At 36.2% G+C, this 144179-nt stretch overlaps 11 protein-coding genes and 1 pseudogene across 13 annotated transcripts in view; 6 read left to right on the forward strand and 6 right to left on the reverse strand.

Moving 5' to 3' along the window:
- The first annotated feature begins 8707 nt into the window (after positions 1–8707).
- On the forward strand, positions 8708–9938 carry LOC111472089 (nudix hydrolase 17, mitochondrial-like). Its single transcript, XM_023117789.1, has 5 exons — positions 8708–8954; positions 9057–9165; positions 9241–9324; positions 9414–9542; positions 9626–9938. The coding sequence occupies exons 1-5, from the start codon at positions 8881–8883 to the stop codon at positions 9743–9745; spliced, it is 516 nt and encodes a 171-aa protein (XP_022973557.1). The 5' UTR covers positions 8708–8880; the 3' UTR covers positions 9746–9938.
- A 1143-nt stretch (positions 9939–11081) lies between these two features.
- On the forward strand, positions 11082–20309 carry LOC111472096. The gene is made up of 11 exons (XM_023117791.1): positions 11082–11652; positions 12489–12606; positions 12925–13238; positions 13319–13450; positions 13544–13642; positions 13732–14128; positions 15058–15142; positions 15510–15649; positions 16639–16764; positions 16840–16966; positions 19956–20309. Exons 1-11 carry the CDS (start codon positions 11225–11227, stop codon positions 20012–20014), a joined length of 2025 nt encoding a protein of 674 aa, XP_022973559.1. The 5' UTR covers positions 11082–11224; the 3' UTR covers positions 20015–20309.
- An 8587-nt stretch (positions 20310–28896) lies between these two features.
- LOC111472085 (cysteine-rich repeat secretory protein 12-like) lies at positions 28897–30469 on the forward strand. 2 transcript variants are annotated; one of them, XM_023117784.1, is made up of 3 exons: positions 28897–29744; positions 30158–30280; positions 30366–30469. In XM_023117784.1, the coding sequence occupies exons 1-3, from the start codon at positions 28976–28978 to the stop codon at positions 30374–30376; spliced, it is 903 nt and encodes a 300-aa protein (XP_022973552.1). In that variant the 5' UTR covers positions 28897–28975; the 3' UTR covers positions 30377–30469. The 2 variants fall into 2 exon arrangements, with proteins under 2 accessions (XP_022973552.1, XP_022973551.1); XM_023117783.1 differs by having other exon boundaries at positions 28898–29744; positions 30155–30280.
- Positions 30470–32042: 1573 nt separating this feature from the next.
- Positions 32043–33603, reverse strand: LOC111472097 (annotated as a pseudogene).
- A 3156-nt stretch (positions 33604–36759) lies between these two features.
- On the forward strand, positions 36760–39787 carry LOC111472082 (plant UBX domain-containing protein 2-like). Its single transcript, XM_023117780.1, has 3 exons — positions 36760–37958; positions 38946–39224; positions 39400–39787. Exons 1-3 carry the CDS (start codon positions 37065–37067, stop codon positions 39661–39663), a joined length of 1437 nt encoding a protein of 478 aa, XP_022973548.1. The 5' UTR covers positions 36760–37064; the 3' UTR covers positions 39664–39787.
- A 237-nt stretch (positions 39788–40024) lies between these two features.
- LOC111472080 (mediator of RNA polymerase II transcription subunit 23) lies at positions 40025–63024 on the reverse strand. 2 transcript variants are annotated; one of them, XR_002715330.1, is made up of 22 exons: positions 62809–63024; positions 62633–62676; positions 60897–60996; positions 59794–60780; positions 58877–59111; positions 58197–58414; positions 57598–57805; positions 56953–57233; positions 55426–55509; positions 49899–49993; positions 49449–49611; positions 49107–49352; positions 48603–48773; positions 48381–48494; positions 47752–47877; positions 47079–47227; positions 44496–44736; positions 43624–44395; positions 43354–43535; positions 40957–41060; positions 40384–40871; positions 40025–40314 (listed from the first exon to the last, which is right to left on the reverse strand). XR_002715330.1 is itself a non-coding variant. In XM_023117778.1 (21 exons), the coding sequence occupies exons 1-21, from the start codon at positions 62917–62919 to the stop codon at positions 40670–40672; spliced, it is 4833 nt and encodes a 1610-aa protein (XP_022973546.1). In that variant the 5' UTR covers positions 62920–63024; the 3' UTR covers positions 40025–40669. The 2 variants fall into 2 exon arrangements, 1 of the variants encoding a protein (XP_022973546.1); XM_023117778.1 differs by having other exon boundaries at positions 40025–40871.
- A 7657-nt stretch (positions 63025–70681) lies between these two features.
- Positions 70682–72307, reverse strand: LOC111472110 (F-box protein SKIP28). Its single transcript, XM_023117806.1, has 3 exons — positions 72284–72307; positions 71874–72247; positions 70682–71345 (listed from the first exon to the last, which is right to left on the reverse strand). The coding sequence occupies exons 2-3, from the start codon at positions 72237–72239 to the stop codon at positions 70758–70760; spliced, it is 954 nt and encodes a 317-aa protein (XP_022973574.1). The 5' UTR covers positions 72240–72247; positions 72284–72307; the 3' UTR covers positions 70682–70757.
- A 438-nt stretch (positions 72308–72745) lies between these two features.
- On the reverse strand, positions 72746–74859 carry LOC111472109 (dynein light chain LC6, flagellar outer arm). The gene is made up of 2 exons (XM_023117804.1): positions 74404–74859; positions 72746–73180 (listed from the first exon to the last, which is right to left on the reverse strand). Exons 1-2 carry the CDS (start codon positions 74632–74634, stop codon positions 73007–73009), a joined length of 405 nt encoding a protein of 134 aa, XP_022973572.1. The 5' UTR covers positions 74635–74859; the 3' UTR covers positions 72746–73006.
- A 1939-nt stretch (positions 74860–76798) lies between these two features.
- On the reverse strand, positions 76799–79283 carry LOC111472107 (endoglucanase 8). The gene is made up of 7 exons (XM_023117802.1): positions 79049–79283; positions 78498–78905; positions 78296–78388; positions 78031–78192; positions 77658–77769; positions 77400–77563; positions 76799–77314 (listed from the first exon to the last, which is right to left on the reverse strand). Exons 1-7 carry the CDS (start codon positions 79259–79261, stop codon positions 76991–76993), a joined length of 1476 nt encoding a protein of 491 aa, XP_022973570.1. The 5' UTR covers positions 79262–79283; the 3' UTR covers positions 76799–76990.
- Positions 79284–97646: 18363 nt separating this feature from the next.
- On the forward strand, positions 97647–98710 carry LOC111472077 (21 kDa protein-like). Its single transcript, XM_023117774.1, has one exon. It carries the CDS (start codon positions 97712–97714, stop codon positions 98336–98338), a length of 627 nt encoding a protein of 208 aa, XP_022973542.1. The 5' UTR covers positions 97647–97711; the 3' UTR covers positions 98339–98710.
- A 42256-nt stretch (positions 98711–140966) lies between these two features.
- On the forward strand, positions 140967–143063 carry LOC111472075 (pectinesterase). Its single transcript, XM_023117772.1, has 2 exons — positions 140967–141959; positions 142349–143063. The coding sequence occupies exons 1-2, from the start codon at positions 141047–141049 to the stop codon at positions 143038–143040; spliced, it is 1605 nt and encodes a 534-aa protein (XP_022973540.1). The 5' UTR covers positions 140967–141046; the 3' UTR covers positions 143041–143063.
- Positions 143064–143417: 354 nt separating this feature from the next.
- Positions 143418–144179, reverse strand: part of LOC111472098 (phosphoglucomutase, cytoplasmic) — an 8971-nt gene continuing 8209 nt past the window's right edge. The window contains exons 15-17 of the mRNA XM_023117792.1: positions 144154–144179; positions 143834–143950; positions 143418–143742 (exon numbers count right to left, since the gene is read on the reverse strand). The exon at positions 144154–144179 is cut by the window's right edge and continues 124 nt beyond it. Coding sequence (XP_022973560.1) covers positions 143671–143742; positions 143834–143950; positions 144154–144179 — 215 coding nt within the window. The 3' untranslated portion in view covers positions 143418–143670. The remainder of the gene's footprint in view (positions 143743–143833; positions 143951–144153) is intronic.

The raw sequence follows: 144179 nt of genomic DNA on the forward strand, positions 1-144179 counted from the left end.
TTATGCATGTATATAAGGTCTCCCAAGTAGAAGACATCCGTTTTAGTTTAAGATTCATTCTTTGCATAAAACATTTTCATCGATTAAAATCGAATATAACTGAACTCCATCCTAAAATTAAAAAACATCACATGAATATCAACAATAGGTTTATCATATTTTGAATTAAAAAAACAGCACAATTTCATTATTACTTTAGTTTTTTATTTCTAATTCACCCCGATTAAAAATTTAAATTTAAATTAGATCAAGATTATACCCTTAATATTTTTTCCGTTATATGCCAAAACAACTCAACCATTTATAATAAAAAAATAAAAAATAAATAAAAAAAAAACACGCAAATAAATACTTTGGACGTTTTTGTGATTAATCGGATAATAATTAGGTTTAATTTTTTAAATTATGGTTTGATTTGTGAAGGTCTATTTAATATTTGAATTTTTTAAGTTTTTCTATTTTCAAAATATCCATTTTAATTTTTAATCTTTAATAAAATAACTATTTTCATTGTTATTTTTATTTTGTTTTATTTCTTAGGTTTGATGTTAAAAATCGATTCATTGAATTAGTCATGATCAAGTTAATTCTAGAGTAAGTCGTCTTGGTATCTAAGAGTAACCGTCATAGATTTCAAATTCGATCTATGAGTCATTCATCTTCTAACCAGCTCTTGGTTGGAATCAATTCGTTAAGTTAGTTTTCTCCGTGAACGCTTATCACTTTTCGAAATTTATTTTTTAGTTTATCTTTTATTGATAAAAAAAAATCTATCAATAATTTTTAAATGATTTAGAGAGGGTTGGAAGGATTGTAAATAAATTATAGTTAATTTTTAAATTATGACATATTATAACAACAGTAAAAACTAATAAATAAATAAAATAAAATAAAAAATAATGACCAATTTTTCCACTTCTCCATTTCTCCGGTTCATAAATGGTGTGTATCAAATAATATTTGAATTTTAGGTAAGAAAAATGAAATAATATTGAAATATTTTTTTAATTTAAGTTTTAGTACCAAACAAAATTTAACATTCAATTCGATTTTTATTAAGGCAATTAAATTCATATTCAAGATAGATGAAACCTCGATATAATTGAGAACGAATTCGAATAATGAAAGCAAGTAAATTTAGAGTTGGATAGAACTTTAGTCAAGGCCAACCAAGTAAGTGACCTTACTATCGGCTCGATCGAAATACTTGTCTTATATATGATGACACGTGTCCAATGGCTCTTGCTCGTGTCATTTATGTTTTATAGTATATGATGATGAGATGATGTTCTATGATGATGTGATGACGTTATATGATGATGTGATGATGTTATATGATGACGACATTAGATGATGATGTGATGTTTTTATATGATGATGTAATGATGTACATGATGTTGACATGATGATGATGATGATGCATGATAACAAGATGATGTGAGACGTATGATGATGACATGACTTAATATGATGATAATGCATGATAACAAGATGATGTGAGACGTATGATGATGACATGACTTAATACGATGATGTTCCATATTAAGACAATATGCATGCATTAAATATCACGATGCACAAGTTTTCAAAGACACAAACCTACTTAATGTTAATGATGATGAATGTATGAAAGTCAATGCGTGTATGTTACTTATAATAATGTGTGAACAGTGTATAGGGTTGTGTCATAAATATGATTTAAAGATGAAACTATAGGTACCTCATGTATTTTGTGTGTTCATATACATTGAGACACTTCCCCATTTATGATGATGAGTCCGGACGCGTACACTATGATGATAATCATCATCATGTCTCACATGACACTCGGGGGCTGCTGACCTCCAGATGTCACTACGGAAAGTTGCTCAACTATGATGGGTCCAAGGGGTGCAAACTGTCTGAGGACTCACACTCACACGTGTGAGTCTTGTGTAAGAAAGTATAACACGTCCAATTTTGTCCGGACTGAAGGTCACCCCTACGATGGTTTTAACAATAGATCTCTAATCATGAGTTACATGTGTTTTGCATTCCCTGACCCAATAGTGAGGTCATTTACTAAGTATTTCTTAAAATATTCAAGTCGTGTGCTAATGCTATTTTAGGTAAAGGCAAGGTATTGTATGGTTGACTACGACATCGCAAGTAAAGACCATGACACATGCATAGGATAGTGAAATTTATTTCTTAGACTTTAGGTTAGTACAGGGTGTTTTTTAATTTTAATGTTTTATTTGGTATTCGTTATGTTTCTTTAAAGATGTTTTTTGTAATTACCCTAGATTTCTGCTACCGAAAGTCGAGACCATTATCTTAACCTAAGCTCGTATGCAGAATTTAACTCTTAAAACATCATCTTTAAAATCATAATTTCAACATAAACATATGCGTAACATCGTCATTGAAAACACCGCATGGTGTTACGTGTTTGAAAACATAATTCAAAAACAAGATTAAAAACAATAATGACAAATATTTGAAAAAAAAACGTAAAATGCTTAATAACTTATTCTAATCTAAGTTTAGGAATTTAAATATGCTACTGACCTATGCACGGGTCATGGTCTTTGATTACGATATCGTTGTCAGCTATACAGGGGCGCCTTGCCTTTACCTGAAAATGATGTAGCACATGACTTGACTATTTTGAATAATACTCGGTAAGTGAGTATTTCGAATAATACTCGTCAGCTGTACCGGGGCACATGAATGTTGCAGGAATGGTTAATTATTTATATAAGCTCTAAAAATATTGATTATTTATTTAAGGTGTAATTAGAGGTTTTGTGCCGTATATTTGCAACCAACCCAACCCATTAGGGGATATCCTATGGGCCTGCCAAAAACCCAGCCCATTACGGATTCCTGAAAATTAATATAACAAACTCACAAAATAATAAATGGAAAATTTTGAAGCTTTTATATTATAATATAAAGTTTTGAGAGAGCGTTAATTTTTGAAAAGAATAATAATGATAATAAAATTCACGCACAGGTAATGTTTGGCCAAAAAGTCATCTTTTGAATAGCGTAAAGCAACATTAGTCTTTTTTTATTATTATTATTCATTTTTGTCGTCTTATTGTCTGCCTTTCTTTTTCAAATGAAGGAAATATAGTGAATCTTTTTTCTCCCAATTTTGTGTTTGGTACTTCTATCTTATTATTATTTTTTACTTCTTATTTTTTATTTCATCTTAAAACACGGTTATGGACTTATATATTTGAAAAGTATTGATACAACAAAAAATCTATATAAAATAAATAACATTAAAATTTAAATTAAAAAAAAACACTTTATTCTAACCTAAGTCTAAGAAAACAAGTAAAACTACTTTATGCATGTGTCATAGTCTCGAATTGAGATGTAGTCGTCAGCGTATAGGGATATTTGTCTTTACCTAAAAAAGAAATAGCACACGACTTGAGTATTTTAAGAAATACTCAGTAAGTGACCCCACTATTGAGGTTAGGAAATACAAACACATGTAACTCATGATTAGAAATCCATCGTTAAAAACCATCATATGGGTGGTCTACAGTCCGGACAAAATTAGATGTGTAGTACTTCCCTACACACGCCACACATGAGAGTGTAGATACCCAGGCGGTTCGCACCCCTTGGACCTATCATAGTCGAGCTAACTATCTATAGTGACGTCTGGAGATCAGCAAACCCCGAGTGTCATGCAAGACATGATGATCATCATCTTTATAGTGTACGCGTCTGTACTCATCATCATAAATGGGGAAGTATCCCAATGTATATGAACACACAAAATACATGAAGTCCCTATAGTTTTCATCTTTATGACACAACTCTATATATTGTTCACACATTACTCTAAGTAACATGCACATATTGGCCTTCATACATTCATTATCATTAACATTAACTAAGGTTATGTTCTTGAAAACTCGTTATCATAGTGCATCGTGACATTTAATACATGCACATCATCTTAATATGAAACATCATCATATTAAGTCATTTCATCATCATACGTCTCACATCATCTTGTTATCATGCATCATCATCATCTTGTCAACATCATGTACATCATCACATCATCATATAACATCATCACATTATCATATAACATAAAACATAAATGACACATGGAAAGGTCATTGACCACGTGTCGTCATACATAAGACAAGTCTTCCGAACGAGACAATAGTAAGGCTACTTATCAGATTCGCTTAAGTTGTTATCACGAATTTATCTTTAATGAAAATTCAATTCTATCCTTTGAAATCAAAGTCAACCTATGTGAACACAGACATCAGTTTCAAGTTCGAACTTCTACAAAATTATTTGTCTAATTTACATTGATCCATATGTTATAGTTCACGTGAACATTAGAATCTTTGCATGAGTAAAGTCTTTGAATGTTTATATATGTTTGTTATAATATTATTTTTGTACAAATCATTTAAAACTCTTTAACATTTTCTAAATTTATTTTCTTCGCTTGGGTGTGGTTTTTTTTTTTTTTTTTTTTCTCTCTTAATTATGTTCAAAGTATTTCCCTTCTCTCTCTTTCTTTTTCACAATTATTTTTACTAAGCTCATAAAAAAATTCTTGTAATTTAATTTATAACTGAGTATTTGTAACTAAATTATTAGGAAAGAAAGAAGTAAAATACACTACTGACAAAGGAAGAAAGTAAAATAAACTACTGAATGGCAGGTTCCTTACACGTCAACTAAATATGTTAAACTTTTTTAAAATTGAAGAGTAACGGCAGCAAGTGATTGAGTTCAGTAATTCCTCGTATAAAATTATTGACTCTAGAGATATAGTAATATGGAGAAGACTAAATTGTTTCAAGCACCGACAGAACCAGAAATGTCCCTTGTTTCAAAGAGAGAAGAACGGATTATTCACATCTCATTTAATGGTCAGAGGCAAATTGAAAGCTGAGCTGTGGTAATTCTAAGTTCTAAAAGAAATGAAAATTTTTAAACTCATTTCAAAATTTATTAGTATTTTGGATAATTTAATCCTAACATAAAGATGAGAGTAGAGAAGAGCAAATGATTTAAATATTGAAAAAGAGAAAAAAAAAACATAAAATAAGGGAGATTTTGCATGGAACTTTGGATGGTGTTGCAAGAAAGTAAAAAATAATTATGTGGTTCAAAAGTGAAAGGGAAGACAAATTTATGTTGACGTTAAAAAGTATTTTAAAATGAAATTTTAATTGCTAAGTTCATACATACATATCAATCCCAATGGCGATTCATTGAGCAGACTCTAATTCTAATGGTTACGATGAATTTGACCGATTCAATTAGACCAATTTGATTGAGCTCTTTTTGTTCGGATTCAATTAGACCAATTTGATTGAACTCTTTTTGTCCCAATTGTTCAATTGACCTCTTTGCCCGTTTTTTCTATCTAATTTTGATAAATTTAGAGGGGGGAAAATGAGCTAACTTCGTTAGAAAAGTAAGCTTTGAATGAGATAAGTAGTAATACAGAAATTCCATTTAAGTGTTATTTGTAGGATGAATTAATATTGAGTTGTTGAAAGCATGATTGTTGATTGAAGCACACTTGTTTGCTTAATTTTGATGTTCTATCGAATACTATGTGAAATTAGATGAATTATGAGCATGATAGAGGTTTTTAGTTAGATGCATTTACTATATCCCGTCTATGATATGTGATTTATTGTATGATATGAGGTTATTGTTAAGAATGAACGTTCTCATTCACACTATGGAAACATTAGAATAGACTTTGATATTAAATTATCTAATATATTTAAATATTGATTGTGAACCTGTCTCAATTAACGATGATCTATAGTATTATTAGTAGCTAGCTATGATATGAGATCGCTCCTCTATTATGAGGACTATTAGAACATCGTTAATTACCCTTTAATAATCAACTTGTCTTAACAGATGAGAGTCTATATTTTTATCGTTTTGGTTATGAGTTAGTATGGATAGGGTTGTGCTCTGAGATGCATGAACTTTACATTAGAATATTGTATGAGGGAACGGTCCAGAGATTACTAACTATTGCCTAGTTGTGAACTTTTTTAGATAATGATAAAAGACTACATGGATATATGACTGTTTGCAAGAACGAGAGTCACTCCCTTCTTAGTGATGATATCACCATGAAGCCTATTAGAGAGCCAACATCTAATTTCTATTAGATATCTAATGTCTATATTGTAGGATGAGCTATAAGTTGAAACCACGACGAGGTTTGCCTTGAAGACCTATGATATATGGGTTGAATATAATTGTAGGGACTAATGCCTTGAAGACCTATGATATATAGGTTGTGTGTCTCAAAAACCATGATGAAGTTGTGTGTGCGCGTTGTGTGTCACAATCGCACTTTGATGGCAACGGACTTGTGATTGTGCGGCACTTGCTTTCCAACAGTGAGTGAGTTAAGTCTGTTCGTTCTTGCGTCGCCTACGGCCAAGCAACATATGCTTAAGCCTCTAGCCCTAGCTCAAGAAGAAAGTTTTAGAAAATGGGACAGAGAGATTTCAAAATAGAGTTTTGAAAGCAAGATTTGAGAAATTGAAATTGATGTTCTATGGGAATGTAAGCAAAAGGCAACAACAACGATTTACTGCATATAACTATCAAGTAGGGAGAAGTTAACAACTAGTCATATCCCTCTATAGTACATTTTGGGGCATCTTTTGCCCAGGCGAGAGTAGCCGCGATTCTGATGAACGGTCATACACCTCCATATTGACCCGATATGAAATAGTAAAGGCCTATCTAAGATGAAAGCATGAAAAAGGGGTTTGGAACGGGCTTAAAACCATAGACGACACGCCTTGGACAAGCATGACCGTGACATCCTCCCCTACTCAATTGGTTGATGTCTTTGTCAACTGACTAAAACAAGCAAGATTGAGACGCATAAGTGACCACAAATAATAATAACAATAATAATAATAATAATATATATATGTTATGCGTGTGAAAGGAGAAAAACATGAATGGCCGCAAAATTAGAAAACCAGTAAGTCATACCCATATTTTATTTGGTCCTATTATTATTTTCTTTTATTTTATTTGTACACTGAATATGCTAATTTTGTTTTATTATTAAAATATAATTTCTTATCTAAAACAACCACATAATTTGATTTTATCTCAACTTTATAACTAGAAATTAAAAAATTCATCAAAAATATGTTGTGACCACAAATAAACTTAAACTTGATACAGTTATCGAAAGTGTTTTTGCAAGTCAATTTTATTTTTATTTTTATTTCAATAATAATAATAATAATAATAATAATAATAATAATAATAATAAGTTGTTTCTGAAAAAGTGGGCGGGTCCCATAATTATTTAATTATTTAATTATTTAAGTGTAGGAGGATATAATTTCACACTCTAAAGAACGCGGCACGTGGGAGGAGCATGCGACCAAGTCAAAGGTTTTCAAATCAATACACTTCGCTAATGCTCGGTCTTCCTTTGAGTGCCACCTTAATTGTTTTATTTTTATTATTTTAATGCATTAAAAATGTGACTCCTTCTTGCTTTATTTATTTCGATTCGGATTTAATTGTCATAATTAGCCCAATCATAAAATCTTTTTTTTTTTGTTTTTTTCATAGATGCTGGACTTATCGTTTATGAAATATTTTAAATGAATGTTTTCACCTACGATAGTTATGTCATCTAAACAATGACAAACTTATTTTTAATAGGAAAACGTATATCATATTCTCTTTTACATTAAAATGATTTTATTAAATTGAATGTAGAGCATAAATAGGTAATTTTATTTTTGTATTATTGATTAAAATAAGGTAATCAATCACCAATATCTGTAATAAATCATTTTTATATGGACTTCTTACATTTAAACCACTTTCCTAAATTATCTATTAATTAAGGTAATCACCAATATCTGTAATAGGTGTAGCTTTGTTTTATTTGACTTTTGTTTTAATGGGGACATCATCATTGTTCTTGCCTTCTCTAATTTTTACCCCTAAAAAATAATCCCTCTTCTTTATTATTATTGGAGGATGAAAGTCTCCACTAATTTAGGGAATAATCATAGGTTTATAAACAAAACAATACTCTCCCCATTAGCATGAGGCATTTTGGGAAGCCCAAGGCAAAGCCTTACAGCTTATGCTCAAAGTGGACAATATCGTACCATTGTAGAGAGTCGTGTTCTTCTAACATGATATCAGAGTCATGCTCTAAATTTCTTCGTGCCAATAGATTGGTAAATCCTCAAATGTCGAACAAAGAACTCCAACATAAAATTTTTCGTAGTAAAAAATGACTAAAATCAACCCAACCTTTATAATATGGGCTAGATAATTGGAGTCGATTGGATTAGTTAGGTTGGAGAGACACGATTGGTAAATAAGATAAATGATAAGGGTGAAATTGTAATTTTATTAAAATTTGGAAGTATCGCTGGTAGCTATCGTAATCTAGGCCAACCAAGATGTCGGTGGAGACGTAGATTATTACAATTTTATAATATGACTAAAATTACATTTATTGCATTCCGTTGTAAAGTCAAAATTTTGGAATCACTACAAACGCTTCCCATAAAAACAAAGGAATCACCGATGATTCGTTTTTGAAGGAAACGACACGGAACCTCGACACAAAAGAAGCAGAGATTGATGAAATTTTGATATCAACGACACCACTCAGGGGCCGTGGCCGCATAGCCTTTGTGCGCTTTATACGCTATCTTTACGCTTATCGCACGCACACAAAGACCCTTCTTCCATTTCCCCGCGTCTTTATCCCTTCTATATATACGTACCTCTCTTTCTTTTCTCATCTTCATCAGCCAACTCATTCCATCTCCATCTCTCTGCTTTCAAGAGACTCTGTTCCCGAACATGGCTTGCTTGGTTTCTCGTACCGGAAGGGAGCTGCAAAGATACAATCATATGGGGTTTCGCCAAGTTGTTGGGTGGGTTTAGTTTGTTTCTTAATTCCCACCATTGATTTGTTCCTCTTTGTTCTTTCCCTGGAATTTCATTGATTAACATTGAAAAATGTTGGATTCTTGCAGTTGTATACCCTATAGATTCAAATGCAGCGAAGATGGGGTCAAAATTCGTGATGCATATGAGGTGCTTGTGATAAGTTCTCAAAAGGGACAAGGCCTGATGTTTCCCAAGGTACTTCCAAATAAACAATTTCTTATTTTCCTCAATTGGGCTCCTGTTCTTAATCAATTTGCTTCCACATTTCAGGGTGGTTGGGAACTCGATGAATCCTTGGAACAAGCTGCTTGTAGAGAATCGCTTGAAGAAGCTGGTGTTGTTGGGAAAGTTGAGGTAGGTTCTGTTTTGGGAATCCCCTTGTAAGTAATCTCTGTTTTGGAACAACATCAATGAGTGGTGATTGTTTGTTATGCTACATACAGTCTGAACTTGGAAAATGGAGATTCATCAGCAAAAGCCAAGGCACATACTATGAAGGCTATATGTTCCCTTTGTTTGTTGAGGAGCAACTTGAGCTGTGGCCAGAGAAACATGTTCGACAAAGAATATGGGTATGTTCTTGATTCTTAAACAAAAAAATCCACTGATTTACATACCAAAACAGTATATTGAGTATTTTTTTTTGTGTGGCCAGATGGGTGTAGGTGAAGCTAGAGAAGTGTGTAGACATTGGTGGATGAAGGAAGCTTTAGATATCTTAGTTGAAAGACTAGCAACATCCATGGGAGAGCAAAAGGATGGTGATGATCTGTGATAGAAAGCTTTCTTGTAAATATGGGAAGGAAAAATGATGATGGTTGGGTTGGGTTGGGTCTGTTCATGAGGCTATACCCAACTTTCTTTAGTTCTTGATATGTATCTTCTTCAATTTTGAAAGAATACAAAAATGGATATGGTTGATACCCAATTTGGGGTTAGCTCTCTCAATCAATACTTTCACTTTTCCACACTTGTTTCTTTCCTTCAGCCAAACTCTCCATTCCTTTTTAAACACTTTTCTTACTACAAATTGAAGTTATCCAAACTAGGTGATTGCGTGTGACTCGTCGAACGTTCATACGTGTAAACAATACTTGTTTTAATTTTATTTGTGTTCTTATCTTTTACTTGATAGTGGGTTCTTTCCAACACTTCTTCCATTTCTCTATCATATGATATTTGATCATGTAACAAAATGGATAAAGAAAGTCCAATAACATATGGGTCCCAAAAGACCTTTCTCCCCTTACCTAATGTGCAAGGCAATTTGAAGAGCTTAGGCCATGGCTTCCCAAGTTGTTTTGTAAAAAAATATAGATTTTCTTGCTCAAAAGGATCAACGTCACTCCCTATGCAAATCCAAACTCTCTTTTCCAATTTGGGTATCTTCGGATTCTTGATGGAGGACCACAACGAGCTTTGTTTGAAATTGTAGGGTTCAGTCTGTTCTAGTAGCCCTTCTACTAATTCCAAAAGCTCAACCCATTTGGTCAGCCCAACTATTTAGCTAGCTTAATCCGTTCTCCACGTCAGCCCAATATGTCATAACGTCATGATTTTGACATGCTCATGACAAGTCTCATTCACATTTTTAGTCCAACTTTTTGGTTTCGTCGAACCTTAGGCGAGGTTCTCCTTCGCCGATAAAACACAACTCATGTAAAATATAAGCTTGTTCGGCTACAACGCCGCTTGTGCGCGCATGTTCAATCGTCTGCAACTCTTGTCAACTTGCCTCTACCCTTGATCAAGTCATCCGACTCGACCTTGCTCTTACTCTAGGACAAGTTCTCTCACGTGCACGTCGCATCTTTTCTCGTCACATCTTGATTTTCAACAACATGACCCATTCATCGTGATCTCATCCCAAGTTTCAGGATGACTTCGACCATTGTAGCTTGCTTGAGCATGTCCATCGAGAATTGACCTAGGTGTCAACGTATCATCGGAGCATCTAGATTCTATTGTGGCATGAACCCTTCCCTAGCATCAACCTCTGATATATGGGTTAGGGCCTAATGTCAACCTATCGAATCATTCAACATTTTTATTAAAAAAAATATATGGTTAGGCTTTTAAGTAGCGAAACACTCTGGAATTCCGGGGACAGATAAGGTATTCTCGTTACCAAGCACGCCTCTAAGTTCGCATCAAAAAATGGTTTGTGGAGCCGCTTCGCGTCTTCCTTCTGCAGATTGAATGTTAAACCTAGAAGTTCCCGCCAAAAATCTAAAGGATTCTTCGCAATTTCGAAATGGATAAAATCTTCCGGGTAATGAGTATCAATAGTTCAACACATGAATTACTCAATCCTACGCTGAGAAGTCCTAAATATCTCACTCCGCTTCTGCTCTTTCATGGTTCCAACAAAAGTCTGGCCTCAGATTCGGAGCTGGAACTCGATTTTGACAAGCTCGAACATCGATCTTCAATACCCAGGTCTCCAAGAAGCTGGATTTCTGAAAAACAGGTTGATCTCAGAGAGATTTCAAAAGCAAGGGAGTTGAATGTTCAGATAGACCCATGGCCGGAGTGGGTGAACTTCATGGAATGTTTGTCAAAGAAAGGGTACTTTGAAGGAGGCGGAGTACCATTTCTGAATGCTGAATTGGGTGCAAAAGATTTCAATCATATTCGGACTGCCTGTCTTGATTTTGCAAGGGATCGGTCTAACCTTATACGGTAATATGGGATTTTGGATAATGCACTCTACATGTTTGATAAAATGCCTGAGTGACCAACCGCAGTTATCAAATCATGTTTTTCTTTAACAAATCGTGTTTTTGGATCCAAATGTGCTTTCAAACTCCTTGGTTTTGAAGAGTGTAGTAAAACAAAGAGACTAATTGCTGAATTTGGGTGATCCAAACTGTCTATAGTCCCATTCGAGAATCCTGCATTTGTCACATTAGAGACTAAATTAAATTTAATATGTTGCTGTGGTTTTCTGTGCTGTTCTGTCATATTGTTGCAATTTTTGTTCATAACAAAGGTTAGATCCATAATCTCTTGACTTGCTAGGCTCAAACATCAATTGCAATGATTCGATAAACGGCTTATTGGGATGGATGTAAATTAACAATACCCCAAAACCGTATAAGAAGTTTTCTCCTCGTACGGTTCGAGGAAATTCAAAGTTATGTATAGAATTCTAATTAATGTCAAATGGATTCATAGATTATGAAATCAATTAGCCTATTTGTTTGTTTTTTATTCTCTTTTGAAAAGTAAAAACTCGTTCTTATCCTCATAACTCAAGTTTGTGTCATATTAGTACTCAGGTAAAACTTACCATTCAAAGAAAAACAAAAGTTCTTTCTCGATATTCCCTTTACGAAAAATTAATCGCATCGGAATATTTCTGCGGTCGAATCCATTTTGAATTTGATAAACGTGGCAAACAACCAACTAACTTGTGCTTGAGTACCAAGAAGGATAAGTTTCTATTGTATTGTTCATCTATAGTTTTACTTTCCTTTTGTCAAATGTCTGAGGAAGTGCGGTATCTTTTCTTCCAGGTGCTTGTCCAGGAAAGAGTTACAGGTGATTGCAGGATGTGGATGCCCAAGCATAGATAGGAAAGTTGTGAACTCAGGGAAGCGTCTCAGAGCACATGTGGGCATTGATGAGGGAAATGTATGTATTGAATTTTCTACTATTCATGCCACTTGCAAATTTTGTTGGGTTAAATTATAAATTTAGTCTATCCATAAACTATAATCACATCAACTTAGCAGAGTGTGAGTGGCATGAATTTTGGCTAAGGGATTAAAGACTAAATTGATGCAATGCTTATCGTTGAGGGGATAAATTTAAAATTTTATTACTAATATTGGAACATGAACAAACTAGTCTTTGTTGTATTGATCAACCCAATTCATCTTTCCTAAAGCAAAACAGTTTTTATGATTTCTAGACTTTCATCATCTTTAACATGAATAGGCTTCTTAGTAGGTCTGCAGTTCTTGCAACCTGCGGGGAGAATGTGAGAGGGCATATGCAAAGGCATGCGGAGACGGAGGAGGTCGGACCGTGGATGTCATGCGCGTTTTGTTATTTTACGGGCTTGATCACATCTCTGCTATGGTGGAGAACAGACCTTGTGTGAACAAGAAGGCTAATGACTCTGTTAGAAAGCTGTTGAAAGAAATTGTTGATTACAGTGCAGGAGAACGTGAATCTGATGTTCTAAAGTCTAATGAGGGGTTTTCAACAGAAAATCATGAGACAAATGCTTCAGCAACGCACGGCGACTGGCATTGTCCAAAGTAAACCCAACTAACTACATTCAAACTTTATATTTCTGAAATGTTCATAATTGATTTCCTTTCCATTCTTCATTTGGTAGATGCAACTTCTTCAACTTTTCTAGAAACGTCAAGTGCTTTCGTTGTGGTAGTATAGCCCTTGAGAGGCTTCGGAAACGAAACGAGGATCAAGCCAATCTTCCGTTGAAGAAGGGCGACTGGATTTGTGACAAGTAACGACTCTCCATGTGTCCTAAAGCTTTTGCAGTGCTTCTTTTGTGTGTGTGTTTGTGGTTCTTTTTCTTATGGAGACAGCATTTATGCAGATGTAATTTCTTGAACTTTGCTAAGAATTCAACATGTTTGCAATGCAAAGAGAAGCCGTTGAATCGACAGCTGAATCTGGGGGAGTGGGAATGCGAATCGTGAGCGTTCCTTCTTGCACTTTTAACTCATTTTCTCATGTTCATGATCTATCCGTTTGAATGAAACTGAAGTTGGGTACTTTGTATAGGTGCAACTATATTAATTTTAGGAAGAACACGCTATGCTTGAGGTGTGATCACCGACGGCCCAAAGCACTAAATACTAGAAACGTTTCTGCTGGACCTAAATTGTGTTCTGGTAAAGTTGGAAATAATGCAAGTAGGAGGAAGAATGATGATGGTTGTATGTGGAGATTTGGTGGAAGTGAGGGTGAAGAACACTGCAGATTTCCGGATTTTCCAAGTGCAGAAAATGCAGAGAGAAGGAAAGTGGAGATGTTAGAGAGGAGAAGAAGCTTGGAAACTGCAATGGAGAAAGAAGAAGATCTGATCTTGAGATCTGACAATATGGAAAGAAGAATTGAGTTTGTTGAATGTAGTGATGATGAAGATATCATGGAATGGTTCGAACACAAGCCAGAACAACAACGATGATAGGTTGGATGGATACTCATGGTCCAGAAGGGGTAGTAATCCAAATCAAGTTTCGATTTAGTTTTGTTTATGAACACACTGTAGTCTGTTCTTCATGATCATCCTTCATACCTCTCTTTTTCTTCTGAAACTATGAATTACATGATCATTTGAGGACCATTTTTATTCAATACTTTTTCATTTAGTTTATCAATCAACTGGGAAGCCTCCCTTTGAACGTTTATCGAGAAGTTCAAGTACGTACCATTAAATGCAATATTGAATATCAAAATTCTGGTTCAATTACTTAGTTGTACGTGATAAGAGGCCTGTTGTATTAAATTATGAATTAAATTGATAATTACTGATAAGATTTTTAAAATTATTATGTTATTAACATATAATTAAAAATTCCAGGAGTCAGATGTGTGGCACCAGTCAACCAATTAGATCAATGGAACGGACGTGATCTGCAGGTGCAGGGAAACCATGAAGGCCGCGAAGCACATGATTACTCTATAACCTTCTGGCTTCTTGCTTAAATTATTCAGAGTTTTTTTTTTTTTCCTAATTCTCTTTTTTTCTCTCTCCTCTATCTATTGTGACACGCTTTCTCTCTCTACCGTTGGGGTTTTATTTTTTATTTTTTATTTTCTGTTTTGGGAACCCTAGCTCAGATACCCTGCTTCAAAAATGGGTGACAAGGCCGCGAAGGTAGTTGGTGAGTGTTTGGAGCCCCAGTTTTTCCAATTCCACAATTCGACATTTCCTATTTTGTTAGCCTTTTCTTTCTTCTTTTTTGCTGTCAACAACGATTTTAAACTTCTTCGGGATATTGGAGTTTGTTCTAGTTGTGAATCAACTTTTGTTATCCTTTTTTCTTATTCTATAGAGTGGAAATTGCAAGCTCTGGCGTTAATGTGTGGAAATTTCGTTTGTGAATTCAGATTTTGTTTTATTTAGCTGACTTTGGAATGTTGTACTCGGGAGATGCTTGTATTTTTTTTGTTTACTCTATATTGGAAGGTAGTGTGGTGATATGGATAGATGGTTCTATTCTCGTTTCTTTTTCTAATTCGATCAGTTTGGGTCTGCAGGTTGGGCTCTACTAGCTGTTGGTTAAATTCTTGGCGTTTTACTTTTGGCTTTATGTTATGTTGTCTGGATTACCAGACTGTTTGAATGGAGAATCTGTTGGTTTGATTTCCATTCCTATCTTCATGTTAACGAAAGATGGGCTTCTCACTAAAAAATAAATGTAATGTTATTTCTTCAACAATCTGTAATTTATAGAAAAAATGTGAAGAAACCCGCAAAAGATTGGGCCCGCCTAATGTAAGTTCATTTTTAGCACCATAAGCTCTAATTTGAACAATATTCTATTTTTTTTCAGTTCCTCGAAACTTCAGATTACTGGAAGAACTTGAAAGAGGTGAAAAAGGAATCGGGGATGGAACTGTCAGTTATGGGATGGATGATGCTGATGATATCTGTATGGCTTCTTGGACGGGAACTATTATTGGGCCGCCTAATGTAAGTTCATTTTTCATCCTTTTGGTTCCTCTTCTTGTGGTGTCTCTGATGGTATTTGGCTCTGTTTTATAAACGTTGATATGAATAGTTACAGACAGTTATGGAAATATCAATTTCTGCACTGTATCAAGCGTAGGATTTCACATCAATGTTAACAGAAAAATTTGTTATCATCAGAAGTTTAGATAATTGAATTTGAATTGTACATAACAATGTTTTGTCACAAATACAGGCCGGAATTTCACTAAACCTTGTCGGACACAGAAGACACTATTTCTTTTTAGTATGAAAACTTGGTTACTTTGACTGGTATTACTAGGGAATACATTTGGTATTAGTTTTGATGTAAAATATTTAAATTGTAGATGATATTGAAAAATTCTGGTTCTTCTGTCATTACTAGTTTCTGTTTTTTTTTTTTACCTTTTAGTCTTCTCGTTCTTTATTTTACCTCTCTCTGTTTTCTGATGTTCTCTTGGTACCTTTTGGTTTGGGCCTTCTTTTCTGTATGCTGTTTTAATTAATTTGAGAAAAATAGTCGTTCTCTTCGTTAAAAAGATGTCAATGTCAGACTACTATGACATCATTTGAGCATAAGCAACCAGTGTGATAATCTAGCTTATGTGCTTAGACTACAGAAGGACTGCAAATCAAGAAAAACCCTATGGCATGTTTATCATCTTTAAATTTTAATATGATTATGAAGATTTGAGCATGCAGTTAGCGGACATTCCTGCCATTTTCGTGCTAAAGGATTGAAATTCAGGAGTTGAAGTATACAAGATCCTGATTTCCTGATTGTATTTAACTTGAAAATTCACAATGAAAGAAAACTGGTATTTCTGATAACCTCTCTCATGTTGATAAAAATGATGGCTTCAGCGTTGTAGTGTCATTGCATCGGTGGAAATTGATGTACTCTTCTTTATTGTTGTTGTTGGGAGGGGATGGAAGAATTGTAAATTGAATGTTTTCTTCTTGCTTTTCAGACTGTTCATGAAGGACGCATCCATCAACTCAAGCTATTCTGTGGGCAGGATTACCCTGATAATCCTCCGAACGTTAAATTTCAAACTCCGATTAATATGACCTGTGTCAATTCAGAAACCGGGGTGGTATGTTAGGATTTTGTGAAGCACTTTTGCCACAATGTGACTGAAACCAAATTGACAGCTCATGTGAATGTGTAGGTGGAACCAAGCCTTTTCCCCATGCTTTCTAACTGGCAAAGGGAGCATACAATGGAGGACATATTAATGCAATTGAAGAAAGAAATGACTTCTCCCCAGAACAGGAGACTAAGTCAGCCTTCTGAAGGTGAGTTTATTCACTTCCTGTTATGGAGAGCACATCCTTCTCATTAGTACGTACAGCAGATTGAATATATTTGCATGCTTCTATTATGATAAACTATATATCTTATGAAGAAAAAAAGTATGTGAGCGTAGATGAGACATTATGGCCAGTCTAGGAGGTTACAACCAAGAAGGCTATCTGACTCTCCAGTTGTTCAATACAAAAAATATCTATATGAAAAAATGATTTGAGAAAGTACGCCAATTTGGTGCTAGAAATCTAGCTATATCCCAAAACATCTAGGTTCCTGCATTCTGTCCTCGAAACTGTTTGATTTCTCCTACAAGATCACTTTCATGGCATTAGCTTTTTGGAAAGATTGGTTGGGGAAAGCACCCTTGAGACTGCTTTTTTGAAGAGGCCTTTTTGATCGGAAAATGGAGAGCAGGATGAGCCATGTTCAGTGTAGACAGTGGGTCCTCTCTCCCTCGGTTTGCAGTTTACACCTTTTGAATGGGGAGTCTTTGGATCACATCTTTCTTCACTGGTTTTTTTTTTTTTTTTTTTTTTTGATCTAACGGTAGAGGGTGACACCAATTTAGACTGAATAAGTTACCAAAGTAGTTCCGCACTCTTTTGCTGAAGCTACAGTGAATTACCAGGTGAGAAAGAGATTCCTCACTCCTTTTACAGAGAACACACATATTAGGGGAGATGTTAAGGTGGGGATTCTTCGCTCCTTTATTCACTGCCTTTTATTAATCTAGGTTAGTCTTTTCTGCTGGATATTTTTGTTTTAGCTTGCTGTCTGAACATGCAAATAGTTCTCTACAAGAGCTGTAGTTCTTTGGAATTATGCAGCTAGAGTGCTCCTTTGGTATATTTGGTTGGAAAAAGGAATCTTCATACTTTTGAAGAAAAGTCTTCTTCTTTTGAGTTTAAGAAATGTATAGATCATTGCTTCTTGGTGGTGTTGTAATCACAGGAAATTCTTTTGTAACTAGTCTTTCTATATTATGAACAAAAGATTTCTTTAGGTTTTTTGTGGGTGGGGATTCCTGTTGGCAGTCTTCTTCCCTTTTTTGTTTTCACATTTCAATAAACATATGTTTCTTTAAAAGAAAAAATAAAAGAAGAGGAAAAGAAAGCACAACCAGTCTTGGTTCATCTTTAGAGCTTGTGGAAATATAAAAGAGATTTTGGGTTCTAATGGAACCCTTCAAATATCACAGAGGTTGGTGGTTTTCACATAAGATCAATCGAGGTATGTGTGAGTAGTAGGTCCGGACACTCATGAGTTGAATATCGAAAGTGTTACGTGGGCATGTTCAGTGATAAACACAAATCAATGGTCCAATGACTAATGAGGAGAGCATGATGAATTTAAAGCAAAGGCCTTAATCGTGCAAATGACTGTTTAGATTAGAGGATATTTAGTTTTTGTGGTACTGCTGTATGAGGATCCATCTGGTGGGTTCATGAGATGTCTTCCATTGGTTCAATATCTTTTTAATCATAAAGAACTTTTACAAATTTATCAGCAACGATGTCCTTGACAGAGCTCCGTCTTGTTAATGGTGACATGATGTGGTCGAATATGAGAGAAACAGTCCCAGTGGGATATTGTTGGATTTCTCGGTACTTTTGAGTGAGTGGCTGGCGTGAGCTAGTTATCTTATCTCTTCCTCTTTTTGACCATGTCCTACTTGAGTATAACTTAGAAGACGAAATTCTCTTCCGGGATTCTCCGCAAGGTTTTTAAAACGCGTATGCTAGGGAGAGGTTTCCACTCTTACAAAGAATACTTCGTTCTCCTCCTCAACGGATGTGGGATCTTACAATCCACCCTCTTTCAGGGTCCAGTGCCCTTGCTAGCACTCATTCCCTTCTCCAATCGAGGTGGGACCCCCTAATTCACCTCTCTTCGAAGTCCATCATCCTTGTTGGCATACCGCTTCGTGTCCACCCCCTTCGAGGCTCAGCCTCCTTGCTAGCACATTGCCCGGTGTCTAGCTTTGATACCATTTGTAACGACTCAAGCCCACCACTAGCAGATATTATTCTCTTTCAGGGTCCAGTGCCCTTGCTAGCACTCATTCCCTTCTCCAATCGAGGTGGGACCCCCTAATTCACCTCTCTTCGAAGTCCATCATCCTTGTTGGCATACCGCTTCGTGTCCACCCCCTTCGCCCTAATTCACCTCTCTTCGAAGTCCATCATCCTNGTTGGCATACCGCTTCGTGTCCACCCCCTTCGAGGCTCAGCCTCCTTGCTAGCACATTGCCCGGTGTCTAGCTTTGATACCATTTGTAACGACTCAAGCCCACCACTAGCAGATATTATTCTCTTTCAGGGTCCAGTGCCCTTGCTAGCACTCATTCCCTTCTCCAATCGAGGTGGGACCCCCTAATTCACCTCTCTTCGAAGTCCATCATCCTTGTTGGCATACCGCTTCGTGTCCACCCCCTTCGAGGCTCAGCCTCCTTGCTAGCACATTGCCCGGTGTCTAGCTTTGATACCATTTGTAACGACTCAAGCCCACCACTAGCAGATATTATTCTCTTTGGGCTTTCCCTTCCAGTATTCCTCTCAAGGTTTAAAATGTCTTTGCTAGGGAGAGACTTCTACACCCTTATAAAGAATAACTCGTTTTCCTCTCCAACTGATGTGAGATCTCACACTTATCAAGCATGTCAAAGAAAATATTGCTTTATCGAGCCATGCCTTCATTTCTTCCTCAAAGCCCTCCTCTTTTCCCTTTCCAATTTTGATCTATCATCACTGCAAATGCAAATGGGGGGGCGGGGGTGGGGAAAAGGAAAATCCATCTCCCTTGCTGAAGGTCCAAGCTATTACTACCAAGAAAAAGCAGCCCCTCTCTCCCTCACTGATCAATAGTTGCCTTTCCTGGGTAGCTAGATGCATGTCTTGTGATTTGTTTGATTTGGTAGTAACTTTGGTGTCAGCTTTTCAGTCATGAATTTAAGTTTGAAGAATATGCTTGTTGCAGGTAATGAGGATGGACGAATAGAGCAAAAGGGGCTAGTGTTGAAATGTTGCATTCTATAAGGTAAAAGGCCAAACATGATAATGTAAATAAACACAGACATTTGATGTTACTATTTAAGCAACATGCTTATGTCTACACGCGCATATGAATGAAGCTGAGTTATGCTCCATTAAGTGACATGTTTGTCAGGACCTCAATTTTCTTGTTTGCTATTTGCATAGCCTTCCCTTCCCTTTTGAACAGCTTACTGATGAGATGGTTTCCTTTCGGCTGTTCTTAGAGATCAGCAAAAGAGATCAAAGTGAAAAAGACAAATGCAAGCTATGTTAATAGAAATCAATCAAAATCTTTGTAGATTCTGTTCCCCACTAACCCCCTTCCATTCTGCATTCTCTCAACTTTTTATGAACTAAAATCACAACTTTCTAGCTTTTGTCTATCAGTTCCATTATTATCTTCAGATTGTGGAAATATATATATATAGATATATCATTTAACAATAATCGAACCCCATTTGGGAAATTGATATCAACCTTATTGTATCTGGTCTTATGGTTTTAATTGAGGTCAGTTTAGATTGAATGTACGAGATCAAGGATGGAGATCTAAGAGTATACATGAGTCGGGTTGGGTTGAAAAAATCTTTTGGATTAATCCGAAATTTTGGTTTGGTTGGATTGGTGAACCAAGCTACTCGAATAGACTTTATAATTTTTAATCTTTTTAAAAGTAAGGTAGGGATGAATTTATGAAAAAATGAAAATTTTAGCTCGGATTGATTGGATTATCAAGTCATATGAACATTAGACGTGTGTATTTTAAACTTTTACCTATTAGAGATATTGATTCATTTAAAATAACTATAAAGAAATTGAATTTTTTTGGGTGAGAAAAAGTAGAGGTGGGTTTAGACAAGGTTGGATAAGCATGTCACATGGGGTCTATACATATATTTGGGCATCCCCATGTTCGTTGCTACCCACAAATTTATTACATTCATTTTTAAACAAAAATCTTATCCTCTCGACTATAGGTTTTTGGCCTTTCATCTCAACAAAACTCTCGTCACTTTCAAATCAAAATCTTATAACTAACGACCCATTATTGATAAGTCTTATTATCTTAGTCTCAGTTTTAGCACATTGAATTTGATCGTTTTTTCTTTGGCTAATGTCGTTACGATGGTTTCATTCGTCTAAAATCATTTATATATACATTGGTTGAGAAAGGTTTAAAGTGAATATAAAGATTGTGGAAAGCAAATGATTAAATTGGTTTGGTGGGAGATTTTGGTGAAAAAGAAATGATTTTGAATATATAATAAAAAATAGAGATTAAAAAAATAGTAAATGGAAGCAGGTGCAGATGGACATGGTTGTCCCAAGCATCTCACCCAAAATAACAATCCTTCATTTCTCTCTCTTTCTATATTTAATTATCTCAAACAACAAATTCAATTATTCTTCTATTTGTAAACAAATATACGACATAATCAAATGTGCAATTTATTTTAAATACCATAACCAATTCAATCTTAATCCTAAATTATGAATTCCTACCTGAGCTTGTCTTTTAACTTGCACAAATAGAATGACTTTTGTAGTTGATCTAATTTGACTGTCATTTTAGAGATTTAACCAAGTAGATACACGAAAATATAATTTGACAAGATGGAATTCACTTTTTTCCACCGAGGGTAATTGAAAAAAAGTAATTTTTTTGCATGTTGATTTTGAGACTTAAACAATGGTAACAATGGTGTTTCACTCTCGATCCATAGAAACTTATTTTATGGTTTGATCATAATATATATATATATTTAAAAATCAAAGAGATTTTGAAGCTATATATTTAGATTTATAGAGAAGTAAATAAGTATAAAAACATATATTTTATTTTATTTTATTTTCATAGATATAGACTAAGCCTTTTATTAGTCTAAATGGGCTAGAGGTAGAAAATTGTCTTTTTTCACCTACCTACCGACCTAACTATTTATTCTTTTTAAGAAAATAAATATTACTGTTGTATTTCATCACACTATATAGTCACATACATTAAAGGCTTTATTATTATCTAATTTATTTTTACTTTTCACCCGTACCTAATTTGACGCTCAAAAGGGTGGAGCATTTAATTTCTACGGACTTTTTTCCATGCTTCAAAATATATATTTAATTCAAAGTGGGTTTATAAAAATGGAGGATCAAAGTCCCACGTCGACTAATTTAGGGAATAATCATGGGTTTATAAACAAAAAATACTCCCTCTATTAATATGAGATCTCTTAGAGAAATTTAAAGCAAAGCTACGAGAGTTTATGATGAAAGTAGACATTTGTGTTAGTTGGGTTGGCTATATCAACCTGCAAACCTAACTAAATTAACTTTCTTCTAGAAAGTCAACTCAATCCATTCTTTATATGCTGAGGTGGCTAACCACTTCCAAACCTAAACTTGACCTTTTTTCCCTAAATAAGGTTTAAATTATTATTAAACAACCTAAATACATAAGGTTGTTAGGAGTTGTAAATAAGGGTTTAATTATGAGTACAACCTGTGATTATTAAGTACTGGTTTAGTTGAAGAAAATTGTTAATTTAATAAGCGTACACATAAGTCGTTGGTATCATCATTGTCTTTTTCTTTAAAAATTTGATAGCATAGCTGCATGTGTGCATACGTACATTTCTTTATTCATTATTTATGTTTAATATACTTCCTAAAATAATGGATGCCTTTAATGAAATGTAAAGCTTACATTATATTACACTCAATGTCGGTGAACGCATGTCAATGCAACTATTTTAGTACAACTTATATGAACCTTCACCAATATTTTAACACTTTGAGTGAAGGGTGAGAGAATTAATCAAAAACCATATATTTGAATGAGATTCATTCATATAAGATGACTAAGAAAGACTTAAAAGAATTTGAAGTTACTATCTAACCCAACAATGTTGTAAGGATTTGAAAAAAAATTCTTGCATCTTCAACCTACCCATGAGGCCACGCTTCCTCAACCCTCCTCAACACTTCCACGAACTCCATAACCCCTGCCATCTCGAGAGAAAACACATCACAGAGGAGAAGAATACCCACGAAACCTTCCCTCTGACTGAATCTCCGACGAGATCTAATTTTTGGAAAGCTTAATAATATCGATGGATCTATGTGTATAGGTAATCACAAGGCTTTGTAACGTTGTGGGGGTGAAGGAAACGACAAATCGAAGGTCACAGGAGATAGAGGACGACGAAAAGAATCTTCGGAAGATGATTCGGGAAGAGAGAGAAAGTTGAAGAAAATTGTAGGCGAGTCGAGTGAAGAAGACAACCAATTTGAGTCGATTTCAGGTCGAATTTCGGTTACCCAGTACAAGAGCCCACCTGCAACGCTTAGCCCACCTGCAGTAGTAGTCGCTCGGCCCACTGCAACTATTCGGCTCAACCGAGCCTAGTACCGATGGCCACAACCCGCGCACCGTAGGAACAACCCGAAGAGTGACCCAAACTCTGCACCTTGACCCAATCTACGACCTGCGTGTCACAATCGTACTTTGATGGCAGTTGACTTGCGATTGTGCGACACTCACTTCCCAACAACAAGGGAGTTAAACTTATTCGTTCTTGCGTTGCCTACTATTAGTATGGTTAGGAATTGATGTTTGTATGATGACACGTGCCCGTTGTTCTGCACGTATTATATGCCTGACATATGACTACAATATATTTATGAAACGTTATGATTAGAATATGTTTATGAAACGATATAACTATGATATTTTTATGAAATGATATGACTATGATATGTTTATAAAACGATATGATTATGATATGTTTATGAAACGATATGATTAATATGTTTATGAAACATTCCAAATAAAAAAAACTTCTTATGTATCGTTTTGGAGGCATGGCCAAGCGGTAAGGCGGGGGACTGCAAATCCCTATTTCCCCACCGGGAACTGTAACCAAACAAAGAAAAGCCAGTCATGAATTTCTGAGCCGGAAACTGTTGGAAGAAGGAATAGTGAAAGAGATATGAAAAGATAGAATCGATGAAAGTTGCAGTGCTCTATTATTGTCTACTGACTTGATGCTTAGAGGGTTACACAATTCCAGTATTTATAGCTTATACACTAGACTAGAAATAGTAAATCATGAAAATCTAGATAAATTTAAATCTATTAACAATCTTCTAAAATCTTGGTAGTTTGAATATTTGAATCATATCTCAACTACTTTAAATCATATCTTCATTTTGAATACTTTGAATCATATCTAACACTCCCCCTTCATTCAAAGTTACAGATGTCAAAGTACAGAGCTTTTCTTTTGACAAGGCATTCATAAGTATGTCTACTTTAACCCGTACAATGTTTGTCTCAACTTGTATACCTTTGTTTCTTTGTCTTCCTCTATGAATCCTTATGGCGGTATTACATAAATCTCTTCTTGTAAATCTCCATCAAATTGATAAACAAGCCACCGCAATGGGCTGCATGTCCCATATAAATCTCCATAGAACTTTTCGTTTGGCAAGTCAGCCATATCCCATGTTTCATTTTTCTTAACGGACTGCATCTCTACTGCCATAGCTTTCTTCCCATCTTCTTTTTCAGTTGCTTCTTCATAATTCATAGGGTATGAAACAGTAAGAGCAAATTGGCATGATGCATATATGTCAGCTAAAGATTTATACTTCCTTGGAGGTGACTCATCTGAAAGTTCTTCAAGAGAAGAATTGTTGTTCAGTGATGCTGAAGATGATGAATTTGACACACTTGGCATTGCAGTAGATGCAATGGGAGATGCTCTGGAGTCGACCCTTGTCTCTTCATTTGGTGAAACTTCAACTGTAATCTTTTGCTACTCATGTTCTTTACTTCAATCCCAACTCACGCTTTCATTAAATATCACATCCCTTTTAACTAAAATCTTTTCACTGATGGAGTTGTATAATTTATATGCCTTTGATTGAGTACAATAGCCAATGAAAATGCATTTTTCAAATTTTTCATCAAGCTTTTGACAAATTTGAGGATGTTTCAAAGCATAAGCAACACAGCCAAAGATTCGTAAATGACTTACAAATGGTTTCCTTTCATGCCATGCTTCATAAGGAGTTCGATTCATAACCGCCTTTGTTAGTGAGATGTTTAATAGATAAACAGATGTTGCTACGACTTCTACCCAAAATTGGTTTGGAATTCTCCTTGCTTGTAACATACTTCTTGCCATCTCCACAATAGTTCGATTTTTTTCGTTCAGCGATTCCATTTTGTTATGGAGTGTAGGGAGCTGTTAAATCTCTTTGGATGCCCTCTTCTTCACAAAACAGATTAAACTCCTTAGATATGAACTCGCCACCTCTGTCTGTGCGAAGAACTTTAATGTGACAGCCACTTTGGTTCTCCACCATAGCTTTAAAAATCTGGAACTTCTGAAAAGTTTCTAACTTATGTTGTAGGAAGTAAACTCAGCTCATGCGACTATAGTCATCAATGAATAGCAAAAAGTATGTACTCCCACCCAAGGACTTCGTTTGCATTGGCCCACATAAATCAGCATGAATTAATTCTAGATAATGTGAAGCTCTTTTAGCTTTTCCAACAGGAAAAGACTTCCTAGTTTGCTTGCCATAAATGCATCCTTCACACAAATTAGTTGAATCAATTCTTGGTAATCCGAAAACCATACCTTTATCCTTGAGTATTTTTAGGCCGTTCATATGAAGATGTCCATATCTGAGATGCCATAATGTTGAGTCATTTTTTGTGCTAGCAGTAAGAGCAAAATTCTCCATGTTAGAAACATGGAGTGGAAACATCTTATTTGAAGTCATGACGATTTGAACTTTATGGCCTGATTTCTTATGTGTAATGACACATGTGTTGTCATCAAATAGAATTGAATGTCCTCTAGTCATCAATTGTCCAACACTCAATAAATTGTACTCTAAATCAGGTACAAATTGAACATTATCTAATTGTTTTATCTTACCTGACTAGTTTCGAGTTTCACTGTACATTTTCCCTCAACTTGCATCTCTTTTGTGTTTCCAAGTTACACCTTAATTTTTTGCGTCTCATCAGGCTCTTTGAATAAGGATTTGGTGCCTGTCATATGGTTCGAGCATCCGCTATCAACAAACCATAAGTCACCCTTTTGTTGGATTAGTATCCATGCACGCCATAAGCAGCTTTCCTTCTTCTTCTTCATTCTCTGCTGCAAATTCATTCGTTGATTTTTATACCAACAATCAGATTTTGGTGCCCATACCTTCTACAATGGTAACATTGTATGACATTCTTTTGTTCATTGAATTGTCTCTGTCCATCACTTCTCCATCTACCCCTGTTATCATGACCACCATGGAAGTTGCGAAATCCTCCTCTTTCACGACTTCCACCTTCTAAATGAATATTTTCTCTTTTGTTGTTTTCGTGGTTGGTTGTCTCCTTCACTTGAAGTGTCTTTTCTTCGTTCTTTTCTGATGATCTATTGATTCTTGCCTCATGAGCCTAAAGTGAGCCCATCAGTTCATCAACGGAGAGTATGGATAGATCCTTAGCTTCTTCAATGGCAGTCACCACATGGTCAAACTTTGGAGTCGCTTAACACCTTTGCAACAATTGTTTCATCTAAGATTTTCTCTCCATAGGTACGCATCTGACTGACTATTGCCATTGCTCTTGACAAAAAATCAGCAATTGGTTCGTCATTCGTCATGATTAGAGTTACAAAATAACGTCTTAGAGATTGCAATTTCACTATCATGACCTTTGAATCTCCTAGAAACTCCCTCTGTAGAATTGACCATGCTTGCTTTGATGTGGTTGCTGCTACAATTCGTGAAAAGATAGTCTCATGAACTGCTTGCTGAATAGTGAATAGAGCCTTGGCATCGTTTTTCTTGGTTTCTCTTAGTCTCTCCTTTTCTTCTATTGTGGGTTCTAATACATCAACAAACTCGTGCTCCACCAAGTCCCATAGCTCCTGCGATTTGAGCAAGGTCTTCATCTTGATGCTCCACCACTCATATTTCTCACCATTAAAGATGGGTAACAACTGTGCAGAGTAAGAAAAACCAGCTACTGTCATTTTTGTTTTGTGAAAGAAAATAATCACTCGCCCTCATGTCGAACGAACTTGGCTCTGATACCAAAATTGTTGGAAGAAGGAATAGTGAAAGAGATATGAAAAGATAGAATCGATGAAAGCTACAATGCTTTATTATTGTCTACTGACTTGATGCTTAGAGGGTTACACAATTCCAGTATTTATAGCTTATACACTGGACCAGAAATAGTAAATCATGGAAATCTAGATAAATTCAAATCTACTAACAATCTTCTAAAATCTTGGTAGTTTGAATATTTGAATCATATCTCAACTATTTTAAATCATATCTTCATTTTGAATACTTTGAATCATATCTCAACAGGAGCCACCCTGTAAAGTCGAGAGCCTCGCCTAAAGGACCAAACCCAGAGCTGAGAACAAGATCGAAAGAAAGCGCAACTTCTCATTCGAAGCATGAAAGCGGTTAGGTCACAAGCCGGAAGAGAGAGGAGTGGCATTTTCAAAGGTTAGGGGTTGCTCGAAATCTGTCAAATACGAGCCATTCCTTCTATATTTCTATATTAGAATAGTCGATTTATACAGAATGGTAAAGGGGGTCCCTCTATGAAACTATATGACTATGATATGTTTATGAAAGAATATGACTATGATATGTTTATGAAATATATGATTATGATATGCTTATGAAAGGATATGACTATGATATGTTTATGAAACGATATGACCCTGATATGTTTATGAAAGGATATGACTATGATATGTTTATGAAACGATATGACCCTGATATGTTTATGAAAGGATATGACTATGATATGTTCTTGAAACAATATGAAAGGACAAGTTCATGATAGGTCCATGCTACGATGCGACTATGAGATGATATGTGAATGTTATGGTACGTGTTATAATGTGATGTACTGATGATATGATAAATGTTATGGACGATATAGTATATGATGTTACATGATATATGGGTGATATGAGATATGTATGATATGACACGATATATGATATGAATGATATAAGATAAGATGTGTCGATATGATACACAACCCCGATTTATGCATGGAAAGCTATGATGAAAATGATATGATACGAAGGAAAATGGAAAGTGTTGTCTTACATGGTAATAAATAAAAATTTTGGGACCTCATGCATCATGGTGTGTTCATGCATCGGGGAAATACCCATCTTTTACGATGATACTAACTACCGCTCAAATTGGGTTGTGGGACTTTTGCTTGGGGGGATTTATTTTTGGCCAAATGCTACGTGTGATTTACTCGAGGTGCAGCCCACGCACAGGACAATGGAAATGGGTATGGACGTGGATATAGGAAAAAACTCTAAGGTCAAGTATGTTTTTCTTTGAACAATTTTATGTTAGGTTATCTTTTTCGAATTTTCCTATGATACAAATGAATGAATGACAAAACATGCTAGAAGGAATCATGCTAGTATGGAGGAATAGTGGTACACAAAAAGGTCGATTATGAATCCAATATCAAATTAAAAAAGAGAAAAAAAAAATGTCATTATCTCTCTCGTCACTATCATGACAATGATAAAAAGGAGGTAGGGAAGTAATTATGAGAGAGCCATACAAATTATAATCTCATCTCATCTCTCTCTCTCATCCATTATTCATACATCTTTAGGTTTTGGTCTTTGAAGCTTAGGAAAACTGTCACCCCTTTTGCCTCTGTCCCCATCTTTCAAAAGGATTCTCGAACTTGGAAAATCATCATATATACACTATTTTTTTCCCCTTTTTATTATTCTTTTTCGCTTTCTACGTAAACTTTATAATATAATAATTATAATAATAACTTCAATTTATATTATATATTTGCAATTCCCAATCTCCTTCCCACCCTCCTCTTCTCCCCCTAGACTCTCTGCAAAATCCCTCCCATTTTGCTCTCTCGACATGTCGGAAACTACAACACGCCTTCCCTTCTCTTCATTTCTCACATTTCTGTACGGCGCCGTCGCAATTCTGACACCTCCGTCCTCCCCCACATCCGTAGACACCTACGTCTTCGGCGGCTGCACCATCCAGAAATACATTCCCAATTCACCCTTCCATTCCAATCTTAACTTACTCCTTGGCCGCCTTGTCGGCTCCGCCACTTCCGCCGCCTACGCCAACTTCACTGTTGTCGGCTCCACCCCACAGGACACCATCTACGGCCTCTACCAATGCCGGGGCGACCTCAATTCAGGCGACTGCTCCAAGTGCGTTGCTGGGTCGGTTAGCCGGCTTGGGACCATCTGCGACGATGCGTGCGGGGGAGCGTTGCAGCTGGAGGGCTGTTTTGTCAAGTACGACAACAAGAGCTTCTTTGGGGTGGAGGACAAGACGGTTGTGGTTAAGAAATGTGGACCGTCGATTGGGTCTGACTTGGACGCGTTGACTGGGGTTGATGCTGCGCTGGCGTATTTAGTTACTGATGGTGGAACCTACAGGACAGGTGGAGGTGAGGATGTACGGAGTGTGGCTCAGTGCGTTGGGGATTTGAGTGTGAGCGACTGCCAAGATTGCATCTCCGACGCTATCAAACTGCTCAAATCGGGTTGTGGGAATTCTGCTTGGGGGGATTTGTTTTTGGCTAAATGCTACGCGCGATTTACTCGAGGTGCAGCCCACGCGCAGGACGATGCAAATGGGTTTGGACGTGGACATGGAAATGGACATAGTAAGTCACCTCTTTATTTTTTTTATTATTGTCCTTAAAAGTTAAATTATTTTTTGAAAGAGAAATGGTGAGATCCCACGTCAATGGTAGAAAGAAACAAAAAGTTATTTATAAATTTTTTATTAATAAACCCATTTTAAAAACTTTAAAGGGAAGCACAAAAAAGAAAAAACTATTTATTTTTTAAAAAAATTATGACCAAATTACCCTCCAAAGACTTTTTGTAATTCTTTGGTAGAAAATGGCCATAACGTATGGTTTGAGTCAATAGACTTAGAACATTCAATATGCCAAAACTCTATTAGTCTTCCACCTCAACGGTATTTTAAAATTCGTATTTTTTTTCTAAAGTAATATATCAATGGTTCTAAAAGTGATTTTTGCATTAAAAAATAATTATATATTGGCAGAAGACTCAAACGAAAACGAGAACGAGGTCAACAAGACATTGGCAATAATTATTGGACTCATAGCAGCGGTTGCCTTGCTCACCCTTTTCATCACTTACCTCAACAAAAAATGTGAAAATCGAAAGGGTAAGATTCAATTTTCATTTGATTTCGAGAATTTGATGATTTGTGTTTTTGTCTTCTTACAAAATTTCATTTTTGGATAATGCAGGTGGTAAGTAATTAAGTAATACTTCCGGTGGTGAAATATGTACTTTAAGATTTTTGAGAATAATCTGAAAGAATAAAATATATTGTATTATTTAATGATGTATATATATAAGTTAGGTCTCCAACAATTGTTAAAAAAAATGTGCATTTTTATGAGGCTGAAAAAGCATTTTCCAACATACTGTTGGTTAATTAATATAATAATAATGATAATAATAATAGAGCAAGGTGTGTTTTGGTCAATTCATGACCAAAAACTGGCTCTTCAAAGGGGGCATTGAAAAAGATACCTATTCTACCAACTAACCCAATTTTGCCCACAACTTAATGCCTATCCACCTCAATTTTTATCATCATTTTTATTTTATTTTATTTTATTATTATTATTATTATTATTTTGTAATAATAAATATAATTAACCATACCTTTCCTTTTGAATTTTATTAACAATTTAATTTTTGTAGAGAAATCGATAATACCCTTAAAATTTTAAAAGTTATTCAAAAGAAATTAAAAAATAAATTATTACTGTCAATATATGAACCAAAACAGTTTATCGACACCTCATAGATTGTCTCCCTTTTTAATGTTATTTTTAAAAGTTTATAATTATTTTTGAAACGTGATTCTAACTAATATTTATGAAATTTGATAAAATAAATTAAGAATATTTTAATTAATTTAAGCGTTTTAGAATTAGCCATAAGAAAAAAGAAAAAGAAATGATGAAAAGGTTGTAGGGAAGTAATTATGAGAGAAGCATACAAATTATAATCTCATCTCTCTCACATCCATTATTCACATATCTTTAGGTTTTGCCTTTTCAACCTTACAAAAACTCTCCCAATTTTTTAAAACCATTTTCAAACTATTTATTTCCCATAATTTCTTTTTCAAAATAATATGTATATATATATATATATTAAATCAATAATCATTCCAAAGTCTACGCAATTGAAAAGCTTAATTATTTAGAATAATTTCTTAATTATCATACCAAAAAAGGTTAATTACTTTGCTAAGTTTCCAAAAAAGATCCTTTTTTTTAATATAATTATTGGGCTTAGGTGATTAAGCAATTAAATAAGAGCTGGTTAGCACATAAGTGTGAAAGGGAAAGAATATTAAGCGTTAAGAAAGAGACAAACAGGAAGGACGAAAGGGGAAATAATTATGTTACGTTAATTAATTAAACACCCTTTTGTGGAATCTCATTTTTAACACCTCCCCCTCTCAAATTATATATTAATAATATTTATTTATTTATTTATTTATTTTGTAAAGAGAGGAGACTAAATTGTTTTTGTTCCGTTGTTGACACAATATTTACCATTTAAAACTGTGAATAGATCTAAAAATATTATTATTCAAGTACAATACAGAGTTAAGGATGAGAAATAAAATTGAGATCGAAGATTCAATCTTCATCCATATTCACAACGTTTAAATAGGATACAAACTATCAACTAATATCTACCAATAAAAAAATATAAACTAACTAATTCTTGAGAATAAAATAAAATATACTACTAATCAAATAAAGGAAAAATATTAACTGATTATGAATATGTAAAATATATTTCATAAGCTCCAAATATTAAATATTTTGACTAATTCAAACTAATATATGCTTCAAATATTAAATATTTTGACTAATTCAAACTAGCACACGAGTGACTTAGTTGTTTGGCAGGATTTCTAATACGCATGCATGAGGATGTTTACAACCACTTTGCCTGATGTTTGGGATGGTGAGGGTTAGACTAAGATCTCTAGGAATTGCAAAACCAGTCTCTCTAGCCGTGTTCGTATCAGAAGCCTTGCAAGAGACCATAGCTTTCTCGCCAACCAAGAAGAATGAATTATCAAGTTTCCATCGATCTTCACTAATTTTTCATTCCTTGGACCGTATAAAGAAGCAACAAGAGGTTCGCTAGCATTCCCAAGCTTAATACACTCGTCTGAATCATTTAAATGTTGCGACCCCTTTCCTCGTTGATTGAATTTCAAGTCTTGCTCTTTCCTATAAATTCTCTCACATTGTAAGCAATTTGAAGTACCAGATTTTCCACAAGGAGTTCCTACACTCCCACCATCGGATAAATTGAAATGCCTATCGACTCTCAAAACCCTCCCATGATTCTGATCCTACAAACTATCGCCAACAAATGCAACTTACCACGAACTCCTTCAACATTTCCAAATCTGTCATTCACTGCAGGAACTAAACCACCAAAAAGTGTAATAAAGAACAACCGACCCAGAGGCAACCTTCTTAGTTCTTCCCACAACCTTCTTACTCTCGTTCTTTTTACTCCTAGCTGCCAAAGCAGGTTGTTGGGGGCTTTAGTCTAGGAATAGGAACCAGAGGGACCTGAGACCCTTGCGGTTTAACAACATAAGGAGCACATGGTACCCATGGATAAGACATTGGAGGCATTGAGGGATGTGGGTACATACCAGGAGGAGGAGGCTGACACATACCACAACCACTCAGCTGCTGTCTCAGAGCTGCATGCTCAGCCAACATATACGATATCTTATTATTCAATCCAACCATGGTTGAATGCATGATTCTCACTTTATCCTCCAAACTCCTCCACATAATGTTTTTTCCTTTGCCTGGAAAGTTGTGCACTCTCTCAATTCCTAATCAACCTCGCCTTCCTCTTCTCTTCGTCCTCGTTTACAGCACAGGAATTCAATTGGGGATTGGTAGTTTCTGCAGGAACAAATGACCTTTGATATTTGGAAGATCTCAAATACGCGTTACCTTCATATTGTTCTTTCTTCCTCTTTGTCATACAAAATTTCCCTATTTCCTCTAATTTAATCTTCGGTTCGACAATAACATCATAATAATCTGCATTAGAAGATGGGCAATTCATTCCCTCAGAGACGCCAGAACCAAAATTTCCAGAACCCAAGCCTTCAGAGGACGCTGGCTCGCCTGAGATTTCATGATCACTACCATCGCCACCATGCTCTGGGGAAGGACAATTTACAATCTTCACTCTTTAGTCCCATCCACCAGAATGAGTCGAAAAACACTCGCTATCCGCCGTTCTTAATTCAGAAGATTGATAGTTTAGAAACTCACCTTCATCGGGGGACTCCTTGCATGAAACCGCAAAGCTCCTAGATCCTGGAGAGCATGCAGGGCTGCAAACACGAACAGCAGCGCCCCCAGCAGCTTCTTGGTCAGCCATGATAATGGATTCTTCAAGCTTTGCAGACATAGTTGTTTCTTTGCTTCTTCTGCTTCCTGTTAGGCTTGCTTTTTGTGTGATTCAGATGCGCTCAGTTGATCACTCGTTTTCTTTAGTTCCTCTTAGAGTGAGAAAGTCGTGATTCCATTTCAGCCGCTTTGTTGGGCCCTTTACTCTTCTTTTGACAATGTAGACGAAGATCTGATAGAATATTTTCATTTCCGATTGCATGATGAGAACAATCAGAATCGACAATCCATTCTTCATTGTAGTCTATAAAGACATGAGCATTTTGCAGAGACATCAATCTTGATGTACAGCGGAAGTCACATTTGTTGGCTAGTCAAGAACCTCAATAATTAAGTAGTGTTCCCAAATTGGATCCGAAGAACTTTTACTTTCATGTACAGCATTTGCTTCTAATTCCTACATTTTAACTCGGCAATTTGGCTTAATATGGCCTAGCTTTCCACAATGATAACACACCACTTTCACCCGACAATCTCGTTTAAAATGGTCAGGTTTTCCACACTTGTAACAAGCTTTAAATGGCTTCTTTGACAGCTCCTCAGTTCTAAATTGATTCTCATTGCTTGATGAAGGCTTTGAATGAAAATTCTGTCTCCTGTCTCCTTTGATCTTTGACATACAACACATTTTCTGACTTTGGGGAAAGTTGGTTGTTGCTAGTCATTTGCTTAATCAAAACTTCGTGATTAGAAAACAAATTCTCCAATTCAATAACTGTAAGCTGATTTGCCCACCCTTATATTCAGGAAACAAAGGGCATAAAGTCTTTTTGTAGTCTACGAATAAGATAACGTCGTAATCGAGCATCACTCATTGGCTCCTCACCATCTAATTCTGAAATTTCAGAACACGAATTTTTCGCTTTCAAGAAATATTCTTCAACAAAAAAATTACCTTGAGTTACCACAACTAGTTCATTCTCTAGAAATTGCAATCGAGCTGTATTTTCTTAGTGAACAGCTTTTGAAGCATTTCCCACACTTGCTTTGGTGACTTTAAATCACGAACATGATCAATATATTCTTTGGTAATCAAAGTTTGCAACGTAAATAAAGTTTTTCCACATTTGATCTTTTATTTTCGGCATAATTTAACATTCTTTGGAGTATCTGATGGAATTTCTGTGTCTATCACTTTCAATCAAATCCCACGAATCTTGCCCTAATAATAAGCTTCTATACATAACTTCCAATAATTATATTTATTGCCAACAAACTTTTCCAAACTTTTCCATAGCTATACTCATAGAAGCATTTCCATCATTCATCTCGAGTAATAATATCAATCCCTTGTTTACCAACTTGGCTTTGATACCAACTGACACAATATCTACCACTCAAAAATGTGAATATATCTAAAAATATTATTACTCAAGGAAATAGTACATAGTTAAGAATGAGAAATAGAATTGAGATCGAAGGTTCAATTTTCATTGATATTCACAACGTTAATATGATACAAACTACCAACTAATACTTACAAATAAGAAAATATAAACTAACTAAATCTTGAGAATAAAATATACTACTAATCAAATCATAGGAAAATATTAACCGATTACAAATATATAAGAGGTGTTTCATAACTAATATATTTTTTAAATATTAAATTTCTTGATTAATTCAAACTAACAATAAGTACGAATATCTAAGATATATTTCATAATTAATATATTCTTCAAATATTAAATATCCTGACTAATTCAAAGTAGCAATAAGTTGTACTAAATCCTGGTTCACACATGAAGAAGTAACAGTCCAATCTCGGTTCGGTTCGTAGCCTTGCGGTTTGGTTCAAATCCGTTAAAGAAAAAAAACCAACTGCACATAGCCTAACAGCCCATTCAGCAGCTCAAGCCCAGCCCACAAGCTCACCAGCCCAATTTAAAATCTATTTAACAACCAACTCATTTAAGCTCCATCCAACTAGCCCACCAAGCCCAAAGCCCAAAGCCCAGCCCAATCCATTTCAGCTTAATACATATTGTACGATTTTATAGGTGCTTGATTTCTTGTTAATGGTTGTGATCGAATGAGTCGATTCCTATAAGCATTTCTTCGGGAAAAGTTTTAACCGTTAACGTTTAAGCATTTGTGGGATCTCATTTAACATGCCTCCTAACTCTAGCTTGAATCAAGCTCTCAAGTGCCATGAGTTTAGTTTTTCTCCTTGCATTGAACTAGACATGATTCCATGTCGGTTCTTGCCGAGTAATGTGGGCTAAGAGGTGAGTATTTTCTACAATGACTACGATCGATTCATCTCGACGCCTCTTCTGTCATACAAACAGACGACAGTAGAACAATAGATGGAAATTAAGGCAAACTTGGGCCAACAAAATGAGATAATAACAATTACGTTATGAAACTAGTTCGTTAAGAACTCAGTTGATCTCGTTAGATACAAACTGTCGAGCCCAAACAAAAAAGATGGCCTCAACCCAATTCCCACAATTAACATGTTTTCCTATTATCAACCTACTCAAATCAAAATTCAACTAGTAAATTCTCCGTCGCTTATTGGCTTACTAACTTTTATTGTTGCAACCTTTACCTTTACTTTTACATTGATGGATGAAATCCCAAGTCTCCAACTGGGCCCTCTTGGCCACCTGCAACCTTCTCTTTTTAGAGAATCTGGCTCCGACAATTTATTTTTATCTTTCTAGTTTCAAAATATGTATATATATATATATAATTTGTTAAAATAAAAGGCGGGTTGGGGTGAGAATGAGAACAAGAAATTTTTCTCCCTTTTTCTCCCTTCTCTCTCATTCTCCATTTAAACGAGAATTTCTACTCTATTCCAAGTTGGTCTCCTCGGAGTTGAATGAAAATCTCCCGTAGAGAACCTACAATACTATTAGTAACTATGATGATGCGAGTAAACTAACTAAATATTTTTATATGCACTCGTACTATTCTTTACTTTTCAAATAGTACATGAGTTTCCACGTGAGGGTGTGGATAGAATTTGACCTAATCCTAATGAATCTTCCATTTTTCTTATAACACGACATTATTGAATTTTCAATTGTTTTATTCAATAAATTGTTAACAACAAATTATTAAATACAAAATACAATCCATATCAGATGAATTTGAACTTTTAACATCTAATTTATTAATATTGGAAGATTGAGTGACCAAGGGAAGTCATATTTTCTTGGAAGACAATTAAGAAGGTGAACAAGAGTTGGATGGCTTGTAAGACCAAGAACACCATCAACCGCCTATAACACCCTTCTTCTTTTCCTTTCTCTCAGCTTTTTGGATCTGGAAAGGAGAAACCAGTCTGTAATCTCAAATCTTCCGCCAATTCGCCTATATAATAAAAGTTCTGTCAATGGATGAGCCTGATCTTGGTGATCGAGAGCAAAATTTTAGATGATTTGGTGTAAATTATATTCTTCCAAACGAAGTAATTGTTAGGGTTCTTTGTTTCTGATAGTATTGCTTATTATGGGAGACGTGAAGGACAAGTTCAAGGGTTTCATGAAAAGGTTCAATAATCCCTTGTCTTCTTCTTCCTCTGCTAGTTTCAAGGGCCAGGGAAGAGTTTTAGGATCGTCCTCTTCGGGGTCAACTACTTCCTTGCCTACCCGCCCATCGCAAAATCCCATTTCAAAGCCGAAGCCGGTTAATCCATCTTCGGATTCCCCGCTAAATTCTAAGCCCCCGGTTGCAAATTCAATTGCCAGTGCCCAAAACAGGTCAGAGCAGTCGAATAAATCCAACCCAGATCGTAATCCGGCCGACGGATTTGATCCGTTTGACTCGTTTATAACATCTGGGAAAAGATCTGGAAATGGGTATTCCTTAAATGTGTTTGAATGTCCGATTTGTGGCCAAAATTACGGGTCTGAAGAAGAGGTTTCGGTGCACGTGGATAGCTGTGTCATCGACAGTGCATCCAAAGGACCAGCAGATCTGTCCACGAACGATGCAGAATCTCAGAGTGAACTGGAGTCTTGCGTTGGCACTTTCTTATCAGGGAAGCCGTCACAAAGTTCATTGGATATCGTTCTGAAGCTTTTGAGGAACATAGTTCGGGAACCAGACAATTCAAAGTTTAGGAAGATTCGTCTGAGTAATCCCAAAATTAAGGAGGCAATTGGTGAGGCTGTGGGAGGAGTGGACTTGTTGGAGTTTGTGGGGTTTAAATTGCGAGAGGAAGATGGTGAAATGTGGGCAACCATGGAGGTCCCAACAGCGGAAGAAATTAACATATTAGGTAAGGTAGTGGATTCAATTGACCGCCCAAAGCTTGATGAACAACAGCAGAAACCCAGCACTGCTACTATGGCTACAACTCAGGCTGATGAACTGGTCGAACCAAAGAAAGTAGACAGACAGGTAAGGTTAACAGAGAAATCTGAACTCCTGATGCAAGAAAATATGTGTTTGTTCCCTTGGTTTGTCTCTGTTTTGAATATATAGTTTTCTAATGAACACAAATGAAATGTTACTGAAATTGTGGTTCTGATATGAATGTTGCTAAAGGACCATAAGTAGCTTTTCCTAGGATTTTTTTTCTTTTTCTCCCCTTTACTAGGATGTAGCAAGAAAAAAATAGCTCTAAGAGATTGTAGTCCTTATACCTCCTCAAGCATATGATTGCCCCATCTACTTAGCTACCATGAACTGATGTGCCAGGCAAGAGCCCTCAATGGATGATTAAGTGTTTTTTTATGGATAGATAAGAGAATTCTACTCGGCGATAGTTATGTTCAATTCTCTTAATGACTTGGCTTAAGTTTTGTTCTGCCTCCTATCACCCCCTTGTAGCTTTTCCAAGCCAGTGCATATTTAGCCCTGTTGTCAGACGTCGATGATCGATCTGTAAGAGACTGAAAGCCTAGAAACCATGTTGGAGGCAACCAGAAGAAACCGAAAGAAGTTTCTCTGGAATAGTCTAGGTGCTTAATTGGACAGAGTACAAAATGGGAGACCTTGAGCGAAAGGAAGTTGCATAAAAGCCTTCCAATTTACTCAAAGATAGTTTGGACTATAATTAGTGAAAAGGAGAGGAACATTTACAAGTACACCATGTAAAAGCAATAACAAAAACAACTCAAAATGTCTATCAGAAGAGAGGGGTATTCTTTTATTAATTGCATGGTTGTTGCTCTCAGTTCAAAGGGACCAACAAGTCTCTTCTGTTAATATTTAAATCTGGGTAGTTAGTAGCCATCTTGTGTTCACATTGATCTACACTTATTTTTGTTGTTTTGTTTTTAGAAGGAAGGGGGTCGGGTAAGGAACTCTTTTACAGTATATTTTACTTTTGTTGTTCCAAACTTCCTTGGCTGATGTTTCGGATGGATGATTTATTATTTCCAGATTCGGGTATTCTTTGCTGTCCCTGAAAATATTGCAGCCAACATCGAGCTACCGGACTCGTTTTACAACCTCTCTGTTGAAGAGGTTAAAAGAGAAGCTATAATGAGGAAACAAAAGATTGCTGAATCTCAGCTTTTGGTTCCCAAATCATACAAGGAAAAACAGGCAAAAGCTGCAAGGAGGAAGTATACAAGAACAGTTATCAGAATTCAATTTCCGGATGGTGTGGTACTTCAAGGTGTTTTTTCTCCTCGGGAGCCAACAAGTGCTCTATATGAGGTTAGATACATGAACTTCAACACTGTTTTTCCATGGTAGCTAAGTGTTAGATACATGAACTTCAACACTGTTCTTCCATGGTAGCTAAGTGTTAGATACAAGGTTATAACTTGAACACTGTTCTTCCATGGCTCTTAGAATGTAAAATGAATGGTGCTGTGTGTTTCCATGGCAGTTTGTGAGCACGGCACTGAAGGAACCCAGTTTGGAATTTGAGTTGATACATCCTGTCGGTGTTAAACGGCGTACAATCGCACATTTTCCCACGGGAGAGAGAGGTAAAACGCTAGACGATGAGGAGTTAGTCCCTTCAGCTTTGGTCAAGTTTAGACCAATGGAAACAGATTCAGTTGTCTTCACAGGTTTGCGTAATGAACTCCTTGAGATCATTGAACCACTCGTAATCGGCTCAGCTGTAGCTCCTCCTCCACAACTATAAACCTACTTGGAACAGTGCCCCCAGTAATTTGCTTTTCTTTTGAACTTTTTAACTCTGTATACCCTTTTACGGGCAGTGGATGAAGCATTTCAGTCAATGATTAGTATGTTCGTTCCTACTAAAATTTTATATTAGTACAAGAGACGAGTCGTTTGTAGAACCAAAATGAACGTTTGAAGAATTAAAAACAAGATTAAGAAAGGATTGAGAATCTTTTTTTTACCATCAATGAAATGTTGTCGATATGGTTCATCATAATCAAGAAATAGAACATTGAGGGAAAACATATATACTCTTTGCAATTTCATCATAAACATGAAACGGTTACAAAACTTTTAATTAAAAGAATTGCATGCTTTCCTTGCCAGTAAATCCATGTATTGTAAACGATAAAAGCAAGCTACATAAAATCAATGGTGAGTCAAAATCTGCCTGCCTTGAGATTCCAAATTCCATGGAACCAAACCTCACTGTTAATGATACATCTGAGAGTGGTTTTAGTAATTGCCTTGAGCCTAAAAATATTCTTCATTACTCCAACAACATATGTGAGAGTAGGTTCTGAGGGAGTTGAGTAAATCAGAAGTAACTGGCCTTGCACAATCCATCAGCCCAGTTTTGAATAGACTTGACAACTTCTGTTAGCTTCTTCTGCAGAAGGTAAAACTTTATGAAAAGGATGATTAGTTCATCAATCAAACCAAAAAGTGATGTACTTACAAGATCATTGCGATTTGTAATCAAGGCTCTAATGCCATGAAAACTTCCATAAATGTGTGTTATTTCCACTAATTCCAGTAGTAATTCATATCTCAATCTATTTATACCCTAAACTCGGTCGGTAAAATAACCTCTTAATTTACAACTACTAACAAGCTTTGGCAGAAGGCCACTTGCACTAACCATATCAGATACAGACCAACTAATGAATACATTATAATCAACCAAACCAACACTTAAATTATTGAGAAAAAAGAAAAAAGAAAACTCCAGTTTAGCCATATGGTCAAGCTGGGTTTTGGACCAGCTTTGGATGCGTTGCAGCATAGATAGAAGAACTAGTGTCAGGCTTCAAGTGGGAAAGGAAGTGTTGCACATCTGGACGCAGATTTTCCAAAGCTCTTCCTATAATGCCCAAAACTTCTTGTCGAGGCTTGCTATTAGCTACTACAGGCCCTCCCTGCCCCTCATAATGGACAACATGGTGCCTGACGCAAAATCACCATATGTATAAGAGTATCTTCGAGCATATAGAACAAAACATTTGAGTAAATTCTTTTCGTTGTCACTTACAGAAAGTCAATGAGGTCTGATATTTCTGCGGCTTCCACTGGTATTGATGTTTGTGTGTTCTTCCCAAATACATCCACCAATACGCTTAAAAGTGAGGAGAGAGTCTGAAGAACAATCGACCATGTATTTATACTAGTGGACAAAAGCAGCTAACAACCTTAAACAACATTCTAACTAGCTAAGAATTTAACAACTATCAAACCAATTAGAACTAATTAACAGAAACAGCCTAGGCTAAAAGGAAAGAGAACAGAAACAGAAGAGCTAACAGCCGATTTCCCCTCTTTTGCAATCAGTTTCACTACCGTACCTATTGATCTAGCTAATTGTCCCTCCTTCCCAAGTGTGATTTCTATGTATGGTTGTGCCTAAGGGCATATCGATTGTTGTAGATTCTTCTTTTTTATTAATCAAAACCCCTTCCCAAACTGTACAAGATTCTTTTAAAGCATATGACTTTCTGGATGTATGTTTGTTCTCAAATAGGTCTACGTCAATTTTTCGGCCTTTGGGGTCAAACCGATGGCTTCTCATAACCCTGCATTGGACTGATTTCACTCTACGTCGTGAGACAGTTTGGTCCATCCAGTGTGGGTGTTAGAGCGAATAGCTTTACTGAGCGAAAGAAGCATAGTTTGAAAGATGGATGAGAAGGAAGCTCACATTTCTTTTTTTTTTTCCTGACATCACTAGCTTTTCCAAAAATCCAATTGAAAATAAAGGAAGAAAAGTAATATTTTCAAGAAAAACAATAATCCTGATAGCAGACCCACTCTTGGTAAATGTTTTAGATATGGCGAACAAGGAGACCTTGCCAATGGAATGTACACAATGAAAAACTTGTGTTTCGAGAGAAAAACGAGGATGATCAAGGCACGGGCGGAGGAGAATTGGAAGATGACAATAGGTCCCACACAACCAGACAAAGGATTTTGAGCTGGATGGTTTCTTATTTAGAGGAAATCAACTATGCATACTCGCACTTCACTTTGGGAGACTTTAATTCAAGATCCTCCTAGTAATGTCTTCCAGACCATTTTGGACGTTTGGACGTGATAAGGCTTGTGAATTACTTTCATCAGTTTTTTTTTTTTTTTTGGGCTCAATTATGAAAAGATGGTCAAGAATTGAATCAAACAGCGTTACATTTGTCATACATCTAAAGGACATTCCCGAAACATGGGATATTACACGCCACTCCCGATTCCCAACTCTATTTGGGAAAATCTGTCCATGGATTACATCCTTGGACTCACCAAAACACTAAGGGGCTGTGATTCAATCTTTGTTGAAGTTGACTACTTCAGCAGAATGCCTCATTTCCTTGCATGTCAAAAGACATCTCATGGCTTAAACATTGGGAAAGATTTGGAACAAGCCTACACTTTAGTACAACTAGCCCATCCTCAAACTGATGGGCGAACATAGATGACAAACTAAACTTTAGGCAACCTCATTCAGTGTTGAAGTGGATATCGTCCTAAACAGTGGGACTTATTCCCTACACAAGTGGAATCTGCGTACAACCATATGAAAACCCAGTCCACAGGAAAGTCTCCTTTTATCATAGTTTACACTAAACTTTCTAGACTAACTTCAGATCTAACAACTCTACCTTCTAATGTTGAACAAGCTTGAAGCCGAGGAGATGGCGAATTGTTTCCAACAACATCATCAAGAAGTCAAAGGATCACTAGGAGAAGGCCAATGAAGGCAAACCTAAGTTGATACACACCAGCACTTACAAAGCTTCTAAGTAGGTAAATTGGTAATGATTATATTGCAAAAATCTCGCCTACAATTGGGCACTCACGACCAACTCACCAACAAGAAGATGGGCCTATTTAAGATCCTTGAAAAGATGGGAGAATAATGCCATGTCGAATGGATCTCCCAACATCCCTTCCGATTAGTGCTACCTTCAAGGTGACTGATATACTTGAATACCAACCTCCGATTGACTTTTTTTTGGCCACATAGACTCGAGGTCGAGTTATTTCTGGGGCGGGAGAAATATGATATAGGGGCTTATTATTCTTATTCTATTCTTGCACTACTAGCCGTTTAGGAACAAGTTATTTGTATTTTCTTCAATCTGAACCAATCGGAGAGGTCGTTCTTTAGTTGTAACTTATTATAGATGGCTAGTTAGGTTGGTTTTGATTGGTAAATGGGTTAGTTACAGTACTTGACAGATTATGGCAGCCTATAAATAGCTTATATTTGAGACTTAAGTCTCTTAAATTTCATCTAATAAAGACTTTGAAGGCTTAAAATCATTTAGAATCTATTCTTTTCAGCGTGTATAAAGAAAATTCAATAAAGTATCTTGGAAATAACTTTATGCTAAACTGAAACGTAAATTTCATTTTTGATAACTAATGTTCCTCAACATACCTTACAGAAAAGGCTATGAGCATTGGCAAGTTTGGGGAGCAGTGGACTCATAATACGGAAAACTATTCTCAGCATCGCTACTGATGTGACGGGTCTGAGATGTTTGATAATCGCATGTGCCCCTTCTAGCCATTCCTGTGGGAGGCTACTAAATAAAGAGTGAAGCAGTGCAACCGTGTTACCTAAAACATGGCATCAAATTGTGAGCAGAAAGGAAGGTTTATGTTGTCAAATGGAATAAGGTTAATTAGTAAATAACATATAGCATACCAATAGCCGTTGAGGTATTGTCTTGTGCTGCCCATGTTGGATCCATCAACGAGTAACCAACAGCGGAGTTTAGCTCGCCTAAGGATCTTGTTGCATCAGACAGCCACCAAGTTTCTTTTATAATGCGTGATGCCTCTAGATACAACTGTACATGAAATTCTTGAGGAAGCTGCGCTAGTAGAAGACCACATGCCTGGATCATAAGGCTAGAAAGTTGTTGGCATGTATACCCACTTCGTGAAACAAAATTAGGAGTATTTATTCCAGATGCTGAGGTATTTGATCTTCCAGCATTTAAGGAGTCTGTGCTTCCTCCAGAAGGAGATGTCGGTAATGCTGATCCTTGACCCATACTGCTCGGAGCTCCATGAAAATTGTTGCTCGATTGAATTAGAGTAGGTTGTATGTTGACAACAATTTGAACCAGCGATGACACAATCTGACCAGCTGAGACAGGGAGAGAAAGTAATTCTATGACTGCTGTTTCAAGAACAAGCTGAGTATATGTGCCAGGGTCCTGAATTTGATAAAATGCTTTTTGGCTGTCGGAAGCACTTGTTGCCCCCGGTGGCGTTGTCCCAGGGGCTTTGTTATGCGATGGACGCATTGAATTACTTGACGTATCACTTGCCGCTCCAGGTTTTGATGTCTGTAAGGAAGGTATAACATTATTGACTATCCCCAACAAGAGGGTAGCAAAGTAATCCATTGGCGGGCACATGACAGGACCAGGGGAACTAATGTAATGTGGGAACGACTCAGAAAATGGAATCTGAAACAAATTTGGTTTCTGTAAGTAACAGGAATAACTTATCAACAAAAATATATTAATATATGTACATCACAAGTGAGAGAAAAAGACAGAAAGTTACCTTGCTGATATCAAGTACATTCAAAATTCGAACAATGAGCTTGTTAGGTAGATGACCATAGAAGTATGCGAGTATATCACGAACAAATGTAAATCTAAGAGGGTGGTAGGCCAAAAAAGGAGAGTACATGGCCAATACTCTGTCAGCTTGATCTACAGCATCATTTTCAATGAGCCTATAAACTATCAATGGAATTACTGGAAGTAATCGAGCTGCAATATCGTCAAAAAATACAGGATACCTGTGACATCAAGACAGCTTTTCTAATTAAAATCCTTATAGTGCTCCCAGAAGAATAGGTGGAGAATTCTTCTGATGGATATAAAACAATGTAAGCAAACATATGAAGCGCTGAAGCTAAATTCAAAAGGACTTTATAAACGTAGTGAGCCGCACGCTAAGCAAAATTGCAACAAAAAGTGGACCATTAACCCTATGTCAACGAAGTGAATAAATCAAGAAAACCATCATAATGAAGAAGAAAGAACAAAATACAAGGAAAGAGCACGACCAAAGCAGGACACTCTGCAATACAATTAAAAAAACAGAATTGAGAGTTGAAAGAAAAGTGTTGGAAAAATGTCACATTCCATCCTCCCATGAACTATCTCATCTGAGGAACGCTCCTATTCCTTTCTAGCCAACTAAACCAAAAAATTCCAAGCATCCGACCTGCCAAAGAACTCGACCCCTCCTGCAAGGATTCCATAAACAACCTCTTCTAATGCCTCATGGATGCTTGACCTCCGCTCAAAGGCTAAATTAAACTCTGGTCAAAAAACACCATCAAATACTAGTGTGATATAATTAAATTTACTATAACTCACAATGTTTGAATGCTTTTTTAACGTCAATTCCCCCAAAATTAATATTGACTTACCCTTTGGGTATTGAACAAATTTTCAAGCCCACAAGTGAAGGAAATGTTAAAGTAGTGATGTAATTAGTCCATTGTAACCCATGAGCTTAAGATTTTGAGTTCCGCAGTAATTTAATAATAACTATTAACCACAAAAAACTATTCAAATCCTCAGCACCACACCTGTGAAGGATATACTAGTTCGATCCTAGAACCTAAGAAGAGTGTTTCTATATAAATTTGGCAGTTGACCCTTTGCCTTTCTAAGAAGACTAACAACACAAAAGAACAATATTTTCTTACGGATTTTGAGTTCCAACAAGGGTGAGCATGCAAGCTTCTACAAAAGCTGAGAATTGGTCAGGTATTGAGGGTGGAGGAGGGAGAGGGTTTTCTAAGATTGGAATAGAGTACAAATGTAGGTTAAATGGTGAAGTTATTTGCAAAATAACCCTCTAGATATGCATCTTCTTCATGAGTAACATTCTCAATAGCATTTTGATTTCCACAAAATGGTGAAGTTATTTGCAAAATAACTCGTTGGTTTTTTCTAGACCCTTCTTTATTGCCCTTCACTTTTTTCTTTTCCATTGTTTACCCTTGCACTTACGTATTCTTCAATTGTTCTCAATGAAAGCTAGTTTTTTTTTCTATAACAAGAAAATTCTCATTGATATGATAAAAAGAAAATGTTCAATGAGACAAACTCCCAGGGGAGTGAAAAAAAGATAGAAATAGAAAACAGAGCAAATGAGAACGGCCGTGAAATAAAAAAAGATCAATCAAACCAAATCCCAACTCCAGAGAAATCTCGAACAGCCACCATGGTAGCCGAAAGCAAGAAAATTAAATCTTTATCAAGTTATGTTCTTTTGACAAGTAAATATTCATTAATTCTCCTTTGTCAAAAAATCGAAGGCCAATATCTTGAAGTAGACAAAGGAGACATTTCAAATTTGCAAACCATTCAATACTGAAATAAGACTCTTCTCCTTTCTTTTCCATGTAGCTTCCTGATCAGAAAACCATCTTTAATAAGAAATTTCAGATTCCTAAGTTTGTAAGGAATAACATAACCAGCCCATCCTTGAGAAGTATCTTGAGACAAAGAATCCTCAATAGTTTTACAACAATCTGCCATATTCAACCAGGAATTCTAGAACCGAAAGGGAGAAGGACCACATACAAGACTTCCAGTCTCACTGAACTACAACCATCAATCATGAATTTTGAATTCAGCCAATGAAGGGAATGAAGTAGAAGTTTTTGTTGGATTTCCTTTATATCTTTTGTAATATTGCTGTGTATTATGTAGACTTTAATTATTTATATTTGTAGTATTTTTTCATTATTGGTTGATGATCTTTCTTCTACATTGAATTTAATTGAGAATATAGAAGTAATATAATAATTTTTTCTACCTAGAATTCTACTGTTATATCCTTCACCGAGAAAAATGAAGCAAGCTAAAGAATTCCTACAACCAACACTATGAAAGGTAAGGGAAAACAAAAAGGAGAAAAGAGAAAAAGTAACCAGCCTTGAAATGTTCAATCCATTCATCAACAGGAAAAGGCTATCGTACTCTTTTAGTGCGAAAAAACAAAAAAGAAAAAAAACTAACTAATTTGTTTATGATATCATTATAGTTTATGTTATGGATCAGATATTGATTACGATCTCTAAAAATAAAAAGTCAACTATGCAAGTCCTAGTTTTGTCACCTGTCCTTCCATGAAAGATGATTCCCAAGAGCCTTCTGTAAATCATTTCTTTTGAACACTGCAGAGTGAAGCCAGTGCTCAGGTGAAACTCGGTTGATACAATATAGTTTGACTCGTTGTTGAAGCTCTTGCCTATCAAGTAAACTAATCTGCAATGCCAACATGTAGGAAGACTATTAGCTAATCAAATTGCAGATCTGTGGGCCATGCATGAAGGTATGATATTTAATGAAGAACCTCAAAGAACTTGTTTCTTCCAATAGTGATATACAATGATCAATATTTTGAATGAGTCATTTTGCACAAAATGTACTAGGAAAGACGAGCAATCAGAAATTTGAGCTCGAGATTTACAGTGAAGTCACCAATGTACAACAAATATAGACCAATAATTATAAAAGTGATGTCGTCAATTTGGTTCTAATCCCTACCTGGGCAATGAATTTTAAATATCATTGCAGGTTAAGTTTAGGGTGAAACATATCCATATAGCACATCTGTAGTTTGTAGATAATAGAGCTTGATTTGTTTGAAAGAATGACCGGCTTAAATTTAAATATAGAGCTTTGAATGTGTCAGACAAATATACAGAACGATATCCCCCAAATATAGTAGCACAGCATTATCTGTAGTCAAAAGTAGAAGGAAAAAAAGAGGAGTTTGAAGGACATACCACTATGCGTAGAGCATTGGGATCATCATCACGGTCAATGAAAGCTAGGAGAAGAATATCAAGAGGAAGTAATTCTTGAGTCCATACGAAAAATGAAAGATTGGCACAAACTTTAAGCAAAATATCCTGAAAGGGAAATGAGGAGGCCTTTGTAAGACATAAATAGCCTTTTTTCATTTCTTTTTCGTTTTTAATTCTTTATTACATTCTCTGTTTCTTTTCTTTCTTTTTTTCACATTTTTTGGCAGAATAACTAGTACTCCACTTCCTCCCAGTTTCCGTCATCTGTTAAATAAAACTGAATGTATATTTCAGATTAATAAAATTTCTACTTAATTAGCCAACCACTGACAATCCTCGCAAGCTGCCAAACCTAAAGTATTGTCTTAAGAATATCATCTAGACCTCATAGTATTATTGTGCAAAGACCATGGGTTGGCCGCCTAATGACTGAAAGCTACCAATTGTGAACCTCATAGCTTTTAAGGTCATTGGTGTATGTTCCAGAGGCTATCTATCAATGAGATTAGTGTCTCAGAAGTTTCTAACCATAAATATTGAAGAGTTAGGAGGTAGTCCTCCATCCAATTTATAGAAAGTGCATATAAGCTACGCCAGTAAGTATAAACCTGTGTGGAATGTCCATGCTGAGGCTCAATCTGAATGTGATGAAGCAGCACATCTACCATTGTGTAAATGTTAGCTGTTACTTCTTCCGGTGAAAACTCTCTCAATACCCGTGCCTAAATTGATAGATATAAAAAATCATAACATGGATGCATTGTCAAAAAATTAAAATCTAAATAGACAACGATATTGATGTATATAAAGAATGGGAAGGAAATTCATACCAAGGTTGTACAGTTAATATTTTCAGGGTGCCCTTGCATGAGTATCCATGCACCAGCACATAAATATTGTTTATGCTGCGGGAAACTATGACTGATGTAGGTTATCACATACGTCGGATCAGCTGATGGGGCCAGAAGTTGGTTGCATTGGTTGATCACAGTAGTTTCTGCCTGTAAATGATGGTTAAAAGATATCAACTCACTATTATTCATTGTTCGTCTTAGGAGAGGGTTACATAAACTAGCATATTACTACACAACCCAACCATTTAATAAACCTTTGAAGCATTCTAGATACGTCAGTTTTTGCTGCATCTATATCCTCTGATTGTAGAAGACGCTTAAATAATTGACCTATTAAACGTCAACTACATAACGGGTCATTTTAAGAGTTTCAAAAGACTTGTCATTCCTTCAAAATCACCCATATACAGGGATTTGATGTCAATTTAAGGGTGGGGGGGAACTCAATTAGGATAGTTAATATATGTTAAGATAAAAAACCTGTTGCCATGCTTGAATTGCTACACCTCTTTTATCTATTCTTCCAATCAATGCTTCACGAAGAACAGGTGGGAAGTATCGCAGAGTTTTTTCTGACCAAGTATGTTGGCTGGTGGCCATTGTCTGCTCTAGCATTGTTTGAAGATAAAGCAAGTGATCAGCATCAGCTATTCCTCGTGTCTTAATGAGGATAGCAAGAGTGACCACAGCCAATCGATTTAGTGTCTCTGTAAATTCAGTTGGACCCTTCCAAAACAGAAAGAGTTCAATTTCAGCGAAACAATGGAATGAAACACATAATATAACTTATAATGCTTCTTTGAGATCACTTTGCTCACCCACCTTCCCTTCCCTTTTCACAAAGAAAAAATCTCTTAATGAAAAAATAAGATTCATGCACAAGTTTTCAGCCAATCTAAATACTCGATGGTCTCCACGCTTTCCTTTAAGTGCAGAAATTATTTTTGTAACATCATACATCAAAGCCTTGCTTTTGCCTTCGTACCTAAAAGAGAAAAGGAATGTGAGTTTTAAAACAAATGTAACATTATCACGTTGCATATAAGATATCAAAAATCTTGTATATATATATCCTCAAATCTAAAGCTCTACCAATGTAATTCCGAGTAAAATGTGATATACGGACATATCACCCTTTCTCGTTGTATATATCACGTTGCAAATAAGATATCAAAAATCCTGTATATTATTATTTAGAACCCTAACCTTTTTTCTTTTTTTTTTTTCTTTTTCTTTTTTTTTTTTTTTTGGTGTGGGGGTGAGAAACTATACCTGTAGAGAGGAAGCAACCGATAGTTCAGAATTTCAAGCACTAGAAGCGTAACTCCTGGTTTGCTCAAAAGGGATGGGTTTTTTTGTGCTAAATGCTGCAGTAAAGAGTGATTTAATTGTGAGTAAAAACATACTGAAAGTAAGATCTGAACTTTATGGGAGTAGAAGAAAGAAAGGTAATTTAAGTATAGAGGGGTGAGATTTTAAATTCTGAGCAAGAGGTGTAACACAAAATGTCAAAAATAAAAAAGTACTAGAAATCAGACAGCTCATAAATTGGCAACTTCATTCATTTGATAGACATTTGTAAAGATTTAAATGCAAACCTGAATAAGAATATTTCTTTCTTTTTAACAAACCGATGACTTCCAAGTACACAAGAATCCATCTTAGAAACTATATAGGAGAATATATAAGAATGATCTTAGAAACTACATAGAAAAATATAGTTGTATTACACTAACTCAAACTACTTCACTATTAAGTTCCTTAACTCGTAAGTAAATTTAACTCATGAGTAAATCTTGGTGACGGATCCAGTCAATTTAAAATTCATTCTCAAAAGATTTTCCTAATCATTAATAGCTTCAGCACTAGAACATTTGTAGAAGCTACGAAAGAGCAACCAAGGCTTTGCACAACCTCGATTTCCCAACATCAACCCATTTTATCAACATGTCTGCTAGATGCACCCTTTATCTTCTCAAAACTCATCATCTTCTTCTACTAATCTGCGAGTGAAATAGTATTGGCTTATGATGTGTTTTATCTTTGTATGATAGATTAGGTTCTTTACCAACTGTATGGCACGTGTCTTGTCTCGACCCTCGCTTGGTCATTAAGGCAACAGTGTCTATCTGCATGTGGGGGGTCACAACTTACCATCTTCATAGCATGGTTGTGACACTCTACCCCACTAAAATTAGTCATCATCCTCGATAACTTTCATGGGCACAATGGCATCATGGATTATGATATTCTCTCCCACTTAATCTAGGCATTGTGCTAATGACAATATGAATACAATAACTATTCTTGGCCTCAACACACACATTCTCAGAGTTGCACAAATTAATGTACCCCTTAGGGTGGGGCTTTCCAGCTCAACTACAACATTTCCTCCTTGTGGCCACATCCCTTAATGAAGCGAAGTTTATAAGCTCTTAACATAGTCCCTTCACTTTTTGGCACTACACTTTAATCAACTATTTACTTAGCCACCTTCATGTGGCAGATGTTGCACTAGTACTTCTCTAATCGTGCTACAGCTTCAATTTTCATGTTGCTGATGTCTAGCCTGATGCTCTATTCTCGAGTGGATGCTAATCTTGACAACTCAAGTGAAACACCCACCTTAGGCACAAGGCGATTACTCAAGGAATACACGTATGCTCACTTCTTGGAGCACTTCTATGGGTGTCGCGACTCTCTCATGCTCACATTTCTTGGAACGTTTCAATGGGCGTTGCTTAGCTCTCTCATGCTCAGTCTGCTTGAAGCACTTCTATGAGCTTCGCTTGCCACTTTTGTGCTCACTCCTCTCAAAGCACTTCCACAGGCATCACTCTCGATACTCTTGTGTTCACTCCTCTCAAGGCACTTCCTCACAAGGTATGGGCTCAGAGTAATGTTCTCTCCCTTCATTGCACTAATGGATAATGCAATGCCCCCACAAGTAGATGGACAAGTAGATGGAATTGTCGTAGAGGGTCCCATTCATAAGCATTCATCTTTGAAGGGTCCATGTAGGAACACGAGCCCCCACAAGTAGATGGACAAGTAGATGGAATTATCGTAGAGGGTCCCATTCATAAGCATTCATCTTTGAAGGGTCCATGTAGGAACACGAGCAATAGCAGCACCAAGAGCACTATTACAAACACCAAGATCTACATCTGTCGTTGGCCCACAACTCGACTAAGTATATTAAAGCCCTTCACTGGGAGCTTCAACCACACAATGAGCACCATCAGCCATCGATGGAGAAACTGTGAAGCTTTGCGTGCATCAGTTGAAGTGCACCATTCTTCATTCCTCCCATGCCACTGGAGATTACATTGGTGGTTGTGGTTCAAGAAATCGATTCGAGACCATCAATGTCGACAAGAGCCAAGCTATTGATGATCACCGTGCCAATTTCTCTTCACACCTTAGTGACAAAACCGCTCGATTACACGCCAATGCAAGGAGTGAATGTCCTCATGTACTCTTCCTGGTTCAGTATTTCTCTTCCACCTTCCAAGCTCCCAATCCAAAGTGGCTCATCAATCTATGCCCTTTTGACCAATTCATCCATGGCTGCCAAAGCAAGCTTCAGTAGCATAGATTACTCAACTGAACAATCAAGTCCCATCCCCAATGTTGGCCTCGCAGGTGGCTGAACGACAACCATATTAGCCGACAACACACTTCCAAAATTTGGTCCAATAGGCATTGACGTTGCCATGGTTAAACTACCAAATCCATTACTCCCAAGTCTTAGTTCCAAACTCGTGCTTGGTAATGAAGGTTAAATGAAGTTCGCTAGCGACAAAATTGGCCTGCCAAAGAAACATCCCAGCAAATGTACAAATTCGGTCCAACTCGTCCTTCAACCATTATCAATCCTCAGCTACTGCTCCTACACCGAGATTTCTCTTATAATTGTTGACCCACCACAATTCAAACAAGTTGGATTATTCATAGCATCTCAAATCGACATATTCTCAATTGCCTCAACTGCAACAGCATCATCCACCCATATGGGCTTGCATTGTGCTTAATCTGGCACTTGGCTAGCGCAAGTCTCACTTGACCCCGCTTCTTTGCTTGTAATCATTGGCATTATTCCTCTTATGCAAATGGCTCTTCAGAACACACCCTACTTGGTACACCTTCCAATTATCTATTGCCCAAATTTGGAACCCCAAGCTCTTACGCAAATGAGCATGGTTATTGCTTCATTGATGGGTAAGAGTTATCCCAACTCAAGAAGTCTCGCTTCAACCCCTAAAGCTATTTTGATTCTGATTCACAACGACCCTGCCCAATCTAGCACTCATGATGCACTTGTGAAGTCTTCAATCAACCTTCGAGTTCATTTCTTTGACATTTTTGTTCGACAATTTTTCATACATATTCGACAATGCCTTCAATAGATCTGATGTTGTCTTATCCTTAACAATGTTGAACACCATGTTTCTAGACAAAGTCAAATGAATCAACCCTAGAGCCTACCGATCCTTGAGCTTCCACTACTTCGTGGTCATGGGATCCGATTTCATCCCGAACAAGGGTTCGTGAAAAGTTTTCTAATACGAATAATCTTCAATCTGCATCTTCCAAAAACTAATATCGGATCCATCAATCCTCTCAATCCCAATCTTTGAACTTTCCATCTTCATAGATTGTTGTGAATCTCTCCTAGCTTTGATTCCAGTTATTAGGATCGCACAACTCATACACTCAATCTAGATGTAGAACGTGAAAAACAAAAGAGAAAAAACGCAAGGATAAATATACGCGGTAACATAGGATGCTCCACAACGGCTAGGAGTTTATCTATTAATGACTTCAAGTAGTTACAGATAATCTATTTAGTAACTACATAGGAGAATATATAAGAATCCATCCTAGAAGCTAGATAAGAAAATAGAGTTTTGTTACACTAACTCAAATTACTTAACCATTAAGTTTCCTTTTAACTCTTTAGTAAATTTAACTCATAAGTTCCTTTAACTCTGGAGTAAATTTAACTCATAAGTAAACATCTGGCCCCACAACCTATCACCTATTGCTACTAGGAAAGGTACTAAAACTTGTACTAAATATCTCATCATTGCAAATTACATTTCATATAAAAAAATTTCAAATAGTCATAAAGCATTCACATTTAGGATAGACACTTTACTTGTTCAAAGGAATATACAAGAAATCCTAGATGACCCAATTTGAAAATTGGCGGTCATGGAGGAAGACCCATGGGATGCCAATGGGTGCATACAGGATAAGTGTAGTATTGACAGTAGTGTTGAAAGACACAAGATCAGATTAGTAGCTCAAGACTTTACTCAAACCTAAGGAATTGATTATCATGAGACTTTCTCTCCCGTTGCAAAAAATAACTCCATCAAGTTTCTTGTCTCTTTCAGCTAATTTAGATTGGTCTCCATCTACTAGATGTTAAGTATGTTTTTCTCTACAGTGATTTAGAAGAAGAGGTGTTCAGGAGCACCATGGAGATTTGAAATGGTACTTAGAAATAGCTAATTTGCAGATTAAAGAAATCATTCTATGGTCTCAAACAATCTCCACAAACTTGGTTCGAACAATTCCGAAAAAGTAGTATCGATGCCTCCAAAGTTTGAAGAAGTGAAGGACAAAGACAGATACCAAAGACTTGTAGGTAGACTAATCTATTTATCTCACAGACGTTCAGATATAGCATTTGCAGTATGGTGAGTCAATTTATGCACTCACCTGGACACACTCAATTTGAAGCTATGTAAATCCTGAGATATTTGAAAGGAATTGTAGGTAAGGGTATATTATTTAAAAAACAAGACCACTATCAAGTTGAAGTGTACACTGATGTAGATTGGGGGGAGTACCATTGATAGAAGATCTACTTATAGCTATTATTTTTTTGTTGGAGGAAATTTAGTTACATGGTGTAGTAAAAGTAGTAGCTAAGTGCAGTGGTGAAGCAGAATTTAGAGTCTTAGCCCATGAAATTGGTGAAGTATATGGAATAATAAGATCCTTGAACAGCTAAAATTGTCTCAAAAAGCACCTATAAGAATTTATTGTAATAACAAGGTTGTCACCGCAAAAACTCATAATCTAGTCCAGCATGATAGGACAAAACATACTGGAGCTGACAAGCATTTCTTAAAGGAGAAAATTGATGTAAATGTAATATGCATATCTTAGTTTTTGACAATAAAACAAACGGTTGATATGCAATATTTCTTCTCAATTTCAAGTCCACTATATGGATCACATAAGCCAAAACTAATTTTCAACAACAAATCTGCCAATCAGAATTTCACAAATTCCATTTGACTCCGTGATGATCACCTTTTCTATTATTGTTCATTTTCAAGGCAAATGTGATGGAATGTTCTCTCTTTATTCGAATCATTCAGACCTGCTGGGTTTTTCACTTTCAGTTTGACCCAACCTAAAATAATCCTTGAGAGTTTTCTCTCCCATCTGGTAAGTTTCATAATTGATGGGTTTTTTTTATATAAAAAACACAATTAAGAGGGGTGTCTTAGCAAAAGTACATAATAGACTCGGTTTTAATAGGGGTTTGTTTTGTGAGGTCTATGAAAAGTTCTTATTCATGGTTTCTCTAAATAGCTGTCTTTCCTGCAATTTTTATTTTTCACGCCCTTTGGGATACAAGGGAATTTCTATCCCAGGAACTCTTAAAATCTATCAATGAGAAGAGTTGTTTCACATTAAAAAAACACAGAATTAACTGATTCTCAAAGTGAAAGATAAAGAATAAAGTAACAAGGTTTTCATAGATAGAGAAAATTACATTAAAATGTGAACGAAACAATGAGTGTGGTGCGAGGAGAAGCAATCTAGTATAGGTTTCAGCCAATGCAATACTGGGAACAGCCTACACAGAAAAATAATAGGAGTACACGTTAGAGATAAGTTTGAATATTCATCAAGATAATGAACCCCTAATTACATTACTTCACCCCGTTAGAGACAAGGATGCATAAAAACTCAAGCAGCAGCGCTTAATATGTACACCATCATGAGCTTCTTACAATAAATTGTATGTACCCAGATGAGAATACTATATCAACGGATCGAAATAAATCACTAAAATATTTAACCTAAAAGTAAGAGAATTATGTAGGCCATACAGACCACGAACCCATTTTCTACTACTACTTTTTGGGCTTGTTTGGGGTATTGACCGGCGACGTTTTTCTTCCGGGCAGCTGTAAGTAGATACTTGGGTTGGCTTGGTAAGCCCACCCATTGCTTGGGGCATGGTTTTAAGCAGTATAACCCAAACCTACGGGGTTGAATGGTAAACACTGTTCAACTGGTAAGCGCCACTGGTTACCTTTCTTTCTATAATTATTTGTATATATATTTTAAATTTGAAGTTACTTAAATACTTCTCAATTTTCTTTTTCTTTTTCTTTTTCTTCCTCTTTCCTTTCTCTTCCTTTTCCTCTTGGGCCGAATCTAAATCCAACAATATATATATATATATATATATATATATTTATATATACACACACACAAACATAGAAAAGTATTATTTGAGTCTATATTTTGACTCTAATTCCATTTTAGACTCTTTACTTTCAAATGTTGAATTTAGTCCATGAACTTACAATAAATCTTAAAATTAGTTCTAATTTTTAAAGCTAGATGGGGGTGTTGCATTGCCCTATGTTTTCATCATTTTTAAAGTAAGACAAGGATGGTTGAAACATCAAGGATTCTAAAACGTCAGTCTCATGAGGGCTGGTTATTAGATTGTATTGTTCGGCCTCCTTCAGTAGGTAGAAAGATTTTATCAATTGTTTGCCGCCTTCAGGAGGTGGAAGACTTTTACCAATTGTTCGGCCGCCTTCAGGAGGATGAAGATTTTATGAATCTTCTGGGATTGAATCTTTTAAGATTGAATCTTCTGGGATAGTCTGCTCATGCCGACTCCAGAATCATAATCCAAATCTTCCAATCCTTTCAAATTTGAATTATGAATAATCCCTTACAATGCCTGAATCTCAACATCCCAAAGGATAAAATTTGATTTTAAAAGGGAATCTTTCTTTATAATATATGAATTTGAATTATTCAAATCCTCCTTAAAAATTGAGATTCCTTATCTCTCTCCAAAGGACATATGTCAAATACATGCTCGAATACGCTTCAGGCATGTGTCGAACATGCCATTTTGCCTAATGCCATGCAAGGAAGATTTTATTGCATAATGGTTACAGTTGTACCTAGAAAGTTGTGATCATAAGTATCTTTCAGTGCAATAGACCACGTAAACTATAGTATAAATTTTGATTAAGAAAAGGATATATACCTGTCCAGAAAATAAAGATTCTTCCATTTGATAGGTCAGCTTTGAGCACAAGTTCATTGAAAAACCTGATAACAAAGACATCGGCAATGGGCTCACTTCTCGCATTATCATTATCCTCTCATTGGTCTGTAAATTTTGTGCTGATGATAGTTCTGGAACCCCAGCAGATGATAACCAATTCATCACAGTTTCACATGCTGGTTGCGCCATGGTGTATGAGACAACCCAAAACATCCCAATTGATCTGTCATCCATGTTCATATAATCCATCATACGATCACCTGAGAAAATATCAAAAACGTGCAAGAAAATACAAATCTTTTGTTACATAAACAAGCCTTCATAATAAGAATATAATATACAAAATCAAGGAGAAAATACCCCAATATGGAAAAGCAAGATCTCTAAAAAGTTGGAAATGTTGGTGCGAACTAATGTTTTTCTTATGATATGTAATGTATACAGCATCAGTAGACCTCTCTAACTAGGTGGAAAATATATAAGAGCTGCTCCAATTTTTCTTCTTAAAAGAGTAATTTAGTGCTATGATGTGTGACTAAAAAAAAAATAGAACAGAACAAAAAAAAAAAACACCACGATATGTAGCATGACTCAACAACTTTACATGTATTATGCACCATGTACCTTTACTTGCTTGCCTCCACCATTCATCAATTTGTTTTCCTTTCTGTAGCTGCTCATTATTCAAATATTCTCTTGTTGTTGTGTTCAATGACCAAATACGCAAGTTCTGACAACTACTGATAAAATCAAGCAAGATGCTTTGAGGATTATTTGGATCAGCACTTTTATCTTCTCTATGAAATGATAATATTTTTCTTGTCGTCTCCACCTGGAAACATATTTGAAACATTAGTGCATCAACGAAAAAAATCCTCCAGAACGTATTACATATTGATTAATCAAATTTCCAAACATAGTTAATATTTTCATGCAACACATTTAAAATGATAACTTTTCCAATTTTGAGGAAATAAACTTTGATTCCACAATATGGTTAATGCAGATTAACAATGCTTGTGGATTAACAAACAATAAGATAATTTTGTAAAGCCAAAATTTTCAGCTGCAACATCTAGTTATACTAAGTAAAGCTTCTCAAAATAATTAGAGAACAATTACGTTCACACTTCAGTTAGTGCATGTTAGATAGAAGCAATTAGGAGAAAATGCAAGAGTACATGAGTATATCAAGGGCAATGAATCCATCATTCAAAATCAACCTTCCTTGCATCTGAATTCAAAGCACTCATCACAAGCTCAACACGAATGATCTGTGCAAAAAGCCAAGTGACATGGTTTGTCCTTAAGACATGGTGACCTCCCTCTGTTACACGAGAGAATAGCTTAGCCACAAAGTCCGCAAAATCAATACATCCGCTTTTCATAAGAAAATAGAATATATCTGAGAAGACGAGCCACTCTTGCCAGCAATGTATCTCTGCAAACAATAGTTACAGGAGGTTGGTTATCAACATGTTAATAAAAACTCAATAGTTACAATGGAAATGCATGAACAGGGAAGACACTTTCGACTTTATCAAGAGTCATGTATCTTTTATGCATATGTTTTCCAGTTGCTTCTGCAATTATTAGTCCTATAATTAATTCAAATAGGAGTGAAATTTTTTAAGCTTCGAAGTACATAGATATTAGTTGTACTCTTTCAAAAAAAAATCAATAAAAAATATTCATCTGAAAAAGACAGTTGAAGTATTCATTTAAAGAAGATAGTTGAGGTTGCACCACACTAAGTCTCAGAAGCTTCAATGGTGCTAAGCTAGTAACTTAAACTAGTGCTCATTAACTCCCTTCTTTTTCTTTATAAGAAACCAACTTTCATAAAGAATATCATGACTAAGTGGCAGAATAAAAAGATGAAACACAAAGAAATTGCAGTTGCCTGAATTTGTCAGCTTCAATAGCTCAAATATTCTATCAATTGTCGCCTCACATATCATCTCAGATGTAAAAACGGCACCCGGACTAAGTCCTTGTGCAGGAGACCTATAGCCAGGAGCTACAAGAAGCACACGCTTCCACCATTCAGGTGATGGAGTTGTTCGAAGAGCATGCCTTATACAACGCATAGCTCTTTCCCAGTCTCGAGTTCCTCTCTGAATAGCCGATGCAATATCCTGAACCAAATAAACAAGACCAGTTTAACAGCATTTACAGAATGGCAATCAAATGAACAAATTAGAAAGGGCATTGTACCAGTAACTGTATGAAAATTGCAACAAGTATTTAGAGACGAAGGCATACAGTATATTCAAGAGGAGAAAACTTAGTATAGAATTCAAGTGTATTTCTATAAATGAAATAACATAACATGCAAAGTAAAAACTCAAACAAATTGATAGAATTAGAAGGGTACTGACATGGAAATATATAAAGGTACACAAGAATACAGGAACAAGAAAGTATTATACAGTATATAACAGATCATAAAAGATCTGCAATCACCATTAATGAATGTTTTCCACACAGATTTTCGGTGATTGTTAAAAAGAGACTTCATAATGCCCCTCATTGGTTCCACTTTTCCATAATGAAGCTAAATAGTAGCAGACTTTACTGCATATAGATAATTACAATATCTTCGCAACTTATACCATACACCTAAATTGTTTCTAAATTTAACCTCACCTACAGGGGTACAAATTGACAGTTGGACTGGAGAGATATGATTGCATGTTTTCCTCTCATTTTCTTCTATTTCTAAGTCTCAAATAGCTAGATAAGATACATTTTTTGTTTTTCTCTTTTTTACTGACGTTGAATAGAAACCCTCTTTAAGCTCTAGATTAAGTTCTTCACCTCTCCATGCAGAGGTTCACCAAGTACACTTGGATATGTGATTGGTGAATGGCGCGAGCTTGCTACTGCTTCCCCAGATATGTTCTGCATTGTTTGAGAAAAAATCCGCTGAGTCCCAAATGTAGGGCAGTGAAGGTGTTGATCCAACATCTGCATGTGCATTGCCATCATATCTCGCCTCCTATGGATCTCCAAGATGAGTGTAAATAAGGCTTCATCATCAGGAATGTTATCTATAAATTGCAAGCCACTGCGTAGTAATTCATAGAAAGGCACACGACATTTATTCTCCTCAACCAAAAGCCACACCACATCCAAACAGCTATGTAGCCATTCAATGAGAGCCTTGTCAGGCCTCCAGGATTTCATATTCTCTGATTCCTCAATCCCTTGTTGCCGTTGGTCCCAATTAACCATCCAATTAAGCATGTGGGAAAAAATATCAGCACGCGTCACTGGTTTCAAATCAAATTTAAGACCACTTAAGATAATCTTGCAACAAAGCTGACGTAGACTGCTTATTGCATTATTTCTCAAAAATGAATTGACCCTAACTGCAGATGGTAATCCAGTCCCCGAAAGATCAGAGGATTTGATTGGTGATAATGCTGTGCAAGAAGTTGGATCGATGCTTGATTGAGCAGGCGAACTGATTCCATGAATCGATGGTAACGGAGAGGCAGGATTGGAAGACTGAAAAGTAGAACTGTTAGGGACTGGGTTTGAGGATGGAAGCACCCCAGACTGCGATAAATTAGTAGTTGAGACAGTAGTAGGCGCAGCTTGACTTCCCTGGCCCAGGGAAACTTCTGCAGATGAGATTGAAGAAAGAAGGGATGGCAAAAAAGTGTCCCAATTAATGTAACCTATACTGCATAAACTCCGTAAAGCAAAGAGAAGAAATTCTGCCCTTGGTACATGACCACTGCACTGTACAACTAGGGAGATGAGAACTGATTCAGTCACAGCATGCAACTGATCATAGTCCTGAAAGATTGCCCCATTTGTTAAACACTATTAAAATATTGTTGGGTGAAATAGGAGAAAATAAAATTGTAAAACGCATCATAATATGAAATTCTGAATTAGGTCTCGCAACTCACTGCAAATTGATTCTGAATTTGCTCAAAATCTAAAAGGAACTGCTCGTTCCGAGGAGGAAGCTCTCTGTTAATAGCTAGTACACGCTTTTGGGCCTTGTTCCTGAGGACGTGTAATGGAAATTAAGTTTAGAAAAGTTCAACATAAAGAATTAATCCAGCAAAGTCGTTAAAACAACATTTCTTTTCCTCTTTTCTACTTGATTTAGCATTTTTTTCTATGTATATACTTCGAATTTATGAACGTATCAGTCAAATGTCCAGAGTCTCGCAATTACTTTGTACTTTAAACCTACATATTGGACTTAATAGCACCCAGTTATGTGGCTTCAATCAGTCATGTGATTTAGGAAAAATTTAAAAAATTATCCATGAAGTATAGGAGCTGTCACCATCATATCCTCAAAGATTCAGTTTGTGCAATCACACGACTTATTGGAACACTTTGTACCAATCTAATGATCCTCTCATAAAAGCATATGGCACTCAATCTCAATAAACAATTTAATAGAACAATAATGGCAAGACAAATATTGAGAAATGAACTTTCAAGGACTTTGGTGAACGTTATAAAAAACCAGATTGGAAAATCTACCTATTGGGAAAATGAAAATAAGATCACTTATCACAACTCAAGAAACTCGTGTGAGAAGGCACAACATCAATTAAGAGTAAAACACAATAAAATAAATAAAACAAGTTGAAGAAAGCGAAGATGAGAAACCTGCAACCCAGCATGCGATCATACTTCAATGCCAATAACGCTTTTTTTTTTTTTTTCTTTTAAGAAGTAGAGCATTTTTCCATTGAGCAAAAAACAGAAAGGTAAAGCCATAATTAAGTTTCTAGTCAATGGATTAGGGATTAAATCATGCAAAATGAATAGAGTATGCAAAGCATTTTTCATCATCAAAAAACGCATTGAACCATATTTTTGTAGACTTGGCCATTGAAGAACAGAACTGGACATTGTTGTATTGTCCATAGTTTACTTCAAAAGAGGAGGACACGTTTGTACAACCTGTAGTAAATATTTTATTCAAGTAAGGTCGTACAAGAATCTCCAAGTCTTATTGAATTAAATTGAAACAAAAAAAGGAAACTGGCTAGTGATGTAATAACTAGATGTAGCTAGATCATTTAATAGTCCCTGTTTGAGAAGGTTAGTCTTGAAAACGGCCTAAATAGTTAGTATATTCGGAAGCAGTGTGAACTCCTAAAATGGGTAATCCATGTTATGGTAAAAAAGAAAAAAACAAATTGTGATACTCACAAGTACTTAGCCTGCTTGCATGCACCTTGAAATTTTTTTTTCTTTCTTTTTCGATACGAGACAATTTCATTGATGATTGAAATTTACAAAAGGGCTGCATAATCCATTGTATTAACAAAAGACTTTCCCAATTTGCAATGAGGAATGTATAACTATAGAAAGTAAAAATATTAGACAATTTATACCGAGAGGGAATTAGACCATAGACCATATCAAAAGAGGAATATGGCATCAGTTGGGATTTTATTAAGACAAATGAGTACCTGCTCAAACAGAAAATTTTGATTTGCCGAGTTCTAAATCATCCAGGCGCAGGTTGAAGGAACTAGGGCCAGAGTCATATAATAAGAGAGATTCCAAACTAACCAAGAGAAGACGCCAACAAGAACATATACACGCTACTTGAACAAACATAAACTAATATAAAAACAAAGACATGAACGAGGAAACAAAGAAAAACACTCACGGAGGTTCTCGAGCTGAATCTTCGGGCTTTAGACGATTACTCCTCTGCCCAAAAAACAGAATTCAAACAAATAAACATAGTGGATATGCTGTTACGTTGTTAAACGAAGATAGAAACTTAAAATAAGAGGGGAGAAAGTTAAAAAGAAGAGGGGAGAAGGGCAATTGAGATATTACTCCCAAGTAGAGGTCGAAGAGATTGGCAATGGCAGCTCGAGCTGGGTGAAACTGGTAAGCGCGGGAAGTGGAGACCGCCGTTACTGATGACGATCGCTGTGGTTGATCCATCTTCTCATTTCCAGTTCCAAAAGCTCAAACCCTTGGAGTTTCAGGAAAAAGCATAGGAACTAAAACCAGAATCAGCGGACTGTCGAACTCGGATTGCAGTGTTTCTGAGCGTAGCGGTCTTGTCACTCCTTTCCAACTTTCTGGATCGTTTCGGGTAATCGGGTTCGGATTTCAAGTGGACCGTATCCATGAGAGAGTAATGGGCCGGGCAGTTTATATGGGTCGTAAATGGCCTGGCCCAACCAAGCTCCAACAGAAATTGACGAAATAGCCTATTTCTAAAAGGGTAACCATTTTGAGATCCAATTTACACAAAATGTTCATATTCTAATATGAATTCAGTTTATTTCTAATTACAATGGGTTATGTGACATTAATTGCACCATCTTGTTATAATTTGAACTAGCATTTTTTTACACCTTTTTTTTAAATTTTCTTATATGATTAATGTCTTGGTTCATATGATTCGACCTTGGATTATCTCTATAGCACCTGCCCCACATCCACTCCTATCTGCGACCAATGTTTAGTCATTACCTAAAAAACATATGGAAACTAGAATAAGTATAAAATACCTACTTCTAAGTTCTTAATCGTTCATGATTGATGTTAGGGTACCATACTCCAATCCTGACCATAATGCATAACATGAGGAACGCACGAAGCTTCAGGCATAGGTCAAGATTGAGTTGTTCACTGACCATAGGATCTTATAAGTCTCTTGGAGGAATGTCTAAAGGACAAGAACCAAGAACTCTGTCTTACCATTTTGGACCATTCTATAGTTAATTTTTACTTTAACCTAGGCAATTAAGGTGAGTACAAAAATCGTTTGATATTGTTGGGATATGGAGCCTGATGCCTAGATCTGGTAGAGATATATTTGGAAGATATTTCATAAAGATACAGATGGTAGATATTTAATAAAGATTTGATAGAGATATATTTGTTAGATTATATTTTGTAGATTTAAATCTTTGTAAACTATATTTAGTAAATTGAAATCATATATATATCTATTAAGCAATGCTCTACTTTTCTTGATTCTCTCTATTATCTTGTTTTACATATATGTTCTCAATAAAACCTTTAGTCAATATTCCTCCTTGTATTTTCTCTCCCCTGTCCTTTGTGTTCATCTTGATCAAGTGTGTGCGTTGTTATACGATCCTAACAACTGATATCACAGCTAACAACTGGTATCAGAGTGATGCGAAATTCACCACGATCTGTGAAGATAGAAAGTTCAAAGATTGGAATTGAAAAGTTTGATGGATCCGATTTCAGTTTCTGGAAGATGCAGATTGGAGACTATTTGTAGTAGAAAGGTCTTCATGAACCCCTCTTGGGGGTGAAGCCAAGCTCAAGGATCGTCATCCCTTAGGGTTGATTTGGTTGACACTGTCCAAAAACGTGGCGTTCAATATTATTAAGGAGAAAACAACGTCAGATTCGTTGAAGGCGCTGTCAAATATGTACGAGAAACCGTCGGCTATGAACAAGGTGTATTTGATGCGAAGGCTGTTTAATCTATAAATGTCTGAAGGTGGATCGTTGCAGGTTATATAAACGAATTCAATATGATTACAAGTCGACTGAGTTTGGAATTTCGAAGATGAAATTAAGGCATTGATTTTGATGTCATCTTTACCCGAATCGTGGGATACTGTTGTTGTCACGATCAACAGTTCACAACTGAAGTTCGATGAAATTCGAGATGTAGTTCTTAGCGAAAGTATTCGCAAACGAGAAATCGGAGATTCATCAGGCAATACTCTCAGTGTTGATCGAAGAGGAAGAAGTAAATCAAAAAACTCAAACAATGGGCGAACAAAATCAAGAAACCGAGGAAAATCTCCAAACAGACCAAACGTTAAGTGTGGGAGTTGTGGAGAAAAAGGTCACTTTCGAGCAGATTGTACAGAGAGGAAGCAGAATCACTAATCAGAAGATGACGATGATTCGGTAAATTCAACATAAGACATTGGGGATACTTTAATTCTCAACATGGACAATCCGATTAAATCCTGAACTTTTTATTCAGGTTCATTCGTCTCCAAATAAAGTTTTAAAATTTCAAACCTGGAAGTTTCGAAAAGGTGTATCTTGCCGACAACAAAGATTTGAAAATCGAAGGAAAAGAGGATGTCTGCATAAAAAAATCCGGCAGGAAATCAGTGGACATTAAAGAATGTCAGATATATTTCTATTCTCAAGAAGAACCTGATTTCTAATTGGTAAGTTGGGTAACACAGGTTATGCAACAAAGTTTGGGAAGAGTTTGTGGAAGATTGTGAAGGGTGCTATGGTGGTAGCACGTGGCACAAAATCTAGAACCTTATACACCACCGCATAGTGTATGAACATAGCTACTGTTGCTGAGAGTGCTTCAAATTCAAGTCTGTGGTACAATAGACTTGGACATATGAAAGTTAAAGGAATGAAGATGTTTGTTGCGAAAGGAGTTTTGAAAGGTCTGAAATCTGTTGACATGAGTCCTTGTGAGAACTGAGTTATGAGCAAACAGAAACGAGTTAGCTTCACAAAGACTGTTAGAGAGTTGAAGAAAGATATCGGGACAATGAAGCAAGTGGGAGTTGAGGTTGAGTTGCTAAAAGATTCACCGAGTGATGTTGTAGCGGATACTCAAGAAACTCCTGAGACTGTTGCTGAGGAACCGTAGGTGAAGCAAGTGAGAGTTGAGGTTGAGTAGCTGAAAGATTCACCAAGTGATGTTGTAGCTGATACTCAAGAAACTCCTGAGACTGTTGCTAAAGAATCAAAAGCGGAGCAAGTGACACCTGAGCAGGTGTTGAAAAGATCATCCAGAGCCATCAGAGTACCAGATAGGTATGTACCTTCTTTACGCCATCGGTTGCTAACTGATGAAGAGGAACGAGAGCCCCTTGATGAGGCCCTACAGTTGGAGGATACAACCAAGTGGGAGCAAGCTATGGATGATGGTATGTCTAGGCTTCATCAATGCGTTGCTCTTTCATCTGTTGAGGCTGAGTACGTGGCATTAGCTGAAGCTGGAAATCAGATGATATGGATGACAAACTATCTAGAAGAATTAAGCAAGAAGCAGTGCGAGAAGATTCTTCATGTAGATAGTTAGAGTGTATTGCAGTTGACGAGAAACCCAGTCTATCATTCAAAGACAAAACACAGAAGGTGATACCATTTCACTCGGAGGTTAATGAAAGATGGTGATGTGTTTGGAGAAGATAAAGGGTGCAAGGAATCCAACAAACATTTTGTGTTGATGTTGGAACATTGAGGTTGTGCAAATCCTCAAGTGGTATGGTATAGATTAAGAATAGAATTCTTGGTTGACTGGATTAATCTCCAATTGGAAGATTGTTGGGGTTGACTTGATCAGTATCTCTAAGTGTGAGATTGTTGAGATATGGAGCATGATGCCTAGATCTGGTGGTAGAGATATATTTGAAAGATATTTGATAAAGATTTGATAAAGATATATATGGTAGATATTTGGTAAAGATTTGATAAAGATATATTTGTTAGATTATATCTACTTTTTGAAAGCTAGATTTAGTAAATTGAAACTATATTATAACTCATTAGTCAATGCTCTCAAAATGTACTTTTCTTCATTCTCTTTATTCTCTCTTGTTGTACATATTTGATACAACACCCCTAATTTTGTAAACCTAATTAGTGACGTCACCCATGTATGCATAATTTATTAAGCAGAAACTCATCATAAATAACCTCGTAAAAACACAACAAAGTCTTTCATAAAAATTCAGAAATCCAAAAACAAATTTATCTACGAAAATAAAATCTTCAGTCACTGAATTCAAAATAAATCTAAATAAAACAATATTGAATGTTTTACCTTAAAACACAATCAAATAAAAGTAAATTCCTAAAAATATCCCCTCTCCAACTTCCATGGTGTCCTCAGCTCCGCCGTCAATCGTACACTGGCACCTTGCCTTTACCTGAAAAATGTAGGTAACACGTGGCTTGAGTATTTTATGAAATACTCAGTAAGTCACTCCACTGTTGGGGTTAGGAATGCAAACACGTGCAACATATGAGCGGGACCTAACTTTTCATAAATTTTACATATTCTTGGGCGCTTTTCTATTTCGGGTAGGGTTGGGTGTGTGGTACTCCTTCACACACGGCCCATGTACGTGTACATGAACCCACCAAGCAGGCTCATATACGTACCCGATGGGCCTAGCTTGGTCGGGCACAACGTATTACACGTCGCCGGACACCACAGAACAAAAAAGGGTCCGCATGATATCATGGCGAACATAAATATCGTAATTCATTCTTTCGTATCATAAAGGGGAAGATTTTCGATGCACATGACATACATATATGCATGGGGTCCCTTAACATATCTAACATGGCATTACATAAGCAATGCTAACATCGCATATACGTTTCTTACATTACATGACATATTACATAACATGAAAGTACATTCCAGTTGCATAAACATTTCATGACATTACTCGATAATACTACATGTATCCATGGCATCGATCAACATTTTCATGGCATATATTACTAACATATCATTCATAACTTCACATAACATAAAACAGTCAACAGTCAACATAACTCATTACCTTTCATAGCATAAACAGTCACATAATTCATACATCATATAGTCATATCACATAATAAAACATGGTGCATGCAACGGCCACAGGGCACGCACCATCATACAACACGTAGTAAGCTAACTCCAATAGTAAGGTCACTTACCTTGATGGCTTTGGCCGAAGTCACTCGCTAACCCCAATGGTTAAGTACGTCCTATAATAACCACATAAAAACTTAGGAACCTTTCATAAATGCCCTAGCTAAATCTCATGCTATTTATCAAAATAAACTCCCGACTCAATCTGTCTTTGATGGTTAGGAATCACACTGACCTTAAATGGTAAAACTAAGGGCAGAAACGGCTTCAGAAGGGCCGAAAACCTTGGAATCAATATATTATAGTGATACCGAGCCAATAAGCCGAGCTGCCGAGCCGACCAACTAAGCTACCAAGCCGAGCTGCAGGAATTGACGGAACTGAGTCGACGTACACGCCAAGCTGAGTTCCACTGGTCACGCAGCGTCTTTGACACAAGCACGACGATCCCGACGTCTATATCTTACTTCCACTCGAATTTTTTTTTTCCTGAAATATCAACCCTAATGTTCCGAGAGAATATCGTCTGATGTAAAAGGTTGGGCATAAGAATATAAAAATAATCTCAAGACATTTCCCAAGGCATTCTAGGGTTTTAGGATAAGGAAACTTAGAGAAATAGGAATGTGTTTATTAGGCAATAGATGTCTCGCATAAATCCCTCGATTTTCGGGGAGATTACATTTAATTATTTATTTTATTTTTATTTGATTTTATTTTATTCCAGAAACTTGAATCGTTACATCTGAAGTCTTTAATAAAACCTTTAGCCAATATTCCTCCTTGTATTTTCTCTCTCTTGTTCTTTGTGTTTATCTTGATCGAGTGTGTGCATTGTTGAGCGATCCTAACAACTGATATCAGAGCTAACAACTGGTATCGATCCTAACAACCATTATGCAGATTAAGCCCTTTAACATATTCTAACTCGATAATGTGGGCCCATATAGGTTGAATCGTGCTCCAAGGGTAGTTTCAGACTAACACCAATGATAAGATAGTAACTTCGGCTAGGTCAACCAAGTAAGTGACTTCACTGTTGACTTGATTGGACAAATTGTGTGACATGTGATGATATGTGCCTCGTAGCCTTACATGTGTCATGATTATGATTGTTTTGACATGTACTGTGATGTGTTATGCTATCTTATGCTATGTTATGTCATGTTATGTTTTCCTATGTCATGTCATGTTATGTTATGTCGTGTTATGTTATGGAAACACTTTCTTGCTATCAAACATATTCTTTGCTATCTATGTTAAGAGAACACTCTACTTTGGTCTTACCTTTCGCTTATCTACTATTCCTAGTGCGCTAATGGCTTATTGGGATGCTCATTGGGCTGGTTGTCCCAATACTAATCGTTCTACGTTCGATTATTCTATTTATCTCAATAACAATCTCATTTCTTGGAGTGTCAAGAAGCAACCTATTGTCTCATGCTCCAGTTGTGATTCCAAGTATCGTGCTCTAGACATGAATGTTGCTGAACTTTTTTGGCTTACACATCTTTTGCATGACCTCAAGGTTCATATTTCACAGCAACCCTTTAATTAATCTTATATGACAACAAAAGTGCTATTCTTTTTAGCTCTAATCTCGTTTCTCACTAGTGGGTCAAACATGTTGAATTAGATTATCATTTCCTTTAGAAACTTCTTGTCACTGACAAACTTTGCACATAATATGTACCTTCCATCTTCAGGTTGCTGACATCTTTACAAAAAGTGTTTCTCGACCTCTCTTTAAATCTTTCAGATCCAAGCTTTACATTTGCTCAAATCTGACGTCCAGCTTGCGGAAGGGGGTTGTTGAGGATATTTAGCTTTAAATTATGGTTTAACATATGTATCATATTTGACCATTTATTATAGGTAAATATCTTGTATGATTGAGAATATTCAGCCTTCCATGACGTTTACGTACCATATTTGACCCTTTATTACATGCAAATACAGTGATCCATTTATGTTTCTTTCCATTTGATCTTGTAGATGATTATAAATAGAGAACTTTCACCTCATTTAGGTGCGGTGGTTTTAGCAAATATTCTTAGGCTTGATTGGACGAATTGTATGACGTATGATGACATGTGCCTCATAGCCCTTGCATGTGTCATGATTATGATTGTTTTGACATGTGCTATGATGTGTTATGCTATGTTATGTCATGTTATGTTTTTCTATATCATGCCATGTTATATTATGTTATGTTATGTCATGTTATGTCATATTATAATATGATTATGTCATGTTGTGGAATTATATTTATGATTCGTTGATTCATGAAGCATAAACCTCCATACACCAAGCCAAGTAAATTATGTTAAGTATGAAAGCTATGATATATGGATTATGTATGCATGTTTCATAGCCTTCGTTAGGGTATGAATGAATAGAGAGGTATGACTTGTATCACAAACTTATGTCATGAGTTTAAGCTATGGGGATCTCATGCATTTATTTATATCAAGTGCATTGAGATACATTCTCGTTTAATTAGTACAGACGTTTACCTTACGATATTATGTTCGCTATGATATTATACGAGTTTTTTCCTCTATTGTATCCGGTAGCATGAGCTTGTGCTAGATCAACGAGCCACGGGCAGAGATACGTATATGAGCTTGTCTGGTGGATCCATGTACACTTGTGTGGGTTGTATGTAAGGAAGTACTACATATCCAACCATGTCTGGACAGGAAAGCAAAGCTCAAGACCGAGGATAAGTCCTACCATATTACATGGGATTGCATTTTTTGACTCCAATAGTGAGTTACTTATCGAATATTTATTAAAATACTCCAATCATGTATTACTCTTATTTTTTAGGTAAAAATAAGAACCCGCTACACAAATGACGGGAGCTAGAACTAGAAGGAAAAGGTGCCAGTGAAAAATTCAAAGAGTTTGCTTACACTAGCAACATGTTCATTAAACTTGGTTGTCAATTTTTAAGCTTCACATTTGGTTGCACCTTCCTTTCCTCTCATTTTTTTGTAACATAGCATTCTTTAGCGTAATGTTAAAAGGGCTTAAGGTATGTTTAGTCGGGATAATCTTAAATAAAAAATCAAACCATATTTGTATTTCATATTTTCATATAATTTGTTTTACTCTCATCTACACATTGGATCACAATTTAAGTATGCTAAGTTTCAATACAAACTTCACAAACAAACCCAGCAGCAGAGCTACTTGCAACATTCTGACGGTGTCGCGTGCAATATGGCTTATTACAATGGTTGCATTTGGGAAGCTGAAGCCAACAACTTGTACACAAGACACCTACACATACAGCCTCCTCTGTTTCATCACCATCTACGCATCCGCCGCATTCTTCGCACCTTGGCACGCAACCACTGCAACCTCGGCACTCTGCCCCAAATTTCTGCTCTTGCTTTATCTTGCATCTCTCCCTTGAGCAGTCATAAACTCTCCCCATCTCCTGGCATTTTGGGCACATTTCTACATCAATCATTGCCACGCATTCGTTCCTTAACAACTTCGATGCCTCAATGTCCTTGTGGTACAGACGACGTTGTTGCTGTTGCTGTTGCTGTTGTTGCTGCGATCGGTTTTTGAGAAGATAGTACTTGAGGACTTCAAGGTGTTCATTCTCTATGTTGTAAATGCCACCAATCATTAGGCTATTCAAATTGTGAGAATGTTGTGATAGAGTCTCCACTGCCCGAATCACTCCCTCAGGAGTCAAACTCGTGCAACCAGGTACGTAAAGCTGAATCAACCAGGAAAATACTTGAGATGTTCTGTTTTAAGGTTGTAATTTGATGCACAAAATCTGTTTGATGGGATAAGTTTTAAAAGAAGATTTAACCGATATAGGAATCCCAATTAGCCACCGTGATATGATATTGTCCACTTTGAGCACAATTACTAAAAAAACTTCATTCCATTGTGAAGAATCGTAATTCCTAACATGGTATCAAAGTCATGCCTTAAACTTAGCCATGTCAATACAATATGTAGTTAAAAGTGATTAAAGTGCAGCTTTGTTCAAAGGCTCTAGAAAAGGAGTCGAGGCTCAATCAAAGGGTTTTTTTCGAGGGCTCCATAAGTCTCAAGGGAGGCTCTATAATTACTTTGTTTAAGGGAGGATTGTTGGAGAGTCCCATGTCTACTAATTTAGGGAATCATTATGAATTTATAAGTAGAGAATAAATGGCTATAACTCTCTCGGAAATTGGAGAAATTATTGATAAAGATTAAGCAATCAACGCAAGCATTTAAAGGAAGATGTAAATACCTTGGTGAGAAGGGGATTGTTCTGAACGACTTCGTGAAGTGCAGAGTCTGAAATCTTGAAGCAGTTGATCAAAGCCAAGGTTCGAAGGCGGCCATCGGCCTTTCGGGCAATTCGCCCCAGAATGTAATCGTTTAGCCGGGAGCTCAAGGGCCGATCGACGACGAGATGAAGCCATGGCAACACATCGTGTTCCACTGCGTCTCTTAGCGATACGCAGACTGCGCCCATGGAAAGAAGCTCAAATAGAGGAAGATAACTCAGTACAAGAAATAACGCCTCGTGCGGTGGCCCTGCCGCGATTCCAACTCCGGGAGATGAACTGCCGCAGACGGCCACCTGATTTGGGAATTTCTTGTTCTCAGACATGTCAGAGAGCTCTTCGCCTTCCTTCTCTTCCGGCAGATCAGGGAAATACCCAATTTCCTAGCTTCGAACGTCAATGAGTTGCAGTAATGAAATGATAGTAGAAAGAAAGTCGATTTATCCATTTATCAACGGTTGTGTTTTGTCTGAGCTGGTCAACTAACTTAATCTGCACGTATTTTTTTAATATTTGAACCTAATTTTTAATTATCCTCAAATTAAAACATGGAAAAATCTCTCTTACAAATATCAAATATTTTTAATTTTTATAATAATTTAACCTTGTTTCAAGTTGGTCGAGTTGACCTAACAAAAAAAAAATATATCAACTAAGAATTAATTCGAATTTTTCAATTTTCCAAAAATCCAACTTAAACGAGAATTTTAACCCAACCCACTTTTATGATTTGATTTGATTAGTTTATAGGGGTCCGGCAGCTTCCTTAAGTAAAAATATTAGACTTGGAGAATAGTAAGGCAGGAACGAAAGAGAGTCGCACTCTTTTAGGTCACCCTAATAAGCGTTCATGTCTTAATTTTCATTTGAAGGTTAAGATGGTAATATCACAAATCCTGCACACAACAAAATTTCATAACCAACGAGTAAAATTAATGCACAACTCACATCACAGAAGAACCTGCACAATCTGTTTCTTAAACAAGGTAAACCCAATGATACAACCAAAAAGGAATAATGAGATTGAAGCTGGTTGTTCTTGCTCACGACTTAAATTTGATTGCTGTTCGATCCTCGTTCAGAATTCAGAAACTCAATCTTTCAAAGACTTTCCACGAGACAGAGGCTCCACTGCCGTTTTGAAGAGAAGGATGTAAACTTTATCGATTGAAAAATACAAGAACCCACCCAGAGAATGTGTTACATACGACCCAAAGCTAGTTCCCACGATGCAATGCCATGCTGGACCATAGGACGAATCAAATTCCTGCAAAACCCATACAACCTCGTTAACAACATCAAACTTAAAAAGGCAACAATAAACCTTTCAAATGTTAGCTCTTATCCACGGGGAATGAGGATTGTTGGGAGGGAGTTCCTCTTGGCTAATTTAAGTAAGGAATACTATTTCCATTGGTACGAGACTCTTTGGGAAAACCCAAAGCAAACCCATGAAAGCTTATACTCAAAGTAGACAATATCATGCCATTGTGGAGAATCTTAACCGGGAATGGGTTGATCCAAGCAACAGAAAAAAAAAAATGCCTCAACTTGAACAAGGATGGTTTCATTCTTGTAAATAATTATTTTGTTGTAATGAATATAGGCTCTGCCCAAGCCACTGTAATGATTATGTTTTTCGTGAGGTTTGTTTTCCTCAAGAATGGTAAGAGAGCTTGAATATTTAACAACAAAGATTTCAGACGTAATCTTTGCGAATCATTACAATTAAACAAAAAACACATGGCACAGGGACAAAACTACATGTGAAGTAGAAAATGGCAAATTCAGGGGAAAATTCAACGGCCTAAGAGAAGAATAAGATGGGCTCCTCTAAAATCTAGTGTTTAAATATAGCATCTAGTATTTGACAATGACTCCAATCTCCTTGTTCCGACAAGTTTTCTGGAGAACCAGAGAACAGTCAGAGGGCAGCTGGCCAGTGTCAGTAGTGGATGGCTATCAACTATGATGGAATTAATGGTGGGCAGCAAATTGCCACTGGAAGGAATTGCCATGTCCATTGTCCACAACTTTTTTCATGGCATCCCCTCTCTACGGTAGTACAAGTCTAGAGAGGACTCTAGAGCAATAAAGAACATTTAATTTGCTACACAAAATTGGAATTGAAAGGTCAATCCCAAAGTTTGGAAGTGCTCAAATCAGGAAAAACATGCACAGTTTACAGAGGTAGTTAATTAACTATGTTGTAAAATCCCAAAAGAGGAACAAGTGCAACAAAATTCAGAAACCATTAATGTTCAACCTAAATTTGTAGAGATCCCAGAAATCCCAGACTTCAAATGGCGAAAATAAATTTAGTTCATACCAAATAGACATTTCATCAAACACATTCCAGGCAGTACTCAAAAACAGTCCAATAACCATCCTATAAAACTCCCCCTAACCCAAAATGGCAACCAGGAAAGCGCATTTCAGAACCAAAAGTGAGTTCAAGGGTATAGTTTTTTTAATCTTTTTTTTCCTTACCTTTTTTAGGGTAAGAGCGAGGCGTTTGCTGTCGAGCTTCCCAGGCATGGAATCGAGCAGTTCACGAGCGCAACTAAAAGCGCGATTCTGGAGAGGAAACGGCATATCGGAGGCTCTAACGCGAATATTGAGACGATCGCGGTGCTCTTGATGCTCCCCCGCCTTCTTCTTCAAAATAAGCCCATTCAGAAACTTGCTGCGTCGCTCAAGCTCCATTTCCGCTCCCTCCATGACCCAACAACACTACAATCTCATCAAATGGGGGAAAAAACCGAACCCCACCTTCTTCTTCTACTTCTTCGAATTAAAAGGCGATGCAGGACGGCATTGGTGATAGACAAAATGTGTGGCGGAAGAAGGAAGAAGACAAGGGGAAGGGGAAGAAAAGGAGAAACAATGGCGCCAGGGAGGAAGCCGAAGGCAGTGGAGGGTTGGAATTGCGAGACAAAAATCAATTTTTTTTATATATAAATTTTATTGGGTTGGTGTTTGTGGGATTCTGTCTTTGAACCATCGCATTGGTCAAAGACGAAATCCAATAAAATTCCCACATTTTTATTGCTAATTTATGCTTAGATACCCACCAAACCCAACACCCGCCTTTATTTATTTATTTATTTATTTATTTATTTATTTATTAAGTTCCTATCTATCTAATATCTTAATCATATTTTAACATATAATTTATATACAAATTTCATCCTTAATCAATTTTTCAATTTATCCATCTGTATTTATAAAATGTATTCACTAAATTTTAATAATATTTTCATAATGTTATTAATTAAAGTTTAGGGATTAAATTACATAAATTTAAATATTTAAGGACAACATGGTTGAACCAAATTATTGCTTCCAACCCAATAAACTAACAAAAAAAAAAAAAAAAAAATGTTCATGTCTTAAATGGAGACAAGGATGGAATATATTCTTTGTCCTAATTCTCCACCGTTTTGTGCTATGGTCTGATATCATGTTAGGAATAACAATTCTTCACAATAGTATGATATTGTTCACTTTGTGCATAAGCTCTCATAACTTTATTTTGAGCTTTCCTTACGTATAAACTCATGACCATTCTCTAAATTGGCCAATGTGGGACTCCCTTCCAACAACTTCAACATGCACCACCTGATATATGCATGAAAAGTTATGACAAAATGATATGATATAAAGGAAAGCGGAAGTGGGGTTCTTGTACATGATAATGAAAGGAAAAATGTTAGGGACCTCATGCATCATTGTGTGTTCATGCATCGGGGATCCCCTACTTCTTTTTAAGATAGTATGGACACATACGCTACAAGGCAGGGAAACAATATTATATTTATTATAATGCTGCGAAGGTCGCTATTCCTAACAGTTGTCCGACATCAACAGCTCAAGAGAATACTCGCCCGACAAGAAAGGGGCCTAGAGGTGTGCAAATTGACTGGTGAGTCCATAATTGCACGTGTGGACCGTATGTAGAATAGTAAATACACATCAAATTACCCACTTAGAATAGTTGCATAAGAAAATATAGAATAATTGTATGTGCTTGCATCTAACTTTAATAGCGGGGTCACTTACTAAGTATTTCTTAAAATACTCAAGTCATGTGCTACTCTTATTTTCCAGCTAAAGACAAGGCTCCCCTGTACGACTAACAGTGACATCGCAACTAAGGAGACCATGACACATTCATAGTGTAGTTTGCAATTTAAATTTTGTAGATTATAGGTTAGTATCCATTTAATTTTATAGCATATAAGTCAGTATAGGACATTTTTGCTTTATGTTATTTCAATTTTTGATATTTTATTTAAAGACCTTCTAGAGAACATGCAAGTCCATGACTATGGTTTTATGATAAAGTTTGAATGAAGTATTTCTACATAAAATGTCTAGCAACTTTAGGTTAAGTAAAAATCTAGGGTCGTTATAAGTACCCATCATTGATCGAGCATGAATTTGTGGGGAGCAAAACCATTTTTTGGGCATTGATTGTCAATCATACATGTCAAAATGATCAATTTTGAACATTCCTTATAACAATGTCAAAAAATATTGATCCTAACTTTGTTTTTTCACGTGTGTGCAATCCTATAGGCTATTTTTCTTCGAAATTGATGTTCGATTACTGTTTCCTAAAAGAATATTATGATATTGGAAATAGAAAGTAGATTTTTGGAATTGCACTAAAATGCGAACAAAAAATTTTCAATAGTACCTTGACATCGATCGAACAACTATCTTGACGTTGGTTATCAATCATAATTTAAAGTTTAATAGAAGGGGTTAAATTACCAATTTAGTTTATATATAGTATGCTGAATAATATATATACCTAGAAAAAAAATTAAATCATTAAAAAACAGTGAAAAAACGAAAAAAAAAATAGTGAACCACAATAAAACAAAATTAAAAATAAGATTATAAATATAACCAAAGAAACATTACAATAATGAGATGGTTCATTTTTAATTGCTCAATGGAGAAGCAGTCGGAATGTTTAAAAGTAACGGCAGGGTGACCTTAGCGCACCACCACAATCTCTAGTACAACTAACTTTTCTTTTAATTTCACTTTTCCTTTTTACCGAAGTTCAATGATGGGCCGAAAAGTACGCGAGTAGGCCCACCAAAGGAGCATTGATGTACGTAGTGGGCTCCGACTCTTCAAAGAACGACCTCGAATCCGGAAACGCATCCGACACGTTGGGCCCACCCACTACAGCTCCGACTAACACATTCGGGTTGGGGTTCGGACTCAGAAAGTAACGAGAACCCGCCTTGCACCCGATCCGGCCCGGGTGGGCCTGAACCGACGGCAACGAACTAGCCCGGTGATGAATCCTGCGAGGGTAGCGCGTACCGTATCCAACCATGTAGGACATCGCCAGCGGATTATCGCCCAGAATATAGTCCACCTGGTGGGACCCAACAAATATCAGAGCCGTTCATTTTGTATGCATCTAACGTATAAAACGAGTGTTTTCAGTTTCGGATAGGGACCTGACGCTTGGCGAGCTGTCGGAGCATGGAAGGGGATGCTGAGAAGGATCCACATGGCACATTCTTATTGGCGTGACTAAGGTATTTGGAATAAGTGAGTAGAAGGAAAGACAGGGAGGTAACATGCTGCATGTTACTTCCTCCATTCTTGAACATCAACCCTCCTTTACAATCAAATACAAATCCATAATTAATAATTAATTAATTAATTAATTAATTAACAAAAAAAAAAAAAAAAAAAAAAAGAAAGGAAAATACCAGGAGAATATTGAACTTGAGGATGGGAAATTCCAGGTAAAACTGAGCAAATGAATTCGTCGGCATTTTGCCTGAAAGATGTGAAGTATTCTGCTCTCCCCATCAACACTTCCTGCAATTTACAATTCCACGTGGTGATGATTAGATCAGCCACGTCAGCATAAAAACCAAACCAAAAAGGAGGAAACGACAGAGTGAATGAGAAACACGACACACACAAAGAAAACAATATGGAATTACGTGAAGCTCAAGAAAATTAGCTGGAAAAAAACCAGAAAAGCAAAAGGGTAATGATAAAAGGGCGGAAATTTACGCGGGAATGATGATGATTAGGGTAAGGATAAGGGTAAAAGAGTAAAAGAGTAAAAGAAACCTTGGAAATGAGGACGTTAATTCCGGCGTGCTTGTTATCCCAACCAAACTCGTTGATGCTATCCCCAGCTCTGAGCACCACCTCGTTCTTGAAAATGTATTCTCTGTATTCCCGCATTCTGGATGCCTTGTGCAACCACACGGCTCCCCACAGCAACTCATCCTGATCCATCGAATTAAGAATATTTAGCATTTTATTACAGATAAATACAACAATAAGTATCTATTTTTATTTGATAATTATAAATAGTAAAGGGATACATTACCTGATAACCGTTGACATCGCAGTAAAACGGACAGACGGCATTCCTCAAACTCTGGCTGTACTCTCCTCTGTGCCTGTCTGCAAATTCAAACACCTAAAGCAACAAACACTTAATACCCTATTTACTGCTCACGGTAATTTTCCTTTTCTTAATCTATTGGTAAAAGTAAAAGCGGTTGGGATTGGGTGTGAAAGCGACGTACCGAAATGGCTCGATTGAGAAGCAATCTGGAATAAGATGGGTCACGTGATCTGAACACTATGGAAGCAGCGGCCAAAGCAGCGGCGGTTTCGCCAGCCACGTCAGACCCTGGGTGGGACCCATCTATTTTATAAACATTACGAGGCGTGTCCATGTCCTCGGGTCTTTCCCAGCAGTTGTGATCGGAGTATGGTTCGCCGATTTGGACGAAAACCACACCCGGAACCGACGTCGCCTTCAGTAGATAGTCCGTCCCCCATTTCACCGCCTTAACCGCATTCCCCAGCTCCGGTCCCATGTTGCGCCAGAAGTCGATGATGCTCCACGACAGCATGGTCGTCGTGAACGCCATCGGAAACCCGAATTTTATGTTGTCTCCGGCGTCGTAGTACCCGCCGCTCAAATCTATCTGTGATTAATTAGACGACCAACCGAGAATACTTTCTAAAAATTTTTTTTCCATTTATAATCATTTATAAATTTTTTTTTCCATTTATATCTAGTAATAAAAAGAAGATATTTGACTATAATAAATATAGAAAAAATACGTACTCCAATGGAAGCGCCATCGTGGAGGGCAGAGTGGTGACGCCATTTGAGGCGTTGGTCGGGAGGGAGTTTACCTGAGCGCTGGCCTTCGAAGAAGAGAATGCATTTGTGAAGGGCGTCGTAGTAGTCGTGTTGGGTAGCGGCCGGAGGAGGGAGGAGGAGGAGGAGGAGGAGAATGGCAATGGGCGGAAATAATGGAGAAGTGGAGGAGGCCATTGTTGCAGAGCACGTAAGGTTGGTGCTTCATTTTATATGGAAAAAAAGAAGGCGCGATTGGGACCCCAGAGGATGCGAGGTGGGGTCCGAAGGCAAGAGATTGTTGACCGGGTTTGACCTCCGTTCGGGTCGGGCAACTTGCTTTATTGACGGAGAACACATAGGAAGATGGCATTTGTTCAAGGCTCATAGAGTGGCGTCCATCACGCACATTTTTGGTTTACTAAACTTTGTGGATTTTGTGATGATTGATTTTGCCATCCTAATGTTTTTGTTTTGTAATATAAATCTTCTTCATGTTTGGTTACAAATGTAATGATTTAGCTCTTCGATCAAATTAACTATATTTATATATATATATATTTCATTTACACATAAAATTAATTTGTTGGTATAATATATATCTTACTTCAAAAAAGTTTCAAAGTCAAGTCAGGATTGACTTGAGATCCATGTCCACCCGATGTGCACGTTAGCGTAGCACGAAGATGGTTTCAAAGGCTTAACCCCACACCTGTGGCCCATCCACAATCATGTGCAACCAAGTTGCAGATGAAGCCTTGGCCCAACCTTGGTCGAATTTAGGTAACCTCTGGACCATAGGAGCGCCTACTTAAGCTTGGAATTGTAAGTAGGCTCAAAGTTGTTATTGTTATGTTACAGGTAGGTTTAAGGTTTACAAAAACAAGGTATTCGTCTAGTAGATCTACGTGCTATGTGTGAAATACTCACGAAAATACACATCTTTAAGTGAATCACTTATTAAATATTTTTAAATGTTTCACTTTTTCTATGTAAAAATAAGTGTGCCCATGTGAGAGTGCCATGGAATAAATCCATAAACACTCTCTTCGATATTTCAACTATTCTTATGTTATTTAGGATAACTTAGCAATGTTCTTCATTGAATTTTTTACAGGAGATTTTCGATTCTTATTTCAACCGTTAGGTTTGCAAGTTTATGAATATTAAGTTCAGATCAAATCATTTTCAAATAGATTTATGCTCAAAATTTGTTTGACAAACACGTTTGAATGCCCAAAATAAAATAATAAACAAATAAACAAATAAATCTCTCCACTAATCTCTAATTCATTTAATAATAATAATAATGAGGACTTGAAAGGGAAGAAAGAATCAATTAAGAAAATAATGCATAATCAAAAGAAAGAAAAAGAAAATACTGAGAAAGAGAATACAATGAAAAAGAGAGGAAAAACATATATTCTTATCTATAAAGTAATTCTCAAATATATTATAAAACTATAGTGTGTGACATATTTATTTCCCTACCAACATTAAATCTAAATTAAAAAATTAAGAATTCGTTAAATACTTAACAAAATTTTGAAATTAGAATGACAGAACAAATTTTGTGAACATCTTAGATATGGTGAAACGCTTTGACATAAATGGAAACGAATTCGAGGGATGAGAGCAAGCTAATTTAGAGTTAGATAGAACTTCGACTAACGTCATCCAAGTAAGTGACCTTACTATCGGCATGATTAAATTTGATGTTGACACGTGCCTCGTGGTTTCGTACGTGTCATACATATTAATATGTGTGAATTTTTTATGAATCGATATGATTATGATATGTGAATTGCATGATAATACTTACAGTACGATGTGTTCAGTGATCTGCCTGAGATAAGATACGAGAAGAATGTGATAAACGTAATGTAATGATAGGAGTAAGATATGTTCATAAAATGATACGATGAGGTTATATATAGAAAACGTTATGGTTATAATAGTTTGATAAAAGCAATATGATAAGGTTATGTATCGAAAACACTATAATTATCATAGATTGATAAAACGATACAATAAGGTTATGTATAGAAAACGTTATGGTTATGATAGTTTGATAGAGCATACGATAAGGTTATTGATAGAAAACATTATAGTTATGATAGATTGATAAAACGATACGATAATGTTATGCATAGAAAACACTATAGTTATGATAGATTGATAAAACGATACGATAATGTTATGTATAGAAAACGATATGGTTATGGTAGGCTAGTGAGACGATATGCTTAGAATACATTTGGGAAACGATATGACTATGTTGTGCTCAGGAAATAATATGCCTACGATATGTATAAGAACGTTAAAGTGATGATAAGTTAGCAAATGATATGACCACGAAGTGTTATGAAATGATATGAGAATGACGAATATATGTATATATATATATATATATATATATTTATGTATGTATATATATATTTATGTATGTATGTATGTATGTATATGTAGCGAATGGTATGAGAATGATATGATATTAGTGAAGGTATGATATATGTTATTATTGATATGTTTATGACATGACATAATGTGAAACGATATGTTAGGAATATGTTATCAGATTGTTATGCTATACGATATGATATGATATGTGAATGATCACGAGAATTGTTATGTTTGGAAATATGAAGACGTTATGATATGACATATGTGCATGAAAAAATGATAGAATATGATAGACGTGCAAAACGACGAACTAGTATGAAATACAACCGTAATATATGCATGGAGGATACGATAAATGATATGATAAACGATAAAAACTGATATGTTACGAACAAGACGCTAGTGGGTTGTATTAAATAATAATCAAAATGTAAATATTAGAATTTCATACATCATTGTGTGTTCATGCATCGAAGAATACCCCATTTTACGATGGTATAGATGCGTATGTTATGAGGCAGAGCAACGATCATTATGTTAATCATAATGTTGCGACGACTAAGTAGGAAAATGATCATTTTGTTTATCATAATGCTGCGACGATCAAACACAAAAATAACAATTATGTTTATCATAATGCTACCATAGTTGCTATTCTTAAACCGTGTCCGACATCAACATCTACCAGAGAATGCTCGTCCGATAAAAAAGGAGTTTAGGAGGTGCGCGAACTGACTGGTGAGTCCATACTTGCACGTGGGGACCGCGAAAAACGAGAAGAGAAAAGAAAAGAAAAGGAAGCAATTTAACAAGCCCAACTGTAAGTACTTGGGCTAGAGTAATAGTCCGGCCACTTGAGATATATGAAATTGTTTTAGAATTATCCTCTCACAATATTTTCACCATTTCTAACTATAATTTTAGTTTTTAAATTTTAATAACTAATTATTTTTTCAGGTTTAAAAAATGATTCACAACCATCAATTAGTTAAAAGTTAAAATTGTATATCTGCCAACTCCATTATTATTTTAACTTATAAAAAAAAAATTGAACAAACTAAAAGGAAGGGTAGATTTCAACGTTTTTAATTAAGATATAACAACCCAAATTTCCACTTTTTTGACCTAAATTTGAGAGCATTGATTGCAAGAACATGGACTGTGTTCACAATGGGAGATAGAATCTAATGTTACACCCCTCACGGTTTGGAATTATTTTTCAAAAAGCAAAAAAGTTAAAAGGAAAAAAAGAAGTCAAAATGTGGATTATGCCAAATTCTTTTCCCTCATTCACGGAGTTGAGTTAGGGCGTTTCTGCGTGTTTTTTCATTTTTCCCAACATAACAACTTTTTTATCGTTTTCCTGCGTTTCTACAACAATTATAATTTCATGTCTTCCACCAAATTTTTGTATTACTAGTTTCATTATCCTTTTATAAGTATAATTTTGACTTTTTACGAGTTTGTTTTAGTTAATACTTAAGGATGGTTTGATCGGCCAATTATGAGTGTTGTCTAATAATCCTTAATATACTTAGTTAAGATTTATTTGTTGTTTGGTCGGATGATATTTCACTTTAAACATTAATCTAAGTGGTTCTTTTTATAAAGTAAAGACATAGATGTTTGATGTTGTGTTTGGTTTTTGACTCAAATCTTTAATGTTAAATTTGAGTCAATTACGGCGCCATGTGTTGTCCATCAACTATGGATATATGCATTTTAATGTCTACTTTTCTTCTATTAAAAGAAGAGTTTTTAAATAATTAAAAAAACAAAAACAAGCATGTTTCTTCCCTATAATTCAAGCAATACTAAATCAAATATATATTTGAAGTAGGGATGCTTATACATTAAAAATTATAACTTAAATTTTTTAATTCAACCCTATATTTTAGTCTTAATTATGCTTATACATTAAAAAAAATTCAAATCACCAACCAATTAATTCAAAATTTTTAATGGGTCGAAAATAATTTTACAACTAAGCTTAACCTAACGGAGTTGTAATTCATTTTTATTTTTAACAATCATATTTAATAATAAAAAAAAGAAGGAAAATGTGAATACATTTAATTGGTGGGACCCAACACGTGCGAAAAGGTTGAAGGCAAAAGTAGCACGCTTCACAGGAGTGGACAATAGACGGAAAACGAGGCACCCCTTCTCCACCGTCCGATTTCGCATCCTTTCATCAAAGGATCTAATTTCAGTGGAGGGTCGGCGCATGATGAGTAGTGTAGACTCAATCTCAGCCGTCAGTTGTGTTCCCGCCACCAGCCAGGAGCCGCATTTTAAAAGGCAGTGAGAATCTGCGGTAATGGGTGGCCTCAGTTTTTAGGCCCCAACCTAACATTCATTTAATTCTGCAATTTTATGTTTTTTCTTATTCTCCGCCCCTATGATTCTTCAATATAACGAAACTGCCACACACCCTTTCCATCTTTTTTTATTTTTGCTAAATTACAACAAAATACCTATTTATTTATAAGTCCTATGATAAAGGAAAGTCAACAAACTCAATCCTGAGATGTTATAATTTTATTTGTGCTGTTTTGTCGGTTTCCTTTTATTTCTCGACCATCGTTAAAATTTTTAATAATATTTTTGTCAATAATTTTGCAGATGGCATATATTAGACCCCGATTTAATTGTTACCATTAGTTAGTTTATTTTATTGGACGATATTAATTTGGTTACAATTAGTTAATTTATTTTATTCGAACATATTAATTTGGTTAGAATTAGTTAGTTTTAAATTAAAGATTAAATAAAAAGAATTTTACATGAGTAAGAGCTCAGTAGTCATATTTTCCTTTTAATGATATTAATTTAGTTATTTTAATTAATTTTATTGAAGAATATTAATTTAGTTATAATGAGTTATTTGTACGAGTTTTAGAAAATGTAAAGCTATTTTGAAAAAAAAAAAAATTGATTAAAAAATGGGCTAAAACTAACAAATTCAATTGAGATAAAAAGAAAAAAAAAAAAAAAAAAAAAAAAAAAAAAAGAAAAGAAAGAAAGATTGTGAATATAATGAGTAGAAAGAAAAAAAAGGAAAACACATCAAGAGAAAAGAAAATATCTCTAAAATGTTTAAGGGTATTAACCGGATAAAATGTTTAAGGAGGGAAAATGTTAAAAGGTACTCAATTTTTGTGCGAAAATAATATTATAGCAAACATATATAAATATTTCAAGACTTAACTCATGAAATGACTCTAACGTTCGCATGAACTATAACACATGAACTAATATAAATTAGAGAAACAATTTTGTAGAAGTTCAAACTTGAAACGGATGTCATGGCTCACATAGGTTGACTTGGATTTCAATGAACATAAAGAAAATTGTTGTGTATGGAAGCATGAAATGTTATGATATGATATATTTATGCAATTTGAATGATATGATATGATTGACATGCAAAACGACGAACTAGCATGAAATATAACTCCCGGTGTATGCATGAAAGATATGATAAACAATATGTGAAATGATATGATATGTACATAGCGGAGTTGTATTAAATGATATTGAAAATGGAAAAATGTTGGGACCTCATGCATTATTGTGTGTTCATGCATGAGGGGATACTTTTTATCCTTCACGATAGTACGAACGTGTATGTTACGAGGTAGGAAAACGATTATTATGATTATCATAATGTTGCGATGACCAAGATCATTATCTTTATCATAATGCTGTGACGGTCAGGCAGGAAAATGATCATTATGTTTAATCTAATGCTGCCATGAAGGCTACTACTTTTAATGGGTGTTCGACATAGAGAGCTCTTAGAGTATGCTTGCCTGACAAGGAAAGGGGCCCAACGGTATGCGAATTGACTGGTGAATCTATACTCGCACGTATGAGCTATGTGTAGAGTATATGGTACACATCCAAGCTACCCATTAAGAGAGTACCGAACGACAATAGAATGTTATGATAGGTTCCGTCATTGCATTTACATGGTCTTGCATTTAACCCCAATAGTGGGGCCACTTGCGGGTTATTTCTTTAAATACTCAAGCAGGTACAATTTCTATTTTAGGTTAAGGCAATACATCATTTCTATACAACTGACGACCACATTGAACTTCCATGACACATTCATAGGGTAGTCGTATTTATTTTTTTAGATTTAGGCTAAAATAGGATGTTTTTAATTTAAACGTATATTTATTTTATTTAGTCTTTTGTTTTGTTTTCAAAACACGTAAATTCATGACTGTGTTTTAAGATAAAGGTGACGTTTTTTGAAAGTTTAAATGAAATATTTTCGCGTTTATGATATGTATACAGTGGCGACCTTAAATTAAGTAGGAAATTTCTACCCGTTACAAAGGCCTCAAAGCCTGTCCTAGCAATTCCAATTCTTGTTAGCTAAATCATCCTAAATCAAGGTTGTCTTATTAAATATAGGTCTCATGCCAACTTTCCCAAAAAGTATTTAAAGAGGAATCACTATCGTTATCATAACGTAATCATTTTGTGGGTGTTTAAACTTTATCTTAAAACACTGTCATGGACTTATGTGTTCGAAGACATCTTTAAAATGACAAAACGAAATACTAAATGAAATAAAGTGTTTTTGATTTTAATGCTTATTTATTAGAATAACCTAGGTCTAAGAAAAGAAGTACAACTACCTATGTATATGCCATGGTCTTGAATTGCGATGTCGTTGTCAGCCATATAGGGATGACTTGCTTTTGCCTCGAAAATACACATGACTTTAGTATTTTAAGAAACTTACTAAGGGACCCATATCGATTTTATGAATGAGATTTATCATAACAGTCTATTTTCCTACGGCGACTATCCTAAACGGGCAACTTGGATGTGTACTTAATTTCCTTACACACAGTTCACACATGTGAGTATGGACCCATCAGTCAATTTGCACACCTCTTGAGCTCCTTTCTGGTCGGGTGAGCATTCTCTGGTAGCTGTTGATGTCGGACACCCGTTAAGAATAGTGACCGTCATGGCAGCATTATGATAAACATAATGATCGTTCCCCTGCCTCGTAACGTACGTGTTCGTACTAACGTGAAGGATAAGGGGTTTCTCCCGATGCATGAGCATACAGTAATGCATGAGGTTCCAACATTTTTTCATTTTCATTATCATTTAATACAACTCCGCTAGTATCTTCCTCCATATCATATCATATCATTTCTCATACAATTTATCATATCATTTATCAATCTTTCATGTGTATGTCGGGGTTGTATTTCATGCTAGCCATCGTTTTGCATGTCAATCATATCATATCATTCATGTTCTTAGTTTTGGTCATATCTGGATCTCAAACTCCCGAAATTTCATTTGGGTTCTCTAGATTACCTTCTGTTAATTTTTTCATCATTATCATAATTCTAAATCTATATTGTAAGTCATTAAGGTGCAACTCAGCGTTAATTCAAACATATAGTTCTCATAATTGTTGTCAGATTCTCTATTAGGGCTCAGCTGCCTCACCATAGTAGGTTCCATATCTAAATATCATAAAAGAGGTATCGACTTAATCTAGCCAATTTACATCAATCTGTGTGGTACCTTTCTCCTATCTGATAGGAATCACGATTAAGGGATGGTTTGGACCCCCTAATCGCACCCTCAAGGCGATCATGAGTTCTCTTAAGGTTCATGCATTCTAAATTTTATACAACTCTCAAGGTACTACTGTGGACCCCTACCGTTGTGACAGGTTCACTAAGAAGAAATTAATAGGAAAACTTTGTAATAAATTCTACAAAGTACAATCATAAATCATGAGGTAGTTCTATAGTTATCCAAACCCTCGACAATCTAGTCAAGTTCAAAATTAGGAACTAATCGGAGAACCCCTAATCAACTCCATATAATTACATAAAAATCTCATGCATGAACTAATTATGAACATAGATATAGCATAACGATTTAAATATTGGTACCTAGTCATAGTTTCAATTTCACTCAAATCAGAGCTCAATTCATGTATTTCTAAAAAAGCGTACTTCATAACATTTAATTTGATCGTACGTACATCAAATCAAATCATTTCATGCTTAAATCTTGGTAATAAGCTTTTATAACCTAATTTCTATCCTTTTGAGAGCATAAGTAAATCTAGAATGATGTGGTGTCACTTATTTGGATTCACGACATTTTTTACTTGCATTCATGCCTTCTAGAAGTCTCGAATGTCAAGAAACTCTTCAAAATTGTCCTACCCCATGAAAAGCTATGGGAATTGCAAATATTGACTCGATAATTGGGTAAAATATCCCAAATCAAGCAATTTGAGGTAGAACCAATCCAATTACACCAGTCCATGTGAACCGATTCTCTATTGACCTTTCTTGTTAACGTTTGTGCTTTCGTCCGAGTGCCTTCTCCTTGGTTCACTTTCCTTCAATCGATTCGTGCTATACAATCCTCCACAGAGTTTGGCCCTTGTATGGATCTCCCTCATGTGCATAGTATATGTGACAAGTCCTTCATCTACGACCTTGCCTTGGTGGTTACCAACACATCCCCTCGTTTTTGTTCTAAATCGTATGTCACAAACCACAAATCATAGCAACTAAGATCTTCGGCAAGCGTGAGTTCATTCTTCTTCTCCTCAATTAGTCTCTCACATTCCTTTTAAGTAGTGTTGGCTCACAAAACATGCCATGCCTCGTTGATTTCACGACTTTTACCGTCTAAAATGTTGAAATATGATTAAAAGTTGTTAAAATATGCTTCAAAGTATTTGAGATATAATTTAAAGTAGTTGAGATATGATTCAAAATATTCAAAATACCACGATTTTGATACCAAGATTGTTAGTAGATAATTTCCATAATTTACTCTTTCTCGTTGGTGCATCATAGTATAAATGATGGAATTGTTTAACTATTTTAAGTAATAGAGTGAAACAATAATGAAGCACTACACCTTCTTTTGATCTATTTGATCTATTTTATCTTCTCCCATCTCTTCCAATATCCTTTTTCCTAACAAATTTGGCATTAGAGGTAAGTTCTTTTCAACACAAGAGGGAGTGATTATAGTTTTTTTACAAAACAGGAGGAAGATCTTGCTCAGATTGCAGGAGCTATGAGACTTGGTGAAGCACGGGTTCATTGATATATTAGAACCCACAATTGAAGTAAAGGAGAAACTATGCGAAACTAAGAAAAATGATGTCAACGTTTTGTTCCTTATTCAGCAACCAATTCATGAGACTATTTTTTCACGAATTGCAGCACCAACCACATCAAAGCAAGCATGGTCAATTCTACCGAAGGAGTTTTAGGGATATTCAAAAGTCATAACAGTGAAATTGCAATCTCATTTTGAAACTCTGCTCATGACGAATGGCTAATCAATTGCTGACTTTTTGTCAAGAGCAATGGCAATAGTAAGTCATATTCGTACCTATGGAGAGAGAATTTAAGATGAAACAATTGTTGCAAAGGTGTTGAGAAGCTTAACTCAAAAGTTTGACCATGTGGTGGTTGCCATAGAATAAGTTAAGAACCAATCAATACTCTCAGTTGATGAACTGATGGGCTCGTTTCAAGCTCCTGAGTCAAGAATCAATAGATCATCAGAAAGGAATGAAGAAAAGGCTCTACAAGTGAAAGAGACAACCAACAACGAAAACAACAAAAGAGAAAATATTCATTTAGCAGAAAATGAAGAAGAAGAAAAGCTTTTTATGGCGTGTACTGGTATTAATCCAAAGAGAAGTGACTTATGGTTTGTTGATAACTGATGCTCGAACCTTATAACAGGTACCAAATCCGTATTCCAAGAGCTTGATAAGACACAAAGAATTAAGGTGCAACTTGAAAATACAAAACAAATGCGAGTTGAGGAAAGAAGGGAGAGTGAAAGTCGAAACTAATCATGGTAAGATAAAACTATTAGATAATGATACAAAAGAGAATATAGTTGAAGTTTCTCCAAATGAAGAGACAAGGATCAACTCAATGCATCTCCTAGTGCCTCCACTACAACACAAAATCTGTCAAATTTATCATCATCTTCAGTATCACTATCTTAAAGAATTCTCGGATGAGACACCTCCAAAGAAGTATAAATCTTTGTTAACATATACGTCTCATGTCAATTTTCTATTATTGTTTCAGACCTTATGAGTTGAAGAAGCAGCTTAAGAAGAAGGGTGGAAGAAAATTATGATAAAAGAGGTGCAATCGATTGAGAAAAATGGAACATGATATATGGTTGACTTGCCAAACGAAAAGTTCTATGGAGATTTACATGGAACATGCAGCCCATTGCGGTGACCTGTTTATCAGTTTGATGAAAATTTACAAGAAAAGTTCTATATAACAAGAACAAAGTGATTCGTAAAGTAAAGAGAGTGTAATGAATAGTTACAATATATTTTATAATAATAATAGTAAAATAAAAATAATAAAAAAAAAGAAAAAAAGAAAAAAAGAAAAAAAGACCTACCTCTCCTTTAATCTCTAGGAAAAGAAAGAAAAGATCTTCTAGAGAGAAAAAAGGCAAATAATGGAGAGATGGTTAAGCTTGCATCAATAATTCTCCAAACAAAAAAGAAAATTTGAATCAATTAAACTCAAGTAATTGTAAACTAACTAGAGATAATAGAGTGAGAGAGAGAGGAAAATGGAAATATGAGAAATTATTATAATTTGTATCCATTAAATATAATATTATTACAAACCATATTTATGGACCGAAGGATTAAAGTAGCATGAAGTTTATTACTCAATACAATTTAGAAATAATAAAAACATGGAATTCGATTTTTACTGAGGTCGTTTTAGGGTCGTATTTCATATTGTTAGTTGGATTATTAATTAAAATGTAAAATACTAACAAAAGATGGCGAGCGGTGTGATAGAAAGCGAACCCCGACAACATTTACAGTAGCTCTCGAAGAACGAGAGCTTACGTTAATTAAATTAGAGAGTACTCCGGCTAAGACCAACCAAGTAAGTGGTAGGTTAAAGATTGTTTGAATTATGATGATGTATGAGTATGACGTGTTGTGATGTATGTTAAATGTACGTTATTTATGTTTCGATCCATGGCGTACATGTTATATGTGATGCACTTAATGGCTTCTATGATGAGTATGATGTATGCATGACGATGTTATTAACGTGATGATTTTTTCTATGTTGAACATGTCTTATGATGCTATATGCCATATTGCATCATGTCGTAGATCGACATAGGACACAACCCCAATAGTAAGAAAATGATATCAATATAAATATCCATGAGCACGTGTTACACAGTGTCACAAAGAGATGAGATTAGAGGGTTGTGTCATAAGAGACATATAATTGGATTTAGAGGGACCTCATGCATATTGTATGTTCATAAGCATATGACTATTTCCCCTAGAGATGATGAGTGCGGACACGCACCATATGATGAGCGTGAATGCGCACAGGTGCGAATGCACACAAATGAGAATTCTTTGTATGATTAGAGATAGGTCCCTAAATCATGATTGCATGGGTTTGCATTTGCATGGCTAATTAAGCTAGTTTTATGAAACTAGTCAAAGAATGACTAATAAACACATTTTATTAGTTGCATTATTTAATTATAGTTTAACTATTTGTTTGTCATGTTTAAGCTAGTTTTAAATATAGGAGTTAAGGTTATATTGTAATCCACGTAGTTTACTATATTCCACCGTTAACTAGCCATTTTAATATGGAGGTTATGGATATTTCTCATTTACTACCCCATTTAATTTGGGAGTTATGTATCACATAGGTTAAGGTTGTAAAGACTATATAAACCCTTCTTTTCTTTGATTAAACATCACATTTTGGAATTAAGAATATAATTTCTATTTTAGCTTTGTTGAGAGCTAAACTTTCTTTGCAAATTCTTGTGTTTAGAACTTGCATGTATAGTCATTCAAGTGGTATTGATCAAACCTCTTGTGGAGTGATTCGAATCATGAGTTTAGAAACGAGTTTTCTTTACTCTTGATCTTGATCATCAAGGTAATTCGTTCCATACTTTCCCTTGGGTTGATTTCCATATCATTTGGTATCAGAGTCTTAGGCTCAAGACCGGATATATGCTTCATTGCGCTTATCTCTTTTAATTCTCTTATAATTTTTTTTTCTCAATTTGGGTAGAATTGTTCATATTCTATCACAAAAATATATAACAAAAAAAAAAAAAAAACATTTCTTATGTTCTTTAGAGTGTTAGATTTGGATCTTATCAACACTTTGTTCATTCTTTCTAAATCAATTTTCTTGTTGGTAAATTGTTACTACGTCTAAATTAGTCTTTAATCATTTTCTTTCTTTAATTCGTTTCTTTGTCGTTATTCGAATTGCTCCTTCAATACCCTTGTTTATGTGTTGAGTGTGCTGTCTATTCACTTTGAATTGCACTTAGCTTTATAACATAGCTTGGCTCACATCCCAATTTTTTTTTTGGAGTGTGATTTGTGTGTGCTCAATTGTGAGGGTGAGTTTGTAAGGGAGTGACACATTGATTCAAGTGTTGAGTGCTAAACACGAGTGAACTACATTTACGAGTGAATACACGTGAGGGAGTGCTTGTGAGGTCCTTTTTTTTTCTTTTACCTTTCTTTTGTAGCATGGAAAATCCAGACGACAATACTAACATTACTGATTCACGATTGAGAGAAGCACAACAATGAACCATGGAAAGACTAATTCGAGGAATAGATGAGTTGACTGATCGAATAGGAAGATTGGAGATTCAAAATCAAGCTCGACAGAGGATTCCACTACCTACGCCCTCAACTGATACATTTGAGGGCGACAATACTAATCACCACGAGGATAATCCACATGCGGTTGGTTACGGCTTGATGCGAGGGAGAGACCATGGAAGAAGGTACCATAATTTACAACGAGTTCCTTATGATGATAGAATTGATCGTAACGTGGAGAACATCAAATTAAAACTTCCCAAGTTTTATGGCAAAACCGATCCAGAGGAGTACCTTGAATAGGAGAAAATGGTGGAGTCGGTGTTCAACTGTCATAATTTTAGTGATGGAAGATTATTACAAGGAGATGGATACATTGATGGATCGACTTGATCTCGATGAGGACATGAAGGCTCTCATGGCGCGGTTTCTTAATGGGTTAAACACAGAGATTGCAGACAATACTGATTTACAGCCTTATTCTAATATTGAGAAGTTGTTGCACATTGCAATTCAAATCGAGAGGCAAATCCAACGACGGTCAAAACGGTATTCTTCTAAAACTTTTCCCAATTCTACTTCTACATGGAAAAATGATAGTAAGAACATTGATTATAAGCTTAGAAATCAAGAGATTAATGAGAAGTCTCAAGCTAAATTTGAGTAAGGGGAGAGTTCTAGAACAAGGAAAGAAAAAGTATAAAAGTCTAATGTTCGAAATAGAGATTTAAAATGTTGGAAATGTCAAGGGTAGGACACTATAGTAGAGATTGCCCAAACGCAAGAATTATGACCATCAAGTAGGGAGAAATTGTTACGGATGACGAGGCACATGACGACATAAATGAGGAAACTGATGAGAGTGAGGAGTTTAGTGAAGAGGACCCTATACATATATCTTTGGTTACTCGACGAGCTCTAAACACCCACATTAAGGAGGACGACCTAGACCAACAGGAGAACTTATTTCAAACTCGGTGTCTTGTTCAATTTGTACCTTGTAGTGTTGTCATTGATAGCGGTAGTTGCACCAATGTTGTGAGTTCCATTCTGGTCAAAAGACTTAATTTAAAGACACAACTACATCCACGACCCTACAAGCTTCAATGGTTGAATGATCATGGGGAAGTACGGGTAACTCAACAAGCTCTTGTTTCTTTTACTATTGGAAAATATGTTGATGATGTTTTATGTGATGTTGTATCCATGCATGTTGGAGATTTACTACTGGGGAGGCCTTGACAATTTGATCGTCGGGTAATGTATGATGGGTATGCAAATCGATACTCTTTTACTCACAACGGTAGAAAAACTACTCTTATTCTATTGTCTCCAAAAGATGTATTTATTGCAAATTTTTTTCTCTCTTTCATTGCAAGCTTGAAAAGAAAAGACAAGAGGCTGATGCAAAAGTAGAGATTGAAAAAGAATCAAGTGATAAAAAGAGCTTGAGTGAAAAGCAAGAGAGTAACACTCACCCTAGAGAAAAAAAAGAGAGAAAACCAAATCAGTAAACTTGTATGTTAGATCAAGTGAGGCTAGGAATGTTTTTCTCTCTAACCAGACTATTCTTGTACTTATGTGCAAGGGGTCTTGTTACTTTACTAACATGCTTAACCCTTCTTTGCCTAGTGATTTTGTTGTGCTTTTGCAAGAGTTTGAAGATTTATTTTCCGAGGAGATGCCTAGTAGTTTGCCACCACTTAGAGGGATTGAACACAAGATTGACTTCATTCCTAGCGCGCCCATTCCAAACCAACCAGCTTATAGGACTAATCCAAAGGAGGCTGAAGAGATACAAAGGCAAGTAAGTGAACTCCTTGCTAAAGGGTATGTACGTGAAAATTTGAGTCCTTGTTCTGTTCCAGTTATTCTTGTACCTAAGAAAGATGGTTCTTGGCGTATGTGTGTTGATTGGAGAGCTATAAACAAGATAACTATAAAGTATAGGCATCCAATTCCCAGATTAGATGATATGCTTGATGAATTGCATGGATGTAGTCTTTTTATTAAGATTGATTTAAAATCGGGTTATCATCAAATTCGCATGCATATTGGGGATGAGTGGAAAACAACTTTTAAAACCAAGTATGGTCTTTATGAATATGGTTATGCCTTTTGGATTAACTAATGCACCTAGTACATTCATGAGACTAATGAACCATGTCTTACGAGAATACTTGGGTAAGTTTGTGGTTGTTTATTTTGATGACATCCTTGTTTACTCTAAATCTTTAGCTAATCATATTACCCATGTACGCAATGTTTTGACTACTTTAAGAAACGAATGTTTGTACGTAAATTTAAAGAAATGTAGCTTTTGCATGGAAAAAGCTAACTTTCTTGGATTTGTAGTTTCATCTAATGGTGTTGTGGTTGATGAGGAGAAAGTGAAGGCTATAAAAGATTGCCTACACCTAAAAATGTAAGTGAGGTAAGAAGTTTTCATGGTCTTGCAAGTTTCTATCGTAGGATCATTAAGAATTTTAGTACAATTGCTTTACCCTTGAATGAACTTGTTAAGAAAAATGTATCCTTTATATGGGAAAAAGATCAAGAACTTGCTTTTAAAACTTTGAAAGAAAAATTGAGTTATGCTCCCTTGCTTGCATTACCTAATTTTGAGTCTACTTTTGAAATTGAATGTGATGCTAGTGGAGTAGGGATAGGTGCTGTATTAATGCAAAATCAAAGACCTTTAATGTTCTTTAGTAAGAAGTTGACGGGTGCATCTTTGAGGTATCGAACTTATGACAAAGAGCTATATGATTTGGTTCGTGCATTGCAAACCTGACAACATTATCTTTGGCCTAAGGAGTTCATTATTCATACAGATCATGAAAGTTTAAAGCATTTGAGAGTACAAAATAAACTCAACAGACAACATGCTAAGTGATTAGAATTTATTGAAACATTCCCTTATGTCATAAAATATAAACAAGGTAAGGAGAACATTGTTGCAGATGCTTTATCACGAAGGTATGTCCTCCTCAATACTTTGAACGCTAGGTTGTTGGGTTTTGAACACATAAAGGATTTGTATCAACATGACATGTTCTTTGCTCCTTTTGTTGAATCTTGTGAAAATGGACTCATTGTGGATAATTACTTGTTGTTAGATGGATTTTTGTTTCTAAAAAGCAAACTTTGCATACCATCTTGTTCCATCCGTGAGCTACTTGTGAGGGAAGCTCATGGAGGTGGTTTAATGGCACACCATGTAGTTTCTAAAACTTATGATATGCTCTCTAAACATTTTTTTGGCCTAAAATGAGACATGATGTTCATAAAGTTTGTGCTCGTTGCATAGCATGTAAACAAGCTAAGTCTAAGCTTCAACCACATGGTTTATACTCCCATTACCGGTTCCTAATGGTCCTTAGATTGATATATCAATGGATTTTATTTTAGGTTTACCTAGGAGTAGGAAAGGTTATGATAGCATCTTTGTTGTAGTTGATCGATTTAGTAAAATGGCTCATTTTATTCCTTGTCACAAAACTGATGATGCAAAACATATTGCTGACTTGTTCTTTAGGGAAGTTGTACGATTGCATGACGTTCCTAAAAGCATCACTAGTGATCGTGATGTAAAATTTTTAAGCCACTTTTGGCGTGTTTTATGGGGTAAGTTAGGAACTAAGCTAGTATATTCAACTACTTGTCATCCACAAACGGATGGACAAACTGAAGTTGTTAACAGAACCATGACTGCTATGCTTAGGGTTATTATTGATAAGAATCTTAAGACTGGGCGGATTGTTTGCCATTTATAGAATTTGCATATAATAGAGTTGTTCATAGCACTACTAAATGCACATTTTTTGAAATATGACTTTAATCCTTTAACCCCCATTGACTTGTTACCGTCAAAAAAGTTTGTGAATTTTGATGCAAATGCCAAGGTTGAGTTTGTTCATAAACTGCACGAGCAAGTAAAAGAACGAATTGAGAAACAAAATTTCAAGGTTGCCACTCGAATTAATAAAGGACGTAAGATTGTCATCTTCAAGCTAGGAGATTGGGTTTGGGTGCATTTCCGAAAAGAAAGATTTCCTACTAAAAGAAAATCTAAGCTTTTACCACTTGGAGATGGACCTTTTCAAGTTCTTGAGCGCATCAACGACAATGCTTATAAAATTGATTTATCAGGTAAGTACGGGTTAGTGCAAATTTTAATGTTGTTGATTTGTGTCAGTAGGTGATGGCTTGGATTCGATGACGAATCCTTCTCAAGAGGGGGAGAAAGATATGAACCACAACCAAGAAATTTCCATACCTCAAGGTCCAATTACAAGGACGAGAGCCAAGAAGCTACAACAAACCTTATACAATTATATTCAAGCTATAACGAGCTCATCAAAAGAAATTTTAGAAGACGTTGAGACCTCCATTATATGTTATGCAAAGTTTAGCTTCAAGAAAGAGATGAATTAAATGCACTTTAAGTTGCATTTAATGAACTCCACTGAATTTATGAAACTAGTCAAAGGATGACTAATAAACACATTTTATTAATTGCATTATTTAATTATAGTTCAACTATTTGTTTGTTATATTTAAGTTAGTTTTAATATAGAGTTAAGTTTATATGGTAAGCCACATATGTTACTATATTCCACCATTAATTAGCCATTTTAATATGGAGTTTATGGGTATTTTTTAGCCCATTTAATTTGAGAGTTATGTATAACATAAGTTAAGGTTGTAAAGGCTATATAAAGCCTTCTTCTCTTTTTATTAGACATCAAATTTTGGAATTAAGAATAGAATTTCTATTTTAGCCTTATTGAGAGCTAAACTTTCATTGTAAATTTTTGTGTTTAGAAGTTGCATATAGAGTCATTCAAGTGGTATTGATCAAACCTTTTGTGAAATGATGCACTCCTTTATCTTATCTTATCGTATTACCACTTCAAATGAATAATTATAATAATGCACTCCTTTATCTTATCGTATCGTATTACCACTTTAAATGAATAATTATAATAAAGGACAAAATAGACATTTATAAAAATTGTAAAGGTGAAATAGGAGTGCAAATTTTCTGTTACATAAAATGTTCAAATGCCTCCAAATGTGTAGTACATAAAATTATAATATATTATGGAACAATCATTTATTTCTTTCCAATAATAAACTTAAATGAAAGGAAGAGAAATCGTGTCTCTTAACATTAAAAAAAAAATTAATATCTTAATTAATCAAGTTTTGATACTTTAACTTATCATTAATCACAAGTACACACATAATTATTATTTTAGTATAATCAGAACTACCCACTATCAATAATACATTTTTTCTTAATTAATAATTAGATTCATATGGTATAATTAATTATGATATGGACCTTCCACCCATTGACGACAGATGTAAGAAGCGGAAGGCCAATTTCGTAATACTATCCAAGCGTCATGGGTAATACTGTAATTTTAGATGTACTCGACTGCCTACATAAAGCCCTCCCGTGAACCGAGCTCTGGCACGCAAATCGCAAATCCTGATTCTGTTACGAGCAATTGATCGATTATTTTTTAATCCAAAAGAAAATAATGAAACCCCAACCGTCTTCTATCGTCTCTCTCCTGTTCGCAGCCGGTCTCTTCCTCCTCCGCCTTGTTCCATCCGCTGCCGATGCCGGCACCTTTCCCAATGCCACCGCCGATTGTTCTGAGTTCATCCGCACTAGCTGCGTCATTACTCTCTATCCCGACGTCTGCTACACTTCGCTCTCTCGCTACGCCAATGCCATTCAGCAGGACCCGGCCTCGCTCACTCGCGTCGCCATTACCATCAGCCTTGCCAACGCCCGTAGAATGGCTGCTTATGTCTCCAACCTGTCTCACGTAGCTGACTACGGCGCCGACCACAGAGTCTCCTCCGCGCTTCACGACTGCTTCACGAACTTCGACGATGCCGTGGACGAGATTCGCGGCTCACTCAAGCAGATGCGCCAGATCAACGATGTCGACGCGCCGTCGTTTAGGTTCCAGATGAGCAACGTGCAGACGTGGATGAGCGCGGCGCTAACGGATCAAGAAACGTGTACGGACGGATTCGATGATGTGATGGACGGACCGATTAAGAAGGACGTGTGCGCAAAGGCGGAGAAGGTGAAGAAGCACACCAGTAATGCCTTGGCGCTGGTGAACAGCTTCGTGGAGAAAAGGATTCCGTGATTCAATCGGTATGTTTTCTGAATATAGAGTTGAATTGCATGAGAATTTGAAAACTATCTGGAAACGGTACGAATAGTTTGCTTCTGTGCTTAATTAACATTGTGTGAGAGATAGAGATGTAAATTTCTTACTAGAGAGAAACTGAAATTTTCTTTTTCTTTTGTTTCGGTTTTGCTTTTTCTGGAAGATTTAGTTTCAGTGATGGTAGTTGTATTCTGCCGTACTGCTCTGCTGCTGGTTCCTTCTTTCATAGTTTCAGAATGAAAGAAAGAGAAGGAAGCAATTGGTATTTTGATTATTTCTTATAGCCTTCTTTCGCTGTAGTGTTCACTATTCATGATCTACACAATTTCGTTCTCATACCATTCAAAATCGATCTTGTATTTAATTCCAACTAATTCTGCACATTGATTCTCATAACTAATTTAATCCGGAATTCTGTAAGGCTTTTATTCAGAGGAGCATCTTTTTTCACGCTTTTCTGCTTTTGCTTTTGCTTTTTCAGTGGTTGGTTGGTTGGTTATGTTTGCGCAAGATAAATTATAAAAAAAAATATTCATCAACTATACATTTTGTTTCAATTATAATACCATCCAATTTATTTTTTTTTAATTTTTTTTTTTTATCAACTAATCATAAAAGAACCATTTCTGTTGTCATTTTTCTACTTTCAACTCAATGTCTCTAATTTTCTTTTCTTTACTCTAATTCCTAAATTTATTTCATGTACAGATATAGATTTGTTGAAGCAATTCATAAGTAGATACAGTAAACTTGAGAGATTAACTTTCAATAAATTAATAATTAAACTTAATGAAACGAATTGATATCTTTTTGCTTTTCAACTTTGAAATTTTTTAAATATAATGTCTATAAAATTTTAAATTATATAAGTTAACTAATTTATTAAATATAAATATAAAATTTTATAACTTATAAAATTTTAAACCTTCAATTTTATATTTAGTAGATTCAAAACTGTATTTATAATTTTAAAAGTCAACAGAACCTTTAAACTTGTGACCAAATAATTAACATTAAAATATGATTTTAAAATAAATCAATTTATATTTTCACTCCCTTGCATCCGACTGTTCTCTAACACGTGGAGAAGCTCTCTCACGAGAAGGGTAGTAGAATCTATTTATTTATTAAATTTAAAAATTAATTGATCAAATAAATATAAATTTAATTTTATAATTAATAAGATTCTATTTTTTAATTTTATATCTATGATACATGAAACACTTATTAGGTATAAAATTAAAAATAAACTTTTTTGAGATTATAATAAATTTTTTGTTTTAATGTTTAGAGATTTATTATTGAAATTTATTACACTTTTTATACCAATAAACCCAAAGTTTAAAGTTTAAAAAATAAACTTATAATTCAATAAATATAATATAAAATATAAATAGAGTAGTAAAAATACATCACCAAATAAAATAACAAGTTTCGAAAATGACAAGATTTTTTAATATAAGAAAATTATTGTTTTGCGCTTTGTTTTTTTTGTCACGGGTCTTAACGATAAATAAATAAATAAATAATCAATTTAAATAAAAATTGTGTAGCAAGGGTAAAATGGTAACTTCAACTTTCTCAAATATTTATTTATTCCCAAAAACTATATCATAATGTGAAAAGATTTGGAATGAATACCTTTTAGATACATCAAATCAAATAACATAAAAGAAAAGAAAAGAAAAGAAAAAGGCTTGAAAATTAAAGTAAAACGAATAAAGAGAAAACAGAAAAAAAAAAAAAAAATAAAGGAAATTAAAATCCAGATTTATTGAAAACTGTCGTCTTGAATATGGAATTTGATTTTTTTTTTAATTTTTTTTATATCTTGAATAGAATTTACCATTAATTAAGTTATATGAACGCTCTTAGAATATTAATATAATATTTGATCGGAGAAATGCTAAATATTTATTTATTTAAAATTTCCTTTTTAATTTAGTTTTCATGATTATTAGTTTCACTACATTATGCCTTTGTCCCACTCCTTTCAATTATAATGTCCCCCTTTTACCTCTTCCCTTAACTATTTACAATCATAAAAATGCCTCTAAATATAGTTGCTTTTACTTTTTGTTATTATTATTATTTTTTTTTCATGATTTTGTTGATGGGTTGTGATTGACACTCATATTAATAGATTTTATTTGGCTCAACTCGTATCATATCATCGGGCTATTAAAAGTAGCCTTAAATTTGTTCTTTAAAATTAATTGGAAGCATATTTATACCTTTTCATTTTTACTTTGAATTTTTATTGAATTTAATTTTATATTATTTTAATATCTTTTCCTACCCATGACGAGCGCTATAAACAATTTTTACGGCACAAAGATGTAATTTTGATTGCTAATATGTGCACTTGTATAATATACAAAATTGTTTAACATCAATAAGGTGTAAAGAGATGCTATGTCAAATACGTTCCAATGCTTAAGTTAGTATTTCGTCTAAGGTGATATGAAGTAGAGAATTGGTAATATCACATCCATACACATGGGGTAAAGAATTCAACTATTATTTATAGGAAGCTATAGATGAAATTTACAATCCTTAAATTGGAGTGTGCATAATTTTATATTATAAATTTTGTTAGATAGATGTAGTTAAGTGTATTCTCGATCAACGAGTCAAACACTGAGGTAACACGATATGGTCAACACGTTGCATACGTTGAGGACTTCTCATCCAAAACCAATTTTTTTTGTGTTCCACGAAGTAGTAGGAGTGGAGCATTCCAATCTTTGATATTTAAATTAACAACATATAAGTTAAATTAGATTTATTTTAAAATATTTAGCAAAGAAATAACAAGATTATTTTTCCCAAGGGATTAATGCACACAACCATTATGTTCTTTCTCTAAGTTGGTTAGCTATTCATTTTATTCTAAAATTCTTGTTAGAGGTACTCTTAAAAGGTTTGCAAATCGAATAAATAGCTCAAGTACTCTCTTTATAGAATTTTCATGGTGCTTAAAATGATTTAATCCTTTACCTTTTCGTGAAAGATTTGAAGAAAAATATAAATTCTTAGAGATAAAAATACATTTGAAATTTTTTTAAAAATGGATCATCAGATTTTCCATTTTTACCTTATTTGGTTAAGATTTTATTTTCATTTTGATAAATGATAGATATTATGCCATGCATCTATTATTTTCTATAGAAAAGTTGTGATTCCCAACCAGGAAGTTATTATGCTATGAAACCTTTTATATTCTTATATTCAACTCTTCTCCTTCCTTACAAATGACTTTTTCTCTCCAAACTTGTTGGTGTTTTTAGGGTGTTTGAGAGTACGGGAAAAGCGAGAATGTTAGCCGGGAAAACATGTGGGTTGGTTCGCTGGGTAGTTTTCTTATTCGGTGAGTCTCGAAATCGTTTGTGTTGCTGTTTTGGAGGAAGAGTCGAGTGGAAGTTAGCGTCGATGTCGGAATCACTGCGTCGAAGAAGGCAAACTGTCGAAATGCCAAGGAAGAGGACGCCACGTGACCGTCGTTGGAAATGGAAGGAATTGTGTCATCGGCAGCGGCGGCACATGTGATTAGGGTTTTCGTGAGGGTTCGGGCGAAGAAGACGCAGAGTCAGATCGGGTTTCGGCATCTGAACCGACCCACGGACGAATGCGAGCCCTATGCGTTTCGGCCCAACACGGACGCGTGCTGCAGCCTTGGTCTCGGCTCTGCATGCGTGCTCTTGGCTCAGCTTGACGTGTACGGCTGCTCGGCTCCGTCAAATCCCGCAGCTCGACTTGGCGGCTTAGTTGGTCAGCTCGGCTTGACGACTCGGTATCACTATAATATATCGGTTCCAAGGTTTTCGGTCCTTCCGAAGCCGTTTCTGTCCTTAGTTTTACCAACTGAGGTCAGTATGATTCCTAACCGTCAAAGACAGATTGAGTTGGGAGTTTATTTTGATAAATAGCATGAGATTTAGCTAGGGTATGTTATGAAAGGTTTTATGTGATTATTATAGGACGTATTTAACCGTTGGGGTTAGCTTGTTGTGAGAGACTTCGGCCAAGGCCATCGAGGTAAGTGACCTTACTGTTGGAGTTAGCTTACTATGTGTTGTATGATGGTGTGTGCCCTGTGGCCTCTGCATGCACCATGGTTTATTATGTGATATAACTAATATGATGTACAAATTATATGATTGTTTATGCTATGAAACGTAATGGGTTATGTTGATTGTTGACGGTTGATTGTTTATGTTATGTGAAGTTATGAATGATATGTTAGTAATATATGCCATGAAAATGTTGATCGATGCCATGGATACACGTAGTATTATCGAGTCATGTCATGAGATGTTTATGCAATTGGAATGTACTTTCATGTTATGTAATATGTCATGCAATGCAAGTCATGTGAGATGCCATGTAATGTAAGAAACGTATATGCGATGTTAGCATTGCTTTATGTAATGCCATGTTAGATATGTTAAGGGACCTCATGCATATGTGTATGTCACATGCATCGAGATTCTTTCCCTTTATTATACGAAAGAATGAATTACGATATTTATGTTCGCCATGATATCATGTGGGCCCTTTTCTGTTTTGTGGTGTCCGGTGTCACAATCCTAATTTCTTGACCGTGCGGCGTCATGATCTATACACGCTCACGACTAGCCTTAAGGGAAATTAAGCCCCATATGTATTTTTCACCCCGGCTTCGTGGCTTCGTCGGATCTTAGGCGAGGTTTGTCTTCGCCAATCGAACATCGGTGTGCGTGTTCAACCACATACGTCGCCTGTATGTGTATGTTCAATCGTCTGCGACACATCCGACTTGCCTCTACGCTAGGCCAACTCATTCGGCTCGACCTTGCCTCTACTCGGGCCAAGGTCTCTCAATATAACGTCGCATCTCATCTTGTCATCTCGATCCCCATTGATAGGGTCCATATGCCTTGATGCCATCCCGAGTCTCGGGATGTCGTCGGCCATCATAACTCATTCGGCCATGCCATCGAGAATGGGCCCACGTGTCATCATCTCATCGGGACTTCCCGAACATCCATCCATCCGGGTTCTATCGAGGTATAGGCCCTCCCGTGCCCATGCCGAGTCATTTACGACAACCGTCCCGGATAGCGGGTGTATGTAGCAACCTCCAACACGCGGGCTAGGGCGCAATACCGGCACACCCGTGCCGTCTGGTACTGTCCTTTAAACACCAATTTCAAAGAAAGTCACCTGAGACACTCGTCTCGACACGCTCTCCCACACTGTGATACACGTATGTGCCACAGGGTAGCTCACTTAGGCCACAGGGCCCAGGGGTGGTGGAGAGCTAACACCATGGTACCCCCTATAGTACATTTTGAGTCATTTTCATTCTATCAGGTGTAGACATGATTTTGATGAGGTGTCATACGGTGTCGTGCATTGTCCGTCCAATGTCCGATTGACACCAAACTTGGCGAGCATTCATATTTCATATGGATGGACTTAACTCCCGAACCGCATGCCCAAATTTCTTCCGAAATCCCGACTTTTGAGGTTAAGGCCCGGGGCCCTACCCGACCCTTCAACAAGCCTATCTTGTCTTTCATGTCTATGTTGATGTCTTTGTTATGCTTATGTCTCAACATGTCTTCAATGCCCACTTTGCGTGGTGGTGTGTTGGATGATGCATCGTCCTCCTCGATCGCATCATGGCATTCTTCTATTTTGGCCCGCATGTGGCCGGATGGGCGTCTCTTGAGGGACTCCCCTTTGCTTGTCATGGCGTGAGGGTCACAACCTACTCTCTTCATACTATGGTTGTGACATTCTCCTCCACTTAACTTAGTCATCGTCCTCGATGACTTACTTGAGTCACAATCATATTGCAGATTGTGACATTCTCCCCCACTTAATTTCGTCATCGTCCTCGTTGACTTTCTCGGGCGCATTCGCCCCACCTATTGTGAAATTCTCTCCCACTCAATCTCGGCATCGTCCCGATGACGATCTAACTCTTTGTCTATTGGAGACTCGACTCGTTGGATTTGGTTGTGCTTCAGAAAAAAGTATACTATTGTTGAGCACCTGACGATCTTTTGTCATAATGCTCTTCTTGCTGACGTCTTGTGCCAACTTGGGACAAGTTCGAGTGGATGCTTCTGACTTCTCTTTTTGTCAGGTGGCACCACGTTCTGACTCTTAACTTGGTCAGTTGTTGGGTGAACTTGTCTCACTTTGGCTTGTTCCTTTATCTACGGCTATTCCCCTTCGAACCTTTTTTTTTTGTTCGCCCATCTTGGACTCGGCCACCGAGACTCGCAACGTAGACGTGACTCTTCAGCGTTTGCCATAGTTGTGGGTGAGGCTGACTCTTTTTGTAGGCACCTCCAGCTGACTATGGACTTAGAAGGGCACTTTTGCCCTATTGTGGCCAACTTGGCCCCAGTGTGTGTATCCTCTGTGGATCACATAAACTAGTGCACCCCTCGGGGTGGGGCTCACAAGCCCAGCCGCGACACTCTTTGGTCGCGACCACTTCTCCTGTGAACTAGTGCACCCCTCGGGGTGGGGCTCGCAAGCCCACCTGCAACACTCTTTGGAAGCGACCACTTCTCCTATTGAGCAAAGTCAAACTCTTTCACAGTCTCTTCAGTTGTTGGCGCTGTCTTTCGGCCAACTCTTTGTACTTTGCCACCTTCGTGTGACTATTGTTGTACTTGAACTTCTAGCTTGATGCTCACTTCTCGAGCGGATGTTGGTTTTGACATCTGTTTGTGGAGTCATCCACCCTAGGCACAAGGTGGTGGCTCAAGGAATACGTGTGCTCGTATGTCCGAATACCTTTACAGGGTGAGAGACTTATTGATGTTGCTCTCCCCCGCTCGAACTCAGCTGCCTCTTTGCAGCAAGGTTGTCCCCCCCATAAGGACTTACATTGTGTACAACTTTTGTACTTGGCCGACGCTTGTCTTTTCTCGACTCTCGGCTTCTCTGCTTGCAACCACTGACAATATTCCTCTAATGTGAATGGTTCTTTGGAAGGCACCGTCATGGTGCTTTCTGTTTCATCTGTCTTGTCTTACTTCGGAACTGCAAGCTCTTGTCAGGTGAGCTTAGTTTTGCTTGACGAGTAGATCTCCCCATATTGAGGTGTCGACACATGACACTAATGAATCTCGGGTAGTCTTGGCTTCAACCCCCAATTGATTATAATTCTGACCGGCAACTGTCTTGCTTATTTCGATACTCTTGACACATTTGCAAGGTCTTCGATCAACTCATGGGTTCATTTCACTTGACTGTCTTGCCCGACTAGACACACAAAGTGTGGCTCTGATACCAACTGTCACGATCTTAACTTCTTGACCGTGCGGCGTCGTGATCTATACACGCTCACGACTAGCCTTAAGGAGAATTAAGCCCCATATGTATTTTTCGCCCCGGCTTTGTGGCTTCGTCGGACCTTAGGCGAGGTTTGTCTTCACCAATCGAACATCGCTTGTGCGGAATCCAAGCTTGTTCAACCACATACGCCGCCTGTGCATGTATGTTCAATCGTCTGCGACACATCCAACTTGCCTCTACGCTAGGCCAACTCATTCGGCTCGACCTTGCCTCTACTCGGGCCAAGGTCTCTCAATATAACGTCGCATCTCATCTTGTCATCTCGATCCCCATTGATAGGGTCCATATGTCTTGACACCATCCCGAGTCTTGGGATGTCGTTGGCCATCATAACTCATTCGGCCATGCCATCGAGAATGGACCCGCGTGTCGTCATCTCATCGGGACTTCCCGAACATCCATCCATTCGGGTTCTATCGAGGTATAGGCCCTCCCGTACCCATGCCGAGTCATTTACGACAACCGTCCCGGATAGCGGGTGTATGTAGCAACCTCCAACACGCGGGCTAGGGCGCAATACCGACACACCCGTGTCATCTGGTACTGTCCTTCAAACACCCATTTCAAAGGAAGTCGTCCGAGACACTCGTCTTAGCACGCTCGCCCACACTGTGACACACGTATGTGCCACAGGGTAGCTCACTTAGGCCACAGGGCCCAGGGGTGGTGGAGAGCTAACACGGTACCCCCTATAGTACATTTTGAGACATTTTCATTCTATCAGGTGTAGACATAATTTTGGTGAGGTATCATATAGTGTCGTGCATTGTCCGTCCAATGTCCGATTGACACCAAACTTGGCGAGCATTCATATTTCATATGGACGGACTTAACTCCCGAACCGCATGCCAAAATTCCTTTCGAAACCTCGACTTTTGAGGTTAAGGCGTGGGGCCCTACCCGGCCCTTCAACAAGCCTATCTTGTCCTTCATGTCTATGTTGATGTCTCTGTTATGCTTATGTCTCAACATGTCTTCAATGCCCACTTTGCGGGGTGGTGTGTTGGATGATGCATCGTCCTCCTCGATCGCATCATGGCATTCTTCTATTTTGGCCCGCATGTGGCCGGATGAACGTCTCTTGAGGGACTCCCCTTTGCTTGTCATGGCGTGAGGGTCATAACCTACTCTCTTCATACTATGGTTGTGACATCTGGCAACGTGTAACATGTGTGCCAGACCAAGTCAGACCCAGGAGGTATGTATACGAGCCCGCCTGGTGGGTCCATGTACGCGTACATGGGCCATGTGTGAAGGAGTACCACACACCCAATCCTACCCGAAATAGAAAAGCGCCCAAGGCTATGTAAAGTTTATGAAAAGTTAGGTCCCGCTCACATGTTGCATGTGTTTGCATTTCTAACCCTAACGGTGGGGTGACTTACTGAGTATTTTATAAAATACTCAAGCCACGTGCTACCTACATTTTTCAAGTAAAATCAAGGCGTCAATGTACTGTTGACGGCGGAGCTGAGGACACCATGGAAGTTGAAGAGGGGATATTTTTAGGACTTTAGGTTTATTTTACTGTTTTAAGTTAAAGCATTGAATATTGTTATTTAGATTTATTTTGAATTCAGTTACTAAAGGTTTTATTTTTGGGCATAAGTTTATTTTGGATTTATGAATCATTATGAAATAATTTGATGGGTTTTTCCAAGGTTATTCATGATGAACTTCCGCCTAATGAATTATATATGCATGGGTGACGTCACTAATTAGGTTTAGAAAATTAAGGGCGTTACCATGAAAATATGAAACATAACTTTATTGAATGGGATGAGTATTCCGGTTGAAGAAATAAGAGAAATAAGAGATGGTTAGATAGAGGTGAAATTAATTCTAATTGTGACAAAATCTTGGAGCCCATATTAAGGTCATGGTCACGGTCACATAGTTGATATCGTCCTCTCTCTATATATGTATATTATTTTAAATATAGATATTATACATGCCAACTAAGTCCAACTAGCACATTTGAGAATGATATTGATAACGTTATGATGAGAACTATGGGTTGGAACTTCACATACCTATGATATATAGGTGGATGATGATGATATGAACAAATATATAACTAATCCTGTGCCTTAGAAATTGAGGCCCCAACCATATGAGATAATGTTGTAAGAAGAGGCGAACCATGAGCTTTGGTAATATTATCTTAAGTTAAGCTTAACCTAGGGGGATAGGCCATGAGAGCCTATGCCTTATAAACAAGATTTCTAAATATAAATAAGACATTGAACGAATGTGCGAGCTAATGAGATAAGATTTAAGGGTGGACTAAGAACCTACTGACAAGGCGAGGGTGAGGGTGTGCACGAGCTGCGGGATTATAGGAGTTGAGGTAGATCGATGTCTTGACGTTTTAGATGTTATGATATTATGATATCATGAATTCAAGTTATTTCAATATTTTTTTTTATTTTATAGTCAGACTTTTTTAAATAGCCATGACCCTATTTTTATTATTAAAATAAAGTTGCAACTACATGTATGATATACCTGCATGTGTGAAAATTTATTTAGCAATATTCGCAGGTAAACGATATCATGAACTTAAATGAGAATGCAATTACCCTAATGTTATTTGGGTGGTTTGCACAACGACATCATTACTCATACATGATTGTCTTACCCTTACCTAAAAAAGAAAGAGCACGTGAATACTTAAATGGAGGTATTGAATAATAAAATATGAAAGCATGTACAATTTGTACCCTTTGAGTAATGATTGTAATGTGGTAACATCATGAATTGGGAAGTCAAATTTGTAGCAAAAGGACAATGGAATTAAGGTTTAAAGGGCATAATAATAAAAGAAGGTATCAAAACCAAAGTTTGCATGTGAATTGAAAGGACTTGAAGCCTTCCCCTTTGATTGTAGACCTTTGAAAATGAGTTTGAATTAGATATAATAAAGCAAAACCATTTCTTTCTAAAAGAAGATTTTAAAAAAGGGCTAAAATCCAAGCCTTAACCTTTGGTGCCTTCACGGGCTCTCAACTACCGCACACAACTCATCTCTCATAAATAAACAAACCAATTTAACTACTCTGACATTTTTTAGACACACAATTTATTTATTTCATATTTAAGAATTTATTGATAGGGTGTGACTGTAACACCAGCATGTTAGAAATAATGAACTCTCACATGTATATAGTGTGATATTATCCATTTTGAATCTGAACTTTCCAAACTTTATTTTTTGGTATCACACAAAAAGTCTTGGCTAATTATAAGACTTTAGTCATATATCCAACAGAAAGTATATGAAACCGGTAAATTCAAGCCTGATTTGGTAATAATTTTATTTAAAATTTTTCATATCTAATTTTCCAATCGATATAATACTTTCTTACCATTTTTTAATCATGATTTTATATTTTAAAAAACATTCAAGTTGTTAGTTAAATTAAAATAATAATAATAATAATAAAATACTGTTTCAACATGATTTCATTTTGAATTTTCCATTTTTGAAATTTATGTGGTTTCTTCCCAATTTTTGTACCATGTTTGCACATTTCTTAAGTAAACATTTCAATTCTTGGTTAATTTCTAAAAATAAAAAATCTTTTTTAGACAACCACTTAAGCATAAGTATAAAAAAAAAAGTTTATCAAGCATGTCACGATCATATTTTCAAAGTTTTGAATTTCGGACCGTGGCCGTAACAATTCAAGCCCACTACTAAGAGATATTGTTCTATTTGGGCTTTCTTTTTCAGACTTCCCCTTAATGTTTTTAAAATGTATCTACTATGAACAAGATTTAGCCCTACTCCAACTAGTACCTCTGTTATGCTTAAAAAAAAAAAAAGTTGGTCAAAGTCAAAGGGACACAATGAGCATTTTGCTCCTTAGCCCATTATACGGGTCTGGAGGATTCTCCATAGAGTACCTACTTGCAAAAGAGAAAAGTGTGAAAAAGAAAGTTGGGAGAAAACTTGAGAGCGAAAAGTAAATCGCCGGGGTCCTCGTTTGATAATCACCAATGAAATTTATCCTCTACCAAAACTTACACTTTGGAGCTTCTTTTTGGAGAGAAGAAAGACTTGTGTTGTTGAGGTTCTATCTTCTGTCAAGATCCGAGAGAAATCCGCAAGGAAAGATCTCCGAATTTTACTCTTCAGATCTGAGATCTTCGTTTGGGGAATAGATTGTTAAAGTTTACTATCTTCATCTAGGGAAGATCCACCATTGATTTTGTGAGGAAATCGGACGAAACGTTGAGATCTGAGAATCTTTCCAAGAACGGTAAGAATGTTACTGGACCTCTTTTCGACGCTCATAACTCGTCGTATGATTAAGTAAAAATCAAGAAATAAATATTGGCACGTAGGTTGTGGTATGATCTAAAACTTTGTTTAAGAAATCATTACGGTTTGGATTAAGAATTGAGAGATAAAAAAATGAGAAGAACGTTGAAAAACTAATCGAAAACCTCGTTTTTCTGCTAGGAGGAGAGAGAAGGCGACGACGTGCCACGTGTCAACCGGCAAGAGGTTTACGTGTGCCAATAACCACCGGACACGCATCGAACGACACTTGGGGAGACATGGCTCCAACCTTCCAGCGACACGCGTCCGTGGCCACGCAACCAGACCCACGTTCCTCAGCTGACCTAGTACTTGTGCGACGAAACGAACCGCAGCGATCCACGTTCCACCCGAACCAAACCGATGACCCGCGACTGCAGAAAAACGTGTGAGCGTGACACTCGCGCGTGGAACTTGTGAGTGAGTTCGTCTCGGCGCGTGGCTGGCGCATGGAAGCGCGTGTGAGCCCGTTTTCGTCCCGTTTGACTCCTGTTTTCCTTATTTTCCTCCCAAATCGAATCCTAACTCTATTTTATATGAAATAGGATCTAATTGAGGAAAAAAACAGTACTTTTTGATACGTTGATTGTGTAGAAACGCTACGTAAGGGCACGTATCATCCAGGTAAGTCACCACATGGATCTTTAGGAAGAAATACTTGTAGGAGTCGCTTGGGTATGCATGCATGCTAGTTTAATTATTTTAGGTAGTAGCTTTCCATGTTTGATGGTAGGTAATTTGTTTGTTAAGATTATGGATGTATTATGTGAAGTATTATGAGAATCATCTGAGTGTTGCAATTATGTATTAAGCTTCCGCTTTATATGTATATGTTTAATTGATGCTGAAAGGAGGATGGGAACTTGTGAACTCTGCACTCCGGGAGCTTGATGGATGTTATCGCCCAGTTGAACATGTATGTTTATTTTGCATGAATTATGTATGATGATACTAGATGATAGTTGTGTGCACACTCAGTTAATTTCCATGACCCACAAGTATGGTAAAGTCTAGGGAATTGTGGTTAGAGTGACAAGTCACTAAGGTATAGACCTAACCTTTCCCCTAGTAGTGTAACAGACCACCACGACATATGAACCATCTTTAGAGTGTCCTTAGGCTACAGGTGTGTGATTGGTGTCATAGCTTCGTGGGGGACTAGGGTGTTCTTGATAAGAATTCGACTGTTTTTAGCCGTTTTAGCATGGAAAACGTGTGCACATGTCGTATTGACCATTTAGTTGGATGGGATAATGGGGGTAGCTCTCCCCACCAGGGGGACTGTCATGGGTCTAGGGGGTTGCAGCTCACTTCCTAAGTATGATACCAGATAGTCTCAGAGCCATGCCGAGGTAGCTACTCGTAGGGCACCAGTCATTACACAGGTCGACATAAGGGAACTCTTACAGATTTTTAAATGAAATGACAAAGAATCAAGAAGCCCCAACGAGCAAGCCCCAAGGAGCTAAAATGAAAACTAGATGTCCTAGAGCTAAAGTAGAGTCCGTGGGAGTTTGTTAAGATTAGGATGCGATAAGAGCCTAAGTTGTTAAGTAGAGAATTTATCTTGACTATTTCTTATGTTGCACATTCTTTTTAGAGGTTGAGCTTTGAATGTATTGTAACCCCAATTTTCTATTATGGTAGCTAAATGACACCAAATAGATGTGGACCCTATCTTGGGCCTCGACCTAGGAGGGGAAGAAGAAGAGTCGCTCAAGACACTGATGTTCAGTCACCTGAAGTGGAACAACCTATACCTGAACCTCAAGAGGAGGTTGATGAAATACCCCAATGGTTCGAGAGTCCTATACCACGGGCACCAAGATTAGTAGTGAGTCAAAAGAAAGCAATGACTCAAGACTTACCTGATGCAAGGCTCTACTGCTCCTTCTCCTGAGGCGGTCCCATCGGTGCCCACCAATAATCTGAAGGTTCCACCTAGCCATTCAACAAATAACCTCACTATAGATGTACTACAGGCATTTATGTTAACCTCTATGCAAAATCAGGTTCAGATGACTCAAATAATGCAGACACTAGTCATTAACAAGGCTACAATGCAATAGGCAATACAACAAGCAACAATGCAACAGACAATAATACAACAGATAACATTGCAACAGACAACATTGTAAGGGATCAGGGACTCTGGGACTATAACTGTGGAGTCTCGTATCTGAAAGACTTCCAGAGGCATAACCCACCTTCCTTTGATGGTGGTAAAATAGATCCCGTCGCAGTAGAAACCTAGCTCGAGGCTATGGAAACAACCTTCTTTTACATGAACTGTCCGCTGAAATATCAGGTTCATTGCGGAACTTATATGTTGAAGGGAGAGACTCATTTCTGGTGGAAGGGTGCTCAAAAATTATTGTACCGCTTGGGGAGTCTATTACTCGGTATCAGTTCAAAGAGGCCTACCTCCACAAATACTATCCAGTCACAGAAAAATCTGTGGAGGATTATGATATGGCATTCAATAGATTGACAAGATTCTCTCCTATATTTGTCAGCACTGAGAAGCTTAAGGCTGAACGTTTTATTGTCGGTCTAAGGGAGAACATTAGAGATTATGTGGCATCTCAGGCATCCACAGATTATAAGCAGCCCTCTATTGGGTTTTATGTCCTAAAACTTATAGTTTGTAATAAAAAACATATTATATTTTCAATAAAGTTATTATTGTTGTTTATTCAGTAAAGATTGTCATTGAATAAAGTGAACTTTACGATCATTAATCTAAATCCAATAAACTTAGAACACTCTGACTATAGTATGATTACTTGAACTATATGTAGAGATATAAGAGTTGATCAAGTTCAAGTATATAGTCAAAATGATCTATAATATAAGAATAAGGCTGAGTACCTTATTCTGGGGATACTATGGATGCAGCCCACTTTTGTATATGATATAAACAATGTGATCACTAAAATTGTACATGTGGAGACATGTGAGTGGGGGCGTCCTATGCAATGAGTATTGCATAAGGTCGGACCATGAAGAAAATCACTCACACTTTATAATGTCGTTTACTGTTGAGACTGATTTTCTTTTCATTCGATGACCTAGGTAACTCGATCTTAATCCTGAGCTAACCATGAACTTCTGTTTATTCGGAATTATCCTTAGATTTGCATGGGTGAGAGTGGCTCAAGTTCGCCGACTCAATAGGCCTCCCATTTCAGGGGTAAGACTGGGTAAATGGCTGGGGACGGGGGGTGCAAGATGGAATTCACTCCTACCCACTTTTAGGGATAGAAGAGAGGTGGTTCCCTTAAGTACTGACTCTAGGTCTTGAACAAGGGGTCTCACCCTCTCATTGGCCTGAGAGGGATCCGGTTTACTGGTTAGACCAACCAATTGTTTATTAGAGGATCAGTGAGACATAGGAAACAAGAAGTAACTTCAGGGGTAAAACGGTAAATTGATCCAACTCTAGTTACGAACAACCTGTGAAGGATCGACTTACTAATCATGGTTATATCAAATGGACAAAAATATATCTATAGCGAGGGGAGTGTAACTACTAGGCTATAGTGGAATGTCCTAGTAGTTAACGAATGTTGGTTAACAAGGTTAATGAGTTTAACCGGTTAATCTTGGATCGTTGGAGCCCATGATCTATAGGTCCATTAGGTCCCTCTACTAGCTCATATCGAACTAAACCATAGAATAGTGTGGCGAGTGAGTTCGAAGTGTTCGAATTCAAATTAGGGAGAATGCGCTACATATATACGATATATTTAACTGCATTTTTGTTTTATTTACGAATTAAACAAAAAGAGAGAATATGAGATATTTAAATAATATTTAATATCTTAATCAAATATGTGTCGGAATTAATTGGGATTGTCATTTGAATTAATATTAAATATTAATTAAATAGTTTAATTAATCATTTAATATTACTTTAATTTGAAAAATGAAGGAAGTCAAAATGTTGACTTCATTTAATGGAAAAATCCATGTTAGTGAAATTTTGAGGTGTCAAAATTTGGTTTAACCAAACTTGCATGCTTGCCAAATAAACCCCACAAATTTGAGTGAAATTTTGAGTGTCAAAATTTGGTTAACTCAAGCATGCATGCTTGCCACAAATCCCAAACATTTGAGTGGAATTTTGAGTGTCAAAATTTGGTGATCTCAAATTTGCATGAACATGCAAACATGACTCTATAAATAGAGTGATCATAATACATGAAAGTTCTTCTTGTTGGTGAAAAACCTTGAGAAAAACCTCTCACAAACACTCTCTTCATATATACAAAATCTCTCCAAAGTTTAGTCACTCACCGAATTCCACAATCCCGTTCTAAAGTCGGAGGATAGTGGAGAAGACACTAGTGGTGTTTCGAAACCGGTTCGTGAGGAAAAAGGAATTTGAACTACAAAAGGTTAGTATTCAAACTCATTAAGTTTTAATACTTATGAACATGCTAGTTATTTACTATAATTGATGTCTAAAAGTGCCTAAGATCCAAATTGCTTCCGCATGTGTTATATTAACACCTTCAATTGGTATCAGAGCAAGTTTTAGGCACTTTATTTGCATTAATTTGATCATGGTGGGTACCATTTCATGAATGAAATTTTGTGGTTGCTAAAGTGGATGGTTTTGGTTTTGACATTTTTTTTTATACTTCCATTTGATACAATTATTGTAATAAGCCTAATGTGTATGGGCTTTAATGAATGAAGAAAAGTTAATTTTTTTGGAGTCATTAGAGTCCATTTTAGGTTGTAATTGATCGAAAAGGGAAGAGATAACAAGCTGAACCAAAGAAGAAGATGGAAGAGGGAGTCATTAGAGTCCATTTTAGGTATATTCTGGCTAATTAAATATAACTTAAGTCTAGGTATTTTTTTTGCCTTTGGAATCCGGTTCAACGTTTTTAAGGGTTGGTCGCTCAGTTCATGATCCTCGGGAGCGGTTCAAGTTGTTTTTAATTATTAATGTAATAATTTAGTTAATTGCTTGTTTTAAAATGTCAAAACCAATCTACTTTAGCGTGTTTAATTAATTATGCATTATGAATGTATGTTTTAATTAAATAGAAAATGTATATGCATTAAGTATGTCATATAGATTTAAAATCCCACCATAGGCTAAGCATGTTTCATGCATTCCAAGTATGTTATAAGTGTTATAATGTATAGTAGGCATGTTTAGGGTTCCATGAGTGATAGATATAAATTGTTGTATTATTGCATGAAATGGATTATTATATAATTGTTATATAACACATGTTAGATGCATGTTATAGGTTATTTTCAACGTCATAAAACGAGATAGACGTTAAAATCTATAATAAAGATAAGTGCATGCTCACTTAGGGTTAAGAACCGAGCACGATCAATTTTAATAGTTAAAATAGGTCAATGTCTTACAAAATTGCGGTTACGAGAAATCTTTCCTGACACGATCTTGTCTAAGGCTGGAGGTACTTAAGTTGACGGTTTACGGAACACCTACTAGCTAGAGATCGGACCAGTACTTGAGCTTAGTTAGCCCAGTTTTATGAGCATGCTTAAGTGATATAAGTTTTAGAAAAATCACCTAGACTTAAGTTATATTTAATTAGCTAGAATATACCTAAGTAATAACTATACCCAACCGTCTAAATTACTTAGTGGGAGGAAAAAGATATATGAGATACATCGTTTTCCTTTTACGCTCTCTGGAAAATTCACACCATGAGATTCATGCTCGGCCTTGCATTGCCCTGGGAGCATCCTCCATTCGGAAGGTATTTGCATGAGTCAATAACAAGGTGAATAGAGAAAGTATTTATAGTAAGTGGGAGAAGAAAGTATATCAACACCTCCTATGGTCTCGACCACTAGGTTGCACCGTGAGATTCCCATGTTTCCCTTGCATGTTGCCCTAGAGCAACTACCCATTCGGAGGGTCGTAACATGGGAGTTGAAACAACGCAAACTCCAGAAATGGATAGGATTTCTTAGGTTCGTTCCCAACTTTGGCTTTTTCATTCGATAGCATTGTTGGGACCGATCTCTGAGGTCTTAAAATGGTGGGTCACACTAAGAATTATTAAGAGTTAGTATATTCTTGACCAAAATAGCGATAACTAAAAATACTATAGGAACAAGAGTTATTTTGGGATTAGTGTTTAAAGTCACGAATGTCTTGGTTTAGTGAATGAGTGATTGACTGCCCATTGGTAGCAGTTGCTCTAACTCACTAAAGTATCGTTGCAAATTAATAATTTTTGGGTACATTATTACATTTGCTAAAACTGATTGGATTAAACAAGATTAAGTCAAATCACTAATAGAAATTTCTTTGTATCACACAGCATGACAAACTCAATAGTACAATTACTCGCTTCTGAGAAATTAAATGGCGACAATTACGCAACTTGAAAACCAAACCTAAACACAATACTGGTAATTGATGATTTAAGGTTTGTTTTAACTGAGGAATGTCCTCCAAACCTCAGCTCAAATGCAAATCGAACAGTTCAGGATGCGTATGACATATGGATAAAGGCAAATGACAAAGCCCGAGTGTACATTCTAGCCAGCATATCTGATGTTTTGACTAAGAAACACGATGTTATGGGTACTGCTAAAGAGATTATGGAATCTCTAAAAGGGATGTTTGGACAACTGTCCTTCTCCCTTAGACATGAAGCCATAAAATACATTTACAACTGCCGTATGTAAGAAGGGACCTCAGTTAGAGAATGTCCTGGACATGATGGTCCATTTCAATGTGGCAGAAGAAAATGAAGCTGTCATTAATGAGAAGAGTCAAGTCAGTTTTATCATGATGTCTCTTTCGAAGAGCTTCTTCCAATTCCGCACAAATGTGGTAATGAACAAAATAGATTATAACTTGATTGCTTTTCTCAATGAGCTACAGACTTATCAATCCCTCTTAACGAACAAGGGACATACAGGAGAAGCAAATGTTGCTATCTCCAAGAAATTACTACGAGGATCGTCCTCCAAAAATAAGTCTAGGCCTTCAACTTCTAAAAGTTTTTTGATGAAGAAGAAGGGTAAAGGGAAGAATAAGATTCCTACTAACCGTAAACACAAGGTTCAAAAAGCAGATAAAGGAAAATGTTTCCATTGCAACGAAAACGGGCATTGGAAGAGAAACTGCCCAAAATACCTTGCTGAGAAGAAAGCCGAAAAGACACAACAAGGTAAATATGATTTACTCGTTGTAGAAATATGTTTAGTAGAGTATGACAACTCAACTTGGATACTAGATTCAGGGGCGACTAATCATATTTGTTCTTTTTACCAGGAAACTAGCTCCTGGAGAATGCTTGCGGACGGCGAGATAACACTCAGGGTTGGAACAGGAGAGGTTGTCTCAGCAAGATCAGTAGAAAATTTAAAGTTGTTTTTTGGAGATAGATTCGTTATATTAGATAATGTACTTTTTGTTACTGAAATGAAAAGAAATCTAATATCTATCTCTTATTTATTAGAACAATTGTATAAAGTATCTTTTGAAATCAATGAAGTGTTCATTTGCAAAAGAGATATTCATATTTGTTCTGCAAAACTAGAAAACAACTTATATATGTTAAAACCGAGCGAAACAAAAGCCATTTTAAATACCGAGATGTTTAGAACAGCTGAAACTCAAAATAAACGACAAAAGATTTCTCTTAATATCTATTTTTGGCACTTAAGCCACATTAATCTCAATAGGATTGAGAGATTGGTTAAAAGAGGACTTCTAAATAAGTTAGAAGACAATTCTTTACCTCCATGTGAGTCTTGTCTTGAGGGTAAAATGACTAAACGATCGTTTTTCGAAAAAGGTTATAGAGCCAAAGAAACCTTAGAACTCGTGCATACAGATCTCTGTGGTCCAATGAATGTCAAAGCACGAGGAGGGTATGGATATTTCATCAGTTTTATTGATGATTATTCAAGGTAAGGCTATCTTTACCTAATGTGTCACAAGTTCGAAGCTCTTGAAAAATTCAGAGAGTATAAGACTGAGGTTGAGAATCTATTAGGTAAAACTATTAAAACACTTCGATCAGATCAAGGAGGAGAATACATAGACTTAAGATTTCAAGACTATATGATAGAACATGGAATAAGGTCTCAACTCTCAGCCCCTGGTATGCCTCAACAAAATGGTGTATCAGAAAGGAGAAATAAAACTTTGTTAGACATGGTTCGGTCTATGATGAGTTTTGCTCAATTACCCGATCTGTTTTGGGGATATGCAGTGGAGACTGCTACATACATTTTGAACATGGTTCCTACTAAGAGTGTTTCAGAAACACCTTATGAGTTATGGAAAGGGCGTAAAGGTAGTTTATGTCACTTCAAAATTTGGGGATGTCCAGCACATGTGTTGTTGCAAAACCCCAAGAAATTAAAATCTCGTTCAAAATTATGTCTATTCGTAGGATTTGGGAAAGTGTAGAGTCAGACAGAGACAGAAAGACTAGTAAGGTCCTCTATCTCTTAAGACGAGGGCCTGCTGTGGAAAAACCGCTTGTGTGTTCCCCATGACAAGAAAATCCTAAAAGATATATGATGGAAACCCATGATACTTCTTACACGTTTCACCTTGGAAGTACAAAGATGTATCAGGATCTTAAGGGTTGTTATTAGTGACCAGGTATGAAGAAGAACATAGCAAATTTCATAAGTCGATGCTTGAACTATCATCAGGTGAAGGCCCCAAGACAGCACCCAGTAGGAATGCTACAACCCTTAAAGGTCCCTTAGTGGAAATGGGAAGCAATTTGTATGGATTTTATCTTGGGTTTGCCCAAGACCAAGTAGAGTTTCAACATAATCTGGGTAGTTGTTGACAGGTTTACCAAGGTGGCTCACTTCATCACAAGAAAATCCACATATCGTGTGGATCGATGGGCTCAGCTGTATATCAAAGAGATAGTACGCCTGCATGGGATACCGGTATCCATACTATATGATCGGGACACTAGATTCACCTCTCAATTTTGGAAAAGCCTCCAAAAAGCATTCGGGACTCAGCTAAGGTTTAGTACAACATTTCATCCTCAGATGAACGAATAGACCAAAAGACTGAACCAAATCTTGGAAGATATGTTGCGAGCATGTGTCATGGATTTCGCTGGGTGCTAGGATGACCACTTACATCTGATAGGATTTGCATACAATAACAGTTATCAAGCGACCATCCAGATGGCCCCTTTTAAGGCATTGTATGGGCGTAGGTGTCGAACACCGATATTTTGAGAAGAAGTAGGCACGCAGCAACTATTGGGACCAGACTTGGTTCAGGTCATCAATGCAGCGGTGAAGAAAATTAAGCAAAGAATTCTCATTGCATATTGTAGACAAAATAGCTATGCAGATTTGCATAAAAGAGACCTCGAGTTCAAGGTGGGTGACCACGTGTTCCTGAAGGTAGCCCCTATGAGAGGGTGGTAAGGTTTGGAAAGAAGGAAAAGTTAAGCCCAAGGTTTATAGGCCATTTCGAGATTTTAGAGAGAGTTGGGGTCATGCCTTATAGAATTGCTCTACCACCAAACCTCGCCACCGTACACAATGTGTTCCACGTATCTATGCTGCGAAAGTACACCCTAGACCCTACTCATGTGATTGGGCATGAAACGCTTCCTCTTCGGGAAGATCTGTCCTACGAGGAAAGACCCAGTAGAATTTTGGCTCGAGACAATAGGCGACTGCGCAACAAAGTTATTCCCTTGGTGAAAGTCGCATGGGGCAACCATTAAAACGAGGAGACAACCTGAGAACAAGAAGATGATGTAAGGAGAGCTTATCTCGATCTCTTCCAAGAGATACCAACTTTCGGGGACGAAAGTTTCTAAGGAGGGGAGAGTTTGTACCGCTAAAAAAAAAAGTCGTTCAAAGTCAAAGGGACAAAATGGGCATTTTGCCCCTCAGCCCATTATAGGCGTCTTAGGATTCTCCACATAGTACCTGCAATAGAGAAAAGTGTGAGAAAGAAAGTTGAAAGAAAACTTGAGAGCAAAAAGTAAATCGTCAGGGTCCTCGTTTGATAATCACCAATGAAATTTATCCCCTACCAAGACTTACACTTTGGAGCTTCTTCTTGGAGAGAAGAAATACTTGTGTTGTTGAGGTTCCATCTTCCGTCAAGATCCGAGAGAAATCCGCAAGGTAAGATTTCGAAGGTTACTCTTTAGATTTGAGATCTTCGTTTCGGGAATAGAGTGTTAAAATTTACTATCTTCATCTAGGGACGATCCACCGCTGATTTTGTGAGGAAATCAGATGAAATGTTGAGATCCGAGAATCTTTCCAAGAACAGTAAGGATGTTATCGGACCTATTTTCGACGTTCATAACTCATTGTATGATTAAGTAAAAATCAAGAAATAAATATTGGCACGTAGGTTGTAGTATGATCTAAAACTTTGTTGAAGAAGTCATTACGGTTTGGATTAAGAATCAAGAGATAGAAAAATGAGAAGAACGTCAAAAAACTAATCGGAAACCTCATTTTTCTGCTAGGAGGAGAGAGAAGGCGATGACGCCACGTATCAATAGGCAAGAGGTTCGCATGCGCCAATAACCACTAGACACGCGTCGAACGTCGCCTGGGGAGACGCAACTCCAGCCTTCTAGTGACACGCATCCGCAGCCACGCAACCCGACCAACGTTCCCCAACTGACCCAATACCCACGCGACGAAATGAACTACGACGATGCGCGGTCCACCCGAACTGAACCGACGACCCGTAGCTGCAGAAAAACGTGTGCTCGTGACACTCGCGCGTGGAACCTGCAATGAGTTTGTCCCGGCGCGTGGCTGGCGCATGGAAGCGCGTGTGAGCTCTCTTTCGTCGTGTTCGACTCCTGTTTTCTCTATTTTCCTCCCGAATCCAATCCTAACTCTATTTTATATGAAATAGGATCTAATTGAGGAACAATCAGTAATTTTTTATATGTTGATTGTGTGGAAACGCTACATAAGGGCACACATCATCTAGGTAAGTCACCACATGGATCTTTAGGAAGAAATACTTGTAAAGGTTGCATTGGTATGCATGCATCCTAGTTTAATTACCTTAGGTAGTAGTTTTCCATGTTTGATTGTAGGTAATTTGTTTGTTAAGATTATGGATGTATTATGTGAACTATTATGAGAATCATCTAAGTGTTGCAATTATGTTCTAAGCTTCTGCTTTATATGTATATGTTTAATTCAATCTGAGTGAACTCTGCGCTCCGGGAGCTTGATGGATGTGATCGCCCCGTTGAGCATGTATGTTTATTTTGCATGACTTTTGTATGATGATGCTGGATGATAATTGTGTGCACCCTTAGTTAATTTCCATGACCCACAGGTATGGTAAAGTCTAGGGGATTGTGGTTAGAGTGACAAGTCACTAAGATATAGACCTAACATTTCCCCTAGTATTGAAGATACCACCACGGAATACGAACCATCTCTAGAGTGTCCTTAGGCTACATGTGTGTGATTGGTGTCATAGCTTTGTGGGGGACTAGGGGGTTCTTGATCGGAATCCGATTGCTTTTAGCCGTTTTAGCATGGAAAATGTGTGCCCACGTCGTATAGACCATTTATCTAGATGGGTTAAGGGGGGTAGCTCTCCCCGACTAGGGGGACTATCATGGGCCTAGGAGGTTGCAGCTCACTTCCTAGCTATGATACCAGATAGTCTCAGAGCTATGTCGAGGTAGCTACTCGTAGGGCACCAGTCATTACACAAGTCGACATAAGGGAACTTTTACAGATTTTTAAATGAAAGGACAAAGAATCAAGAAGCCCCAAGAAGCTAAAATGAAAACTAGATGTCCTAAAGGTAAAGTAGAGTCCGTGGGAGTTTGTTAAGATTAGAATGCGATAAGAGCCTACAAGTAGGTGGCTTACTGAGTATAATTTTATACTCATTCTTGCTATACCTATCTTTTTCAAGTACGTGAGGCATTAGGTTAAGAGAGGGCGCATTGAAAGATGTGGATTGTCACAGAGGAAGCGTGTCCCGGGGCGTCAATCCGGTCTTACTGATTAGTACACTTTTTCCTTCATGTTTCTTTCCTTGTCTAAAACTAGTCACCTATGTCCTCTTTGTATTGAAACGCTTTTCTTACGAAATAAATGATTGATTTTTGAAATAATGTTTTCCTTTGAATTTCTTGCATACACACTACACGTCATAGTCTCAATAAGTCACGACTTAAGGTTAATTTTTTTGGGTCGTGACAATCTCGCACCTTCCGATGACTAGCTTCGATACCATTTAAGCATTCCCTTCTAGGCTTCCCCTCAAGGCTTTAAAACATGTTTACTAGGAAGAGGTTTTCACACCCTTATAACAAATACTTTGTTCTTCTCTCCAACTAATGTGAGACCTCAAAATCCACCCCCTTAGGGTTCAAACATCCTTGCTAGTACATGCCTGATGTCTGGTTTTGATACCATTTGTAACAGCCCAAGCTCACTGATAGCAGATATTGTCATTTTTGGGATTCCCCTCATGGTTTTTAAAATGCATCTATTATGTAGAGGATCTAGCCCTACTCTGACTTGTGTCTCACACCGTCCGGTGACTAGTTCTGATACCATTTGTAACAATCCAAAGAGAACAGAGCGGTGGGTTTGAGTTGTTACCGTGACTAAAAAGACAAGAAAAAGTAAATAAAATAAAATATAAAATTATGGTAAATTTTAAATCTAATTAAGACAAACAACACTACAATTAAACAAACAAAATTGAATTACAAGTTAGTGTTGTTCAAGTTTATTACAAACGAGAGAACAAGTTTGGGATACATTTACAAAGAAAACATAACACACCCAAAAAGGACGAACTAACATCCTGGGACGACGTCCACTGTGACTACGCATCTTTTGAATGCTCCCTCACCTCGACCGACAGCTTGTGAACACTTGAAAAAAAAGGGGGAAAAAGGTTGAGTATAAAAATATTTAGTAAATAACCTACTTGTAGATTTAATCGCGTACTTAACCTAATAAGTATCCACAAACTTTTCTCTATGTTTTAGGAAGTTCGAGCCTAAATCTAAAGCTATCTAAGCTTTTGAGAAGGTCTAAAAGCTTCAAGTGGTTTTCATGACCATCACAAATCCACTTTGGGTCTAGAGGTGGTGGTTCACCAATTTCTAGCATTTTGAGTCAACTGGGAGACAAATCTCACTTATGGGGTGAACTAATTTTTTTGTTCATAAACTTAATTAGCTTGCATAACCACGATAGTGAATGACAAGTATCTTGAGTTGAGGTGCTACCTCAAAAAATCTGTTAAGACACTTTGACATCTAACAGGTGTTAACATCATCATCATCCATGGAGGGTTAGCTGGCAACCCTTCCATAGGTTCATAAAATCACTCTGAATCTGGGGGAGTGACCCTTGTGTGCCAACTATTAGATTATCTGTGTAGTTTACAACGTAGATGCCCTATATAGAGACCTTTGACCATTTCCACACACGATAGTGGTACCTGTCATCTCGACGTGCTACACTATGTGTACTAAGCCTAGTTCGATGGTATCGGTACTACTACCACTTGGTAGGGCAGGTGCTAAGGATGTATTGAAGGAGATGGGAGGTAGAGATGCTGGTGATACCGTCACATACTACTGGGCAGGGCATCTATATGGTTTAAATCTCATCTCACATTGCTAGGATGCCTAGAGTTAAATCCTCAAGGTTAATCAATCATTAGATGCACTCAGGTATAAACCTCTAATCCTCTCTCATGATCCAAGAGTGCATAGTTATTATAAGCATATTAACTTAGATCAACATGCAAACTGCTCTAGCTCTAGTACCCTAATCATGCATGCTTTGTTAGAGAGATATTCCTATCAATCACCCAAAACACGAAAAACATTTACTAAACGTCACCTTTGTTATCCCAATTGTCAATGAGATTTACTTGATTCTAGGGCACCTACAAACTTTCGATTCTATGCTATTTTGTTCAAACCCCTTGAGCATTTCTTAATCTAGGATTACTAGGGTCTAGTTTCCCTGATTGTCACTCACTTCCCTAAGGTGTTTACTGAAGGTGTCTTGATCTAGCTCATTGTCTAGCCGACCTGACTCAAGAATCCTAGTCTTACCTCTGTGAGGATAAACACTCTCTATAGAGAGGCACACACAATCAGTCACCTAGAGATAAACATACTTTATAATGCATTCATACAAGCTCTGTTCTTTTCTCCAATTGATGTGGGATCTCACAATTCATCCCCTTTAGGGCCTAGTGTTCTTGCTGTCACTCGTTCTCTTCTCCAATCAATGTGGGACTTCCCAATCCTTCGAGGCCTAGCATCCTCATTGACACACCGCCTGATGTCCGCCCCCTTTGGGGTTCAGCCTCCTCGCTAGCACACGGTGTCTGGCTCTCATACCATTTGTAATGGCTCAAGCTCATTGCTAGCAAATATTGTCCCTTATGGGCTTTCCCTTCTGGGCTTCCTTAAGGTTTTTAAAACGTGTCTGATAGGGAGAGGTTTCCACACCCTTATCAAGAATGCTTCATTCTCCTCTCCAACAGATGCAGAATCTCACATTTAGCACATCCTAGCAATCCCTACAATATTACGTGAGAAGAATCCAAATGCCTATTTACTTGGATGACCCATGCCTTCCCTAACGAGCTTTTTTGTGTGTTAGAAGCTCCAAAATTTCTAAAATTCCTATACTAGGTCCTAATTCAAGTCATATTAAGGTTAGTAACAAAATTGAAGTGAAAAATAGTTGAATGAAGGTCAAATGGGACAAAATACCTAGCTCACGTGCAACTAAAGGTCACCAACGCGCAGTCAATGTGTGCATACAGATGCGCCTAAGGAGGAAGCAGTCGCACTTTCGCTGTACCATGTGTTTCTTGTTGACTAATGATTTTGTGTAAATTCTAGTTGGGCATGAGCGGTTTGGGTCAGTGCAATCGGTTTTGTTCGAATAAAATAGTGAATCTGGTCGTAGTTCAATTCTTGAGTTCAGTCATTATGCAGGTTGTGCACACCAACCAATTGTTGACACACGTCCTTCTCTCATCCAAACGTGCGATGCTCTCCTTGTCTATCATGTGGCCCTTTTCTTGCCTGACGTGCTTACTCCCTTTTTACGTGACACATGTCCTCTTGCGATTCGTCTTCTTTCTCGCATTTCCGTATATTTTTTAGATTTGGTAAGATTTCTAATCTCTTTAGATTATTTTAATCTTTTTCTACCTAACTCAAATCAACTTGATTCCTTTATCAAAATTGTAGAGTTTTAATCCATCTTTTAAAAAAAAAAATATTTTTATTCAATTTGTTAGCTATGGAGAAAAATAATGGTATCCAAATTCGGTTCAAAATACATAACTTATAGTTTCTTGACGATCGTTGCTCAACTCCAGTTCCTTCATGAATGTTTGTGAGATTCTCTAAAGAACAACATGTTAAAAATTCAAATAAAATCTCTCAAATTTGGAGGAAAACTGAAATTCAAAATTCAAAATACATCTTTTTCTATTCTCGAATGAATTTGGATGAATGAAGAGTTCAATCTTGATATTCACAACCTTCGACAACTTTCATAAAGGAGCTTTAATCAAATTCGGACCGAAGACTACCATTTGGAGTGAATTTCGATTCTCCTATTTCCTTTCTCTCAAAACCCTAAACCCTTTTCCTTTTTATTTTATTTTTTATTTTTACTTTTTCTTTCTCCTTAATGATCGTTCTACACAACCCCTCAATAGGAAAGAGAGGTCAAAATGACCATTTTGTCTCTCAAGATTAACTTTTGACCGTTTTTTTCAATTTTCACTATTATTTCTTTTTATATTGTTTTAAGTTATATTTAATTGTGGTTAGGGCTCCAATTATTTTATTTTTAAAATTTTAGTTTGGATTTAAAAGCGGTTTTAAAAGGTAAATATCAAATAAATAAACTTGTAAGTGGAAATATAATCTTAATTTTAAAAAAATTAAGAATAACCTATTTGAATACCATTTAATTTTTTATTTTTAAAAATTAAGTTGGTAAATATTACTTCTAATCTATTGGTTTCTTTAGTTTGTATCTACTCTTTTAAGAATATTTTCAAATTGCGTATGTCCTTCTAATAACTATTTTTTTTTTTTAATTTTTAGTTTTTGAAATTAAACTTATTATTTGTTTTTGTTATCTACTCTTTCAAAATGTGGTCAAAATTTTAGACTAAGTTTGAAAGCTAAAAAAATGCTTAAAACTTTATTTTATTTTTGGAATTTTGCTATGTAATTCAATGTTTTTTAAAAATATAAATTATTGTGAGAAATTATAACAAGACAAACCTAAATTTAAAAAATTCAAAGATCAATAAAATAAAATTAAAAAAATTAAAAAATTAATTTTTTCAAACAATTTTTTGGAAGTACATAAAAATAAATAGGATTTGATTAAAATTTGTTTAATCGCTAACCTCCGAATATGTGGCGAAACCTAGAATGGGTTCGTCTTATTTGACTTCTTTTAATTATTAAAAAAACAAACTATTTAATTATGATGTTTTCTTTTCTTTGTATAAATTATCAATTGAAATAGAAAGGAAAAAAAATCAAGGAGACGTGGGAATGGAAGCCACATGCAAAATCCAGCAATTCAATAAAGAGAGGTCACTTTCTCCCCCATTTTTTTTTATCATTATCATTATAATCATATTATTATAAAAATAATTATGTGAATAACAAGCATGATATTCATCCTATGTATGCTATATGTTCGATTTGATATATATATATATATATATATATATAGTAAGTATGAGCAAAAAAATAAAAATAAAGAAGGGTGTATTGTTTTTATTTAGTGTGAGGCTAAATATGATTCATCTATAATCTTCACTAAAGCAAGGGGCATCCATGAAAGAGGGATAGAGGTTGTATGGGAAGGGCCCATAAGCCCAACTAAAAGATTGATGGGCTTAGTTTCTCAAGACATGAGGCCCATATCTAACTCTTCATTAGGCCCATTAGTGTATAATTAACAGCTATTGTTATAAATTCTGCAAATACTCCTCACCTTTCTACATAATTATAATGATAAACTAATCTTATTTTACCATGCATTACTATTTTTCTAGGTTTATTACTTACCTAGAGGTGAGATTAATTGTCTAGTAGATGTGTAATGTTAGACTCTAGTGAACAACTTTTAGATTTCAGTCTGTGAAATGCACAAGAATCGTTTGAAAATTTTGAGGCCTCTCTAAAAGCTCAGATAGTTATAGAATTTAGGCATGAACTTCCTGCCGTCAAAACAAAAGCTCGTAATACTTGCTAGAAATTGGATGAAGTAGGCTCTTATGTCACGATCCAATTTTTGAGGGTTCGAACCATAAATAAAATAAAACAAAAGTAAATAAATAATAAAAGATCATAAAATTTTGTATAATTTAAAGCAAACAAAACTACAAATAAAAATGTAACGACCCTCAATTTTAGCTATCTAAAGTTGCTATTGTCATCTTTGTCTGCGCTCACATGCCGAATATAACTTTTAAAACATCATCATTAAAATAATAATTTCAACATAAACATAATTTCATCATTGAAAACACTATCATGGTCTTACGTGTTCAAAACATAATTTATAAATGAAATTAAAAATAATAATGAAATTAATTTAACACATGAAATGCATACCAACCTGTTCTAACCTAAATCTAGGAAACTAAATATACTATTAGCCTATGCATGTGTCAGGGTCATTGATTGCGATGTCGTACTCAACCGTATAGGGGCGCTTTGTGTTTATCTGAAAAATGATATAGCACACAGTCTGAGTATTTCAAAGAATACTCACTATAGGGGTCATGAAATGCAAACACATGCAATAATACTCTGTGGACCTATCATTAAAACATCCTAGGGTGGCCATCAATCCGTCCTAAATTGGATGTGTAGTACTTTCCTACACACGACCCACACGTGCGAGCGTAAATCCCCAGATGGTTCACACCCCCCCAGGACCCATCATAGTCGAGCTAGTTGTCCGTAGCGGCGTCTAGAGGTCAGCAGACCCCTGAGTATCATGCTCGACATGATCACCATCATCATTGTAGCGTTCACGTTCGTACTCATCATCATAACTCATACAAGTCATCATACATGATATATCATACGTTATACTTCATAATCATAAAGCATAAAGGACACGTGTTGGTGCCACTAGACATGGGACATCATACATCAAGCAAATGCCTAGCCTATCCTATAGTAAGTCCACTTGGTTGGCCTTAGTCGTGAAGCCAAAAGGTTCTTTTTGCTGTAAGTTGACATGTGGTGCAATACGGCATTGACATGTGTGCAAGATGATTCGGGTTGAGGCACGGGTGTTGGGCTGCTACGGGTGTTGGGCTGCTGCAGGTGGTCCTCGAGTAATTGGGCTTCGGCATTGCGGGTTGGATTGGTTGATGCGGGCGACACTATTAAAATAAGACTCGGTAATCTGTGAAGTAAATCTCACACACACTAATGATAGAATGCTCTGATACTGCTTTGTGAAAATACCACTCGCATAGTTGTGAAAAATATGTCGAAAGAGGAGAGACAAGGAGACAAAGAACACTAATTTTATCAAAATGTCTTTTCTATGTATTTCTTTTCTCTCTTCATTGACTTTACAATAAAAGGATCTGATATTTATAAGTTTTTTAACTCTAATAATAGGTACGAGAGATCAATAACCCTACCATTATTCCTACACAAGCTCTTGGCCTTTTCCTTAAGCTGACTTTTCAAATTAACCTCTCTTAACAAATTACATCAAATTAACATTTAGCCTTTTAAGTTTATTTCAACAAAACTCTCTCATAAACTTAAATGCTATTCAGCGATTCCACCTGTGCCATTTTCGTTTTCTCGAGCTCAGTCGTGTTTTCTTCATAATTTCCTCTCCTTGCCCTCAAGCAACAAACTAAACTTGTCCTTTTCTAACTAAACTTCATTTGGAGCTTCTCAAGAACAACCCATTTGAGACACCAACTTCTCATTTCTCCCATTCTCAGCCATGCTCGACATAGATGTCATAGCTTCTTTCAATTTACTCAATTCCCTTTGCAAGTCCACAACGACATTGTTCACTTCCATTTTTGCCTCCTCCCTTTCGACTTTATCACAAGTGATTATTCCAATCGTGTGTCGTAAATTCACTGCCTCCTGTTTGACCCGATTCAGATTCACGTCGAGTGAGTCTCTCTATTGAGTTAACATCTCTATATCTTTCTCCTCCCCACTAGCTCTTCCACTAGACCATCAATTTTCATTAATAAGTCATTCTCTTTCTCCAAACTTTCAATTTTCTTCACAAGCTCATAGATTACCTTTCTATTATCTTCCTTCTCCTATTTGAGATAGAAAAACTCTCACTCAGCTCAACCACTTCCTTCTCTAACCTTTCAATCTCCATTTCTAAAACTTTCTTTTCTTTTTCAATCTCTACTTTCTCCTTCGAAAGGCACTCGCTCAGAGATTTCAACGTCTACAACTGAGACTTCTCCACAGATTTATCAATGGAAGTTTTGGGTTGTTGTTCTGAATCTTTATTCTCCTCCTCTTGATCTGACAGTTTCTTTGGCTTGTTCATTGATCGCATGGGCTCCTTCTTTGTCATTGTTTTGGGATTTTGAAGGGATTGCAGCTTGCATTTGCATCATCTGTTTCTCATGTTCAATCTGCATTTCTGCCATCCTTTCTCTCCATTCCATCTTTTCTTCTTCCATTCCATCTTTTCTTCTTCCATTCTCATCCTCTTTCTTCTTTCTTTCTCAAATTCCCTTTCTTGCCATTGAAGCTCTCTCTCTTCGAGCTCAAGCTCTCTATTATCCGGTTGTTCATTCTTCTTCGATTTTCTCGTCTACGATACCGCAATTTCGCCAAATCCGTTGCATATCACCTCATTTTCAACAGCTTCCGCCACCTCACGACTACCGCCATTGTCTTTCGCTCCGCCGTATTCTTTTGCTTTCAGCTCTTCATTTTGGGCCATCAAGAGAATACTTTCGTTTGTTGCGTCATCCAAGGCTAGGTTGATCGTTTCTTTCACCTTTTTCTCGGCTCAACGATCTCTTGCAAAATGTCTCACTCTACCACAATTGTAACATTTGTTGGAGTTACAATCATTTGCATAGTGACCATATTTTTTACATTGATAGCACTGAATGTTGGAATAATATCCTTGACTACGTCCTCTTCCACGCCAATTTGCTTGGCTCGACTGTTTCTTCTCCTTATAATCTCCTTCATTACTGCTGCCTTGACCACCTCGACCATTTTCGTGACTTCCTCGACCTCTACCTTGAAAATTTTGTGAGTAGAGTACCTTTTCTTCTTTGATTGATGTCTTGGTTTAAAGTGCTTGATCAAGTGTTTCTCCCTTCTTCTTCTTACGTTGCTCATGTGCCTCGAGAGAACAAGCGAGCTCATTGACCGTGAATGCCGCTAGGTCCTTTGACTCTTCTATCGCACATACAACATTCTCGAAGTTGTTGGTTAATGACCTCAAGATCTTCTCCACAATTCGCGTCTCGGGTAACATTTCTCTATTTCGATTTAATTGGTTTACCACAGTCTATACGCGTGTAATGTAGTTAGATACATTTTCTGACTCCTTCATCTTCATGCTCTCCAACTCGCCACGAAGAGTTTGGAGACGCACTTGCTTGACTCAGTCGGTTTCTTTGAACACTTTTCCTAAAGTGTTTCATGCTTCTTTTGAAGTAGTTGCCCTGACAATCTTCTCAATGTCCGACTTGTCAATGGCTCAGAACAACATGTATAATGCTGCTTTATCCTTTGATTGCAGTTCTTTTAACATTGTTTTGTGACGCCGTATAACCCGTGGTATCCTTTGGTTCTTCGAAACCTTCTTCGACCACTTTCCATGCATATTGAGAACCGAGAAGAGCTTTCATTTGGATGTTCCAATTCTCGTAGTTCGTCTTCGTTAGTCACGGTAGCGGCATTTGACCTATCACATTCGCCATCGGCTCTGATACCAATTTGAAAAAATAAGATTCACTAATCTGTGAAGTAAATCTCACACACACTAACGATAGAATGCTTTGATACCGCTTTGTGAAAATACTACTAGCGTCCTTGTGAAGGAGATGTCGAGAGAGAAGAGACAAGGAGATAAAAGAATACTAATTTTATCAAAATGTCTTTTCTTTAATATGTATTTATTTTCTCTCTAGCTCTCTTTTGCTCCCACTTTGCAAGGAAGGATTAGGTATTTATAAGTTTTCTAATCTAATAATAGGTATGAGAGAGACACCATTATTCTACCAAGGCTCTTGCCCTTTTCTTTCACTTACTTTTCAAATTAACCTCTTCTAACCAATTACTTAAAATTAACATTTAGCCTTTTAAGTTTTTTTAAGTTTATTTCAATGGACACTTGACTACCTACTAGTTTGGTTCGAGGCGCACGTTGGTCCGAAACCAAATGGATGGGTAGTGGGTTATGGGTTGAGTCCGACCAGGATCCAGATCCGATGGAATCGTCTTCTTCATCCAACTCATAGCGCAATTTTTCTGATTCTTTTTTCACTCCTCTTCGCGATTGTTTACGACGCCCTTCCTCATCATTTTACTCTGCTACCACTCTTTTGATCTCTCTGCTTCTCTTCCACAAATTCTCGCAACTCTTGAACACCTACATCGAAAAAGCCATGAGGTTTCTTAAAACGAAACTCATATCTCGTTTTCGACAACAAATGGATGTTAGAGAGGCGCAAAATGTACCTTAGATGAATGTACAGTCATCGAAGACATCTCTCATGGTGTGGGTTGGTCGTTCTAGGCGTCGGATTCGTCAGTTTAGTCTCACTGGAGACGTTTTGGTTTCTCTCTCTCTTTTCACATTTCTCTCCGGTTTTTCTCTCTTAATGATCCCCGGCATGTTTCTGTGGCTGAAGGGGCAAGTGGGAGCGATGTGAGGAGTGAGGGAGCATGGTCTCTGTTGAGAATGCGAGAATTTCGATGGTCGCCGGAATTCTTACGTTTTCTGGGAGCACATTAATAGGGTATGAGTTCAGGATAAAATTTCAAAAAAATTACTAAAAACCCAAAATACACCGATGGACTGACGCCTTAGGACAACCCCCTCTATGACTGCTTAGCTCTCAAACGTTCCTCCACCTCAATCGAAAGTTAGTGAACACCTGAACAAAAAAAATGAGGAATGGGGTAAGTATAAAACTATTAAGTAAGCAACCTACTTGAAGGCGCTCGTTGTATTTATAGTAAGTTGCCACTAGATTTTCTCTACCCTTTAGGAAGTTTGGGCCTAATTCTATATCTTTCTAAACTTTTAGGAAGGCTTCGAAGTAAGTTCCAAGCGGTTCTCATACTTGTCATAGACCTTGTTGGGGATTAGAAGATGTCCATCAGATTTAGCAGCACAGATCTTCTAGACGATGAATCTCATCTCAAAGTGGACCAACTTTTTTGTTCTCATACTTAGTAAACTTACATAGTCATAGTAGTAAATGACCCATATCTTTGGTTAAGGTGCAACCTTATCATATCTTATAGGAAAGTATGACATCTCGTCTAACACATTTATGTAAGGCTAATTGGCGACCCTTTTCCTATGGAAGGGTCTAGGGGAACAACTCTCTGCCCATGTCAGCCAATTAGTTTATCCATGTGGTCCCTCACCCTTCTCAAGGTAAGTTTATAGTAGAGTGAGCTTGTTTATGGGACCCTTTACTATTTTTACACATGATAGTGCAATCTAGTGGCTTTGACACACTACAATATTCAACTAGGCTTGGCTAGAAGATACTAATAGTGGCGGAGGCTCTAGTAATACATTCACACTACTATAACCTTGTTAAGTTCTCTTAATCATCCTTGTCATGGAGATGTATTTGGTTTTTAGGGGCGTCTAAGTAGTTTAAATCCATCTCATATTTCCAAGAGGTTCAAAACTAGCCCTTCGGGAACCATCCAATTTCTAGGAGTAGTGCTCTACATTCACTAGTACAATAAAAAAGCATTAACATCGATATGCATCATAAATTTTCATCACAGGACATTCCATAATTTTTCTTAACATACATAGCATCTCATCCAAATTGCCCTTCTAGATTCTTAATCATGCCTATTCTAACAACCCAGTGCTTTTGAAGAAAGTTTGAATGGGTAATTACTTGGGTGATGAATGCCTTCCAAGGTAGCTTTTTTACCTCCAAAACTTTTTAAATTTATCTAATGAGTCATAATTCAAGTCAAAATAAGATCACTATTGAAACCGAGATGAAAATCCGTTGGCCGTTCTCTATTTTTGTAATTTTATAGTCTATAATCTCTAATTAATTTATATATATCTATATATATATATATATATATATATATATATATATATATATATAAATAAAGATATGTCAAATGAATATTTAAAATTATTGTTTAAAAATAAAATCTTAGGTAACTTATCTATACACATTATTTGATGATTATAAATTGGCAAAGATCCAAGAAAAATATTCACTAATGAAGTATAAGTTCATTTTTTAAATAAATTCAATGTTTAGATCTTTGAATAGAAAATTTGATAGAAATATCAAAACATATGCTGGAATAAATCTATAAAAAAAAAATGACCTTCCGTAGTACCACTTAACTAAAACTATTTACCGTAAATTTGACTAATCGTCTATCAGTAGATGATTCCATATGATTTCTCATTAATCGTATATCATTTTGGCCATTAATCTCAAATTAATTAATTTTTTTAATTAATTGATGTTTTGATGATAACAAACTTATACTCAATTATTAACAATTATCATTATTTTGAGTTGTCCACCGTGTAAGGTTGGGAATAATGATTTCAATTCTTTTTCAATCATTCAAATTAGAGCTAAAACGAAAAAGTTTCAGATGAAACAAGATATCCAACGTGATGATGTGACGAAAAAATTGACATCCTAGACCAATTGAAGTATGACATTTATAAATTTAGTAGAGTAACAAGGTGAAGTTTTCCATTACTATTAAATTGAAATAAAATTATTTGAATTATAAAAATAAACCATTACTCACATCATTTTCATTAATATTTTTTTATTATATTTTACATTAAAAAAAATATAAAGAATAAAAAATGACTTTGAAATGTTTTAATATTTATTTAAAAAATATATATATATAATTTTTTTTTAAAAATTATTTTTAATGGTCCACTACATTTTCACTTATTATCATGTAAAACAACCCCCTTCTATTTTCCTTCCTATCATATCATTTTTCAACATAGCCTTTAAGACATGTATCGTGGTTGAGTGATATGAACCAAGAGACATCAATCATACAATATTCTGAATGTTGAAATTATCAAAAGATATTTCAATTCATGCCACATTGAAGAAGAATAAAGTTTCATGTTATAAATTTTGGGTGGATTACAATTTAGAGTTATTGTATTTCATTAATGTATTTTAAGACTTTTTATTTACTTTTAAGGTTACAATTACATAATGATTAATTATGACCCTTAAGTAGGAATGTTACAACTTTTGGAATGAATTTAATAGTTTCATTTTAAGGCTATATAAAGTCATGTTGTATTTGTAAGTAGACTTGAAAAATGCAGTAAAAGAAGCATTTGTGCTTTTCTTTAGCAATGGCTAAGTTTTAGTTTCTTTGCAATTATATGTAGTTTAGGTTGCATGTAGAATCATTCAAGCTCGACATGATCAATCTTGCTTGTGGAGTGATTCGAATCTCAATCAAGTGTTCTTGTCTTGAGATATTTGATCAACAAGAATCATTCAAGCTAGACATGATCGATCTTGTGGAATGATTCGAATCTCAAACAATGTTCTTGTCTTGAGATATTTGATCAACAAAGTAATCTGAATCTTACTCCCCTTGTAGTGATTCCTTATCTTATCATTTCCTCTGGCTCTTTAGCTGAAGCAAGCTCTCCAGCTCGAATAAGGCGAGGAATAAGAGACTACCAGTTGGATGAGAGATTATGCAATAGGAGAAGATTTTTGTGAAGAAGATGATGAAGCAGGATGAGAGACTATGCAATAAGAGAAGTTTTTTGTAAAGAAGGTGATGAAGCTCACTCGACCATGTTTACCACTACTGAACCTGTAAACTTTATAAACTTTGAAGACACATTGATTTGTAAACTTTGAAGACACATTGATTTAAAGACGCATTGAAGAGTGAGACATGGAGGCAAGCCATGGATCTGGAGCAATAAACAAAAATGGCACATGGGAATTGATGAAGTTACCTTCGGGTGGAAGTTTGTGATATAAACTGATTACTATTCGTGATATTCATGTTTAGTTTAAGGGAGGAATTGTTAGGATTAGATTTGATTTAGTTATTTGGATTATATTTGATTTAGTTATTTGAATTAGATTTGATTTAGTCATATGAGATTTGATTATGTAACTCTATATAATAGCCAATTTCATTGTTCAATAGAATGAGATTTCTCTCTCCATTCCTAACATCTCTTATGAATTTATGAAATGACATGCCTAAAATATGTTAAGAAATGATATGACTAAGATATGTTATGAAATGATATGATTATGAAATGTTGGTGATATCTTATGTTAATGTTACGTTATGTGTTATGATGTGACGTGTTGGTGATATGATATATGTTATGAAATGATATGATTATGAAATGTTGGTGATATCTTATGTTAATGTTATGATATGTCGAAGGATATGTTATGTGCATGATATGACATAAGATCATGTATGATATGAATGATAAGAGACTCAATAATATGAACCAAGAGACATCAATCATATAATATTCTTCAATGAAGATATGAAGAAAATATTGTTTAAATTATCAAAAGATATTTCAATTCATGCCACAGGGAAGAAAAATGAAATTTCATGTTATAAATTTTGGGTGGATTATAATTTAGAGTTATTGTATTTCATTCATGTATCTTAAGATAAGCGCAATGAAACATATATCCAATCAGCATTAGCAGAAAGAGATAATTCTTTTCGGAATACTCTTATCAATGGATATCGCAGAAAGAGATAATTCTTTTCGGAATACTCTTATCAATGGATTGGAAGAGATAATTCTTTGCTCTGAGATCCTGAGCCTTGCTTCATTGATTTCCTTTTGCTGGGTTGCGCTTAGTGTTTCGTTTTCTTTTGGTTCCTCGAAACCAGATTGAATAGCACTCCAATATTTCTTGGAACGCAAGAGATTTTCCATGACCAAACTCGAATACTTGTAGTCTCTATAGAATTTAGGAACAAATGGTGTAGCAAAGCTTTCTGAATCACTTGTCATTTGTTTGTTTTTCCTCTCAAACACTCAATTTGTGTATTTCTTTTTCAGGTCCAATTAGGCTCTGATACCAAATGTTAGCAATGGAGGGAATCTCTCTTAACAATGAAATTGGCTATTTATATAGCGTTACAGAATCAAATCTGATATAACTAAATCTAGTATGACTCAATCAAATATAAATCAAATATAATCCAAATCACTAAATCAAATCTAATCCTAACAAAAAATACTTGTACGAAAGAATAGGAATTAGGCAGAATTATCACAAGTATGTACTTTGGCTAATTTAATCATGAAATTTGAGATATAAGCCTATGAAAATAAAAAAATTTATCAGTTTAACTCATAATCATGATTTAGGGTTTCAGGCACCTTGATTGTTTTTTATTGAGGTGTGTTGGGTTGTTGAAACTTAGGCATGAGATAGGATTTTTACCATGTTAAATATAGATTATGAATGTGATTTTTTGTCGTTTTGTTTATGCCTTTTAGTAGGATTTTTACCATGTTAAATTTAGATTATGAATGTGTTTTTTTGTCGATTAGTTTATGCCTTAGATTATTACTTGGACTTTATGTTATGTGACCTAGAGCTATCTATGACTATTTAGGGAACCTTAAATATTGATTTGGTCCTTGAGCCATGTTGATATAGAAAAAACTCAAGGGAAGACTCTGATACTAAATGATATGGAAATCAGTCCAAGGGAAAGCTCTGATATGAAATCAGCCAAAGGAAAAACTCTAATACCAAATGATATGGAAATCACCACAAGGGGAATAAGATTTGGATTACCTTGTTGATTGATATCTCAAGCCAAGAACATTTGTTTGAGATTCAAATCACTCCACAAGAAAGATCGATCATGTCTAGTTTGAATGATTTGTGTTGATCAAATATCTCAAGCCAAGGACATTTGTTTGAGATTCGAATCACTCCACAAGGAAGATTGATCATGTCGAGCTTGAATGATCTACATGCAACCTAAACTACATAAAATTGCAAAGAAACTTAGTCATTGACTAAAGGAAAGCACAAATGCTTCTTTACTATATTTTCCAAGTCTCTTGGTTCATTCACATGTTTAGGGTCAATATTGATTGTGTGATTTGACTAAGTACTATGTGGGCATGATGGTTTGACTAGTATTATTACTTCGACTAGTAATGTGACGCATTCACTTAGGACTCATGCCACATTAAAGGGTACTACTAAGAGAGCTATAATTGTGCTTAGTGGAGAGCCTACCTTAGACTATTAAAAACCTGAAATGACATAGTTAGGTACCATTAGGGTAGCTTTTGGCTAGCACTCATTAGTAGGTATGTATGGTGTTATAGGGAAACTGAGAGGTCATCTACAAAGAGTGACGGTTTCTCCATCCCTGTTGAACTCACCCTAGAGACCGAGATAGATGAAGACACCCCGACTTATACACAAGAAGCATGATGACTGAATGAACCATAGAGAGTAGGAAAATGGAAGGTTATGTACTTAAAGCCTCCAAAGAAACCTCGATGTGTGACATGCACCCTTGTATATAAACTTAAAAACTTGATAGGGCTAAACTAAACTAAATTTATAGAATTAACTCTTGGATCCCATATAGAATAAATTGTTTCACAAAGTGAAAACTTACAATCTATTGGGTATTAGCTATTGAGTTATTCATGAAAGTTGTTCAATTAATTCTCCTTTTGAAGCTATAGAAAAAAGTTTCGTGCCATTTATTGTCCAATGGTTGAAGACCCTCAAAATCCTTCGAGGAATCACCACTAAAAAAAAGTACGAATTTTATATGAAAAATATCCCATCAACTCTTACCATTTAGTGACATCAAGTTTTCAGAAGGGGACGTGGCCTTATCTCGAGCGTTCATCAAATTCTTGCATTCGCCGACAAGCTTCCGGCAAAGCTCCGACGAGGGTCAAATTTATATTCCTTTTCTATTTTTCTTATTTTTCTTCTTTCTTTCACTTCCTCTCTCCTTATTTTTCTTTGAAGAAGATATGTAAACTACATGGTTTGATGATTGCATGAATTCTAACAATATATAACAATTTGGTAAATAAAACTTAGAAAATGAATAAGATTAAATATATTTATAGAAGAAAAATTGTTCTCTTCTTTTCCTTTTCTTTTAAAAAAAAAAAATCTAATAATTTTAGAAAGAAAAATACATTTGGAAAGGCAAAGTATAGGCATATAATAATAAAAGAAGAATGGAAAGCATGGTTTTTTTTAGTAGTTAGATATTAGATGTGATATATAATAGTTTTGGAGTTTCAATGTGCTCTAAAGCTTTTGTCCTAACACTCCTTTTCTAAGTGATTTTTGGAAAGCAAAGGTCATTCTTTGAAAACTGCTCTCAAATACACCAAATATTTGGCATCCGATGCTTCTTCCACTCGCTTTTTAACTTACTCGCATGTGTTTTTTACACAAATATTTTAGGACTAAAAACCCCTTTAATAAATACCTTTTTGTCATTTTAATAGTACTCATTTCTTATAGTTAATCCATAATATTTTAATTATCAAAATCATGGGTTATATATTAATATATATGGATGGTATACATAAATTTGGTGGATTATGTGAATGGATGTAAATGAAAGAACATGACACTTTATTATGCCTAATTAATTAAAGGGATTAATACTTTTAAGCCTAAAGAAGCTTTACCAATTCACCCTTATCATGAGATCAAAAACAATATCCACAACAAAAGTCAAAAGTCTAGTTGAAGGCTGATGATATTATGACACGTGTCCATCCAAGACTGTTTTTGGCCACGTGGCATAATAAGAAGTGGATAACTCCTTTCATAGTCAAAGCTCGAGCTTCTTGTGTGTTACAATACAATAGCCAATGGGTGTGTTCCAAACATCCAGTATTAATTTGCCTCCCCACCCTTTCGATCTTTCGTTTGGATTAAAATAAATAAAAAATTATATATATATATGTATTATTATTATTTAATTTTATAATTATTTGTCAATGGACCGTATGAGATAATTTTTAAATATATATTTGAATTGAGTTGTAAATTTTAATTAAATATTTAACAATAAATAAATAAAGAGATTTTTTTATTCACTAATATTTTACTTTTATTAAAAATAAAATTTTAATTATCTAACTTAAAATTAAAAATAAAAATAAAAATTTAGGGTTGAATTGAGTTATTCTTTAATTTAATAAAAATAGTTTGAGCTTCATTTAGCCAAAATTTCCTTCCAATTAATGAGATGGTATTTAAAAAAGCAAACCACGTGTTTGACCAAAAAAATAATTATTTCCTATTTACATATACAAAAATGAAAATAAATATAAATTTATAAAATTTCAAAAGGCAAAAGACCTAAATATCTCTATTGTTACACGGTGAAGTTTCATATTTAGGGCTTAGATCACACCCATACACAACATTTCATCATGTAACCCAAATAATTATAACGGAACAAAAGATATGATTGTTTTTCAAACATATATTTTGAGATCAGTTGTTTTATATGTATGGACTAAGTAACACTTGTATATGGAAATTATACCACTTTACTGTATAACCATTTCGACTCAAATAGTTGAAACAAGAAAAAATGGCGTGATTGATCGTTCAAACAACAGATCTTCCTATAATGTATATATAAACGCTGGTTTATCAAGAATATGCAAGAAAAGCACTTCGGATTTTTGATTCATCACCAAAGATGGCTTAGAACCAATAGTTCATTATCTAATGGATTTTTCCGTTCTAATACTCCATCCGAGAGTTATCAGTATTTATCAAATCTGTTCCTATCTAACGGAACGCTATTGGATCAAATGACAAAGACATTGTTGAGAAAAAGATGGCTTTTCCCGGATGAAATGTTTGTTGCTATCTGTTACAATAATGAATCATTGGTTTAACTGAATAACTAAATAAAATAGATAGACCCTTCTCTTCGTCTTAGGTCGACGGATCTTCTCCATTGAAAGTTCCCCTATATGGATAATACACATTCCAGTTCAACGAGCCTAATTCTAATTGTTTTGTTCTGAAGACGGGGCGGTTCGTCCTATTCAGATATTCACGACCAAGAAACACTGGATTCTCTTTCGGGTAGGCCCTGAAAGGAGAAGGAAGGCTGGGGCAAACAATTTTTAATTGTTGGTACCAAAAATAAAGCAGCAGATTCAGTAGCCCGGGCTGTAACAAGGGCTCGGTGTCATTATGTTAATAAAAAATGGCTCGGGGGGATGTTAACAAATTGGTCTACTACCGAAACGGGACTTCATAAGTTCAGGGACTTGAGAACGGAACAAAAGACGGAGGGATTCAACTGTCTTCCGAAAAGGGATACCGCTATGTTGAAGAGACAATTATCTCACTTGCAAACAATCAAACATACATCGTAATATTTTATACTTATAAATAAAACGAATTTTTTAAAGGTAAAATAGGAATGCAAAAATATTTATAGGTAAAATAGGAATGCAAAAATTATTATAAATATTATAGATAAGGTTGAAAATAATACTACTTTTCAAAAATTAAAATTAGGTTTAAGAAAGGCTCCCTCACTTTGTTTGCCTATATATATATATATAACCCTTCTCTTCCCTAATTTATTGCAAATATCACCACATTTGTGCATAAAAGAAACTCCATCCCTTAATAAACACTCGTTACCATCAAAATGCTGCGTTGTTTTCTTCTCTTTTCATTCCTAGGGATCACCCATGCCCAAAGCTTCCACACTTTCATGTCTTGCTCCCAAACCCCATATCCAGACCTCTGCTTCCATTTCATCAACCCGAATCACAACATACCCACCACCGACGTCCATCAATCTTATCACATCACTCGCTTTCGAAACTCGGCCATTCGAGCCACTTTGAACCAAGCCATGGTGGCCCATCACCACCTTCTCTCTGCCATGGATTTAGCTTCCTTTGACGATGACTACAGAGTGAAATCAGCTTTAATCGACTGTCTGGAACTCTACGAAGATTCAATCACCGAGCTCAATCGCTCGATGATGAACTCTATGGGGGCCCATTCAATTGACCACTTGACATTGCTAAGTGCTTCATTAGCGAATCATCAAACATGCCGAGATGGGTTTCGAGATTTTGGATTTTCTTCTCATTATTTGAATATCATTTTTCCGCATCAAATTTTGAGTAATTTCTCGAAATTGATCAGCAATTCTCTTGCCATCACCAAGATCGCTGCCGTGACAGCTACTACTTCTTCCACCCCTTATAGCCAGCGGATACTAGCTGGTTCGTTTCCCAAGTGGGTTTCTGGTGATGATAGGATGCTCCTCCGGGACACGACCGTGAAGCGCGCGGATATGGTGGTGGCCCAAGATGGGAGCGGCAATTTCAGAACGATATCGGAGGCGGTGGCCGCAGCGGCGGAGGTTAGGAAGGCAAGTGAAAGAAGGTTTGTTATATATGTAAAAGGTGGGATTTACAGAGAGAATGTTGTGATTAAGAAAACGTTGAAGAATGTTATGATGATTGGAGATGGGATGGGTGCGACGATCGTTACAGCCATGAAAAACGTCAAAGATGGATCAACCACTTTCAGATCAGCCACTTTTGGTTCGTAAATCCTTTTGTTTTGATCCTATTTTTATGTTAATTTTGCTTCCATGCATGCATGCAAATGGATCGACTAGTTATAGTTTCCAAAAGAATTGAATTTAAAATCTTCAATAGGCTTTGAGCTTACAATCAATTTGTTGTCTAAGAGTTTTAGAACCTTTAATTTGATCAAATACTTATTAAACATGTTCATAGCGCAAAAGTTGAAAGTTATGTTAAAAATCATTTTAAATTTTAAAAACCAAATTTGTAATTGAAAATATTTACGAATAAATGAAGCCAAAAAATATAATAACAGAAATAAAAAATTGCAACTCATGGACCAAATTGATTGAATTACCGACCAAGACATAATTCATCGGAAAAAATGTTGACGGCAATTTCAGCGGTGGTCGGCGAAGGGTTCATCGCCAAAGACATGACGTTCGAGAACAGAGCAGGACCAGAGAAGCACCAAGCTGTTGCCCTCCGAACTAACGCCGATCGCTCAATTTTCTATCGATGCAGCTTCAAAGGCTACCAAGACACTCTATACGCCCACTCCAACCGCCATTTCTTCCGTGAATGCCACATCTACGGAACCATCGACTTCATTTTCGGCGATGGCGCCTCTGTATTTCAAAATTGCAACATCTTCGTCAGAAAGCCGATGGAAAACCAGAAAAACACGGTGACGGCGCAGGCGAGGTCCGACCCGAATGAAAACACGGGGTTTGTGATACATAATTCCGTTGTCAGAGCGGCACCGGACCTGAAGGCGGTGGAGGGTGTGTACAAAACCTATTTGGGTAGGCCGTGGAAGGCGTATTCGAGGACGGTGGTAATGAGGAACGTTTTGGATGGGCTAATTGAACCGGCGGGGTGGCTTCCTTGGGGCGGAGATTTCGGTCTGAAGACGGTTTATTATGGGGAGTTTAAGAACAGCGGTGGCGGGGCAAGTACAATGAGGAGGGTGCAGTGGCCGGGGTACCATGTCATGAAGACTGAGGCGGAGGCCGAGAGATTTACAGTGGAAAGTTTCCTGGAAGGAGGAGGTTGGATTCCGGGCACCGGAGTGCCATTTGGAAATGGGGTATGATTATGAAATAGAAAAAAGTTGATGGTGGTATGGTGGTAGGAAATAAGGTCTATTTGGAAGTGAAAAATGGGATGGGGGAAAAAAGTTGGGCAGTGCAAAAAGATGTAAGAAAAATGTTGTTTGGATTTGTTTGGGGACAAAAAAGTTGGGTATATAGCTTAATAAATAGTTATCAATCAGGATTAGATCCTCATTTTGGTTTTCCTATTTTTCCTTCTTAGTTCTTAAAGCACAAGCAGTTGATAGATAACCCAAATAAAAGTGAGATAAAAGTATATATTTTGTTCAGCAAGCACAAGAAATAAAACGTTAATCCAATCAAACCCTAAACTGGTGAACAGACCAACAATATTAATATGGAACATAGGGTAAGCTTATACCAAAAGTGGGGAAAAAACCACATTAATTCATTCATATATATATATTATATATTCTATTACTTTGTCGAGCTTCATAAGAATGAAGCATCAAAGATTATTAAGACAATTAAAATCCAAAATTTATGTAGGCTAAAGTTTTCCCGCCAAACAAACACTCTGGAAGCACTTACAGTGATGTTTTAAGAGATCTTGCGCCACCGCAAGATAGCAACAATTATTTCTTCAAAATCATGGGTTATATCTAATTCGCTTAAGTAATGACGGTAGGAGCAGATCGGCCGGTAAATTCTTGCATTTTTGAGAGCTTAAGAGCAACTTCCACCTGAAACGACAAACTAATCGAGTCAATACAATTCGGATACCCTGTAAAAGGATTTTTCAAGTTTCTTCATCAAATTGGAGAGAGATCTAACCAGAGGAGCGAGAGCTTCCTGAGAATCTCTCCCAGTTTTTGATGGATCTTTCTCATATTGCTCAATGTAGAGCCGAATAGTTGCGCCTTCAGAGCCAGTTCCAGACAGGCGGAAGACCTGCAACCATGTAAAGAAGATTGATAATATATAAATTGTCATTTGTACTAAAACGTTCTCACACAATTTTAGGGATTCTCTGTTGAGAGTTCTGGAAAGGCGGGGGGAAAAGCATCCTGATTTACACACGTACACACACACAGATATATATATATATTACTGTGCAGGGATCTGGAAAAGCAGTTCAAGAACAATTAACTTACCAGTCGTGAACCGTCTTCAAACAAAT

Source organism: Cucurbita maxima, unplaced genomic scaffold (genome assembly GCF_002738345.1).
Source record: "Cucurbita maxima cultivar Rimu unplaced genomic scaffold, Cmax_1.0 Cma_Scf00064, whole genome shotgun sequence".
In the NCBI taxonomy this organism is placed as follows: domain Eukaryota; kingdom Viridiplantae; phylum Streptophyta; class Magnoliopsida; order Cucurbitales; family Cucurbitaceae; genus Cucurbita; species Cucurbita maxima.

Coding starts and splice junctions, on each gene's coding strand:
- LOC111472089 (XM_023117789.1), top strand. CDS start 8,881: ATGGCTTGCTTGGTTTCTCGTACCGGAAGGGAGCTGCAAAGATACAAT. Junction 9,166..9,240: donor AAGGCCTGATGTTTCCCAAG/GTACTTCCAAAT, acceptor TCCACATTTCAG/GGTGGTTGGGAACTCGATGA. Junction 9,543..9,625: donor ATGTTCGACAAAGAATATGG/GTATGTTCTTGA, acceptor TTGTGTGGCCAG/ATGGGTGTAGGTGAAGCTAG.
- LOC111472096 (XM_023117791.1), top strand. CDS start 11,225: ATGGATAAAATCTTCCGGGTAATGAGTATCAATAGTTCAACACATGAA. Junction 12,607..12,924: donor TGGGCATTGATGAGGGAAAT/GTATGTATTGAA, acceptor GCTTCTTAGTAG/GTCTGCAGTTCTTGCAACCT. Junction 16,765..16,839: donor TCAATTCAGAAACCGGGGTG/GTATGTTAGGAT, acceptor GTGAATGTGTAG/GTGGAACCAAGCCTTTTCCC.
- LOC111472085 (XM_023117783.1), top strand. CDS start 28,976: ATGTCGGAAACTACAACACGCCTTCCCTTCTCTTCATTTCTCACATTT. Junction 29,745..30,154: donor TGGACATGGAAATGGACATA/GTAAGTCACCTC, acceptor ATATATTGGCAG/AAGACTCAAACGAAAACGAG.
- LOC111472082 (XM_023117780.1), top strand. CDS start 37,065: ATGGGAGACGTGAAGGACAAGTTCAAGGGTTTCATGAAAAGGTTCAAT. Junction 37,959..38,945: donor CAAAGAAAGTAGACAGACAG/GTAAGGTTAACA, acceptor TATTATTTCCAG/ATTCGGGTATTCTTTGCTGT. Junction 39,225..39,399: donor CAACAAGTGCTCTATATGAG/GTTAGATACATG, acceptor TTTCCATGGCAG/TTTGTGAGCACGGCACTGAA.
- LOC111472080 (XM_023117778.1), bottom strand. CDS start 62,919: ATGGATCAACCACAGCGATCGTCATCAGTAACGGCGGTCTCCACTTCC. Junction 57,806..58,196: donor TGAATTCAGATGCAAGGAAG/GTTGATTTTGAA, acceptor ATATGTTTCCAG/GTGGAGACGACAAGAAAAAT. Junction 49,612..49,898: donor CGGTTGCTTCCTCTCTACAG/GTATAGTTTCTC, acceptor TTTCTCTTTTAG/GTACGAAGGCAAAAGCAAGG.
- LOC111472110 (XM_023117806.1), bottom strand. CDS start 72,239: ATGTCTGAGAACAAGAAATTCCCAAATCAGGTGGCCGTCTGCGGCAGT. Junction 71,346..71,873: donor ACAATCCCCTTCTCACCAAG/GTATTTACATCT, acceptor TGGTTGATTCAG/CTTTACGTACCTGGTTGCAC.
- LOC111472109 (XM_023117804.1), bottom strand. CDS start 74,634: ATGGAGGGAGCGGAAATGGAGCTTGAGCGACGCAGCAAGTTTCTGAAT. Junction 73,181..74,403: donor TCGCTCTTACCCTAAAAAAG/GTAAGGAAAAAA, acceptor TGGGTTTTGCAG/GAATTTGATTCGTCCTATGG.
- LOC111472107 (XM_023117802.1), bottom strand. CDS start 79,261: ATGGCCTCCTCCACTTCTCCATTATTTCCGCCCATTGCCATTCTCCTC. Junction 78,389..78,497: donor TTCTCAATCGAGCCATTTCG/GTACGTCGCTTT, acceptor TTGTTGCTTTAG/GTGTTTGAATTTGCAGACAG. Junction 78,193..78,295: donor GCGATGTCAACGGTTATCAG/GTAATGTATCCC, acceptor TCGATGGATCAG/GATGAGTTGCTGTGGGGAGC.
- LOC111472077 (XM_023117774.1), top strand. CDS start 97,712: ATGAAACCCCAACCGTCTTCTATCGTCTCTCTCCTGTTCGCAGCCGGT.
- LOC111472075 (XM_023117772.1), top strand. CDS start 141,047: ATGCTGCGTTGTTTTCTTCTCTTTTCATTCCTAGGGATCACCCATGCC. Junction 141,960..142,348: donor TTTCAGATCAGCCACTTTTG/GTTCGTAAATCC, acceptor CGGCAATTTCAG/CGGTGGTCGGCGAAGGGTTC.